Here is a 144,040-nt window from a genome sequence, read left to right on the forward strand (position 1 = left end):
ATTATTTTATCAAAAGTGTTTTTCATGAAAGTATTTTTACATATTTGATATAATCAATTTGAAAAGTACTTTTTCACAATTTGAGACTTAGATCAATAATTTGTCTTTTTTAACACCAAACCAAGTCAAATCAAAAGTTTTAAAAATGTTTCGGTTTGGTGCGGTTTGTTGGTTTATACCTCTACTCATTAACATACAAAAACATTGGTCGAAAAAACTTTCCTTAAGGGTCCAACGCCCTCATAGGGCCTTATCTTGCAATATTTTTTTTTTGGTGATGTCATCTATTCTAAATCTTATAATTTTCCTACTTTATAAAAATTATTTTATCAAAGTGTTTTTCATGAAAGTTTTTTAACTTTGATATAATCAATTTTGAAAAGTTTGGTAATTAAAACAATAATTTGTAGATCTAATAATTGCTTCAACTAGTCAAAAAACATTATGTTTCCTAAAAAGGTCGATGAACTCTCTAAAACAAATAATTTTTATTTATAATTAGGTGTTAAAACAAGTGTTCATATTTTAAAAATACATAAGATTCTATTTATAATTAGATGTCTCGTTCATTTTTAAATGAACCAAATATGGCATGAATCCGAATTAATTTAATGAATTTCGTATTAAAGAAAAGGTCAATTGCTCCAACAGACAAATATCCATTATATGGACACCAAATTTAGTAACTCCTTTCAACTTCAATAGAAAATTCTTCTAGACGTGGAACGAGTCATTACATATTAAAATGCGAAAAGTATTTTTTTTTCTTCCTATGACTTCCTAACCCCACCGTCAACTTATTGTCACAGGACATTACATTACATGACTTTGTCTTCAGTAAATGCTAAATTAATTAGCTTTATTTAATGTCAACTTGACAATAGAATAGACTACTCGAGAATTGGAAAAATGAGGATATCTTAATTGAACGGGTCAAAGGTTGAAATAAATGGTCTATCCACTTTCTTTCATAAGTGGGATAATTGCACACCAACCACGCCCCTCTAATCCCCCCGAATTATTTTCGAATTCAAAAAAAAGAGGGAATGTTCATGTTTGTACTGTAATTATAATTACTAGTCCGAATTTGCACTGAATAATGCCCCCTAAAAGGAATATGTTAGACACTGTAGAATGTTTCATTATAACAAAAGCTTCAATTCTCAATAATAAATCATAGAACTTTCTTTTTAAGAAATTACAAACAAATCAAATAGAAAATACAAACAAATTCTCAATGTTCTTTTTAATTTGTGTATCACATAAATAAACTCAATTTTTTTTTTCTATAAACAACTCCAAAAGTTGACACACTATTATGTATTCACAAACCTGCAGCTCTTTCTAACTTCTCCATTCACATAAGTATCTGGATTTGTAATATTTCCCATTTTCACCATTGACTCAGCAAATTGTTCAAAAAATGCTATTGTATTTGCCGCATATTTCTCAACAATTTTCTTAGTTTGAACTGCAAGGAAACTTGAATAAAGTTCTTGATCTGAATTTATGAGTCCTTCTCCTTTAAGCAAGACATGGTAATAGGAATTGTCAAATAATTCTGGAGTTACATTGTCCATTGATGTTTCATTGTTGTCTGATGATCCACTTCCAATTGGAGGACACAATGATTTTAATTTGCTTAGGTATGAGGAAGAAATTGGATTCATCATAGAAGTTGTCATTCTGAAATCTCCATAAATTCTTTTTCTGAAGTTCACACACCTTGCTTTCCCTATTGTGTGTGCACCTGCCAAATTTGCAACAATTAAAAACAAGATTAATTTTGTTCAATAATTAATTTAGTCGGCCATGCAAATTCTTCCTTGAAGAACTTTTGTGGATGCAATTTTTCTAGGTTTGGGCAAGTGATATATTAAGAAATTAAGTTTGCAAAATTAAAAATGAGTAATACTTCATAAATTTTAAGTCTTGATATTTAAAACAAGAGTTTGTGCAATAATTTAGTAAGTCATGCATATCCTTCTCTATAGAACTTCCTTCTTGTTAATGATTTATACGGCGGTATTTGACTAGGAACAAATTTTAAGAACCAAAGAAAGAGATTTGCCCCTAACTCCTAAGGCTTAACCCAAATGACAAAGATTGAGGGACTTGTAACTTAAGTCATAGGTTCGAGCTCTGCATTATCTGAACTAAGCGCGGTATATAATCAGTGGGGAAGTATACAAGAGGGGTGGGAATATTATTTTCGAGTTTCGGTTGCAGCTGATCCTAATTTGGATTAGCCCCAGAAGGATCTCTCAGTCAACAAAAAGAAAAGATTTTTGGCACATATCGGAAGTACCCTAGATCTTGTGATCTTGAAAGATTTTTATGACTATAAGAACAATGTCACTAGAGGTTAAAAGAGTAGTTGATGAACATTAAGAGTTTCAAAAAACAAAAAGTTATTTGTTTTCTTTTGACAGTTAAATAAATACAACAAAAATGAAGCACATTATTTCTAGCTTTTTGAAAAAAAAAAAAAAAGGGCAAAAAATTATTTCTAGCTTATGAAAAAAAAAAAATGGGGATGTTTTTCTTATAATAGAAATAGTCAGTATAAGCATGCAAGAAAAATGGTGATTAACAGTGTTTACCAGAAAGAGCAACCATATCAGTAATAGAAAGTCCTTGTGACATAAACTTAGAAATAATAGAAATAAGTCCTTCATCAGCAGTTGGAAGATTTGTATCAGTCAATTCATATGCTGCAGTTTTTGAATCTTTTCTACCTACTGGAACATCCCAATAAGGTCCACCAACCTGCGACCAAAGTAATTAAAAACATCACTAATTAATTATTACTACTTAGCTTATTCCTATGATGATAATTAAAATAATAACCTCATAACCTAAACACTAATAATATAATAATATCATAAATAAACATTCCAAGAATATTATGTACCAAAAGAACAGCATCTCTAGCAGCAATAGTTAGAATATCAGCACAAGAAACAGTTCCTGGGCACTCAGATTCAAGCCTGTTTTTAATTCTATCAATAATTTTGAATCCTTTCAATGCATTCTTGTTGTTTGGAGCATTCTTTTCTCCTTTTAATGTCACTGTATCATCCAAAGAATACCGAGCCATCACAACCCTGTTATACAATTCAACATGGTATCAGTGCACACGTAACAGGTCATATATTTAAATCTTACTCTCATCAGTAAAGCAAAAAGATATTTCCACGTGTTTGACACTGCATTTGCACCAATTGATCACTTTTGTAGTTTGTATTTAAAAGTTGACCACTTTTTCAAAATTAGACATATGCTCTGAATATATAATAGTTTTGAATTTTAACTTCAGACTAGGTGAGTTTTTGAACTTTTGATCAGTGGTCTAATTTCGGAAAAGTGGCCACCTTTTAAATACGAGGAAGCTAAAGTGGTTATTTGTGTAATCAACCCGTAGTTGGTTCATGGAAAAGAAGCTCACACGAGAGGGGGTGTTGAGATATAATAAAATTATATTTTTAAAAGTATGCTCTTTCTAATAGTTTTTCTAATAGTTTAACCGTTTAGATGAGATGCTCACACAATTTAATAATTCCAAGCTGAATTGAGAATACGTTTATTTTTCAATTACCTGAACAAAGCAGTCATGGAAATGTAATCTCAAAATCAAAGCAGCATTACGAGGATCAGAAAGACATGCACATTCCATTTCTTTCCTCACAATTCCTTCTACTGAAGGACATGTTTTCTTGTAATAATCAAGACTCAAATGTGAATCACTAATCCCATGCAATTTGCTAAAACAAATACCAATAAATACCAAAATCAAGAATTCCAAAATCACAATTCTTGAGTGAAGAAAATTAATAGGAGCCATTTTTGATCTTCTAATTTTTGCCTTGATGAAATCCTAGTGACCAGTAAAGATGAAGTGTACGAAATATGGTTAAGACTCTCACGTTATATAGTAGGGAAGAAAAGAAGTTAACTTAGGATTTTGGTTAAACTAAAGTGACATGTTCTTTTTCTTTTGTCCTGTGTTTGGGTTTTCTTAGTATTTTGGAGTAAAAAATGTAAATATGTTTATAGTCAAGAGAAGATGTAACTAATTTTGTTGGCATGGTTGGTGAGTTATCTCAAACTAAAATTACCAAATAAAATGAGATACAAATCAAAGGCTTGTGGCTTAATTAAGGAGAGTTTTGTACGCAAATACTAAGGCAAGCGACCAAACCACTGTCTTTTTGAACTTCCAAATTTTTGTTGACATTGTGAAAATGTCAAAATAATGTTTAATTGTGACCTGAATCAACATGTATAATAATTTTGTGGACAATTTTAAGGAACTTATGTTGCTTCTACGTCATTTAGTTTTCTTTTGAATTTTACTGATAACGTAAAAGATTTTTTACACACTATCAAATCAGCTGGGATAAATACAAGTAATCCTTTGTTGTAAGTGAGATTAGCAATCTGAAAAAACAAAGTAGGTAACATACTTCAGTATGTTAAATACACTAATAGTGTAAGAAAAAATTATACCGTCGATGTATAAAATAAAATCCTTCCTTCGTCTTTTTCCTTAAAGCAGGGAGAACCAACTTCAAAGTTTTGTTAATCAACTTGAGAACCTCGTGTATTTATTTAGAGCTAATTGACTATAATAGAGAATTTGAAATTAAAAAAACTTGTTTGAAGAGTATTTCAACTGAAATAATGGTTTTCATAGACAAAACTTCAACCTCTTTTTTTTTTACCCCAGATGAAATTCATATCCAAGCACAATTTTAACTTAGCAATGCTCTTTTTCTCATTTTCACCTTCATTTACTTTTCTTTTTTTCCAATTTCAACCAAATATTTTCCCAACGCAATGATCCAAGTGTTAATATAATAAATAAACTGATTAACCACTTACCTAAAGGAGTTTGAACATAGAAATAGTCATTACTTGATTTTGATTTTGTTTGCAAATCTAGTTAATCTGAATTTATCTGATTTTCTATTTGGTCAATCTTCAGTTCTAGATTTTGCACATCTACTGATATAATTAATTTAGCAGCATGTGTTATTAGTCCTTATTTGTTGCTCAAAGACTTCAAAGTCTGTTTTTAGTGATGGAAACTTGCTGAAAACAAAGAAACAAGTTAACACGTTATTCTTTTCCTGGGTTTAATTCATGGGCAAGAATGGTTGATTTCTTCATATTTTGCTGTTTTTTCTTCTCTAGAAAAACTAACAATTGATCTTCTGATTACAATCTTGTAGCTCAAGCCAAAACTAACAATTAGGATTTCAACAGTCATTCACCACATAACAGTGTCTACATTATTATTATTCACCGCATAAACGACCCCTATCCCAGCAGCATACAACAACAACATATCCAGTATAATTCCACCAGGTGGGGGGGCCTATGAAGGGTAGAGTGTATGCAGACCTTACAACTACCTTGTGAAGGTAGGGAGGCTGTTTCCGATAGACTATCCCAGTAGTATAATTCCTACATAAGTGAACTGTGAAAAAGGAACTCCTGTATTGTCGCAGATTTGACTCCAGATAGTAACAGCTTAATACATGCAATCGCGCGCGATTTAACTCCAGATAGTAACAGTATAATGCTACAGTGATGATTCACTTTTCTGCTGCATGAGGAAAATTAAAAATTGTTGTCTTGGGGGATTTGTGGACAAACAATTTAAGCCTCAGCAGACAATCACCACACGTCTTAGCAAGCACATGCAGTCAATACATAGCTTGGTAGTACTGCATCCCGCTTCTGCTTCAGCACTTTTATTGCATTGAGCACCAATTGTGAAGCTTTAATCGTGCCAGTCATTTAATCAGTGAAATAAAACTCTCTTACTTGGCGTGTATCTCTACAAGTCCAGGTTTTCCCATGGCTTCAGCTTTCTTGAGCACCTCATCATCATAAGCATATGCCTCGGGTTCAACCAAAGATCCAGAAAATTTAGTTTTAATCCTCCAGCATGTTTGAACTGTTTTCCCTCATTAGCCATTAATACCCAACAGAGTCAAAAACTTTAGAATTGAAAAGCCAATAGTACCCCAACAACAAGCAACCGACAATCTCCTGATCAACTTTATGACTACTTAGGTCCGACTCCATCATAGTTTCTCCCGACTTTTCTTGCTATGATTTTCTAAACCCTATCAAGTTTCAAGTATCCCAGACAAAATTGTTTGTCATTTTCAATTATGTGTATCATAACCTCCATTTTTTTAATAAGGTACAGAAAGACATATGTTTCCAGAAAGCAGAAAGGAAAAAAAAAAAAAAAAAGGAACTAAAAAGATACCTATGTACCTTAGTTATGGCCACAGTTACTAATCAGAACTCAGAAGAAATAGGAAACCAACTGGTAATATGCAGAAACCAGCCCATGCTCCACAATTATTCATTGCCACCTTATGAGGAGCTTAGTCACATTTTTATACACAAAAGCAATCAAGGATAGCTGTCAGTCGATTAAACGCAAGTACTCCCTCTACCAAAATTAACCATCCTACTCATCTTTTTCTGTTCGTCTAAAAAGGTGCCAAATTTCCTAAAAGAGGAAATTCTATTCCTGCACTAATCGATGCCTTCTCAATATCATATTCCCGAAGAAAAAAATGTAGGTTAATTTGAGTTCAACAATTTTTTTCTTTGTATCAATGTATTGATGTACTCCCATTAATAGATTATTAGAACCTAAAATCTTACCTCAAGCTTATACCTTATTCAGCCGTCTCCTACCGCATAGAGTAATTCTAGGACAGGTATGGGAGACTGCTAACTATCATGCATTTCCTAGTTTCCGGGTCAAGTGAACAGTGTATATGTACAAAGAATGGCAAACCCTGAGCATGATTAAAGATCTCGATATAAGCTCAGGTTATAGCTGGGACAGAGGGAGTGTTTCATTCGTGTTCCTCACCAAACAGAGCATGACATGTTGTTCATAAAAAGGTAATAGTAAAAACCACAGACAGTGTTCAACAGATCAAATGAAAATGTTTAGACATAGCAGTATAGCGCTTCATAGAGATAAAAGTATAAAGTATGAGTTTCAACCAACCTGTTTGTTTTCAGGGTCAAAGCCAAAGACTTTCGTGGAACTACTCTCTAATAATTATCTTTTCTCCTCGATAGCCAAGGTCCCATCATGCCCCTCATTGATGCAGACCTCTGGTTCATACATGAGAGTCACAGTTGCTGCAGGAGGCCATTTCACATGAAGTTTGCCAATTCCTTTCCAAGGTTTCCGTGATATTGCTCTTAACTTTAATTCCTGCCCACATCGTAGCTTCACAATTACAATTCCCTTGCATAAAATAGAGCAAGATGGTGAATACCCTCTCTGGATAGTTAGCGCGTATAAACCAAGAGATTTCTGCAACACATCTCCAAAATAAGCATATTAGAAAGAACATTACTTTCTCATACTGTGACCAAAAAAAAAAAAAAAGATCAAGATAAACTACGATCTTTCTTTAAACATTACTCTTTAACATCATCTAAACTATTCTCCTTTCAAGAAATGACCCCCCTTTTTACTAAGTTCGTTAGGAGCTTGATTGATATCTAATTTATTTCTTGAAATCCATACGATAATTCAACAGAATTATAGCACCCTCATAGAATGACATATCAAAGGCACCTTAATATGCACTCTGCAGAAAACAGATTTACCAATTGGGAATCAGGATCAAGTTCACCCCTTATAATCCTACGGCCAAACCACAGTGCACAAAATTCTCAATAACACCAAGATTGTTCTGCAATCTCTATCTCGAAAAGCTGTCATAAAAAGGACTATCCCAAAGCAAAATGAATTAATTCCTAGTTCACAGCTACAGAAAAAATAGTACTACCAGATATTCAGACAGACTCAAAGAAATCAACAAATCACTCATTCCCAATCCAAAAATGGCAACTTTACTACTCCTCCGTCCCAACCTAACTCCCCTTATAATTTTTCTCCATCAAAGTGTTCAAAATATACTGCATCTTATGCAACCAAAGCTTAATTATTGGAAAGCATCTCGACCCTGTAACAAGTACTACCTCAATAAAGGTAAAACACCTCTCTACAATTGGTTCAGGTTAAAAACAATTTAGGACACCTAAAACAAAATAGAGAGACAGTTTTTATTGAGTGATTAAGGCCTACAGGCACAAAGTTTTTTGAAAAGAAGACGATAACACAACAAATGGTGAAATGACTTCCATCATTAATGAGTAGAAGTTATTCCCCTACTCAAAAAACTTATCAAGACACTCCTAGTTTGCAAATAGTATTATTAATTTTTAACAAGTACTTTCAATAACCATTCTATATTCAGCAACAAACATCCCAGACCCCACATTGTGGGATTTCACTGGGAATGTTGTTGTTGTTGTATTCACCAACAGACATCAAAAAACAATCCAAAAACCAATTTAGACAAGAAAAGACTTCTGTCTGGCAATCACACTTTAATCTAAATGCCTATGTTGCTTCGAGGGTAAGGATGGAGGTGGGGTTTTAAGGATAATTGGAAACAAACTGTTAGATGGTTAGGAAATTATTTGTCGCTTCCCTAACCAAACATGGAAAATTTTGTCTACTCTCTTACCAAACACTTTTATAGCGTATCCTTTTCAGCCACCAAACCACCAGTCCACCACCCATACATTGTACTAGTTCATGAATGCATAAGAACATAGTTTCATTACTGCAGTCCATATTGCCAATACTCAAATGGGTAAGAACCAAGAACATATTTTCATAAATATTGATTTAAAATCCAATAAAGGCACATTGAGCCTCCCACATTACATAGGTAACATAGGTAACCCAGATTCAAAGATGTGGGCCTTGTTGCATACTATTGCATAGTAGAGAAGCTAAGAAAAACTAGGCTAAATCATTCCTCTAGTATACTCAGGTAGCCTTGACAACATCAAAGTGAATTGACGAGGGAGTTTCAGCACTAGAACCTCTTTTCTTGTCCTAACTAGACTTCAATCACTGGAACAGTAGTTCCTTCTTCAATTTCTGAAATGGTAGATTTCTCTTCAGTTTCTGTAGCCAGTTGCATGATTGAGGATTGTGTTTTCCAACAAGGATTGCTCAATTTCTGGTTTTTTGCAAACAGAGCCCTCAGCGTTGCTCTTTTCGAACAGTTCTGATACTCTTTCCGCAAGACTACACTTGGCTGCAGGGGAAACTCCGTGCTTGCCAATTATGGATTCCAGCACTGCTTCTGACAATTGTTTGTTCTCTATAACAGCATTCCCAGTGGCAGGAATTGAATCATCTTTAGTGAAGCTAATCTGGTGTTGGACAAAGAAATATAGAAGGAACATCAATGAGCTTACAGATAAATGCTGGCCAATATTTTTGGTGCATAAATATTGTCCAAAGGGTCCTAACTGATGATGCAACTTGCAAGTTCCTAATTTCTATTTTAGTTCTATATAGTTGATTATACATACCGTTAATGACCCAAGTGGTGATTGAGTAAAAAGAATGGAGGCACCAGGTGGGAAGGTTTCACTCTGGAAAACATTGAGGAACTTTTCAATGGCCTGACTTTCTGCATCACCGTAGGTTCCTATTGCTTTCCAATGGGCAACACAATTTTCTGCCACCTTCTCGGAGTATTGCTTACCCGTCAAGGGCAAGATCATAGTCACTCGAGTGAATTTCTCGAAGGGACCTACCAGAGGGGAAAGGTGAAAACATTCACAAAACTTTAGAGAGAATTCTCTTGATTGTTTTAAGACCCAATATGTTCTGGACTTTTTCATTTATAAGAACTTAATTCTCCTATTATATTACTGTTTCAATATGAAGTTTCTCGAAATCCTCGAAGTTGGCTGAACTTCAATTTTCAGACTTTAACATTAACTTAATCAGATAGAAAACAAAACGGTAACTTCACAGAGGAATGACATCTAGACATTGGTAAAAATGGCACAAAAGGTTTAAGTTTAGCCTGCTTAGAAGGAATATATTTTGACATGTTGAACACATTTTTCAAAATTTCTCCCAAAATTTTAGTTATCAGTAAGGCATGAGGACCATCCAAAGAAAGTAACTCCTTACAAACATGTGTAACCAAGATGGATTAGATCAATTTAAGTTAACAAGAAATCGTAACCCAACTTGTCAAACCTAAAACCACTTTTGCATATGTTTGTTCCATTTTTATAATTTGTTTAATCACTAAACCAAAGATTTTTCTTTTCTTATAGGGAGTGTGTGTGTGTGTGTATGAAAGTATACAGAGAGGAACATAAGTAATATATCATACAACAAAACTGTTTTATATGTTTCCGTGAAGTGTTTTTTTTTTTTTAATCTATTAGTGCTATACCTATTTCTATGTTTTGACAAAGTTTTCTTTCATCAAGATGGAAAGTTGTTCTTTCATATGTTCGTTCCATTTTTTATAGCTTGTTTAATTTAATCGATAAACCAAAAGAATTTTCTTAGAAACGAAGTGTGTGAAAATATACAGGGAGGAACATACATCAAATATCAAACAATAAACACAGTTTCTTATGTTTTGGCAAAGTTTACTGATGGGCCTATTCAGGCTACCTAGGTGTATAGCCCGAATTCAGGGGCACACCGCGTATGTAGAGTTCAACTTATGCATTCATCCGAGCCTAATAGCTTTGGCTTACACCGCTATACATGTGTTTATAATTAATAATTGACTTCGAATGCAGTAAATAAAAGGATTTTTGGTAAAATCAGGAACTCAAACCCATAAAGTTAAGATCCTTGATCTGCCTCTGCCCAAATTGACCTATGAATGTATATTCTTAGCTCACCAGGCCAAAAATCTGACTGAGTTGGGTGATTACAGTTTTTGAGCTGAATCCGAAAACCATGTTAACACTACAAAAAAATCACTGATTTCCCACTGAAAATGTTCAGTGGCTATTTCCCCCTGAATGTCGGTGGAAAAACCTAAATAGTAGTGTTTTCACATGGAAAAGGTAGGAAATTTCCCAGCATTTCAGTAGGAACCTATTTCCACCATGCGTTTTCCCAATGAGCTAGTTCAGTGGGAATGAGGTGGGAAAATCATGTTTTATAGAACAAATTTCTCACTGAATGTCGGTTGGGAAAACGTCTGTTTTTAGCAGTGGTTGTTGTTTATATTTTTTAATTATCAAAAATTCCCCTCCAATACTGTCACAATCCATTTAGAGATAATGGTAAAAAAAAAACCACATGAACTATCGCTTTTTCGCGAGTTTCACACCCCAACTATTAGTTGTTTCTTTTCCTACCTGAAGTCCTGAACAACTGATAGTTGATAGTTAAAGTGTGTTTTATCACATAGATGGTGATACTTCACGTAGGAAAAGGAAACAAGTGATAGTTTGGTGTGAAACTCGCGAAAAAGCAACAGTTCATGTGTGTTTTTGATCATTAACTCATCTACTTACTTTCACATTTGTATGTTAGAAATACCTGTAACAATATCCCTGAAGAATTCAACTGAATTGGTCAACTCCTCAGAGCTTTTCCCTTTCCATTTAGTGGCAAGAAAAGGAACAGCACTCTCTTCCATGTACACACCAATAGCAGTGAACTTCACAAATTTATCTCCAATATCCAAACCTCTATGCCCTACAAACATCAAATTAGCCCCATAATTTAAAAAAAAAAAAAGTTAAAGTAATCTCGTGTCCCAATTTAGGTGACACAATTCGAATCTCGAGAGTCAAACTTCTCTACTTCCGTGAATTCGGAGATAAATCTTTAAGTTTTTTGAAAAATAGTACTCCCTCTGTCTCAATTTATGTGTCACCAATTGAGTTGCCGCAATGTTCAAGAAAGAAAGACTTTTAAAACGTGTGGTTTAGAATAAATGTGTGGCTATGAATTATTAACGGCAAAAGAAGAATTTTAAAGCTAATTTGTTTCTAATTATAGCAAAGCGACATTCTTTATGAGACAAGCTACAAAGGAAATGACCACATAAATTGGAACATAGAGAGTATACACATTTAGAAATTACATGAAAAGTACTCCCTGCGTCCAAATTTACATCATACACTTTTCTTTTTAGTCTTTACTACAAAAATTAATGCATTTCTATATTTAGATACAATTCAACTTAAAACTTTCCCTTATCCTTAATATGAAATTATTTATAACCACACAAATATATATCACTTTTTAAACCATACGTTTCAAAAGTATTTTTTTTTTAAACTCCGACTCTAGTCAAATTATATCGAAAATTGAGACGGAGGGAGTACTATAAGTATTTAAAAGATATGAATAAATTACTGTCAAAGATTTTCTTATTTGATGATCGAAAAGCGAAAAGTGTCACATAAATTAAAAAATATTATAAGAACCTGCGCCAGCAAGGGACAAGGTATTGGTGGAACCAGGAGGCTTCACAATTGTTGATGGGAACACATAATTCTCAACCTGCAATTCAGTAACTGATGCCATTATTCTATTTTACTTGAATTTTATTTTTTGAGTAATACCTTAGTGTTTAAATAGACGAAGAGGCAGTGGTTTAATGGTAATAATGGAGTTTATTGAAGGATAGAATTGACCAATGATAATATGTGTGTTAGGTGGAGCAAGAGGCTCACAGTTATCACTCCCCAATAATTGCCACCAGTCAAATCTCTTTCGATATAATGCTAAAGTGTTTACCCAACTTTCCTTGCTTACTGGCTACAAGAAAAAACAAAATTAATAATCATATGTGGTATTTGTTGTTCGCTGATCCGATTAATTTAAATTTGTGTCTTGTATGATCTATTAAAGGGAAAAATATTGATCAATTGAGTGCACGGACAAAGTCACACATTGATAATAGAAAAAATTATACCTCTTTCGTCCTAAAATAAGCGTTGTTTTAGGTCTATTCACGCCCATTATGATAAATAATAAATCCAAAATTTGTTGAGAACTAAGAACTATTGAGAAGAAGTAGTTTTTTTATGTAAGGGTAAAGTAATAAACAATTAGTACTAATTATTGTCTTGAATTTCTAAAGTGACAATTATTTTGGGATAATTTTTTTTTTCTTTTGCTAGAACAATACTTATTTTGAGATGGAGGGAGCAATATAAGATGTTGGATACTCTTAATAGTGTGAGAATTTATGGATAAATCTTGTGAATTTGGTCCAAATCGAATAATATGACACACGTTAAGAGTTTTGAGTTGTTTTAACCCTATAGGAGCCAATGATTGACGAAACAAATATGAATATGACAGTAATGATGTGGGACTCGATTTAATTTTATTTACCTGTTTATGGGTCGATTTATAATTACCTTTACCCAGAAATTTATAGATGCATACACAAACAAAGGAAAAAAAGGGCATTTGGTTGTCCTAAATGTACGAATGATGTGTTGAGACACAATTAATTTACAGATAAGCTCAAAAAGTAATGGATGATATAGGTCCTAATTCTTGATGGGTACGTCGAACTTAGTTAGAGAGGAAATTGTAGAATGTGCAGATAAATCTATACGCCAAATAAAAAAATTATGTGATACTCCTAATAATAATAATATGAGACCTTTTGAGAAAATTGCTTGAGCTTAATTAAAGCTAACAGTATCATATCATATTAGGAATATATTTGAGCTAATTTAACCGAACAATCCTACTAAAAATTTCTCCATTTTCTTAAAATTTAGACTTTTTTTGCTTGGGGATCCTATTTATTCCGCCATACCTATGTGATCTTTTTTGTTACTAGGAATTGATTTGGCGAGGTTGACAGAAAACTGCTACAGATTTTAAAGATCCTGGTCACATCCTTGGACCTAACTAATACAATGGCTAATCGAAGTGTACATTATAACCCAATATGACTACATTATAACCCAATATGACCAACTGACAAATCCAACATACCTGTTTTGTTTCGTGTTGTTTTCATCCTTTTGTGGATAAGCAACTGACCAGCCAAAGCTTCTGTTTTTAGCCATTATTTAACAGTTCAGATTCTTCAAGGAAACAAAGGATCATTTGATAAGAGCATCTAAAAACATTTTTTGAAATATAAATTAAAAAATAAATAAATAGACAATTCCTGTATAATAATTCCCGCGTTGTTACTCACTACATAACCATCCATCGGTAAAAACATAATTTTTCATCGCATAAATAATTTATGTATCATAATTCCTGCATAACTAAACTGTAAACCAAGGAACCCCTAAATAGTCGCAGATTTTTTTTTTTTTTAATTGACATGAAACCCAACCGCTACTGCCTTCGGTGCGCACAGGTAAACTCGACTCTTCTGCAATAAATAAAATACAACCAAAAAAGAGACAACCCCACCAGCAAGCCCATTCGATGAGCTCAACCTGTAAATTAAATCCCCCGGGCTGTCGTAGATGCGGATATTCGAATAAGATCTTCCAGCCATGAAAGTTCCCCCACATGCCAACCAACTAATCCACCCTTGCGGGTGTCGCAGATTTACCTCGAGATGATGATAGCTTAATAGATAAAGATTAACACAGTGATGATTCACTTTTCTGCTGCACGACGAAAAAATAAAACATTGTTGTCTCATAGGATGTGGTCAAATGATTAAAGTCAGCAGACAGTCACAGCACGTCTTAGCAACAAACACATATAGTCAGTACATAGCTGGGGATTGACGATCCACCAAGGGAAGAAATCCAACAAAAGTTTAGTACAGGATGATGGAAAAGACCATACACTTTTAACAAACAGACATAGTATCCTACATTTCCATCAACAGTCGAGGTAAGTCCTAAAGGGAAAATGGGTAAGTAGTTCAAGGATGTCTTCTTACAAGAACTATATTAAACATTAACAGTTTCAGCAGTTTTTAACCAGTGAAGAAGTTCCATTTCAACCAATGAGGGTTTAACCTCCGCGCATATGTGCACCCAACTCTCCAAACTGATCATCTGCTTCCACGGTGTCATCTGACAGGCGTACTGCATCCAACTTCTGCTTCAGAACTTCTATTGCATTGAGCACCAATTGTGAAGCTTTAACTGCGCCAGTCGTCTCAACGGTGAAAATAAAACTATCTTCCTTGGCATGTATCTCTACAAGTCCAGGTTTTCCCATGGCTTCAGCCTTTTTGAGCACCTCATCATCATAAGTATAAGCCTCGGGTTCAACCAGAATAACCTGCAAAGATGAAAATGAAGTTGGAGATGTCTCCAGTTGCTTCCGACAGAAATTTACAAATCTATAAAAGGAATAAACCAAAAGGAACTCATTGGAGATGTCTCGAGTTGCTTCTTTCTTTTGACCTATTAATCCATGTTTCCCTTATCATCTTGGCTGAGTTAAAAGTTGAGATCACCCTCATTTTCCAGGTTCAGTAGCTTGACCACTGAGTAAGCGCAGAACAAACTAATTCTGTATTTTTAGTTTTATTTACCAACCTTATTGGGAAGGAAAACGTTTAACCACTCATACAAATGATTTTGACTTGTAGCTCTGATTGGAATTTGGTGCCTTCTATTAGAACTAAAATCCCCATATAAACCTCTGTCCCAAAAAACTGGCATCCCCAATTTCCAGGAAGGCATCATTTAGGATTCAAGAGCGCTATCCGATTCTCCAAATCTTGTTTTTATTAGCCAAAACACCTCGAGTTGCATTCTTATTCTTTAGATCTTGCATATCTAATGAAGTTATAGTTGACCAATAAATACAAACACCATAAGAGGTCCTAATGCTGAAATTCCATCTCCTTTACAATCAGATGATACAATTCAGTGCGCATTTTCTTTTTCTTTCTTTTCAGGTAATTCAATGAGAATTTTCCTAATAAGCTCATAGACAGCCAATGTAGTAAAAAAACCAATATGCTATTAGGACCCATTCAGATTTGGCAAAAACATGATGCTTCACGTGAAGTTTTGCTTACTCGCAGCTAAAAAATATCCATAAATTTTAGTTTTTATTTTCCAACATGTTTCAACTGTTTTTCATCATTACCCCTCAATAGGAACACATCAGAGTTCACCTTATTGACAGGAGAAAACTTTAGAGTTAACAGCCCATATTACCCCGGCCCAAACAACTGACGATGACCAGGTCAACTTTCAGGAAAGGGGGACAGAACCCAGTGGAAGTCATCACCTTAGTCGGTTCAGTTGTGTATAAACGGGAGATTTCTCCCCAGATAGGTCATCACGCATTATTGAAAGAAAATTGTTGTTTGTGACACATTAATAAAACCTACAATTAAAGGACAGCTTGCATAAAGCACAAAGGAATTATAAGGATCACTCTATACATTAGCTATGGCCACTTTTACCAATCAGAAGAAATAGTAAGCAAATTAGTTCATGCTCCACAGTTATTTATAGCCACGAGCTTACTCATATTTTATACCACAAGCAATCAAGGACAGCTGTATCAGCCGATTAAACCCAAGTACTCCCTCTATCCAAAATTAACTTCCTACTTATCATCATCTTCTTTTCGTCTGAAAATGTGCTATCCTGAAAAGGGGACTCACCAATACCTTTTCAGGAACTATTTCCCAAGACATGAATATAGGGCATTTTAATTTTACCAAAGTTTAACTTTATCTGAATCTTTTGATTTACTCACTTTATAAAAAAATATTCTTTTGATATACTCCCTTGTACAGATCATTAAACCTGGAATCTCACCTTAAACCCGTATCTTATTGGGCTGTCTACTACCACACAACGGCATTCCAGGAAAGGTATGCATTTCCCAGATTCCTATTAAAGTGAATCATTTTTTGGTAAAGCCTAGTCAGGTGAATCATTTATAGATATACCATGAATAGAAGACTCTGAGCATGATAAATATCTTGAGATATGCTCAGGCAAACTGGGAACAGAGTGAGTGTTTCATAAGTCACCATATAAGCATGACATGCAGTTCATTGAAAAAGTCATAGGAACCACAGATAGTGCTGAACAGATCAGAGGAAAAAATAAGGCATAGCAGTACAGCATTTTATAGCAATAAAGCATACAAAGTACGAGGTTTAACAAACCTGTTTGCTGTCAGGGTCAATGCCAAAGACTTTTGTTGGACTACTGTCAACTAATTCTGTTTTCTCCTGGAGAGACAAGGTCTCCATCATGTCCTCATTGATGTAGATCTCTGGTTCATACATGAAAGTCACAGTTGCTGCAGGCGACCATTTCGCGTGATCTTTGCCAATTCCTTTCCGTGCTATTGCTCTTAGCCTTAGCTCCTGTCCACGTCGTAGCTTCACAATTATGATTCCCCTGCATAAAATAGAGCAAGATGGTAAATAACCTCTCTGGATAGCTAGCAAGTATAAACCAAGGCATTACTGCATCACAAATCTCCAAAATAAGCATAATAGAAAGAACATTACTTTCTCATACTATCTATGACCAAAAAAAAAAAAAAAAAGGTCAAGTAAGATAAACTAAGATCCTTCTTCACGTGGTACTCTTTGATTAATACCACCTTTCAAAACTATGATCCTTTTGAGAGAAAAGACCTATTTACTAAGCTCATTAGGAGCTTGATTGACATCTAATCACTTTTTCACGGAATGCAGAGGACGATAATTCAACAGAATTATGGGATATTCTCCTGTACTCCATGGAATGACATATCAAAGGCACCTTAATGTGCATCTGCGAAAGAACAGATTCACCAATTGGATACCAGAATCAAGTCACTCCTTTGTAATCCTTCAGCCAAACATGACTGCACAAAATTCTTAAAAGCATCAAGATTGGTCTGCAATCTCTATAAAGAAAAAAATGAACTCATAAGAAGAGCTATCCCATAGGCCATAGCCGAATGAAGTAATTCCTCATCGGCAGTTATAGAGATAAAAATACCCAGCTATTCAAAGACGCAAGAAAACAAACAAATGACTCATTCCAAATCACAAAAACATGATGTCTTTACTATTTTGTCCCAACTTAACTACAATTTGTCACAATTGAATTATTCAAAATGTACTACATATGCAATCAAAGCTTAATCATCTGAAAGCATCTTGCCCCTACAAGTACCTTGTTTCATTTCCCAACATTTTTAAAAGTAAGCTTAAAATACTTCTCCAACTCAACACATATAGTGAAATAGAGAGAGAATTTCTATTGAGTGCTTAATACCTGCAAGCACAAAGATATTTGAGAAGATGACAGACAACAGCAACAATAACAACAACAATAATGCCTCAAACACAAACCAGTTCGAGTTAGCTAGATTGGCAAACAAAAGACTATTATTCGACCCAACTAAGCTTAATTCGCATATACATAAAAATGCCCATATGCATATTCAACGCAATGACAACAACAATGTCTCAAGCCCAAACAACTTAGACTGGGCTAGGGCAAGCAAGAAAGTACTAACTTCTTCCCAGATTTATCATAGCCAGTGGTGGAGTCACACATACAAGATCCAAATTTTTGTGTATATATAGTAGATGATGAACCCTTCGTGAAAATCCTGCCTCCGCCACTGATCATAACCAAAGAAACTCAATGACTATGGGTGTGTTTGGTATGGAGGAAAATATTTTCAAATTTTCACATGTTCGGTTGATTAAAAATTTTGAAAAATATTTTCTTTAGGAAAACAAGTTCCTTAAAAATGAGGAAAATGACTTCCCTAGTGGTAGTAGGGAAAAAACAAATCCCACAAGTGGCATGCCAAATTGATTGTCTCCTCCCCCTCCCCACTCCCCCACCCCATCCCCTCCCCCTCCCCACCTCCCCCCACCCACACCTCACACCTCACACCAGTGTTGTCAAAGGCGTGCTTTAAGCCCTGAAGCCAGGCTCAAACATGTTGAGCGCTTCGCCTCGCTTTACTTACTCTTCAGTGTCATCAATAAGGCTCTAAGACATACTTTTCCTTGACAATGAGTCTCTCTTGAAGAGGTGACACTAGATAATTGATATTTCACTTTATCATAATGTTTTTAAAATTTCTTTGGCCATATATTTGTTGTTCATGCTTATTATTATTAGTCTTGGACTAAACATATATATATTTGTATATTTTCACCATTGCATCTTTTTTCATTAAAGCCCACACTTTATTTGCGCTTAAAGCCCCAGCTGACCTTAGAGCTTTTTTGTGCTTTTCGCTTTTAATAACACTACCTCACACCCACATCCCCCCAATCCCACCACCACCACACCCACCTCCCCTACCCCCACCCCAACCCAAAACTCCCCCCCCCCCGTCAACACCCCAACCCTACGCCCCCACCCCCACACATCCAACTCACTTACCCCCCCCCCCCCAAACACCCAACTCACTCACATCATACCCACAAACTAAACCCCACCACCACAACCCACCCCTCCCTCACCAACCCCCCAACCCCACCCCCAAGGTAAAAGATCCACTTATTTTCCTGGGAAGCATTTTCCAAGAAAACATTTTCAAGCAAGAAAGTACTAAAATGCATAAAGACATTTGAGACAAAAAGTTAAACAACAACATTATGCAATAAAAACTCACTTATTAGTGGCATTATTATCAAAACCCGAAGAAGCATCCGTATAATCAACAGGAACAACAGTATGATCAGAACTCAACAAATCCTTACTAGTAACATCCAATGTCTGGTCACTCAAACACTTAACTCTCAAATAAAACTCAACAGAACAATATTCACACTGTCCATCACCATCACACGCATCACAGTCACGTGAGAACCTCATACTCATAGCACGTTCACTAGTTAACGGTACAAGTCCTAAACGATGTGAAATAAACTCGTCATTTAGGACAGATGAATTCACTTCGATTTCAACGAGGTCTATTGCTATTGTCGGAACTTCAGCTATCATTATACGACGAAGCGCGTTGGCTATACTCGCGTCAGTGTCGCGTAACTCGAATTTCATGAAGTCGTCTTTTACTTCACGGATTTTGATTCTTGGAAATCTCTGGTATGAGACACCCTCCATTGTTGCTGTTTTTTGAGGTTTTGAGGGTTTTGTTTGAGTGAAATATGTAGTACTAAGTTATGCTCTGTGTGACTCTGGGTTTTGTATTTTTGTAAAGGGTGAAAGGGTCAAAAATACCCCTTTGGAAAAGGTTAAAAATAGGGAAAAGGGTCAAAAATATCCCATCCTATCCTTAAAGTTTTCAAATATAACCCTGTCTTGACGAAAATTATCCCTCAAAATAACTCGAAATTATTTTTTAAACCGCTTCCATCATTTAAATCCGACCTAACTAAATAATAATCGGTAGATCCCTTATTCCTCCAAATTCATAGGTATGAAGTTTGAGGGAATTGGGAGAATAAGGGGATCGTATGCCATTGTTTAGTTGGATCAATTTAAATGATGGAATGCTTAAAAATAATTTCAAGTATTTTGGAGGATAATTTATTCAATACAGATATATTTGAAAACTTAAATTTGGTATTATTTTGAAAAATAAGTTCAGAGGATATTTTTAGCCCTTTTTCCAAAGTAAAGGGATATTTTTGACCATTTTCCCTTAAAAATATACTCCCTACGTTATGAGTCACATATGGTTTGTGTGCTATAAATCATTTCATAAAGGTAAATTATTTTCAATTATAGAAAGAGATCATTCTTTTTGCATGACTGATAAATAAGGAAATAAGTTCACATAAATTGAAACAGAGGGAGTACTTCATTATAAATTTCGGTTAAAAATACTTATTTCGTTATTAAAGTTTTTAAATACATTCCTGTGTTAATGGAAATTTTTAAAATAACTTGATTTTATTTTTAAACTCGTTTCATTTAAACTCGATCCAATTAAATAAAAAATCTATATGGGTTACCAGCTCCATTGTTAAGGGTTTTTGAGGTTTTGTTTGGGTGGAAGTGTGAAATAGTACTGAGGTTTTGATATATTTGTGAAGAGAAATGACTTATGTGTTCGTCCTTCTGGTTTTGGATATATTTACATATAGGACACCCTTTTTTTTGTTTTCCTCTTTTTGTCCCATTTTACCGTAGGGGTTTGAGTTTTTATATAAGAGGAAATGTTCAAATTTCTCGTTATTCTAATTTTACTAGCAATATCGCAAGGGCCGAACATATCTATTCATTTTAATTTACTAGTTTTTAAGGTTTGTATTTTGAAAATAACTTTTAAAAATATATTATTATTATATATTACAACATATGCAAAATGTATTTTATGTACCATCACTTTAGTTATAATTAAAAAATGGAGTTTAAAAATTAAAAACATATGATGAAATTAAGTCTTTGAGATGGAAAGAGTCGGACCTTTTTTCATTGTCAGCTGCACAAAGTTGTTCATCGATGTGAAAAAGAAAATTAGTAAAAATATGATAGAAAATTAATATTTTGATTCTAGATTTTTTTTCTTTTAAATTCTTTAATATCTTATATGTATGCCGAGAAGTTGACCATTTCAATTAACTAACTGTTCAGATCCAAACATAAGAACCATTGTTGTATATATTGAATTTTTTAATAGCAAAACTAATAAAATATTTTTCTTAAATTAATTAAACAATATATTATAATTTTTTATATTAACAATTATAGATAAAATGATTTGTTACAAAGCAATCAAAATTAGAAAGATATATGTTATATCGTAAATCACCAAATTTTAATTTCAAAATAAAAATATAAAGTAATACATTTTATAAATGTAAAGAAACAATAATCATAGAATGCAAAGGAGAGTAAAATAAGTAAAGTATTGACAAATAATAAAAAACGGGGATAAAAGTCACTCTCTCCCTTCACTTTTACTTATACACGTTAACATATCAAGAGAAAGAAATTTTTCTTCTTATTTTTTACCCTTCACATTAATTACTCATTTTTAAATCATTTTCTAATGCTATTGAGACTATACACCAATAAATATGGATATTATTATAAAATATATACTTCATTTATTAATTCTTAAAAAACGTAAAAAGTCAAAAGTGGACAAGTGAAAGTGCAAGAAGGGAATAAATATGTGTAGGAGAATTAAAATTGAAGTGCATACGTGTATACATGAGAAGAGAATAAATACTCAGTACTGTGATGTATGTCCAAGTGGATAAAAAAGTAATTGGTTAAAGTGTATAATTTATATAACTTTTGGTACAAATTTGCATTGCTATTGTTCGTCATCTCTTCATGTTTAAAGTATTGACAAAGAAGGAAAACGGGAATAAAAGTGACTCCCTCCGTTTACTTTTACTTGTCCACGTTAACATATTATGTGAAAGAAATTTTTGTTCTTATTATTAATTTTACCCTTCACATTAATTACTCATTTTCAAATCATTTTCCAAGGCTATTGAGACTTACACCAATAAATATGAATATTATGGTAAAATATATATATAAAGTCCCATATTACTTGCCACTTTCCCTTTTACGCCCCTTAAGAAATCATAAATAAAAGATATATTTTACTATCTTTTATCTCTCTATCCAATAAATACATTCGAATTAAAATTGATTATTTTCAAGAACATTTATTACTAAGGGTAAGATGGAAAATATTTAATTAATTTTATCTTGATTTTGTAAATGAACAAGTAATTTGGACATATATTTTTAGTAATGTGGCCAAGTAATATGGGACGAAAAGGGTAAGATGGGAAAATTTTAATTAATTTTATCTTAGTTTTGTAAATGAACAAGTAATTTAGACATATATTTTTAGTAGTGTTGAGTACTTCATTTATTAATTTTTAAAGAACGTGAAAAGTCAAAAGTGAACAAGTAAAAGTGCACGGAGGAAATAAATATGTGTCGGAGAATTAAAATTGAAGTGCATACGTGTATACATGAGGAGAGAATAAATATTCGAGTCTATGACATATGTCCACGTGGGATAAAAACGTAGTTTAGTAATGTGACAAGTAATATGGGACGGAAGGAAAGTACTTCATTTATTAATTCTTAAAGAACTTGAAAAGTCAAAAGTCAACAAGTATAAGTGCGCGGAGGAAATAAATGTGTCGGAGAATTAAAATTGAAGTGCATAATACATGTATCTATGAGAAGAGATAAATATTCAGTACTATGCCATATGTCCACGTGGGATAAAAAAAATAGTTGGTTAAATTGTACAATTTATATAGCTTGTAGTACAAATTTGTATTGTTGTGTTAGTCCTCTCTTCACGTTTATATATAATAGAAATTATCGAAATTTCATCCTTGTAATTAAGGTAGTTCCAGCGTGATATAAGTGAACGCTGAGGGCTCTTTTGGTACAAGGGATAAGGATAAATGATCTCGAAATTATATTTGAGATGAATTTATCCCACTGGTTGGGATAAAATGGTGATTTATTTCAGGATTATACTGTTATTTTATCCCTGTGGGAGAATGAAATAACTAATTCCACCCGGAATAACTTGTTTCCGACCAAACGACCCCCAAGTGTCGAAGTACTTCCGAAAGAAAGTCCAAACCCTTTTCCTCCATTTCTAATTTATTAGTTTAAGATTATCCTTCGTCATCCTTTACTTGGAGCTCCACTAATGTTCAAGGCAAAAACAAAATATTTTCCTAATGATGAGGTAAAATTAAACCATAGTATAACAACGGGCAAATTTAGCTTTATATAGTTACACGTAGAAACACTGCAAGAACTCAAACAATGCAAATCTGGATTAATCAAAATCTAGATGTTACACAAAAATAATCTATATGAAGTTTGGTTTTGTTGCCTCCGTGATTTGGAAAGGATGAACTAGTTCGTTTTTATGGTTAAAGTGCAAAACTAAAGCTTATTTGGCCAAAACAAAATGAAAGTAAAAAGATTCTCCCAAAGCACCTAAGTTTATAGTGTTTCATACACTGACCAAGTAATTCCATGAACTCAATGGACATAATATAACACTAGAAAATCACTCTAAGTAGCTGTAAAACATAAAACTGATCTGACATGGTGAACCATGTTCAAGTTGATAAATCCAGCAGAGAATGAAATTGAAAATATTGCTTTGTTCAAACTACATTAGAGGAATCTACCAAAAAGGAGGAACAACGCGATACCGGGATCAGAACAAGTGCCATTTGATTCAAATCAAAGACATCATGTATAGAGTTCAGAGTCAAGAAGGAAATCCTTATTCTGGCCTAAGTTTAGAAATTCCTGCTCAAGATTCTTAATGTCAATATGCTTCATGCGGGAGAGGACATCCTTGAGTAGTAGAGACTTAACAAGTGACATAACTGAAACACCGACTTCAGGCCAAGAAACGCATAAAGTTCCTCTTATCTTCTTTAACTGACATCGGCTCAATAAAGCTGCAGCCAAGCCATCCACAACACTTCCTGATGGAAAATAGTCGGCGCTTTTTACCAGTGGTGAATCTTGATGGCCATCAGCCTTTGCTTTTCTCTCTGCAGATGATTCCAGCTTAAATGCAAATGCTTCATCTGGTGAAAGTTTTCCTCTAAAGTTAGAACTTCGAATGGAATCCAAAATTAAGACCTTTTCCGGAATAATCTGTTCTCCAATGAGTAGCTTTGCGACTGCATGAGATCTTTCTGCAGTAACTGGATATTGTACAGACACAATCATAATCAAGTTATCATCTTCATTCAGAGCATATATATTACATGATTTGTCTTTAAGAGAGGGTTCAACTGAATTGCCAGAGACTGGGATTTCGGGAAGGATAAGAGTTCCGATAAGGGTTTTGGAGGACACGTGATGAAAAACTTGAAGTGATGGAGAAGACATGGCAATGATGAGGAGAGAAGGGCGAGAAAATCTCTCCCGGTTAGGAGTTGAAAACAACAGGAATGGAGAGGGAAGGGGAGGAGATGGAGGACAAAAGTTGTTCAGTTCTTCCAAAAAGAACCTTGAAGGTGGAGGGATTTCTGTTAGTATGTCTTCCATCTCGATTTGGTCAACTTAACACCTGCAAATATTCAACAAAATATGTATTTGTCACTCTACACATTTCCCATGATTGATAGGCTATAAATCAAGTCGATTGCCAAAGCACATTGCCAAGTCAAAGAGCTTAAGAACATAGCCCTTTTGGCAAAATTTGGAGATCAACAAATGAAGCAAGTCCATATATCAATTCAAGGTTCTTCTAGCAAGAATGGAGAAAGTTATAGAGTAATTGCCACAAAGTTGCATGACTAAGGTAAATGTAAAAGATAGAAACGCCAAGCACAGACAATAGAGATCATAACATAACAACAATTGGAGATCGCCTAATTGGCAAGACAATTCAAATCTCAGTTTTAGGAGGTATGTTAGCAATGCTATCCTATAGCTTCTAAATCGGGTTGATTTCAAATTTTTGAGGTGATCAATGACATCTCTGCAAATGAGCTGCCCGTAGTATATTAGCCATATTTATTATCTTGTTAGCCGACATCATTGAAAACATGAACTTGAAAAAGATAAAAACAAGGAAAAGATATCAAGATCTGGTTACTTAACAGGGTTTGGAGATTCACTTCAAGTACAACAGCTTGAAGATGCCCCTATCCAAATTACCACTCTGCAATCATTGTATTTACAAAGAGGAGGGTAGCTGGTCCATGTGGTCTAGTGGGAGTAGCTTAATGAATACAATTACTAGCAAATAACCCAAGAAGGGAAAGCTCTACAAATATTTATCCATCTTGTATAACAGAGGTCAGTGGCAATCAACTTTCCTAAAGTCAAGAGGGGTCCCAACTAATCGATTGTCAACAGGAAGTCCTAACAATTTTAAATAACGTGTTTGGATAATCAAGAACCTATTACTAGCATATGATTCTGAAGTACTTCTAAAAGAAAAGAAACATCTTCCTGAAAAGAACAACAAATAAGTGAAGAAATAAAAGAGAACATTCACAAAATAATACTCCCTCCAGATCAAAAAAAAGTGTCCACTTAGCCATTTGCACACCCCTTAAGAAAATACTAACTCCTAGACAAAAATAGGTAATTTGACTAAACTACCCCTAATTAAATAGGCATTGGGATTTGATCATATAACACTTAATAGGGGCAATTCTAAGGTTAATTCTTTCTTGATTTGATAAGTGGACACTCTTTTTGACCCGAGAAAAAAGGCTGGGTGGACACTTCTGTTGATCCGGAGGGAGTAATAAAAATGATAATAAAATGAAAAAAAGAAGAAAGAAACAGTTTTATGAGACCAAAAGTTGCATCAGCACGACATAAAAAAAAAGGAAGAAGAAGACGAAGAAAGACGCAGCTCCATGGCAAGTGTAAGCTTGACAAGAAGCTAAATAAAACTAGCATGACGAATGCAATCAAAGTGAGCCAAAAAGTGACACATGTTTTGGCTCAGCTTCCCTTATTTTAGCGAGTTACATTTGCATTCAAGCTTATTTTCAAGCTTAACTTGACCCAAGCTGTTCTTACATTTAGTGCAAACTGGTCACTGGCTGGATAGAAAAGTTATTGAAAATGTAAAAGATGTGGGATTAAATACAGTATTTAAGCTGTACACAGAAAGTAGAAAATCTACAGAAAAGGTTACTCCAGTTCTCTAAAAAAGACACCTAATCTTCCATCGAAATGGTCACTAATGAGAATACTTGACTGAAGATTTTGAAAGCATGGACGCTAGTTCCAGCCTCAGATTCATTTGCAGCCCTATAAATGATATTTATCCACAGTTTCCTTTAATTACCATGAGTTGTAATTAGCTAATACAACCAAAATAAACTTTCTTAAGTGTTTTTCTTTTTTTGAGAAGAACACATATTTTAATCAGTCAACAGAGAGGAACCCCATAAATCAACAGGGTCAGATAAATAAAGTATCAAACTGCTTGTTATTTAGTAGCGGAGAACAGGAAAGGGTGAACCTTCACAGTGAAAATTCAGCTTTTCTTATCAGAAAATGAAAATGTAGAACCGCTTCTGTTACCTTTTTGACGAACAAACCGCTTCTGTTAATTGTGCATTACTCCTTTACTTTGCAAGTACATAAGGGTTCTCTTATAACTAGTGTTCTTGGAATACAAAAGGATTATAAATTGTTATAGCTATCAACTACAATCAAATTCTTAATATAACAACTTTAGGGCCCATGTCGAGGGAGTAATTAGAATCTTGGGGCAAGCATAACTAACTGATTCAGATGCCAAAACTTGAAATTAGTGTTTAGCATAATTGCGATGTTTGCATTTTCTTGACAAGGAGCACATTCATTCACAACAACTAGAATAATAGGTAGTCGTCATCCATACCAAGCACCAGGGGCTGGCCAAGTGCATTGGCTATGTCAGATTGTATTAAAATATCCACTAGATTAGTATCAAAAATAGATTTCGAACCCAATAAAATCAAAAGACTATAGTAGAATCCCGAACTCAAATGCATAAGGATCCACCTCTGCAAAACACCACCAACAACGAAAACAATAATGATCCCAGTGGGGTCTAGGGAGGGTGGAGTGTACGTAGACCTTACCCCTACCTTTGTAGGATAGAGAGGTTGTTTCCAAACAACACCTCGGCTCAATAAAAGCGTTTTTCGAAACAGGTCCAAGAAATACACAGAGTAAAAAAATTATGATGAAACCAAACACTCATTTGAGGAAAAGTCTCAAAACAATTTTTTTTTTTTTTTTTTTAAATAAACATGATGAGCAGCTACATTTTTAGCTTGTTTACAATATAAACCAACCATTCACAAACAGCTTAATAAAAAGATCTCCTTTCCCATTCGTAAATAATGGTTATTTTTCTTTTACTTTCACTGCAAGTAAAAAGCTTGGATTTTGTATACATATGCATAAAAATGGTCTGTGTATATACATAGACACTAAATCTTGGATCTCAATGTGCCAAAGTACTTAAAAAAAAAAAGCTCAAAATGTAAAAATAAATACTACATCCATTACCCTTTTTCAAGAAAATCACATGGGTATCAAACAAATATGTATAAACTTATAAAAAACAGACAAATTTATCATACAAATTTGAAAGAAAAAAAAAAAAAAAACTTTCTTTATACAGTAAGAGAATTAAAAGTTTGGGACCCAATTCAATTAAAAAGATTCTACATCTGTTACCCCTTTTTCAAGAAAATCACATAATCTTGTAATTAAAAGACAAATTTATCATACAAATTTGGAAAAAGCGAGTCTTTCTTGATACAGTGAAAGAATTGGAAGTTTGGGACCTAATTGAATTAGAAAAGGAGATTAGGGTATTAAAATGGAAATAAGGAACTTACAAGTGGATTCAAATGGAGAGGAGTTTTACAGCTTCGAAGAGAGAAGGGAACACAGTGCTATTAACTCGATTGAAAAAAGCTTTCTTGAACAACATTCAACAGTCAAATATTGAGTGAGAAATGGTGGTTTTTTACTTTTTCTTTAACTTTTGTTTTATTTTTAATAGGAAAATGTCGTTTTCTTTCTTTTTCCTTTTCTTTTGTCATGCTTTTTCTAAAAGTTGGAAATAATTATCTAAGGAGTAGTAGCGGAGTCAGAATTTTAACAAAGGAGGTTCAAAAATATAAAGAAGCAAACAAATGAAGAAGCCAAGGGATAAGGTGGTATACTCAACATGAATTAGGTCAAGGTGGAGGGTGGTTTCAGGATCTCGCAGAAAATGCTTCTTTTATGCCCTGTGTAACTTGTTCTAATAGTAGAGGTATATTAATTGGTAGGTACTAGGTTGAAGTTTGAGTTATATGGAGAATAAGTGAAGATCGTTAATCCTCTCAGAGATTGGGGCGATAAAAAATAAAATCAAAGAAAAAAAATTAAAGATTAAATTTTTTTAAAGTAGGTAGACGAGAGGAGAGAAAAAGCACTTGGGTTTTTAACCCAGTAGATGAGATTAACGTTAATGATATTTCATTATTTGCAAAAGCTAAATTTGGTAGTTGAAATACTAATGAAATATCGTAAGCCTACTTGAAGAGTATCCCAAAGGGAAATAATTGTTTCTTTTTCATTTTTTTTCGGAGGGAAATTTATATTCAAACACAGTTCCAACTTTCAAATTTTCAAGGACAAATAGTTTTTACTTATGCTACAACTATCAGTGTACGAATCATTTGGGACACGCAAATAGGAGAACGGTTTCATGAAGTGGACGTGCCAAAAATCAATTCAAATTTAAGAAAAAACTAACTAGATACATAATGTTCTACGAATTATTTTCATTTTACCTTGCCACTGACGGAGAGGATGTATGTTGGAGCAGTTAGGATGAATAAGGTGGAGATGATCAAGAATTCTGCTCATCCTCTTTTTCCTTATATATTTTCATTATTAAAATAAAGAATCTGTTGAGTTTTCCAAAGGCCGTTAGTTTAGGGATTAAAACTGCACAAGTTGTTTAACTGATATGCTTAGTCAAATAACACAAGGACTAAAAATGGAATAACACAATAACACAAGGATTAAAAATGGAATAACACAATAACTCAAGGACCAAAAGTGCTACTTGCCCCAATTTCAAATATACTACTTATTATTCAACTTTTACCAAATATCGTCCAGACGCCTAGTGAATGATTTTACATGGAGTATAAGGCATCTACATCTCTCTCTTTAGAGAAAAGAAAACAAAAGAAAGTAAAGATGCATTCTTCTAAGAAGAAGAAAAGAAAAGAAAAGAAACTCTTAGCTTAAAACTTCCAAATGTTGGAGTTAGAGCCCGTTTGGATTGGCTTATCTACTATTTATCAGAATTTTAAGTAATTTTTACACTTTTTTTTGATTGGGGTTCAATTGAACCCCAAGTTAAAGCCCATTTCAGACATAAAATAAGCCAAAATGATCAAATAATTCTTTTTTTGTATATTTTCATTATTGAAATAAAGAATCTATTGAGTTTTCCAAAATGTTAGTTTAGGATTAAAACACAAGTTATAAGTCAAATAACAAAAAAAATAAGTTAAAGTGCTATTTGCCCCAACTTATTTTTTTTTCAACTTATATCGTCCAGACACCTAGTAAATGATTTACATGGAGTATAAGGCGTCAACATCTCTTTATTTTAAGCAAAAAAAAAAAAAAACCATCCAAACAGGCCTATAAGTGTGAGACTTGAAAGGATAAATAGAAGATGAAACTGGAAAGGGAAAATCCAGTTACTGTTAAAAGTCAAAACATGCAAGAAATAAATGTGATTTCCAAGCAAACTGGAAACTACTGCAGAAGTTCAATGAATAAGTTGACACCAATTCCCTTCGAGGGCGGACTGTTTCAAGTCTTCTATTGTACAATCAAAGTCATTATGCACATTGTTGGTGCCAAAAAATTACAGAAAAGAAAAAAAGAAATAGGATGAAAATGTCCCTATGCCAGTGTCAAATGTCAACAACTGGCCTTCTGCTCCATTAATGAAGTTCCTTCAACCTACCCTCAACTAATCACAAGCTTCGATGCGCCAAAGCATCAATTCCTAGCATATCGCTTAAGAGCATTTGGTTGTTCCCTTTCTGCAAGAGAGAAGCGCACAAACATAAACAAGTAAATCAAGATATTTCCTCGTCACCTGAGCTCAAGTGAAAATGACCAAGAAAATAACACGATGTGAAAGTTATTCCACAAAGAACTTCATATACAGGTAGAATTTCAGAGCAATGAATTTTCACATCTTTGCGATTAGATAATGCAGGAATGCCCTCAAAATCACCATGGCGTTAAGCGAACACAAATATTTACATGTGCCCTTTTTATATAGATTAGAATTGCACGTGTATATATACCATATAGTTCACTAAAACTGATCAAATGTGATCCTTGTTTATCTTTTTCCCCATTTAACATCCAAATAAATTAAGATTGATCAACTACCTTCACATGAGCATAGCAGCAGTAGAAGTCTTCAGGCACGGTCAATCTTCATGTTCATCTTCAGAATCTGCATGAGTAGAACAAAGTCAAGGACCCCACAATTGCAATATAGAAGAAACAACTTGCTCCACTTAATGAGCCATTTAATTATTCTTAATTGCTATGACCAATAACATTTAAATGGGAAGACATTTACACCGTGGACCAGTAGTGCAAGGAAAACTTGCTATGTGCTCATGGAGAGTGAACAATAGCAGCAAAATAAGCTGGTGACTATTGGTAAATATAGGGCCTAGACGAAACATCTCTCAGAGAAAAACGGATACTTCTTTCCTTCATATTGAATGGTAGCTCTAATATCATCTACTGGGCCAGAATGAATACACAGCCTTGAAATGCATTATGACACTGCTTATTGTCCAATTCGTCTAACTCTTAAAAAGTGTTGACACCCCTATAAACATTAATTGAAACTGAAGTGCTATATATAGATTCACCATATAGGTATAGACTGGAAGCTATGCGAGGCTATGCACAAAAACAAAGTGATCAATTTGAATCGTGTTCTAAGAAGTAATAAATAATTTATCCTTCTAACATGAAGCAAGTCAACATAGCAGAGATCACTTTGTAACATTGCGTAATGAGATTAACAAGCAAGTCAACATAGCAGAGATCACTTTGTAACATTGCGTAATGAGATTAACAAGCAAGTCAACATAGCAGAGATCACTTTGTAACATTGCGTAATGAGATTAACTTCGTGAAGAAACATATTTGAAATAAATTCTGGTACATAATAAAAAAAAAATTCACCATTGTCATTGTCTTTAAGAGTGTGGGTAGCACAACTGCCTGGCGTTTTATGGGAGTCTATGGGTCAGTAGGAAGGGACCTATATGGAGTTCAGGAAATCATCTGGGCTCATGTCAGAATGAAAAATAACAGACGTTACAGAGGAGGATTTTAATAAAACATAATTTTTGCAGGAATGAATGGGACGTGAGACATACTCTAGCGTAATGGATTGCCCTTCCTCTTACAGGTGCTAAAGTTGCTTCGTCAAGAGCTAAGGAGTCTAAGGTCCAAACCAGAACATCAAAGATCCTCATCCCTCAGTCACAAACACAAACAGTGTAAATGGGAAGTGTTGAAGTGTGTGACAATCTCATCTAAGAACTTAAGCTGTCACTTTTTTTTAAGCTGTTAGAGAGAGCACCCTTTTTTTTTTAAGTTGTTAGAGAGAGCACACTTTTATTTACTTAATTTATTCTCAATATGCCCCCTCACGCGAGGGCCTAATTCTTTTTCATGGGCCAACCACGTGTAAATTCTTTTTGATAACAGATGGCAGCGAGACTCGATCCCAGGACCTCTACCTGTTCTGAACTTCTGATACCATGTTAAAGTATGTAACCGTCTCATCTACATGCTTAAGCTCTTAGAGAGAGCACACTTTTATTTACTTAATTATACTCTCAATAGGAAGGACCAAAGGACATCATTTTCACGGTGAAATCTTCCTATTGCAAGTTCAAAGATGAGAGAAGATAGAGTTCCCTCATACATCAAATGGGTGCCTAGGGCACTGGGACAAATATTATTTTTCGTGCAGATAGCAGCATGGGAAGCCATTTTATGCAGAGAACATGAAGAAAAGAACGAGGGTTCAGATCATATGGTGTTTTATGTGCAAAATAGCAGGAAAGGACATCAATCGTCTGCAGACCATTGTCTAATGCATACAGACATTGGTGCACGTGGAAATTGTTCGGTGTTCATAGATGATGCTGGGAACTGTTAGAGATGTGCTACTAGGTGGGAAGTTCAAGACGAAGAGATGAAGGAGAGCATGGGGAATAGCTATTATAGATGCTTATGGGGAATAGACGAAGAAAAGGAAGGATAATCTTGAATTTACCAAAAGTACAATGGAGTAATCAGAAGGGTTGCATGAGGAGGAAACAAAACAAAGGATATGATAGTTGGAATCCCTATATTTTATGCGCATTCTGATTTTCATTTTGTTAGGTTACATAATGAACCTGATTAATTCGCCACATAAGGATCAGCCATGAAACATAGCTAGAAAATCTCAGCTTTTTGTCTTTTAACATTCAGCAGTGTGGGGCAGCAAGAGCAGTTCGTATTACAATCATTTTACGTTAAAAGAGAGCAACACACAATCATCCATGAAGAGAACTTGATTAACCGGCATGTTCCAGATCCCATATTCCTCTTCTCTCATAATCTTTATTATTTGTCAATCTTTGAACAGAAACGCAGGACAAAAGCAACTTTACAACTACTACATCATCTTTGTTGCCGTAAAAATATGAAAACATCACTTATTATCTCACATAATGAAAACATAAAAACATCATAAATGTCATATTTGGACTCCAAGTTGGAAGAGAGAAGATGTAGATGTTTTGAGGATAGAACAGAAAATATCCACAAGCAAACTTTTTCTTTTTGATCAGGTAAATAATATTATTAACAAAAAAGGGGAAGAGTTACTCAGTACTAAGTTGTGATCCAAAAGACAAGCTTGTAACTAAAGTGTGTCAAAAATCAAAAAGTAATTGTGTTCGTATTTCATAACCACCCCAATGGACAGGACTAATTGCTGAACACAGGATGAAAATACATTTCTATCCCTTGACCAATAAGTGAAATGGATGGACATTTACATTTTTTCCTTCCTGTCTATTTCCACCATGCAAGCGGCAAAATTAGACTTGAAACAGAATTTAATCTACGGCTACACTTTAGCGACGATTTGCAGTGAAAAATTTATCAAGATGTTCAAGATAAGCATGAACTTACCAGAACGAACATCGTCACTTAGTTGGCCCCTCGCATGGATTTGTTTAACAAGCATCCGGTATATCAACACCCACCAATATATATGAAGAACCAGCAAGCAAAATAGAAGAGTATTGAAGGTATAGTAATAGATTGGTCCATCCACTTTGTGTTTCTCCTTATCCAGGGACTGGAGAACTTCATAACTGAATTTACAGAAAAATAAAAGAACTTTCACATAAATCGCACACACAACTAATTCTCAAAAAAGGAGCAACATTAACTAGTAAGTTCATATTTCTGCATAAACACAAATGAAGTTTTCACAAGAGAACAGAGTGTTAATATCAATCAATCAACAACTCCTCAATACTGAACTAGTTGACTATATCGAATCCTTTGGATTAAGAACTAAGCACGAATACACAGCTTAATTAGCTCCCAATGTGCCAACAAACGATAATGCAAATTGTAACTTATAGCAATGAAAACCACATAAGGTGGTGCTTCTATATTTAAGAAGGTTAAATCAAGAAATGAAGGGTTCTGCAAAGAAACAGAAAGTAGTTTCTTTGTAAACAGGAAAAAGTAAAGCACCTATGACTCACCTTGTACTCCAAAGAACCCAGAATGGGTAGTATATGAGGCGAAGTATAATCCAGGATAAAACAAAAAGAATAAACGAAGAGCTAGCAAGAGCTTCAGCACCACTGTATTTGGACATCTTTCCGATTTCAAGGAATATATCACTGGCATCATGAAGGGCTAAAACTACAGAACCGACACGTGCAAACCTGCAAAAAAATGAAAACAATTACATGCCGATATCTTATATTTATGATAGCACAATATCCATAGCTTTACATATTAATGGCATCACTAAACTCAGTTTTTCAGAGAGTAACACATCCAAAATCTTTACTGCTTTCATGATTCTTTTTTTGGTGAAGTTACTGCTTTCATGATTCTTTCCCACCACAAAAATCTTCTGAAAAAGTTATTTTTTAACATGACCCATCAGGGCAATTAAAATTCAACTTCTCATGATTGAGAGAGCTGTCCAAAAGAGCATCAACCTTGTCAGTTGAGGAACACCTTCACTATAAAATATGAAGGATAACTTTTATAATATTATTGACAATTCCTTTTATAATAAAATACTTTTTGATATAAATGGAAGTAAACCCATATGTTTCACCAAAAAATAGAGAACTCAAACTAAAAAATGACACTCTACATAGTGCAGCCGATCATCTACACTAAATGGAACCCAATAGGCACTCGAAATGCTTTTCAAAAATAGGGAAAAAAAGAATGAACAATATATACAAAAGCTATATGACTCATTCCCTCCAAAATTAGTTGACATGAATACCGGAGGAGTCACGCCTATGCTCTGTACCTTTACCCTTTATAGTTCCACCCCAAAAGAAAGTCTCTCCTTGTCCCAGCATCAAACAAAGTCCACACCACAGTTCACACCTATGTGTAATAAGAGAGTGCAGAAATAATTGCCTAATTGGTACAAATTTTTTATCAACTTTTTGCATAGATAATACCAAGTCATATGAGTTCTTTTTCCTTTTTGTACATTTCCAGGATGGCTCCCTCATTGCTAGCCAAACGAAAATCATAAATTTCTAGTTCTCTAGTAATGAAAATATTATATACATCCTCCTCAATAGTCTTTGATCATTATGTCCCTTCTTGATGAGGATGATCATTATGCCCTTCCTATTTTTCAGGTGGCCTAATCTGTTAATGAAATTCACTGCTTAGAAGCAGAGCCGGCTCCAAGATTTGACGTTTATAGGTTTAGGTTTTTGCTCTATTAAATTATTGGGTTCTAAATTGAAAATTGTACATATTAGATGGGTTTCTTAAGATAAATACAAGGTTTAGGCCAAAGCTACTGGGTTGAACCCATAAGCCGAACTGTACATCCGCCCCGTATAGAAGTAACTCAAGAATGCTTAAGAATTTCCTATTTCCTGATCGTAATATACTGAAAATAGCATGAACTGTACTGTGCTGACAAACTATACTAATCGCCTTAATGTTTCTCCTTACATTTGCTGGCTGTTTGTCGTAATCCTCAGATTTTTTTTTCACGTATTTTTTATTTATTTTTTCATTTTTTTTTTCTAAGAAGGAAACAAATTTAGTAATGAGAGAAGAAAGGTAAAAAAAAAAAAGGGATAAAGATAAGAGCCAAAAGAAAAAGTAGGGAAAGATGCTAGGTTAAATTGAAACGACTATGTTCCTATCATGTCATATATCTAGTGTAAATATGTCGCAACATTAACCTATTGCTTTACACCGCATGGATCTTTGGTTTACATCCTCTTCTTTTTATAATCGAGAAATCCCCGAAGTCAGTGTCGCATGGTTCGAAAATTGATGGATAATAAGCCCGCCCCTCCACCCTTCTCAACTTAAATATCAAGCTTTTGTCCACAACACGGTTCAAACTCATGAAACGTGCCTTACCACGCATTACATTTTGCACCCTAACCACTAGTCCAAAGCCCCAGGAGCTAGCTTATATCTACTTTTAATCTCAAATTAATCAAAATATGGACAAAGACAAGAGCTAACCCATAATCTGAATTCTCAAAGATCCCCTAAATAAAATAACTCCAGGAGAGGCAAGAGAACTTGAACATAATTTTACATGTTCAGTATCGTCGCTGAATTTGGAACTTTACTTCTCTAAATCTGTTACGTGAAACTAGTAGCTGAATAGTTTGTTACATGCATCTGCTTCCAATAAAATTTTACACTAATAACACAAGTAAGCACCCTGCTCCAATCATGTCTGGCGCCGAGAAGTTGAATGCCCTCAAGTCGTGTCCCTTTGCTAAATATGGCCTTATACTAGGACAATATCAGCAAATAGAATGACCTTTGTTTAAAGCTATAAGCTCACCTCAATAAAAACACACCTGATAATATAGGATAAGGCGATAAGAATCGCAGTGGCAACATGATGACTCATCGAAACTCCAAAGTCAGAGCGCCTTGTCTCCCAAAAAATTAAAGCAAATATTGAATATGCATAGAATCCGCCAGCATACATATAAAGCGCCTTCAGTTTGGACCTAAATTTACATAAGACAGTCACTCAGATAGGCAGAGACTATGAATCAAAACTATGTGAGCTTAATTAAAAATCATCCGATCTAGCTTTTGACAATGTTACAGAAGAAATACACACAAAGGATACCAATAAAGAATTAAAATAGAACAGGTCTTACTTGTACTTCTGGTCAGGCCAGGTCTGATCACCAGGCCCTACCCAAAAGTATTTGGTATTTGTAAACCAAGGCTCATTGTAGGTCACCAAAAGTGCAAAAAATTCTGCAGAGAGAAAATATATACATTTCCATGCTGATTCTTTGAATTTTCGTATCTTTTTCCTCCGCTCATCAGTCTCAATTTCTATCACTTCTTGTCCTTGCCCAAATATTAACCTTCTGGCCACTTTCTGCAATATGTACATACATTCCATGTTGGAAACGAGATCATCAAGAAGAATAATTCATGTAGAAACTAGAAAGAAGCTGAAAGATTCTCCCTATTCTAGGAGTAGCATTACGTTTTATTTTTTAACAAAAGGAGTTCCACTTGAAGACTATAGAAATTTGAAAGAAGGGAAATTAGAAAAGAACATAGCAAGAGTCAGATCCTTACATGATTAAGTTTGCCTCAAACTTGATAAGACTCTAACAACCCTACAATTCACGTCTCTTTAGATAAAATTTGCCTCCTTTTATCAACTGCTTCGTGCCTCAATTTTTTTTATTTTTTTTTTTCATGTCAGCCTGCCTCTTCTTTAAAGCATAGTTCCTTTCAATTGGTGAATCACAAAAGCTTTTTACTACGTGCAAACCATTTTAATCCTTTTCTATTCATTACAGGAATTGTATCTTTTCTACTTTTATGTTTTATTTTGTATAATATTGGACTAAGATGAGCTTAAATGGAGCTACATGCTCAGTGAAAATTCATATAGCAGACCCCAACATGAATTGTGTCTTCAATATCTATAATTTGCTTAACACTTTCTTCTTAACCGCATTAATATCTTAACATCCCTTTAGCTAAAAAAAATTTAAGTAACATGGCTCTGTTTAAGTGAAAAATGTATGTGCCAGCTGCTTTATCTGCAAGATAAGAAAATGAAATTTTAGAAAAGAAATCATTTTAAGCACCGTTACAGTTTTCCCTCTACTGCAAATAATTTAACAATCAATTAAGCATATAAAGCTCTACAGAACTTAGACTCTTCATGAATATGATAATATCACGAGAAGCATCTCAACAACTTTGCATCAACAGATACCAAAGCATACTCCCCTAATCTACACAAGGGTGGAGCTACAATATTAGGTACTGGTTCAGATGAATGCAGTGGCTTTTGCTAAGACCTGTATTTGTATTAGGAAATTCATTATGGGGTCATTTTCTTGCTGGTTAGAGTTATGTAGGTATTAGGAATGCACAGTTTAGTTATTCCATCTTCTACCCTACATAATACATAGATTCCCTCATAACTTATAGTATATGTATTAGTTATACGAGATTGTAAACTGGTAACCAAACACCGTACTTGGTGAGCTGAATTTTATACATCACAACTAAAAATGCTACCAAACACTGTATTAGTTATGTTGATTTTAGTAGATGAATAATTCACTTCCTAACCAGCAACCAAACGACCCTTACATACAAATATGTAATTATGAAACCAATAACCTATGTTGCTCGGACTCTTCACTTTCGTTGCCGCACCCGTGTCGACATGACATGGGTGTGGGGGTGGGTGTGTGTGGGGGACCCGTATTCGATCTGGTCAACCAATTTTGGGTACTTTGACCAAAATCGAGGGAGAAATTCCGAACGGTTTCCATGATTTATGTAATCAAAACAAAAGCTACGGTGAAACTGAAGAAACTGGAATACCTTGTATATAGAAATTTCTATGTCGCTCCTTTTCCTTTTGTCTCCTTCATAGATTGATCAATATTTTCTCCTCAAGTTTTCCGTATAATATCTCATAAGTTAGGTTTTATAACTCTATTTTAGATATTTGAATTATTTTTAGCCAAACCCCGCACTCGTATCCATACCTGAATCCGTATCCCCGAATCTTAAAATTTAGATCATGAAGGATCCGACCTCTAGATCCGCACCCGAGCCCGAGCAACTTAGCCAATAACTAAAACAAGCTACGAGAAATTCTCCTCCCCCTTGGATTTAAAAAAAAAAAAAAGAGAGAGAGAAAAAAGAGCTACAAATTCGATGGCAAATACGATTCTAAACCCATAAACTTCAAATCCTGACTCCACCTCTTAACTCTACACATAAGCAAACATTAACCCAGGAATGTGAGTTCAAGATTAATTGAAAAATTTGTTGTGTGCTCCAACTTTTAACCATTCAAAATACTTACAACAACAACAACAATATACCCCGGCGTAATCCCACAAGTGGGGTCTAGGGAAGATAGGATGTACGCAAACCTTACCCCGACCTTTGTAGGGTAGAGAGACCGTTTCCGATAGACCCTCACCTCAAAAACCAATCAAAATACTTATCCTCATGAATATCATCAGCTTTAATTCCTTACATGCACTGGTCCCCAGGTTGGACTTTTGCTTAAGCAGTTCAAGGGAATAACTAAAAAAATCACTTCACTCAAAACACCATTGACTAACATAGAAATCATACAACTTAGCATTTACATACATCAATACCAAAATCACCAAAACCACAAAACCCCACCTAAAAACAACCCAAAAAAATGCACAAAAACCCAAATTTCAAGAATTTTCCAGACTGAACCACTTCAAACCAACAAAACAAAAAAAATACCCAAACAAGAAGAGAATTTAGAGAAGAAAAGTATACCTCAAAGACAAATCTATCAAGCAAGAATCTGACAGTTGGGAAAAAGAGAGCAAACAATGGAAGGACAATGAAATCTTGATATGAAGGGTAAGATTCATGTTCCCAATCAAGAAAAGTCCCTTCAAGCAACCCCATTTTCTCAATTTTCCCAAAAAAGATTCACTCTTGCTAATAAGTTAATGTGAAGAAATTTATGAGTGAATATTTGTATTCATATGAGAAAAATCCGGTTTTGTTTTGAGTCTGAGTTGGAGTATAACTTGGGCAGCTTCGTTTAAGCTTCAAAGATTGGATCAAGTGGTAATAGGTGGGTCCATGTGAATGCATTAAATAAAAGGGATTTTATGTCGATGTTATTTATTGCAAAGACATTGGGGCAATTCTGCAATTGCCCTTCTTTTATGGAAATTTCTTATTCAAATTTTAAATTTCCCTTCTGCTAAAATTCCAAGTTTCAGTTCGAATTCCCACTCGATTAAAAAAGTTAGAAAAATTCGCAAAATTTAAATTTCGCTATGCCCCCACCGACATACACTTGTTAAGGAATTACCAAAATTATGCCGGGACCACATACTTATACCCATGGGCGTACTTGGCATAAGTATGTCCGGTATAACTTTGGAAATTTTTACACAAGTTTATGCCGAGTCCGACATAAAAGTTTGCCCATTAAAAGTACTTTAGTTCGCATAACTAGCATAAACTTGTTTAAGGAATAAGGCAAATACCAAACTTATGTGTACACTTTAGCCGCGCTTTTAACGTTTCACTCATGGCATAACTTAGTTGGGCGCAAAAAGTTCGCCCCACAAAGCTTCTGTCTAAGGCATCCAAAGATAAACTTGTTAAGAAATTACCAAAGTTATGCCGGATCCGCATCCGCGGTATACACGAGGCCGGTCCGCATAATCTCACCCCTCATATACGGTCCCAGATACACGCGACCCAAACCTCGTCTTGCAATTTTTTTTAATTTATGCTTGAGCAGAGGTTCGAACCCAGAACCCCGTGATTTTTACGTGAACGCTCAGGGTTACAACGCGAAGGGCAAAAATTAAAGACCAGCAATATGAGGGGCATAATTTAAAGACCACAACATGGGCAAAATTTAAAGACCACCCCAAAAGAAGGGCAATCCGCGCAAAAAAATGAAGACATTATAAAGGACTTTTATAACCTCAATTATAAGAGCCCGTGGGCTTAGAAATTATAAGTGGGAAAACAAACTATTTTCACCTTTTTTTTGAAGGTTGCCCGCTTATAAGCCTATTTTTACTTAAAATAACCCAAAAAAATAATGGCCCGTTTGGCTTAGCTTAAAAAAGCAACATGTCGCTTTTTTATTTTTTTAAGCCCATCCCAACAGGCTCTAAGTGTATTTAATAAGGAAATTAATACAAATGGTCGGTTATGTTAGGAATAGGTTCCAAGTAATCCCTTTCAATATACATGCTCGATTGATTCCCCTCACCAATAGTATTCTTAGTCAGAGTTTGTCACACCAGGCTTGTCTTGTGAAGTTTACATATCTCTTATGTGGTTAAATGGAAGAAGTTATTGTACAAAATGAGCAAGTTATCCAGTTTCCAAAAAAAAAAAAAAATATATATATATATATATATATATATACAATTTTAAAAAAAAGTTGGTAAAAAATATATATATATATATATATCAAAATATTTACAAACTATAGAAGTATTTATTTGATGAGAACAGTGAAGAAAAAAGAATTTAACGTAACTTACACTTGGAGGTGCAAGTTTTTACAATTTTGGCTATTTTTTAAAATGTATTTTCTAGAATTTAGTGCAATTTATTTTTAGACTATTTTTGGGTGTATTTTTGTGTATTGCGGTTTCTAGGATTTAATGGCAATCTTCCGATATTTCTGATTAAATTTTTTTCATATTCTTTCCTTAAATCTAACAAATAGAGTTTGTTAAAATATTCTATAGAACAAAAGATGCTCACCTTTTGGCAAACGTAAATATCAAAAATTTTCGAGAGTATATTTAAGGGATTCTTTAAATTAATCCTCAAATATGAGGAATCATTTTTGTCATTTTCTCTATTTAATCAAACTCACTGTTATTTCTTACGGTAAAGGTCCAAATATACCTTTCGTTATACTTTGGGTCCAAATATACTTCTACCGTTATATTTTGGTCAAGTATATCCGGGGGTGAATTTAGGTATAAATTTTGGGTCACGTGAACACATGGTCACTCGACTAAACTCGATATATTATGTGTATAATTCTGAAAATATATCTAATATTAACTGAAGAAATACATGGTCAAATCAGGCCGAGTAGAGCTCCGATTAGGGGTTGTGTTTATTTCCTCAAGGTCTTGGGATCCAACCCCAGCTTTTGCACGTTTTATGCTTCTTTTATTTCTAAAGCAGCCTTTTAACTTTCCTTTTTATATTATTCTAAATTCTCTTTCTTCTATAATTCTAATTACCCAAAAGTAAAAAACGTGTTTCTTTTTTTAGAATTACATCGACTTTTTTTCCCTTTATTTCAAATTACCCAAGTCCTAAAAGGCAAAAGAAATTCAAAAAAAAAAATCATAAGCGCTAAGCTGCAACGAACCAAAGGCAAGAGAAATCAAACAAACTCCGTAGCTAATGGTGAACTCATCCTTTTGAAATCTTGGATTCGCTTTTGAGTATATTCCTTCTTCGTTAAAATTGTCCAAGGTGGATACCAGTCTGACGTGGCAAGACAACTCAGTGAGTGGACACCACATGGAATGCCACCTCACCACCGAACTCATTTATCCCTCTCTTCCCCTTCTTCACCCACCATTACCGTCTCCTGGTGAGTAATTTTGGTACATAAATTAGGGTTGATCTAGGCAGAGAGAATGAAGGTGGAGATGGTGGTGTGATATGTCGATAGCGGCAAAGATCGTGAAAGGAAAGACAATAGTGGTGGGTGAAGGAAGGGGAAAAAAGAGGGGTAAACGAGTCGGATAAAATGAAAGGTGGCATACGTTATGTAGATCCATCTCACCGAAATTGCCGCCACGTGTAAGATTGATATCCACCGTGGATAATTTTAACGGAAGAGAAGTATATTTAGATCCAAAATATAATGATAGGGATATATTTGAACCTAAAATATAACGAAAGGTATATCTGACCCTTTTCCGTTTCTTTGAACTTAAATACTGTATCTCTTTTTTCTTTTTTTTTTCTAATACTGTATCTCACTTAATGAACACTATATCAATTGGAGCAATAAGGATGAGAGAGAGAGAGCATGTGTGTGTGGTAAAAAAAATATTTATTTCTATATAATTTGGGAGGAAAGTCATGAGTGCATGTGCAATCATTTAATACGATAGTATCATGTGCATGATCGATCGAACCATATAATATAAAATATTTAATCAGGGTAGTGATGACCAAAACACACTGTAGTGAGAAGCAAGGGACCAAGAGACTTTCCAAAGCAATCATACTTGTGGCAAACCGGATCATTTTACTCTAAAAAGAACATTAGCCTTGAACTTAATGAACTATAGCCAATTGATAAAAAGACTATGTAAATCATTTGTAATACAATTTATCCATCTATTGATTTATCAGAATACTTGTAATAGAGAGAGAGAAAAAAAAGGAGGAATCCTTTTTTAATAATATCCCAATTGTAACTATAAAGACTTTAATTTAATATTCCATCTCAATATGTCTGGAAATGCTTTGCACAAGTGGTGGACATTGACGTATAATCTGTTGGCTATTTGTTGAAACTTGGCTTTGGCTACTTTCCAAAACATATATAATAGGAATCTTGTTTAAAGAACTGGTGTTTGTTGGAAGTTACACTTTTATGGATCCAGATTCATGACACCTCTATCTTATATGAAGGGGTGGGGTGGGTGGGGATGAAGATACGGTGAATTTGAGAGTTGAGAGGAGGCAATCAACGTAACGTCATAAGCATCTTATTTTCCTTATTTCCATTACGGCTCATTTTTTAGGAACTTATTTTACTAAAGAAAATGTTTCCAAAAATTTTGACCAACAAACATGAGAAAAGTGAAAAATATTTTCTGGAAAATGTTTTCCCCCATACTGAACACACCCTGTATGTGAGGATTTTTTTTCAGCACTTGTTTCCATTATTGGCGAAAACAAAAGGAAAAATTACACTCTATGTCTACTGGAAGAAAATATTTACACACTTTAGCCCATATTTTGATTTTGTTAGCCAATTTAGCCCATATTTGTATATAAACACCTTTAATACACTATTATACAAGGTTGATGTATTATGTAGAATATTTTCCCCTCAGTATAATGTTGTGTCATACTATATAAGCTGAAAATATGGCTACGGGTCATAGTTTTTTCATTTTTTTTTCCACGGATTGCCCTTCAAAGGCACTGGTCTTTAATTTTTTCCCTTCGCTTAAACAAGTGGCCGAAAATACTTTGAACTCCCGCTCAGTTAAAAAAAAATCGCACTGCAAGGCTTCCCAAAAATTCTACCTTATAAGGCAGGCAAGCCAAATTTTTTTTTTTTTTTTTTACTATGTTGCAATTCTACAAAAATTAGGCCTTAAGGCCTAACTTTTGCCCGAATAGGCCTAAGTTGGCTAGAAATTCTACCTTGCCAAATTATTATATTTTTGACTGAGACCGAGTTCGAACACAGAACCTCGGGGTATTTTAGGCGAAGGACCAAAATTAAAGACCACATTCGAATAAGGGCAATCGTGCAAATTGCCCATTTTATTTTGGGCTGTATATTTTTAAAATTCCCCTAAAAAAAGGAATTTGGGCAATGGTGCAGGCTTAATATAAGAAGGGCAAAAAAACCTATATTTACATAGTTAGAGGGTATATTTACAGAACATGATGATACTTTTCAGTTTACAAAATATATCAATAGATTTCTTACAAAATTTATATGAATCAGGTAAATTAAAAAGAAGCAAATAAAACACAGTAAATAAGATAAGGAAAATGCTTCCCTTATTTTATTCACTTTTCTCTCCCCATTCAAAATTAAGAGATATTATTCCCTGATTTTCTTTAACTTTTGCTCCCTTATTTCATCCACTTTTCTCTCCATATTCAAAATAAGCCCAAAATCGTGGTATCCCATTAAGCCAAAGTATGTATAAATTTTGAGAGAATATGTCTAATAAATCTGAAATTGATACAAACCAGATTCCATACAAAGTTCATACACTAGAAAATAGATATGTATAAATTTTTGTTTGCAATATGTATAACAATATAAATTCGTTATAATTTTTATATATGAAATATGTATAAAAGTTGTATGTATATTTTGATTATGATAAAGTACATATAAATTGTATAAAACCTGATCAAAGAATGTATAGATTATGAAAAAGTATATATGTATAATAAATTTTCTAATTGATACAGACCATATTCCATACACATAACAATTTTCAACATTTTTAAGACTAATTCATATCGAATTTATTCGCATTTCATACACACTGTGCTGCATATATCTCAAAAATGATATATAGCAGATTCCATACACATTTCATACATATATGAGTTTTCAACATTTTTAAAAACTACAGTATATATAATTTATACATATTTCAAACACACAGTGATCACGTATATCTCAAAACGATACAAATCAATTTTTATATACAATTAATACGCAGGTCAGTAATTAAAATCTTTCTATTACTAATGTATAAATAATTTATACACATTTCATTCACACAATTACAACACACATTTCATACACACAATTACAACACACATTTCAAGTTTTCAACTTTTTTACATGTTGCATTAAAGTTTTTTTCTTTTTTCTTTTTTTGCATTAAATATATCATCACTCCCTATATCCCGCTGCTTAAATTTATAAGATTTTTCCATTCACTATTTCCCACAAACAAAAGCCGAAGCATAATTAAAGTCTAACAATGTAGGATCCGAAAACAATGTTAATATACAAAAATAATGATGAACAGTAACAATGGTGACAAATTGGTTTGAAAATCGTGAGTTGAAAATACAGAGAATTGCTATCATGCAAAAAAAATTAAAATTGGTGGAGAATTGTTCGTCGATGAAGCTGAAATCGTATCATACTAGGAGAGAAGATGAATTTTAGGTCTTGGAATGGTGTCTATCAATAGCTGGAGAGAGAGAGAGAGAGAGAGAGAGAGATCTTTTTGAAAAGAAGAAGAAGTTGATTGAGTAAAAACATTTAAAATTAAAATCGCACATTTAAAAGTCAGATTCTTTTCCTAAAAAAAGCCCAAAATCGTGGGTATCCCATTAAGCCAGAATCTGGTATATTTTTTTAATTTTGTTGGTATATTTTGTAAATTAGAAAAAATATTTTTATGTTTTGTAATATAAAGTGTTAAGTAGTATTATTAGGTCATTTTCCCATATAAGAAATTACTGGGCTATAGATTCAGGCCCAAATCTATTGTCTATGAGCACCGCAGATCTTCTCTGCTACTTGGGCCTTCCCATCTTGGCCCATGCTGATTCAGGATGTTTCACCAAATTATGTCAACTTATCTTAGCTAAGTGATTTAATACAAGTAAGAAATATTACTACACCATAGTTAAATGATGTAAATCCATATGCAAATACATGCTATACATTTATTGGTTTTGATATAAACACCGAGCAAGTTTTACCTACCAAACCTCAGTCCTAATCCCCTTTTTTGTTTTTTAAGTACTAATACAAATTTTGTGCTTTGCACTTGACTCATCAGAGAAACTTTTAAAATTGTCAAGTTAAAATTAAAGAACATTATATGTAGGCCCTATAATGTTCCTTTGCTAGAAGAGAACATAAAAGATATGCATTCACAGTACGGATTTTTTTTTTTTTTTTTTTAAATTTTAAATTTACTTATAAAACTCTTAGATGAGTTTCTTTGGGCCATAAGTTAAAATGAATATAATAATTCTTGTTGTTTGGTTCTAATATTAGGCATATAATCGGATATGATATATGCCATATATTTTGATAATTGTCTACTATAAGTAGATTTTCCATTGACGTGGTTGCTATGTAGTCTCATGCACCTTCAATTAAATTCGCCACATCACTAATGACTAAACATAAACATAAACATATACGGTCAGAAAAATATTTTGATAATAGCATCCGTATATAACAACACCTCTCTATAACAACTACTTTTTTTCGGAAATAATTTTTTATGTTATATTTTACTTCTCTATAACAATATTATACCTATAACAGCAACAACCAACTTTATAACAGTACGCTCTTTGTAAAATAATCCCCCATATAACAACTATCTTCTTTTTTTGGCAATATCACAATTAATCATCTTTATAAAAATAGAATATCTATTATTACTGATAATAAGTGTAGAGATTTTGACAAATATTTTGATATTTTAATACACTATTTATGACAAAGAATATTATATGAATATATATTTTCATCATTAAAAGATTTCTCTTCATTATACAAAGTGTGATTAAGCTTAGGATTTGACAATTAAATATGAAAAGTTAGATTTTATGCATCTTTTTTGTCTATAACAACTAAATAATATTTAAATATTAATGCTGTTATAGGTGTATAACAGCAATTCGCTATAACAACCAAATAATTTCGGACCCAATGATGCTGTTATAGAGAGGTTTGACTGTAGTTTAAATAATTTGGATGTTGTACATACTATATTGTATGAAAATGACCATGTAATCATGAAATTTAGGAGATTGACTTTCACTACAAATTAATATTTAATCATTAGATATGAACGAAGATGATATAAATAGAGGGTTAATCAAGCAAGTAATTAGTCAGTGCCTTTTGATCCTTAAGACAGGGGAAGAGAAAAAGTTCTCCTCTAATCATGCAACATGGCTAGCAAAGCATTTAACATACGGAAAAGGGCCAAAAATATCCTTGAACTTTGAAAAATAGTTCATCCATACCCTTCGTTATACTTTAGGGTCAATTATACCCTTACAGTTATACTATGGGGTCAATTATACCCTTATGTCTAACTCCACGTGGCATCATCGAAAATTCAAAATTATTTTACCCTCAAAATAATTTTTTACCCACTAAAATAACTCAATCCGACCCTAATTTTTTTTTCCAGCAAAAATAATACCAAAATTTTTTCCAAAAAATAAAAATAAAAATTATCCGAATTATTTTTACTTGAAAAAAAAAATTAGGGTCGGATTGAGTTATTTTAGTGGGTAAAAAATTATTTGAAAAAAGAATTTGAAGAAAAGGGATGATAAGCGTGCAAAAGTTAGAATAAGGGAGATTTGACCCCCATAGTATAACCGTAAGGGTATAAAATTATCTTAAAATATAGCGAAATTATGAATGAATTATTTTTCAAAGTTCAGGGGTAATTTTGACCCTTTTCCGTTTAACATATCATTAATTGGTAGATATGTGTTATTATCAAGGGAACAGTCGTAGGAGCATACAGACGTGGAACGTACACATAATCATGATTTTGTTTGTATACTAGACGGCGCACATAGCGGGCCCGACACTTTAGATTATAGTGTATGCATGTATATGTAGTTGTGTTTAGATAGTGATTATATATATATTTTATATTGCTAATAAACATACATAAGTTTGTATATATATATATATATATATACTACGTTCAAAACACGATTAATATAACATTGTAGTTTGTGCTCCGTATCTAAAACTTTATTATATTAGTGTTTGCTACGAATACAAAATCGGCAAAAATTTATTAATATTTTTTAAAAGAGAAGACTTGTTTAAAAGGAAACTATTTTCCTCTCTTTGAGATAAAACAATAGCAATATTTAAGCATCAGTTGATACTTTCAATTTTAATTCGATTAATTTAAAGGTGTAAAATACTTATTATTTTTTATTAAATTTTGATTTGGATAATTCTAATTCAAATTATTAAATTAATTTTATATGTTTAAAATGAAACAAAGTAGAAATTGATTTTCTATTTAAATGAAGAAATACTATTTTTTAATTTTTGGTAAATATTCTCGGTTTAGCTCATTTTACTTGTCATGTGTCTTTTGCATGATTTTTTAAGAAAACGTCGATTAGAATTATAATTTGACTAATTTACCTTATTCATTATTTGATCTCCATTTGATATTTTTTTTTACGAAATTAATCTCTTTTCACATTTATCAGGCTAAGAATAAAAATGAAAAAGTAATTAAATTCTATCTTATTTTAAAATATAAATATTTTAAGTATATTTATTTTAGTAAACATAACAAATAAATGACATGGCGGAATAGCAAATACAACAGTTCAATATCTAGATTAGATCTCAGGCTAATATAAAAAAAGAAAGAAAATTGTATAGTTTGGCTACTTAACCATTTGAAGAAAAGCAATAATATGGGGTCCATGTTTTTTGTTGTACAATAATTTCATTTGCTCCCACTAATGCATTGATACGCATGTGGTAATGAATCCATCATTATTGACTTAATGGGATACTTTGGAAATTACATGAATATCTTGATTTTTTAATATGGGCCGCACTTTTTTTTTTGGGATATTATTAGTTTGCACTGTTTTTATGCATACATATATATACTATGTTCAAAACACGATTAATATAACATTGTAGTTTGTACTCCATATCTAAAACTTTATTATATTAGTGTTTGCTACGAATACAAAGTACTTAACTTCTTTTTTAACATTGTTTTTTTTTTAATATGATTCACTTTTTTTTTTTATATTGCTTGATTTTGTTAATATGGTCTACTTTTTTTTTTTCCGTGAGTTTGGAGATGGTGGGTTCCGCTTTTTTTTTTCTTCTTTTTTTTTTTTTTTTTTTATTTTGCTTGGTGTTTTTTTTTATGGGGCCCACCCCCCCCCCCCCCCTTTTTTTTTTTTTTTAATGGACGACGAACGACGAAGCATGGGTTTAAACCCATGCTTTGGACATTATTAGTTTGCACTGTTTTTATGCATATATATACTATGTTCAAAACACGATTAATATAACATTGTAGTTTGTACTCCGTATCTAAAACTTTATTATATTAGTGTTTGCTACGAATACAAAGTACACTTTTTTTTTTTTTTTTTTTTTTAACATTGTTTGTTTTTTCAATATGGGGTTCACTTTTTTTTTTTTTTTATATTGCTTGATTTTGTTAATATGGGGTCCACTTTTTTTTTCCCGTGAGTTTGGAGATGGTGGGTTCTACTTTTTTTTTTTTTTTTTTTATATATTGCTTGGTGTTGTTTAGTATGGGGCCCACCCTTTTTTTTTAACTCTTCTATATAGTTAAAATAATTATAATATATTATTATTATTATTATTATTATTATTATTATTATTATTATTATTATTATTATTCATGAGGATGAGCCATTATGCATTATTGTCCTAAAGGTCATTACTTCCAATTTCTTGCTCATAAACTGAAATTATAATTTTATAAGGATGAATTATTATATGTTGTTATCTTTTTTTACTTTTCATTTTTTTCGGCTCAGTAGTGGAATTTATAACGGAGGAGCGAGGCTAAATCATTTTTGAAAAAAACTAAGCTTGTAATTTATCTTAATGATAATAAAAAAGAATGTTAGCATGATACGATGATTATTTTTCAGTTCTTTGTTCATGATAAAATGATGCATAATTAAAAGTATTATTTAAGTCATTATAATGAAAAATACTACATTTAATTTCAGATCATGAGCGTATTTTTAGACTATCCTATCTAGTTTTAGTTTTAAATTCTTTTACTGAAGCTTTTTTTAATTTACGATTTATAGTTATGTATCAAATTAATTAGAATATATAATTGCAGGGACCAAATAGTTAAAAAGAATATCATAGTATTATATTTGGTTATGCACAAAAAGTTTGTGAAAACTAAATTTGTCAATATAATATTACATGGAATTCATTAATATTTTAAAAAGAGACAATTTACATAAAAAGAACTCCTTTCCCTTTCTTATTTGAGACAAAATAATATTACTAACAATTGTGAACTAATTTGAAAAATAATGCAAGCAATCTGTTATAACAGATGAAAAATTGATTTGATTAATTTTAAAATGTAAAAAGATTATATTGTCAGTATTATAAATTGGACCCAAAGTAACACTTGTTTATCAAATTTTAATTTGGTAAGTTTGAAAAATAAATTAAAATTTTATTAGTTCATAATACATATTCTATTTAAATTTATAGCTAATTCTTCCGTTTCAATTCAAGTATCTTATTTTTATTTTTAGTATGCCATTTTTATTTGGTTCTTTAATTGGAAGAGAGTTTAGGTATATTACATAATCTTAATTTAATATTTATAAGATTTAAAAAAAATTCTTATTTTTTAAAATTCCATATCTAATTTTTCTATTGAACCTATTACTACCTCCGGATAAAAAAAAGAGTCTATTTAGCCATTTATACACCCCTTAAGAAACTACTCACTCAAAAAAAAAATGTAAATTGACTAACTATTCCTAATTAAATAGACATTGTGATTTGATCACATAACACTTAATAGGGGCAAATTTGAAAAGATAGAGTTAATTGTTTTTTGATTTAATAAGTGAATACTTTTTTTGACTAAAAAAAAAGAGCTAAGTGGACACTTTTTTTTCTTTTATCCGGAAGGAATAGTTTACTTTAATTGAAAGTAGCAAAATAAAATAATTAATTACAGTAGATATGGTGTTCCATTTTTTTTTTTTAAGTAAGAAAGAAAAAGAAATTGATGGTCTTGATTCTTGAATTCTAGTGGGGCCACGTTTAGGCACCCACTTTTCAGAAATGGCACAGACTATTTGCTCGTCATCACACACACACATGGCAATGTCTTGTTGAAGCGAACCGAATGAATTAATGACACAGTGGAACGTCACTTTTCACTTTATTTGTGAAAATGCCATGACTGACGAAAAAGTGAGCAAACTCACTCTTCTATATAGTTAAAAATTAGGTCTTAGGCTTTTGAAATAGCAACACTACATGTTGAGACTACTAAAAAGTAATATGAAGAAATTTTTATGGATATTTGACTTAGATATAATTAAGGTAGATATGCATTATTATCAGGAGAGCAGTTGCCCGAGCATAAAGAGGTGGAACGTACGCATAATCATGATTTAATTTATATTATTAAGTTTTAGGCGTTCAAAATCGCAAGACAACATGCTGAGATTACTAAGCATTAGTTGAAGAAACTATTATGAATATTTGATAGTTGGACATACTATAGGCAGAAGTGCGTTATCATCATAGGAGTAACAGTTGTATAATCATAATGACGTCTAACGAACAAAAAGTCGAGTTAGATATAATTAAGGTAGATATGTATTATTATCCGGGGAGTAGTTGCAGTAGCTTAAAGACGTGGACCGTACAAATAATCATGATTTTTTTTGTATAATTAGGTCTTAAGCTTTCAAAATAGCAACACTACATTTTTTTCTATTTTTGTTGGGGTAAATCAACGATTTTCATTCCACAGTTAATTTAGTGCAGCATCCAGAACATTGTTCTGGGCAAGTCCAAAAGAAGCATTAGCAATTACAGGTTCCTCCGGAGTATTGCTCTGGGAATGTCTAACAGATGCATCCAGAATTACACCATCAAGGTTAGAAATTGTTCTAGAATATGTTTCCTTCCATGTCTGCCCAAAAACCTGCAACTGCACGAGGAACTACCAAAATCATCCTATCTCCAAAAGATTTGAAGAAATTCTTATGGATACTTGACTTAGATATAATTAAGGTAAATATGCATTATTATCAGGGGAGTAGTTGCACGAGCATAAAGAGGTGGAACGTACAAATACACTACAAAAAAAATGGATAATTTGCGGAGGTTGAAAGTTGCAATTTGCGGAGGTTTTAGCTTCCTCTAGCAACTAGCGGAGGCTAAAACCTCTGCGAATTGCAACTTTCAACCTCCGCAAATTACTCATGTTTTTTGTAGTGAAATGACTATGATTTAGTTTGGGTAAATTTCACAGATGGTCACTTAAATATCAATTTTTTCACAAAAGTCACTTAACTATCGTTTCTAACACAAAAGTCACTTAACTTTGGGTATACTCACACAATAGTCACTAAACCACTTTTCGGTGTCACTAAACCACTTTACGATGAATAACTCATCTTTTACTCTTTTGTCTTTTTAAAAATCTAATAAATAAAAAAATAATTAAAAAGGTTCAACCAGACGCGACCCAAATTAATTTTTACTCCCTCTGTCCCAATTTATGTGGTACAGTTCAGATTTCGAGAATCAAAACAGTTTAATTTTGACTGTGAATTTAGGCATGTAATCTTTAAGTTTTTTGAAAATTTAAAAGATATATGAAAAAATTACGGTCAAAGAAACACTTGTTTGAATCTTGAAATCTAAGGTGCCACATAAATTGGGACGGAGGGTTCGGGTTGAACCTTTTTAATTAATTTCTTTATTTATTAGTTTTTTTTTTTAAAAAAAAAGAGAGTAAAAAATGAGTTATTCACCGGAAAGTGGTTTAGTGACTTTTGTGTTAGTATACTCAAAAGTAAGTGATTTTTGTTTTAGAAAAGATAGTTACGTGACTTTTGTGAAAAAAAAAATAGTTACGTGACCATCTGTGAAATTTACCCGATTTAGTTTGTATAATTAAGATTTAGACGTTCAAAATCGCAAGACTACAAGTTGAGATTACCAATCATTAGTTTGAAGAAACTATTATGAATTTTGATGTTTTGGATACTGTAGGTAGATATGTGTTATCATTGTTGGAGTAACATTTGTATAATTATAACGACGTCGAACGAACAAAAATAATCATGAATATGTCCATATAGTAAAGTTATAGGTGTACAAATCAAATAGCAACACTACATGTTGAGATTACTAACTATTATTTTGAAGAAATAATTATGAATATTTGATGCTAAGATATATTATGGTAAGATATCAGATATGCGTTATCATCACAGAAGCAACAATTACATGATTACAAAGACGTATGGAGAACAACAACAATCATGAATTAGTTTATATAATTAGGTTTTAGGCTTATAACAAATTAAATAGCAACACTACATGTTGAGATTAACTCATGGACAACTATATGATTAATCATGAATTAGTTTATATAATTAGGTTTTAGGCTTATAACTAATCAAATAGCAACACTACATGTTGAGATTAACTCATGGACAACTATGATTAATCATATCAATTAATTTGGCTATATGATTTTATATGTTCAGGAGTAGAATTAATGTTTCTCCATAAAAGAAAGCAAACTCATGGAATGGATTTTTCTAAATATATTCTTCCTTGAATGACAGCTTTTGATGGAACAACCAAATCAGACTTATCGAATGTAGAAATGAGATTTAATAATTGGAGCTATTAGGTCCTTGCATAACATGTCATGCTTAAGCTTATACCCCATATCTTTCAATCACATCAAAATAATGAGTTAATTATAAGCTCAAATTATTTTAGGGAATATCATTGAAAGCATATTGTTTTATATATTTCGTTTAGACAAATTTTACAAAATTAAAACAAAAGCTCGGTTTATATGCACATATGAGATTGGAGATAAATCGTTACGAGTTCAAGTTTTATGCACTTATGGCATATAATATTTTTACACCATGAAGTTATCTATATGCACATGATTTGCTAAAATGAAAAATAGAGCAAATAACCTGCTAGCTATAACAGGTTAAATTATATAGTTCTGTAATTCTTTTTGTGTATGTAACTCAAATTCAATGAATATTAGTGTTTGATAATGTTACTGTTTTCGCTACATGTTTAGCCTCTTCAAAATGACATTTAACACCGGATGGGCAAAAAACATGTTCGCATAGGATGCAATGTGTGTACATAATATTTAGTGTTTATGGTTACAAACGAACAATTATTTCTCAAATATGGTGTAACAATATATTGTCTATGTTCATGTTGTTATCTACATACGGTAGTTTAAAATTCTATACAATTAACCTCTAGTAAGAAAGGAACCAAATATCCCCTATAAGCTGTTCAACAGCTTTTTTTTAAGTCACACTACAAAAATAGGCATTTAGTGAGGAAATTCGATTGTTAAAAGTTCAAATCTGGTTGTTGTAAGTCAACAACAATCTAAAAAAATGCAGTCGTCACCGATTATTAAAAGCCCCGACGTTAAAAATTGACGACTGAATTTGAATTGGAATTCAGTCGTTAAAATCCTTTGGGGATGGTATAAATTCCGGAACGAGATAAATTTCGATCGTCATATATTCGATAGATCAAGAGAAAGAACTATCGTACAAAATGGAAAAGAGTTGTCAAGTTTAGAGAGAGTATTATCTTATTCCTACTATACATGTAGGTCCTTCTACTAGGAACTGACAAGAAGAAAAATTAAGGGATCACATTTTGTCCTGCTTAAGAAAATATAAATCTGATATAAATTTCTGCTTTGCTAATAATAGTCATTTGTTCTTAAGATAAATTAAACTGTACAATATATATATATATTTTTTTGGTAACTAAATAGTATTACCAAGTGGAGATATGTAGATAGCAGAGTTGTGCTGGCAACTAGACAAGTCTAAATGAATACTATATTTAATATATTCAACTTGAGCAATCTAATGAAAAGGATGATTCAGAAACATTAAGAAATTTGTTTTTTTTTTTTCTTCTAACCTTAAGTTTGAATCCTCAGCGTGATTCCTTTACCAATTACTTGTGTTTCTTCACTTATTACTTAGTATTTTTTTTTTTTTTGAAAAATATTATTATTAGTCATTCTTTTTTACCCAAAAAAAATGATGAATGTTGGATTCTATTTAGCTTAGCTTAATGAAATAAGTAACTGCCTTATGAAAGTTTCTTTCATTAGCTTTTATACTTATATACTATATCATGATTTAATTTATTAATCTGCAAAAGTAGAATGTTTAAATAATAGAATCTTAATAGTCTATTGCACATTAATTAGAAAATCTAATTAATAAGGCTAAGATTTCATGAAAAAGGGGGCTAGGATAAAGTTTTACAGGCCTGCCATTTTTCTTTAACATTTAGTTATTTTCAAAGTCCAAAATATTAAAAAATAATTAAGTAATAATTTTATCAAATGTGAAATCTATTTTAAAAAGTAAAAAAGTCTATCAATATTTCGGATTGAAGCTTCAAACTTTAATAATAGTATTGATTGATTAATAGTACCCCTAAATGGTAACCACCCAAGAACCAATTAAAAGAAGGGAATTTAAAAATACAAGAAGAAATAACTTACCCCATGTTCTAATTCATCTTACCATGTTCAATTCCAACACTAATGAAGTGGATCAAATGAAAGATACTTAAAGAAACAGACTGGCCATGGCTCTTTGCCCTTTGTGTGGCCATTCCATTGGTTGGTCACTTGTAATAGGAAATATTTCTATTTGGTGAACTAAAAGCGACAATGATGGAACTTATAAATGAATGATTAAGCCTAATAATGCCAGATTAAAATGCATGAACCTCGCCTGTCACATTGAGGAATAGAGTTCTAAAGATTCATATTAGTCCAACTAAAATATAACAATAATTTAATAATTGTTGTGTCCAAATCAGTCTACACACACCTCAACTAATTTCACAGGGTATCTGCTACCTCCCACCAGCATAGGTACCTAGGTATGGGAAGAAATCACCAAGCATTTTAGCTAGGTTGGGATTTGAACCCGAGACATCATAGTTCTCAATCCACTCTATTGACCACCAGGCCACACCGTTCGGTGCACTGAAAAAGAACAATTTTTGCAAGCCATAAAGATGAGAACATTTGAACATACTAATATTAATTATACTTCCTTAGCCAATGAAACTAAAAGCCAGACAAAACTTAGTTAGGACTTCATACTGTCAGATCACTAAGTGCTTTATAAATATCACATTATCTGTCTTTGAGCTGTTAGAGAGTGCCTAACTACCAATATTTAAGAAATAATTTTGAATAGGAAGTGCCTAATTACCAAGATTTAAGAAATGATTATGAATAGGAATTTGGTGATGTGTAAAAAAAACTTCCACAGAAAATTGATGACACACATGCATATGAGTGCAATCCAAAAGCATCAAATGAAATTGCACATGAGGCCTGGATTTCCATAATTTAAGTTTTGAAAACACATGATGGAAGCAAACAAGCTGTTGAATCAAAATCCCCAGCTAAGGAAATGTTGTCCCATTATTTTAAAAAACTTCCAAAAACTATCCCCCCATATGGAGCCCAGAAAGTGAGGGAAATTTTTTCAAGATTCTATTAAAGAATATAGCCACACTATATATAGGCCTGGAAAACATGCAAAGTGACATTTGCTGTCTAATCTCAATAGATAATAAGCCAAAAACAAGAATATAAGTGGGGAAGACTCCTCAGAAGTTTAGAATACTACCAAGAGGATTGATTAAGAAATAAACAATCAGAGCAAAGTTCTACCTTTTCTTGAATGGTCAGACTTATTTGACAAACAACACAAGCAGCCCATCATGGTATAATAGCAAAAGATCAAAAATATAGTTGAGTAAAGTTTCAAAAGACCAGAACTTTTGGTCCAGTCACAAAGAAACTATAATCACATAGCTGACTCATTTGCTAATGTCAAAAGTCCATAATATTTTATAAAGTTTACTGTGAGTTTCATGTTTTACCTCAAAGAACACAAAAGACAAGTGCTTGCTTTATGAGGTGAAATATAAGAGCAGAGGAAAGACAAAACAGAAGTACAAAAAGCATTTAACTGTTGGGAGTTTTACATTATACTAAATTTTTTAACCTCATACAAGAAGCCAAAAGACAGTTGGATTCAGTGCATATATCTCACATAAAAGCCTGATCTTGGTGGATGAGACAGGAAAAAAATTTAAAGGTTCTTATATCTAAATAGTACTGTGACAGGGCCTCTTCTATCTACTCAAGAACATTGGGACTTACCTATTTCTGGTGTGGGGCACCCTCCTTGTATTGCCATTTCAGAAACTGCTTCTCTATTTATGAGATAGACGCTGTGAGTAAAAAGGATGGTATTTCAGGTGTGAGATAAATTATAACAAGTGAAACAAAGAAGAGTTTCTTACTGAATCATGATATAAACATGCATGGAGGATAAGAGTAAAGGTTAGTCTTTTTTCTTCTTTCTTTAAGTGATTTTCAGTTTCCAGTGTGGGTAATGGAGTATCCCAAACACCCTGGAGGAACAGAAGAATGCAGCAGTAATGAGTCTGGTTGGACGATGTATATCGGTTCGCCTTATCGTGACTATGACAACGACAACGACGATGATGATGAAGAAGAAGAAGAAGAAGAAGGAATTCCAAAGAAGGGATACAAGAATGTTGATGATCATATTGAAGATGGTGGGAGCGACGATTCTATGACTTCAGATGCTTCATCTGGTCCAAGTCATCAAGGAGTATGCACAAACATAGAGCAAAGTTATGGGAAGCATGCAGAAAAAGACACCAGGAAGATCTCAAGCAAGGAACAACAAAGACAGGTGAAGAAGAAATTGTCCGAAAAGAATATAAAAGCAGCAAAAGAAGATTCCCATAAAGCAAAGAGTGGCAAAGCTTATGGTTATTACAGATCAACAACAAGGGGAAAGCATTAAGGGCCAAACTGAAACACCACAATCACTGTAAATCCTTCTGCTTTGATTCTTCTGATATCAGATTTAGGTTAAAATCTTGAAGAGAGTATTTCACTTTTTTTCACTTTGATTATAATGGTGAAGAAGAGATCCTGTAAAAGATTGGCCAACCTACTCAGCTCATGAACAACAAATGTAATGCATCATATATCGTATAATGTCAAGATTTAAGAGTCTCATCCATGAGGTAAATTTGCATATTTTCTAATGTCAAATTTTCATCTCTTTCTGCTTGACCGATATATCTCAATCAGGCCACCCTGTGATGACTATCGGAATTCCAATAAAAGAAGCAGGAAATTGTGGAAGGTTCTTATAGTCTTTCACTTCTTTGTTCATATAAGAGTTAGTTTTTTGAGTTTCTTGTTTTTAAATATTCTAAGCTGGTTTCTAGAACTTACCTTATAAGAAGAAGTGTTACATAAATGTAGCAAGAAAAGTAAATTATTATTTATGTCTAAAAGAATCAAAGAAAGGGAAGGGATGATGTACCTAACTGGTCTGTTCTTTGAAAACACCAGCAAAAATAGCAGATAAAATCTAAGCCTAATCAAAATGAGCTAATAATAAAGAACTTTGACTACTTCTAGTTAAGAGACACTGGCATATTAAGTCCAAAGTAGTTCAAAAGGGACGCAGCCTCAAAAGCTTAATGTCCTTTAAGAATGTTAATCTGCTTCCTAAAGGAAATTATACCATGACTGGCAAGGAAAGCCCAGAAAGTTTGCATAATAATAAAGCTATGCAAAAAAGAAGGCACCTTAACACCCCTCTCCCAACAAGCCCCAAAACAAATAAAAGTTAACTGATTTTTCTTTTCCATCATTCAGCCCTATTTGGGGCACTTTTTTTTTTTTTGTTTTTTTATAGCCTAAAAATCACCGAGAGTCAGTAGCACACAGTTCAAATTGGTGGATATGGGGCCTTCACCTAAACACCAGGCTTTTGTCTGCAACAGAGTTTGAACCCATGACATGCGCTTAACCTATCCATTTGGGCACTTTGTTTTTACAAGGATGGTATTCAAGCCAGCTTGCAAGCACCTCAACTATTCCTACAGGTATTGCTGCCTCCCACCAACACAAGCGTAACTCTACCACCAAAGGTTTAGGCCGATGAAAAGAATTCACCTAGCTTTATTGTTTCTGCAAGGATTTGAACCCTAGTCTCCAAAGTTTCATCCACTTGATTGACGTTAAATCACACCCATGGGTGCACATTCATAATTTAATTGCATTCTCTACATCTGCTAAGCACACATGAATTGCAAAACAAATCATGTTTCCAATTCGAAAACCATTCAAGATAGTCACAACAGTACTTAAACAATTGGAAAATTCTCAACATGCTGTATTTAATTAAAGCAGGATTCTCTGCAGTGTCATAACCATTAACTAGGACATGGCCTTTATTCACTTGCAAAATCTCATAATCAGGATTCTCACAACAGAGTGAAAATAACATCTCGTTTTGTCACTTTTAGTGAGAATATAAACTGGACGTAGCAAGACAATATAGCTAAAACTTTGATGGACCAACCGGCCATGTGCGAAAAGACATGCAGAATTGACAATCCAAAGATCTGTCACAAGCTTGCTATCATTTTGAGTTCAGGTTAACAGATATCCTAAGATGATGTTAAAGCCACGTCTCATGTTGCAATAATTTGAAGGTGTAAAAATGAGTTGTCTATAACAATAGCTAGCAAATTAACTCATGCAAAGCCAAAATTTTAGTGACTCAATTAGATATAAAAAACTAACAAACAAAAGATTTTCTAAAAGTAGGATCCCTGTAGGATAAGCTAGGCATGGACAAGAAGTCTCAGTAAGGCCAACTGCTTCACTGAAAATTTGCTCATGAGAAATTAAAGGCAGATATTTCCACATGTGCTACCAAGTTTTACATGTGGGAGAAAAGAGAGATTGTAGTGCCACAACACATTCAACATTTTTCTCCAAGTAAAATCAAAGGGAAAGAGGACCTGATGAGCAAGAATATACATACGGGAGGAAATTATTTTTTTGATGGTCATAAAGTAGTTGATGGACAAAGTTTGCGAGTGTTTGTGTCCCAGATGGGACTTGATGATAAAGTTTAAGGGAACTCTAGTTCCTAGAAAGGATTTAAACCTCAGAAAACGCACTGATAATTAGAGGCGGATCCCAGTCTTGAAGTTCATGGTTCCCACAGCGACTTCAAGTTAATATACAATAATAACTGGGTTCACGGTCAAATATTTATAGATAGTAAGTGGATTTTTTAATACATATACATGATCTGGGGAAAAAAAACCCTAGTCGGTTCACGTAAACTCGTATATTATATGTTAGCTACGCCTCTGCTGATAATAGGGTCTCACCCTAACTTGCTCCTTAGCAAGCAACTCAACTTGGGCTCAACAGACAAATGGAAAGCGTGTTTTTTTTTTTTTTTTTTTGTGGAATAAGGTAAGAGATTAATAATTGATCAGTCCAAAAGTTCATAGCAGATATCTATCATCCCTAAATTAACGAGGAGACTTGCCCTGGTCGTGTAATCTGATATTATACAGGAAAAATTTCCAGGGCTCTTCTTGCATCCAGCAAATGTGAAACATTAGCACTCAGCATCCTTATAATTGGCACTGATACACGTAGAAGCATATTGGATGTGAATCCTCTGTCATTCTGCACTATTCGGGCACATTTTTTTTTTTCCAATACTACTCTAAATATCCCAACTTATCCCAACAATGAAATATTCAGGACCAGATCTTCCACAACAGTAGTTAATCCTAGCAGAGACATTATTTTTATCCAGTATATTAGCACAGATATTTCAAATGAATCAGACAATATCGCGTAAAACACCTGAACAATGAAGAGTAAAGGAAGAAGATAAATGCATTAAATGGTTAAATGGTCAAGGAAGATGAGAATGCAAATCACCATAGAGCAAAATTAATGGCTAACGAAGATCAAAGAGGCTTATCTAAAACAAGGAATAATACTTTCTTTGATTGTACGACAGGTTCCAGTAACTTGAAAGACATAATATGAGAGAAAAGCCGCCAAGGCCTATAGGTACAAATAGGCTCCACAACAAACATATAAAAATTTCAATACTTGAACCACAACAAACATTATTCAATTAGGTCAATGACAAGAATGTAACCAGCAGAACTCAGATCTTTGACTGCTTGGCAATCTTGAACCAGCAGAACTCAGATCTTCGACTGCTTGGCAATCTTGAACCACTCAGTATGAAATGAGCCTGACATATCAGTCCTCTCATAAGTATGAGCACCAAAGTAATCCCTTTGAGCTTGGACTAAATTTGCTGGAAGCCTTTCCCTCCTGTACGAGTCGAAGTAAGCAAGACTTGAAGACATACCAGGTGTGCTAATACCCGAGTTTACGGCTAAGCAGACCACTCTTCTCCAGGCAGATTGTCGTTCAACTACCTCCTTTGCAAACTCTTCATCCACAAGCAGGTTAGCGAGATCCGCGTTTCTGTCATAAGCTTGCTTAATACGGTCCAAAAATATAGCACGAATAATGCAACCACCTTTCCAAATCCTAGCAAGCTCTCCTAGTTTCAAGCCCCATCCTTTCTCAGCACTCTTTGCCCTTATCAAATTCATTCCCTGAGCATAGCTACATACTTTCGATGCATAGAGTGCTTTTCTAACATCGTCAATCAATTGCTTCTTATCCACGGATTGTTCAACAAGGATGTCGCTGACCCCAATGGACTTGAAAACTTTGGCTGCTTGCACCCTTTCATCCTTCAATCCACTAAGGAATCTTGAATCTAAAGACGAGGCTATCGTAGGAGCAGCAACGGACAGCTCAGCAGCTTGCTGAACGGTCCATTTACCAGTGCCTTTCATTCCAGTCTTGTCCAATACCTTGTCTACCAAATATCCATCTGCTTTGTCATCCTTGATTCCGAATATATCAGCTGTAATTTCAATCAAGAAGCTCAGAAGCTCCCCTTTGTTCCACTCCGAGAAGGCTTGATGCAATTCATCGTTAGAGAGCTTCCCGACAGATTTCAGAACATCGTAAGCCTCGGCAATCAGCTGCATATCCCCATATTCGATTCCATTGTGAACCATCTTAACAAAATTTCCAGAACCGCCTTTACCGATGTACGTAACACAAGGTCCGCTATCAGGAACTTGAGCAGCGACTTTTAGTAAGATATCTTCTATGTACTTGTAGGCTTCAAAAGAGCCTCCAGGCATAAGTGACGGTCCATTTCGAGCACCTTCTTCACCGCCTGAAACTCCCATACCTAAATAAAGAAGACCTAATTCCGCCATTTCTTTCTCTCTCCTCTCCGTGTTCTCGTACCATTCGTTGCCACCGTCGATAATACAATCTCCTTTCTCCATGTAAGAAGATAGGGTTTTGATGGTTTGATCAACTGGTGCTCCGGCCTTGACAAGAATGATAATGACACGAGGCTTTTGGATAGAGAGCACAAAGGACTCTGGGTCATGAAAGCCATAGAGAGGAAGATTTCCTTCTTTTTTAGCTCGTTCAACAGCCTCGTCAACTTTTGAAGTGGTTCGGTTGTAAACAGATATAGGGAATCCTTTCTCAGCAATATTAAGAGCAAGATTTTGGCCCATAACAGCAAGGCCAGCAAGACCAATTCTTGTTGGGGTAGCCATGTTGTATACCTGTTACAAAGAGGAAGGGAAATTAATCCTTTAGGATGAAACTGAAAGCATAAAAAGTACAAGCAGCAATAGCCTATAAGCAATAATGAGAACAGATAATTAGAACAAATTTTGAGCAGACATTTCTGCCAGCATCGACTCTCATTATCATGTCCCATATGGGTTATTTTTTCTATGATTAAGCTAATAAAAGAACCAAAAATCATGATTTTAACTGTATTTCACTCAGTCACATTTTCAATTTGGTAAAAGCTGCTCAAGAAAGGGAATAAGTTGACTATTCCGTTTTGTAAAGACACACCACGAATAAGAAAAGGTCAACGGTTAGACAGAGATTCAACCATATTTTCTGTCATTCACTATTTTCTTGCTTATCAAACCAATAACAGAATCAAGGAAATGGCTATTCGGATACATTACACTAAAAGGGTATATAAACAATTTATAAAACCAATCCAAAGAAGCAAACATGAAAAAATTGTATCCAAATTGCTCTACCAAACTACAGGAAGGAAAAACAAAATCAGATAACATAACAATACAAAAAAGTGCCAAGAAAATGACAACTTTGCAAACTAAAAAAACAAATACATCATTGATCAGATCTGGATGAAGTATAAAAAGAAAAAGGTCAAAATTTTTGGCACAAAGCAAGCTACACAGAAAAGAGAAAAAACAGAAAACAAACTTTTAAGAATTCTAACTAAGTGATCCAAGAATTCAGAACCATAGGTACCATAAAATCCTCTCAATTGTTTTTTTCCAAAGCTACCATAAGACAACCAAATGAAGCAATAAGAAAAACCCATATCAGAAATCAAGAATTAAAGCTAACTTCTTTAATCAAACACTAACTCCCAAAATAAAAAACAGAACTTTAACAGATTAAACAAAACCACCCCAAAATGAAACAATGAGAAAAACCAATATCAGAAATCAAGAATTAAAGCTAACTTCTTTAATCAAACACTAAATCACAACATAAAAATCAGAACTTTAACAAATTAAACAAAAACCACCCAAATGAAGCAATGGAAAAAAACCCATATCAGAAATCAAGAATTGAAGCTAACTTCTTTAACCAAATACTAAATCACAACATTAAAAATGGAACTTTAACAGATTAAACAAAAACCACCCAAATGAAGCAAAGGAAAAAACCCATATTTTTTTTCTAAGACAAGGGAATAAAATCAGAACTTTCACAGACTAAACAAATTAAACTAAGAAAAACTAGTATAATTACCTCAAAAGAAGGCACGTTAAGAAAGAATACTCCCAAAAGAATGAAGAAAAGGGTAAATCCCAATGGCTGGGGGTGTTAAGATCTAGATATATTTATATATAGTGAATGCATAAAGAAATAAGTTTAAATGCGTGAACTCACCTAAAAACTCATATTAGAATTCAAGAATTAAAGCTAACTTCTTCAATCAAATACTAAATCACAAAATAAAAATCAGAACTTTAATAGATCAAACAAAACCACCCAAATGAAGTAAAGGAAAAAAACCGTGTCAGAAATCAAGAATTAAAGCTAACTTCTTTAACCAAACACTAAATCACAACATAAAAATCAGCACTTTAACAGATTAATCAGAAACCAACCAAATGAAGCAATAAGAAAAACCCATATCAGAAATAAAGAATTAAAGCTAACTTCTTTAACCAAACACTAAATCACAACATAAAAATCAAAACTTTAACAGATTAAACAAAACCAAGAAAAGCAATAATTACCTCAAAGAATTAAGCAAAGAATACTCCCAAAGAATGAAGAAAAAGGAAAATTAATGATCTGGGGTTGTTAAGATCTAGATATATTTATATATAGTGAATGCATAAAGAAATAAGTTTAAATGTGTGAACTCACCTACCCAAAAAGTGAACCTTTGAAAATATTTTGAGAAAGAGACTTTAGGTGTAAACTTGACGGGGTCTATTTTCCTTGTACAGGTTACGTATTGCAGTCAAAGTACAATACAATTCTGAGTTTCCAAGACTGCTCTTCTATGATTATTTTTTCCTTTGAATATTCTTGTTTTTAGAGAAAGAAAAAAAACTCATAAATATGAAAATAACACTCTATGTCTATTTGGAGAAAATATCTAACCGGAATGACCCATATTTCTAATATTACCGAAATGATCCTTTTATACATCATTATACACTTTTATACAGGTTTATACATTAGTTGATTAAACAAATGTATAAATATATAATATTGTATATTATGTGTATAAACACTGCAAAAAAAAAAAAAAAAAAAAAAGAAGAGGTTGGCTATGCGGATATAAATAAGAAATATGGCTACGTGAATGTAATATTTTATGCTGGATTATAACCATAATATATCATTGAGCAAACACTTTTTTTTTCTCTCCTTACACCCTTAATGAGTAATGACATTTCCCTAGAGATATATATATATATATATATAACTTATAATTAGAGGTTGCAAATCAAGATTATTAGTATTTTTTGGGAATTTTTGTGATAGTTATTTCTAAAGTTTTTTTTTTTTTTGCCGATTTAGTCCTTATTTAGGCAAAGTACTAGTAACCAATGGCTAGAGTATTTCAGAAGATGATAAAAATATTTACAACAATAACAAGATACCCAGTGTAATTTTATAAGTGGGATTTGGGGAGGATAGAATGTCTGTGACCTTACATCTACTTTTTGGATTAGAGAGGTGTTTTCGATGGATACTCGGCTAAAAAAAAAAATTTAACGGATGCGTACTGTATTTATATAAGTAAATAATATGCCTTTTCCCAGAACTTAATAATAGTAATAATAACAGTAATAAGCCTTTTTTGATAACAAAATAACATAAACTTGATTGAAATGATGGATGGATTCTATCTACACTATTTGTTTGATTGAAAATTTACACTTACTATTACACTTAAAAAGCTAGTATATAATTGTAAAATTTAAGGTGATTTAATTAGGTATGTTTAAGGTATTTGTAGTGGAGAATGCGGATGCTTAGATGGATGTGTGGTCATATTAGGAGAGATATGATTAGGAATAAAGATATACGGGACAAGGTCGGAGTGGCCTTCGTGGCGGAAAAGATAAGGGAAGCGAGACTGAGATGGTTCGGGCATGTGAATAGGAGGTGTGAGGATGCACCAGTCAGGAAGTGTGAGAGATTGGCAGTCGCAGGAGTTAGGATAGGTAGAGGTAGGCCGAAGAAGAATAGGGGGAAGGTGATTAGACAGAGCATGACACAACTTGACGTTGGGGACATGACCTTAGATAGGAAGATTTGGAGGTTGAGGATTAGGATAGAAGTTAATAGGTAGTTGAATTTTGTTGTGTGAGAGAGGTGGGGGGCTAGCCTTTCCATCTCCTCCTCTCTTTTTCTTAGTAGTATTATTTTGGTATTGCGTAGATCATTATCTTATGTGTGTATTATTATGTGTTCCTCCATTTGTTTGTTATTTTGATATTTTGCTGTCTTATTTCTCTTGCAATCTAGAATTGACTATTTTTTTTGCCGAAAGTCTAAAAACGAAAATGCTCTCTCTACCCAGTAAAAGTAGAAGTAAGGTTTGTGTACATCATACCTTCTACTGACCCCACTTATGGGATTACATTGGTATGTTGTTGTTAATTGGATATGTTAAATAGTTTGTTTTTCCTGTTTCTTTTTTATATGTTGGAGGGGCAAGGTAACTTGGTTCAAATGTTATAGAGCTTGCACCTTAACCTATTAATTAGTCAAAATATCAAGGCTTCGTCAATTCTAAAATTCCTATAATCCTATCAATTTTTCCCCATCGGACATCCCAAAATACAGTAATTAACTAGTCGAATATCAAGTGAGCATATTCTTTTACATTGGAGTACTATATAATACATACCATATAATTTATACCAACTTAATTATAAATACTGTTAAATACCGTTTGCTTTTGGATCTAATTTTGAATATTTTAATTTAGAAAAAGTCCTTTTCTGTGCGACTCTCAGAAACGGACCCTTCATTGCTTGTGGTTGGGTAGGTTGGTGAGAAAATACTCAAAACGGTCAATTATGACATCCACAAGATTAGGTAGGTGACCAAAAAAATATTATTTTATCTTTTTAAATAATATTCAATTTTCAAGTTTTTGTCTGGAAACAACACTTTGTATATTGTGAACAAGAAGGTTAACTCATGAAAATTTCTTAAGTTAGATAAAAATATTCATGTTCTTTTTTCACCCTTGATCTTTTATTTGTGGTTCTGTTTTTTTTTTTTTTTTTTTTTTTTTTTTGTCTCATGTAAATTTCGTGCTTGATTTAATTCACGTATATGATGAGTGGAGTTTTATTTTCTCAAGTAATGATAACGAAAAAAAGAAAAAATAGTCTTGGAAGTTATCTTAAGTTTTGACGGGCTGTACTTGTGTAAATTTTGTTGAAATTCAATCCTCCATTTTTCCTCAATACACCATCTGATTTGTTCCAAGTTTCTAATTGACTTTAATACGTAAGATTAGGTCAATTTTATACTTTAAAAGTTTAAATCAAAACTTTTCTCTTCCTATTCATAGTTCCCCTTTTTCTTTCAAATATAAATTAGTTTTCCGTGAATTTCAAGATAAGTTTTTTGCAAAGTAGGATATAACTTTCTCGACTATCGGAGTAGAAAAAATAAGTTTTGCAAGTAACATTCGCTACTAGAAAATAGAGAATTAGCGACGGATAATATTCGGTAGCTAATTCCATGTTTCTAGTAGTGATTTCAGGATGATTGTCACCTCACACCCCCCATATCGACCTCCCCACCCTCACCCATCACCCCTTGAACACTACCCCAACCCCCTCAACCATACCACCCCTATGTACCCCAGCCTCTTGATCTTGCTTAAATTATATATAAATACTCTTAAAATATTTTTTTCAGCTTACTTATCAAACACTACTAAAAAATATGTAAGAAAATTAACCGTCTATTTTCAATGGTTATGCCAACTATTATTTTCAAATCTGAATTAAGTTCATTTTCAGGTCTGAATTAAGTTCATTACGAGCTTAACTTCACACCTGAATGTTTGAAGTTTTTGAGACGGCTAAACGTTAATTTTTTACTATGTCCTAAATACCAGTCCTCCAAGCTCCTATCTATGCACTTGTTTCGGCACTTGCTACTAAAAGAGATTTCATTTCCAGAACTCGAACTTAAAAGTTGGAATATCTAATTAAGAATGGAAGAAACACTTAAAGCAATTGCCTGAGTTTTTGATAACGGCAAAGGCTCAAATATGCCCCTGAACTATATGAAATTGCACATATTTGCCTGTCGTTAAAAGGTTGGTGCAAGGATTCCCCTAACGTTTTTTTTTTGGCCATACATGCCCTTGAGTTAACGGAAAAAATTGGAGGGCATATTTGTTCGATTTCGCATAGTATAAAAAGATATTTGATCCATTGAAATTCCTGAATATTATGGCACAAATAGTTCTCAATTTTTTTTTGTAGTGCACTTTATGCTAGCCAATGATTTATTGCAACTGCATTTTGAAACTCCACACTTATCGTACAACCCCCACTTTTCTCTCTTATTCTTTCACTTGTTTATGAAACGTCGGAAGCTTCGAGTTCTTCAAATAGCTGTGGAAGGGTTTGTGGATGTGGAGTTGTGGAAGGGTTTGTGGACGTGGAGTTATTGCACTCCATCTCACTTATGGACTTCAAATAATTCTACTAAATTTCGGTTATGCATGAAATTCGCGAAGGGCCAAACCACATTGAATGTTATATAAGAAACGGTATAAATGCTTAAAATGTGATACTCTTTCTATTATTATGATAAAAATTTTGAGCATTGCGGGAGACATTTTTTCATGTGTCATAAGTCTAATGTAAGTTATCTCCTTTTTTATGTTTATGTTTTATTGCGATAATTGTTGCATCCATTATCGTGTAGATATATAGACTGAGAAGACAAAAAATATCCAGAAAGAACTATCCAGATCATCAACAAATTGAAAATAAAAATGGTATTATCATTAGTAAAAAAAAAAAAACTTTTGAAAAGGGGAAATGGTGCTCTTATTTGTGAAAACAGTCTTTAAAAGATGGTTGTAATTACATCTGCTCTTTTAGTTGTATAATTTTGATGTAATGCAATGGTGGATGGATTGTAATTACAAATGTTTTGGAATGCAATGATATTTTGTGCCATAATATTCAGGAATTTCAATGGATCGAATATGCCCCTATACTATGAGAAATTGAACAAATATGCCCTCCAATATTTTCCGTTAACTCAAGGGCATGTATGGCCAAAAAAAAAAAAAAAACGTTAGGGGCATCTTTGCACCAACCTTTTAACGATGGGTAAATATGTGCAATTTCGTATAGTTGAGGGGCATATTTGAGCCTTTGCCGCTTTGATAATTTGGAAGGAAAAAACATAAATGCCTAAAGTGATGACGTTGCATGAGCGTTCATATTCAAAAGAAAAAGAAAAGTAAACTCAAATATGAAAAAGACAACGTTGCATGAGAACCACATACTTCAAAAACCACAAAAGCCTATCTACGTACTCACACATCACTTTGCTATCTCTATACCTCTCTTTCTCCTTTTCTTCCTTCCAAAAATGAACAATGCTTCTCTTTAACCCCATCTCCACCCACCTACCCCGCACCCCTACCCCCCTCACCCTCAAACACACCACCCCTCACCACCACCAACGTAACGTCACCGTTTTCTCTCAACTCCAACCCAATATCCCCATCACAATCTCCGATGAATCGCTTCAATCAAAAGGATTCAATCTCCATCATTCGATCACAAACCTCAACCTCGACCACCTTAACTCCGTTTTCGTAGCTGTTGGATTCCCTAGACGTGACAAGGCGAAAATTCAGGTAGCCTTAGAGAACACAGACACACTTATGTGGATAGAATACGAGAAGACAAAAAGGCCAGTAGCGTTTGCTAGAGCTACAGGTGATGGTGTTTTTAATGCTATTATTTGGGATGTTGTGGTGGACCCAAATTTTCAAGGGATTGGTTTAGGTAAAGCTGTGATGGAAAGATTAGTCACCGAGCTGTTACGTAAAGGGATAACGAATATTGCACTTTATTCGGAGCCCCGAGTTCTTGGGTTTTATAGGCCCTTGGGTTTTGTTGCGGATCCGGATGGGATCCGAGGAATGGTGTATTCTAGGAAAAAGAAAAAAAAATAGGTGACAAAGGAGATAATTTTTTTTGTTTGTTTTTGTACTTTATGAAGTGATATGATTAATTGTACATTTTGTGTCAATGGAAAATGAATAACATTTCAACTCCAAATTATCTACACATATGTTTTTCAAAATTTGATGTTTATGTGTTCATACAATGATCTCAAATTTGTATGCAGTAATAGCAGAGTTATCAGTCAGATAGTTATAAATATTTTAGCAAATTTTTTAATTTACTCTCTCCGTCCCAATTTATGTGACACTTTTCGCTTTTCGAAAGTCAATTTGACTAAATTTTGAAGCTAAATCGGATTATATTAACTTAATATTTTAAGATTAAAATTTATATTTTTGAAAACTACATGAAAAATACTATAATTTGCAACTTCTCATATCAATTTGATGAACAAATACATCTTAAAATGTTGATCAAAGTTCGTACAGTTTGAATTTCGGGAAACGAAAAGTGTCACATAAATTGGAACAAAGGGAGTATACAGTATAAGATTTGAACAAAAACTACTTGATCACGCGAACCTGTAACTTATAAGCTAGGTCCATTATGTATTGAAGAAGGCTATACTCGTCATGTGATAAATATCTACTCACACCATGTGTTTGAAAAAAGACGACAATAATTTTTTCTTTATAGCATTAAAATTTGAACGCTCACTGACAATTATTGCTCAACCGGTTATCATTCTTGTTTAACAAATGAAAATATTAATTCCTCAGTTTCAATTTGTGTGATATAGTTTAACTAGGCACGACGTTTAAGAAAGAAATGAAGACTTTTGAAATTCATTCCCAATTATTTTGATGTGGTTGTGGAACCAAATTTCCAAGGGATTGGTTTAGGTAAAGCTGTGATGGAAAGATTAATAGTCACCGAGCTGTTACGCAAAGGCATAACGAATATTACTTTTTATTCGGAGCCCCGACTTCTTGGGTTTTATAGGCCTTTGGGTTTTATTGCGAATCCGGATGGGATCCGAGGAATGGTGTATTCTAGAACAAAGAAAAAAAAAATAGGTGACAAATGAGATAATATTTTTTTGTTTGTTTTTGTATTTTATGAATTTATTGCATGATTAATTGTACATTTTGTTTCAATGGATCAAAGAGTATAATTATATTTCAACTCCAAATCTACAAATGAGTACATATGTTTCATTACATAAGGTTATAGTTGTCACATGATAAATATTTATTCGCAACATATCTTTTTAAAACGATAATAAAAAGCAGAAAGAGTATTAGTTCCCAGCTATTAAATGTTAAAGAGTTGAATAAAATTTATTCTAACTAGTTTGAAAATAGACATATTTGAGTGATCAATGCAGATATATTTGATTTACTTTCAACTTCGTTACTTGTGGTCTGTGGATGTATTTCCTTTTAGCTAAAATTGGTTTGAAACCTTTGTCACTAGCAAAATATTTGGTGTGATGATCATGTAACTCTACAAATTGCCTCAAATCTAATGTACCATGAAAGGACTAAGCATATTAAGATTGACTATTATATCATCCGTAAGAAGATTCAAGAGAATTTGATCGCCACTGGCAATTTATATAAAGACAGGAAAGCAATAGGCTAATATATTCACAAGGGCCTTATACTTCAGGAATATGGCCAAAATTCTTAATTATGCCAAGCGATAAGGTGGCAGAACATATACTATAACTTGTACTATATAAAATCCAAATGGCTTTTGCCTTGTTCATGTGACTAAATTACTTTAAAGAATCATCATTTCCAAATACTCTGTATACTTTTGCGTATGAAATTAACAAAAAAAAGTGTACATTTTGGCATATCAAATTCGACAGGAGAACAGATCTTGGTGAGGCTATATTGAATTTGTTTAGTGACAAAATATGTGTTTCTCGTGATATGAGCAGAACTACATATGTGGGGAAAAAAATATATTTTAATCCGGCTATAGAACTAATTGCTCGTACACAATCCACATTTGCTTTCATGGATCGCTCTTCCATCATTTCTTTCAGAATTTTGATTGTTGACATATAAGATACTTGCAAGCATTTGCTCAAAATGCATTTCCTTTTCATGCAATGAGCTTAAGCAAGACATCTAACATGTACATATTGCTACTCGGGCATAATCCTGTCTGATGATGCGACATGTTCTTTAGAGATTTCGGAAATTGGAATATAATGTGTCATTTGCTGGAAAAACCATCAATTTTTTCCTTCACATCTGAAATTTTTGTCAGCATGTCAGAAATTGTTTGAAGTTGGCATCGTTACGATGAGCTAGTACCTTCTTCTGCTACTGGCAAAATAATTAGTCATATCTCATTTATGTCTGGACGAAAGACCACTTGCCTCTAAACCTGTGAGACCAGTGAGCCTTGGACCTACAAGTCATTTATGTTTTAAAAACATTGAATTTGGGAGTTAAATATTGAAATCAGACCACACAGAGAGACACAGAGAGAGGGTTTTAGACAATATACTTATTATAGTTGTTGGTGGGACTAGGAGTACCTGGAGTTGGCATTGGTGGTGGTCGTCTTATTCTGGATACTGGTTCCGGGATGTCAATAACAACGGCATCTGATTTCAGGAAGGTCTTGGCAACTGCTGCTGCATGTTCTAGGCAACATCTAACAACCTGTTTCACGCATTAGTCAGCAGGGACGGAGCTAGAGAAAAAGCCACGGGTAGCTTTGGTCAGAATCACGTATTTCTGTTAAGCACTTAGTATGTATAATTAGTTTATGAACCCAGTAAGCTGTAGTTTATAGAGTTAAGAAACCATAAACTCAAAATTCTGGCCCCGTTTCCGTTAGTCAGTAAGATTTTAAAGAAATCTACAGTGCACTAACAGTATCAAGCTTGTTTACCATCTATTAAAACTGATAAATAGAGGGGTCCTGGATTGTGTTGGTGAACGGAGTTGTGTTTTATATTATCAGTTACGATGTTTGATTCCTTAAGTTTTATATAACTGAAATGGTCTTCATTGGAAAAGACTCAGACTGCAGGTAAGCTTACAGATAGAGTTCAATACCGGTTCCTATTTTCAGCATTTCTTCACCTACCATACTATGAGATATAGTTTTCTAGGAAGGCGGAAGTGAAGGACTCTTCCCCTTCACATCAGACAAAAATTGATTATCTTACCTTTGTAGGATCCAAAATTTTGGCAGCCATCAGATCTTCATATCTGTCTCTTGCAGCATTATATCCATATTTCATGTTATCGACTGACAAAATCTGCACATATGTTGGAAAATTCAAGTTAACTGCCAGATAATGTATTCCTATTTTGAGTCTATTAACTTTATTGGCTGAAGCAAACTGTACAAAAATGACACAAGATTCAAAGCTACCTTCTCTACAATGATATTTCCATTTACACCAGCATTCTTTGCTATCTGTTTTGCAGGATAGGATAGTGCTCTTTTGAAAATATCAGCTCCTATCTGCGAATAATTCGAGGAAAATGTCAGTCTAGGGATCAGGTTAGCAAAAGCAGCAGCAGTTGGAGAAGACATAAATATCTAATCCTCCTGATGAAAAGCAAGCAGTTCAAGAAACTGAGAAGTCAGATAGTTTAATGAAATAAATTGCTTTCAGAACATGAAACTGAATAAGAACCATCTAGATTATGAACCTTCTGATCTTCATTATCTAGCTTTTCTTTGATAGCATCCACTTTTAATGATAGTCTCAGAAGACAACAGCCACCACCCACAACTACTCCTTCCTCTGTAGCAGCCTGAGCAGGCAAAGTAGAGAAACTTACTGCTTCGAAGAATTATCTCTTTAAGAGTGATTTGATATCACCCCCAAGAACAGAATCAGATATAAAATAAACTTTTTTAATTTATCCTACTCGAGTGGAACAAATCCTAGGGAAAAAACTTTTGACAACATCCTATCTTATCTTCAGCGTTTTAAGCAAAAATCACATCAATCCTTAGATCATGTATGATTCACCATGGCTTTTTAAGTATTGGGAGAAGAGGTAATTACCCTTGCAGCATTAAGGGCATCCTCAATCCTTAATTGTTTGTCTTTCAACTCAACCTGTGTTTGTGCCCCCACCTACATTTCAACTAATACAATCAAATATACTTTGGGTTTCTAAAATATTTTATAATATAGATTGACAAGATGCTGAGGCAGATAGATCTTTTGTTACCTGAATGATGGCAATACCACCAGATAATCTTGCAATTCTTTCGTTCAAGATTTTCTTTTGGAAAATTTCTTCTGTGTTCTGCATTATCAAATGACAATCAACAAAATAGCTGTTTAACTCTACTAAATTCTGCAAGTTTTGCAGGGTTTCAATTTCTAGAACATATTAAACTGTATATTTGCAAATTGATGAGGTATTTAATATTTATGTGTGTGAATTAGCTCCGACACTACTCCTAACTCCGTCCTTAAAACTTGTGAATCTAGTAGATATAACCATAAAACCTCAACAAGATTCTGTATCTTCCTTAAAACCTGTGAGTCTAGTAGATATAACCATAGATGACACACCTCAACAAGATTCTGTATCAGAGAAACCCTCTTCATAACATCCGCTCGAGTATTTCCATCAGTAACTATCAATGTGGAGTCCTTAGTAATTACCACCTTTGAAGCACTGCCCAACAAGGCCTTGTGAGCATTTTCAAGAGTCAAGCCCATATCATCTCTGATCACAGTTCCTGCAGCGACATGGCGAATTAAATATGCGGATAGTAAAAAAAATGTAAAATTCATAATTATGCAATCATAAGCTTAAGAAACTGTTCCTTGATTCTCAAATGTATACTTTTCTTTTTATATTTTCCGCTGTTATGTGTATTACTTCAATTAGACACTGTATCATTTGGGAATTTCTAGTTTATGGATAAGACTGACAATGCGGCTACTCCTCATAGAAAGTGCTAAAATACGATACATGATTATAGCTATGACTGGTATAAATAAGGTTTCATAATTGTACCCCATTTCAAGAATAGAGTTGTCGAAATTTACAGATGAGTATTATTCAAAAGATTCATATTAGTAACAGCTTCAAGGGGGATTCAGGATTTGAAGTATAAGGGTTCCTGCAACGACCTCAAGTTAATACTATAATAATAACTGGGTTCACAGTCAAATATTTTTAAATGTTTAGTAGATTTCTTAACATCTATACAGAGTCTGGGCAAAAGCTACTGGGTTCATGTGAACCCGTAATCGGGCTTCTAAATCCTCCTTGCATATAGTCCTGTTGGTTCATCCATGAAGAAGCCTGAAGCTTTGAGCGACAACATCTTTTCGAAAACCATTACACCGCCTTCAATGACCGATGGTTCTAGAGAGACTAGAAGAAACGAGGTAGCAGATATAAGAAACTAACAATTTCTGTTCACTATGCATGCATCACTACCTCCAGTCAAGATAGCAATGTCATCTAAGCAATGGCTCTTGCGCTCCCCGAAAGATGGAGCTTTTATTGCAGCTACCTTTAGGACACCCCTGAGTTTGTTCCGAATTACTGGAGCCAGCGCGTCCTGCTCAATGCCCTCTGCGATTATCAAAACCGGGTATTTCTCCTTTACTGCATTATCCAAAATTTTTACCAACTCCTTCGGGTTTGAAATTTTTTTATCAACCAATAGCAACTGCAACATAGAAAATTTTATGCCCCTATAAGTACCTGATGTACAACAGGCACTAGTGATTAACAGAAGAAGTCGCTACCTTACAATCGTGAAGCTCCACAATCCTCTTTCGTCGATCAGTTACAAAGTAAGGTGACAAATAGCCACGATCAAACTGCATTCCTTCTACAACTTCTAGATTGGTTTCAGTATAGTTCCCTTTCTCAATTGTGACAACACCTTTTTTCCCGACCTGCCTAAGAGCTTCTGAAATCATCTTCCCGATGGCATAATCATTGCCAGCACTAACAGCAGCAACATCTTCCAGCTCGTGATCCTCAACCTGCACACAGATTGTCAACGAGTGAATAGGTGAGCCCCTAAACGATCACTGTTTTGCGAGTTTCATCTCCCACGCGCCCTCTCAGCAAGTTATCCCAAAGGGAGTTATAGTTCAGGGGTAACAAGAACACCCAATAGTTTAGGTATGAAACTTGCAAAATGAAGAGAGTACAGCCTCATACATCTTGAATAAGAAAGCTGATTTTAAGCATATACCTGACCAAACAAGGTGTGTTTACAGAAAAAAGGGAAAGTAATTAGTCCTTCCTTATACCTCTCTGGACATCAACTTGAGCTCAGAAATGAGGGCTTTAGCAGTTTTCTCAATTCCACGAGACACTTGGACAACATTTGCACCCATTGCAGTAACCTAGAGAAAGATAATAAGAATCACCATTTATACCAGAAATAACTGAAACATGAAAGCAGTCTAGGTTATTAAATTCTATTCAAACCTTGACACCTTCAGCAATCAGACCTCGAGCAAGCACTATAGATGTTGTGCAACCATCGCCAGCAAGATTATTAGTCTTGGCACCGGCTTCCCTAACCAATTTTACTCCGACATGTTCAAGGGGATCGTCCAGCTGAATCTGTGCTGAAAACAATGCATATATTCAGTGCATGATAGTAAGGTGGAAAAGTGAAAAATGAAGCACAACTAGTCCATTGAACTCGAAAATAAGTTGAACTAGAGAAGCTCAAAAACCCGACATTATCTGACAGGCTAAATTTGATAAGAAGCATGTCCATGAAGGATATATCATTACTATTGAAAAAAATGAAAACACTTTAGCTATCTTCCATCAGCTTTTAAAACTACCTATGTACAATTACTACACGGATATACTTGGTACAATCTGTTTACAACTTTTTGCTTACATACCTGGATTATATAGTAATCCAATTAGGTTTAAAGTATGAATCATATTAATTAAAAAAAAAATGTAAAAGAAGAGGACAAATAACTAAGAATTTCCCTAATAAGTTCCAGAAATGACAAAAGTAACAACACTAGTAACTTCCACTATGCAGAATGAAGTGGATTTTTAGGTGGCACACCTTCTATATTTCCATAAATCTGGAGACAATTGAAACCCTCAATATGGACAATCCTATTATTTCTTCTCTATCCTCAGAAATCAAAAGTAACCCTTTGTCCAGAAAATAGAAGAAAGAAATAAATAAAATTAACGACAATTAAAGAAATAAATAAAATTAACGACAATTAAACTACTTTGAGAAAGAATCATAATAGAATGAGGGAAAAGGGTCAAAAATATCTTCCGTTACAATTTTGGGTCATTTATGCCTCCGCCGTTAAGAAAGTTAACAAAGATACCCTTCATTTGATGGAAATCTCAAATTGATTCAAATAACCCGATTTCACAAAAAATAACCCACTCTCATATTCTACGCGCCCCGACCCGCCTCTTAAAATAACCCAAATCTTCCTTCTCTCTCATATTTTCTCCTCCACCAACTTGACTCTCAAGCCCACCGTTCCGGAGAACTCCATCTCCTACCAACCACTTCTCCCATTCTCTTTATTGCTCTTTACCTCACACCTTATCACCGCAAGTATTGGAATAATGGAAGAAGGACATAGTCAAAAGATTCCAGGCACCAATGAGTATCTATGTTATTCTAGTTTCCTTGTCATTTTCAACATAAGCTCTCCTTTAACGGTGACACTCTAAACGTCATCTCTTCCAAGTTCTTTAAATCTGTAATTTGATAACATCTTCTTTTTATAACTAGCGTCTGAGCCAACTTGCACGCACCTTACTTATTCTACATGGTATTTGCCAAATACATCCTACCAGCACAAGCACCGGATAACTCTGTCCACCAAGACTTAGACAGATGGAAAGAAATCACATAGCGTTTTTGGCTTTCTGTAATTTGATAACATTTGGAATAGCTTTTCATTTACATATTCCAATTACCAAGTTACATGAATTTCCAACCATTTTTCTTTGTGAAACATCAAGTACTAGAAGCCCCCTTCAATTTTTAACATATAACCAATGCTGTTAATGCTTGTAAATGTACCTCTTTAAGAACAGTTTCACCATCATTAACAATCTTGGGAGGACCATACTTATTTGCAAGAACTACATTCCTTCCTTTTGGACCCAAAGTTACACCTACAAGCTCTGCCACCAAATCCACACCTGCCTGGACAAAATCTCACCTAAGTTAAAATCTTGAAAATCAACAAAATATAGTACTCCCTCTGTCCCAATTTATGTGAAGGGGTTCACACTATGACGGTCAAAATACTTAATTTTTACGAGTACATTATTTAAAATAAAATCCACATATTTGGACACTACACAAAAAGTACTACAAATCAACATAGCTAATTCATTCAAAATATTTTATAAGTTTGAGAATATCGTAATAAAAAAAACAAACAACTTTTTGCCTCCCCAAACAGTAACACCCTGACATAAAATCTATGTTACTCGAACTCTCCCAAAATATTACGGCACCCGTGTCATATTCTCTAAAAATGCACTACTTTTAAAGTATCCGACACACACCGTCGATATTTTTAAAGAATCCGAGCAACATACAATAAAATGAAACAGAGAGAGTAATAGTTCAAGAAAATAAAGAAAAAAGAAATCCATAATGACCAAAAGTTTCTTTGTGGTAGAACCATCATGGTTAAAGTACAATTCTTTAGCCATAGCTCTTGTATTCAACATAGAACAAGAAACTCTTTTAGAAATTCTGTGTACTGAGCCATTTTTCAAAGTAATTGCATGTAAAGGATTCAAAGAACAACTCATTTTTTTTATTTTTTTTGGCTGAAGTTTCAATTATGCTTAAGGCTAGTACTACAGGGATAAGAAAAGAGATCAACTGAAAAATATCTGTCACAAATAAAAAATCTGTTTTTTTTTTGGCTCTATTCACCTTTAGAAGCTTCAAATTATGAGCAGAAAAATGGAATATTGGGCCTGTAATGTTCTGGCCCAAAATGAAGAAAGTTAAAAGGCCCATTTGGTGTTCCTTCTAATTGTAGTCTTCTTCTTCAATCTTCATTCTATCATATATTCTCATCTAGCTGTAAGATACCTTCATTTTTCTATGTAAGATAACTTCTTTTTTCTTTTCTCCAGTTCTTTTTAGTGTTTCATTTTATTTTACTTGGTCTTAAATTGTGTTTTTTAAGTTGATTTGTTTTTATGTCAAAGAATGAACAGATATCCAAATCTCACGTCCTCCTTTTTTGTTACTCATAAACGCTTTTGATGCAACATGGAGTGAAGTACAAATTTATGACAAAAACAAAAATTAGATGTTAAACACGTAAGGGGAGAAGTAGGAACAAGTCCCAAGGAGATGACCTTGAAATTTGGTCATGGGAGTGAATCAGGAGACCTCATAGATCACTCCTTTTGTTTGCAAATGTTTGGTGGCCATTAAGGTAAAGAATGAAAGGAAAAGTTAAACTTTTGATTTAAAATAAGAAATATTTGTGTGATTATAAATTTTTTTTTTAGAGAAGTTTAAAGTTAAGTTTTTAAAAAGTGTATTTTTTTTTAGACCGACTAAACAAGAAAAAGTGTCATCTGTTTCAGCCTTGGTTGGGAATATTACCTTAGAATTGTTGCATATGGCCTGAATATGTAGCCTGATGGATTAATAATAGTGCGTGCAAGCAGACTCGAGCACAATCAACAGTAGCATGTAAGCAACTTAGATCCTAAGGGGTAGTCACAAGGGGGGAATCTTGGAGTTTCATGGTTAAAAAGGGAGGCTTTATGAAGAAAATCATTTTTCTGGAATGTACACAAGCACAGTCAGCTTGTAAAATAAAGTAACAGTGAGGCTAAGCCGTGTGAACATTTTGTGAGGATCCTGACGTTCGTTAGGGTTGAGAAAGTTACGATTTTGACTTAAAATGACAGAACTATGTTTAACTGGGTAAGATGTAAGAATTGAAATGTAATTTTGAATTCACTATTGGGAGATGTACCTAATACCGCCAGCTGATCGCTGGATTATCAAGGTCAAGGGGAGATGCAATCACTCAGGACCTATGTTGCTCGGACTCTCCAAAAAATGCTGCCGCTCTCGTTTGCGGATCCTCAAAAAATGCACAATTTTTGGAGGATCAGGTACCTCTGAACTATGCATTGCCTCAGCCACTTCATTAGTCTTTTTAGTCTTTTTAATGTTGCTTCAAAAGGTTTGAGTTTAGCTTCTCCTTTGAGTATTATAATTCCTTCTCAAGGCCTTTGCTGTGACAAAAGAAGGTATTTGGTAGGAATATGCTGTCATATGCTGGTTTATTCATATCATGGCATACATACACTTAATGAGACAAGGTCAGTAAATAATATGTAACCTTGGCTTGTTAAAGATTTCTGATGTGTCATTTTTGATGATGTGATCATCCTTTACTGATGAACCTGGTGAAAATGGAGGTATAATGAGTTGAAACTTATATTTTCTCTGGCTTCTGAAACCTTAGTAAACACAAAGGCGATAAGTTAGAGATTTTTTCTTTCCACTGGCTTTCGGATAAGGAAATGAATTATCTAAACTGTCATGGTAAGACAAGGATTATAACTGCTAGTATTACTTGTTATATTGATGCTAGAAAGGATCAATAAATCTGCGAGGCACTTTTAATTTTCTAGAAATCTACGTGAGAGGACCTTAATCCGTAGAATTCTTGGAGATGATGTAATAGAAAGGGGAAGTCCTTTTGTTTTTTCCACACATGAAAACGGGAATAGAGAGACAGAGATAGTGAGGGCGTTTATGAAACATATGACTGGAATATATTAGTTGCAAATGCATATGTATGTCGATAAAAAAGTCAAAAACGCCCAGTACGAACTGCACGTTTGGATAGATCTATCTGATAACCTGTGTCCTCATAAAAGTTAAAAACAGTAAGTTTTGTCATAGTGGGGTTTCCTTTTTCAAGTGTTTTTGCTTCTTATAGTAATAAACCACTATCACCAGCACCCTCCACTTCTATTTGTCTCATTTCTTGTGGTAATTTGTGCAAAACAGGTCTGTTCATGGGGCCTGCCTTTTGCTGAGCTCAATTTACTGAGGCCACTCGCTGCATATACTTTTTTCTTTAATGTGGAAATGATAAAAAAAGTAAATGTTCATAGTGGTACTTTTGTTTTCTCTCCTCCCTCCCCCACTCAATTATTTCTAGGTTCCCTTCCTGTTAAGAATTTGCTGATCACATCAGGTGTGATTGTTCTAATGCTGATCCTAGTGGGGTTCTCAAACTGGTCACTGAAGTGAAACAATCATGGAAACTCTAATTTTGTTTTATCATGGACTACTGTTGATTTCATATTTAAATAATCTTATTCTAACATAGATATATAATTATGCGAGGATTAAGACGACGCATCAAAACATTAATGGCTTAACTCAAGATGTTACTGGACATTCAGATATGAAATAAAAACTCATTTGACATTCATGTAAAATAAACAACACTAAGAAAAAGTAAACTGAAAAAACATCTCTCTCTATTTTCACTGAAGCAGATTTGCGGAAGAAGTGATCGATAGGTTGGATGATTCAGCTTTGAGATAAGCAGTGGTGCATGGAAAATCTTCCAGGTTGAATAAATCAGGAAAAGAACAATTAAATTGTAGATCAGTAAGCATCTGACGAAGGTTGGAAGCCTCTTCCTTTAACTGTGAGTTTTCTTGAAGTACTTTTTCATGACATTCCGAGACATGGTTCAATTTATCGATCAAATTGTGATTTTCGGTCCTAAGACGAAGAACTTGGGACCATAGTTCATCAAGGTGTCTTTGTTTCCTCATCCTTGATCTTCTAGCTGATTCCCGGTTAGATATCATCCTTCTCTGCTTTCTCTCGTCGATGATCTTAATTTGCTGCTCGTCCGCTTCATCAGAGGTTGAGTTACCACTGATGTAAGATGGTGAGTTACCACTGATGAAAGATGGTGGCAGATTATTGAAGTCATGAACAGGAAGAGAGGTTGGATAATTTGGTTGAATATTGGTTAAGTATCTCCTGAACTGGAGCGATGGTAAACTGTTTTGCATGAAGTTGAAATCAAGAGGAAGAGGTGAAGGATTTTCAGAAGCAAAGTAGTGAGTTGCTACAGCCTCTGATGGAATCATAGTTAACTAATTGTATATGAAAGGTGATAAGTGATATTAGAATATGTATTACTTTGAAGAAACTTCAGTTTGAAGACAAAGCTGAGATTGTGGGAGAGCAGTTGGGTAATGAGGAGGTTTTATAGGAGGAGAGTGGGCCAGATTCAACAACAAAAAACTCTAGCAGGGGAGCTTACATAAGCAGAAATCAGAACATCAAATTAGGAAGCACATCCCCCCAAAAAAAAAAAAAAAAAAAAGTCTTGTATGCATGCGCGATGAGTGGCATGTGTTACTACTATTTTGCTCGGATCCTCCAAAAATAATGTTGAGTGTGTGTCGGATCCTCCAATAATGAGGTTCGGTGCATTGTGTTTGATCCTCCAAAAGTATGCACTTTGGAGAATCTGACACGACCCAAGAGTGCACCGAACCTCATTATTCTGAGGCCTTGAAGTCAGAGAGATGGGTTGGGGGCCATTCTGATAGGCGGGACTAAGGATTAATCTACTACTTACAGTTTTAAAGGATCCGAGCAACATAAATTACTAATACCACATAATGTGCTTTTTATTTCTTTGTGGTCATACAGTAAATTTGATTGGTTCCATGGTAGTGCATATATATACGTATGTATATGTGAATGTTTCCCATTTTGTACATGCATGTCATGAAATCGTTAACATGATCCAGTTTTGGATAATTGCTGAATGGTACATGTAATAATGTTTAATAAAGAAGATAAGTTTGTGATGCATATATGGTATATGAAAGAAAGCTATATTGTTGTTATGACTCTTTAAAAATATTGCTGCATCCGTGTTGAATTTTTCTGTAATGCATTACTTTTGGAGAATCCAACATGCACCCGATAACATTTCTGAAGAACCCGAACAACATAAGTTGAAAGTCAATAGTAGAAGAAGCTATCCAATTTTAGAACAATAATCTAGTGGCGGATGACGAAATCTAGGTCAATTGTAAAGTTGGAAATTATTTAAAAGCATGTTAATTTATGATTATTTTAAATAATGATGAGTCAAAATCCACTTGAATTGAGGTTGAAGGGTCCCATAAGAGCAAATTGTAATTGTCCATATTGTTTACTTTTAACATCTTACTACCTAAATGATGGCGTCTTACCTTTTTTTTTATCAATTGGGCCATTAGCTGAATAATTGCCACAAGACAACTGGTTTAACAGATTCAGTGAACTTTTCTAGTATTTACTTTTGGCTTGTTTTCTCATTGATTTTGTAACTAAGTCATTATTTATTGTTCATAAGCAAAAAGCTATCAAAAATGGAAGACATGGTAGCCAGTGGCGGAGCCAGAATTTTCATCTAGGGGGTTCAAAAATTCTAAAAAGTAAATACACGAAGAAGTCAGGGGGTTCAACATCTACTATATATATATAATAAAATAATTTTAACTTTGAAAATGCACTGTAATTTTTCGCCGAGGATGAACCCCCTGGAGCTAACGTGGCTCCGCCCCTGATGGTAGCCGTGTTGATGGAGGTAGCAGGTATTTAGTTAAAATGTGCGCAAGATAGCTCTGACACCATAATTAAAAAAAAAAAAGAGATGAACTTATACTAGCTGAATGCTATAGAGTATAGATTACATGTATAAATGACCTCTTTAAAGTATCATATTGTACCTCAAAGTTTGTTCTTTTACCAAATGGATCCTTTCAAGAACTGAAGCATCTCAACACACTCTATAATCTTCTTAATATTTTTTTTTCCTTCTGTAGGACTCTTGTTTGTTGTGTTTGTACATGTAAAGATATGGCACCTCGGCTTAATTGAACCGCAAAAACTAGCTCATGAGGGGAGTACTGTCCATGTCCATACAAGCAGATCATTCGTTTATTCCCCAAACAATGTGGGACTCTAACCCACTCTAACACTACAAAAGTTAGAAGGTACTCTAAATAAAGCACCAGAATTCTTTGTTTCTCTTTCTTTTATAACCGAGAAAACCTAAAGGCCTGGTGCACGGTTAAAAATAAGTGATTAGTGGGCTACCTCTCTATCCTTCTCGAAATATTAGTTTTTTTATTTTTGACAAAGTTTGAACTCATGATGTACACTCAAGCTACACTTCATGAGTTGGCTCTTACCACTTAACCAAAGCCTTTGGGGCTTTTTTTTATCCTTCACCATTCACAACATCTCTTGGTGGTCTTTTTTCCCTTTTTTTTTTCTTCTTTTCTATACCATCTTTAACAATTTTTGAAGAGAGAAAGGGAACATATTCCATATGAAAGTCACTAAATATGATTAGATGTTCACATTTACACATGAATTTGCTTAAGTGCAAATCAAGAGTCATTTGCCTCATATTGGATGATGAAATCCATGAATAGAAAACTATTTTTCCTGTGACCCATAAAGCAAATTAAAATGATTATAGGAGAATATTCTTATTGTAGCCATATGTCCTAGGTAAGTTGTTCTTGAGTTTCAATACACTGCATCAATCCACTTAATATCATCTTAGATTTTTTTTCCATCTGTTCTTTATGATTACTAATGGCTTTATTTGTCTTATGTTTATTCCTATTTCAAGTTCTTTTTAAACATGGTCTATGGATGTTAATGTCAGCCTATTAGAAAATATCGCATAATCAACCAGCTCTTGTCCCAAATGGGAGAACTGTTCCCTTATCATTTTGGTCATATGTTGAATAATTATTGAAGTACTCCTTGTGTGGTCAGGGATGGAGCTATAATATTAGGTAAGGCCAAACTCGCTAGGTAACTGTTGACATAGATTCTGTATTTATATTAGAAAATTTATTAAATATATATAAATATTTAATTGTGAATCTGGTAACTAAAACGAATTATAATTTTGGTGACAAGTTTAGAACCCATGATCTATAAATTCAAACACCACCTCTATATAGAGTCTATTAATTGTATGGTCACTTTGTTATTTTATCAGACATCACCCTGTTGGCACTGTATATAGAAGAATACGTGCACTTCAAAAAGTCCACTTAAGAAAACAATTCCTATTTCATCAATTCTTTATACCAACCCATATCATTCTCATTTGTATATGAAAATTCGCTTTCAATCACTATATATAAGGGTAGAGTCAGTCAGTCAGTTGATCATTGCATATTCATTTTTACTTGGTTGTTATAATACATGACAAGTCCTCCTGGAGTCCTTCCAAACCATACATTTGCTTTAAACTTTTTCTCCCTCCTCCACATGTCGATGCCCGAGAGGATCAAACAATGAGTTCGCTAGTTCAACAGAATTCAACTTTTTGAGATAGAAAATAGTAAGTATAAATTTACGAAAGACAAGCTAAGTATATACTAATACAGTTATATATATATACAAAATTGACTCATTCATAGCCGACAACATCTAAATTCTGAAGCTACTCTTATGTTTTACCACACCCACTCAAAACTAGATGTAGTATTATTCTCCTATACGAGTACTCGTCAAATATAATTTTTTTTTTTTTTAAAAGGTGCTCGTCTCCAATTATAAACTTAATACTGAAGTTCATTTTCAATGCACAATCATAACATTCCTGACATTTGGGGCACGGGAAATATAACATGGGCTTAATAATGGATAAACAGAAAATAAAGACGGGTCTAGTTTTGATGATACTATATAGGTTAAGAAAATGAATGTAGAGCCTAACTTAACCGCAACAAAATAGCTCATGAAGTAAATATTATTTAAAATCATGTAATAAGACGACAAATTCATTTTTTCCATCAGAGCAAGACATTCTAACAACGTGACATAAAGAGTGTATTCACTCAACAGAGGGTTTTACAAAGAGTTTCATCATTTTTATGAATGTGAATAGATTAAGACTCGTATAACAATAAAATAAACAATAACGGTTCAGTCTCAAATAAGTTGAGATTGACTATATAAATCCTCGCTATTTCATTTACGCTCAACTCACGTTATCATCAAGAGGATTCATCATGATTTAACTAGTTTTATGCTAGCTGCCAACCTACCACAATCCTCCTCCTTTATTTAGGCTTGGCAATATGAGCAAAAGCTCACACTGACAAAATTTCATATAAGAATAAACTGAATGTACAAATAATATGCTATGCTCATAAATAAATATATACATACATGTAAACTTACACAATACATGTATTTTAATTTTATACACATATATACCTACATGGGTGGGGGCATGGTTAGGTGGTGAGTGGGTATTTTGGGTAATGAAAGTAATATAAAACAACTAGAGTTCTTCGTGTTTCCAATCATCAGTACTATGTTCTTCTATATGGTTGTCCGTACTTGTCTTATTAAGGTTGTGGTTCAGTTTTATTTGCTAATTATTTATTAACTTTGATCGACTTGTTGCTAATCTATGTCCACTACTTTTTTAGAGAAAAAACTTGTCACTTATATTATTATATTATTAAAACACAGAAAATTTACCAGTCACATTTTTGGATCCTAAAAGTGGTTCCAAATCTCATAGGCAGCTACTTGCAACCGCAAACGTGCATTTTCTTCAATTAATTATTAGAGTCTATACCCCACTTGTTTATATTAATTAATTAGGAGTACTATTTTAGTTCCATTATTGTTAATTTCCAGTTTCTGGAGATTCCTCACTATGCGACGTCTGTTTGGTGCAATAGCAACTCTACAGTTCGGATAAGAACTAACAAGAGATAAACAATAAATTAACCAAAGCATATTAAGGCTTCATGCAACTTTTAAAAGAGTACTTTAAATTCTATGCACTAATAATGTATAAATTTCGAATTAATTTCATAAATGGTTACTATTTATTAACGATATAATCACTCAACTTTACCTTTGCATCACAAAGTTATCAAACTATCTTTTAATTAAAAAGTCATTCCATTTTGTTGAAGTGTCACAAAAAGTCATTAATTAGGAGAAACCAATAGACATATTTAATATGATGCTTAATTAGGCAAAGTTGAATAACTTTTTGGTTATAAAGAAATTACTTAGTGACTTTTTGTAATCTTTAGGCAAAGTATTGTAATTATTTTATTACAAAAAACAATTTAGTGAATATCTGTAATACATAGACAAGTTGAGCGATGTTTTAATTTGTTACAAAATAGTTTAATGACTCTACTGCACTAAAATAAAATTGAGTGACTATCCATGAAATTACCCTAATTTTTTACACCCTCAGGTGAGGTTTATTACCTACAATAGAAGGTAACAAACCCTTCATAACAAATCTAATATATGGTAACAAAAAGTAATTGTTATAGCCAGTTAAATTGCGATAATAGCGTAAAAAAATATTTAACTGTCAACAAACGTATTAGTACCTAATACCGTACTGTGATTAATGTTAAACGTGTGGCTGTGTGATTGTGAGTTAGGTTTATTCTGTTTAATCCAATAAAAGTATAGCATAAGCATATATGTCGCAAATTCTTGTTACTAGTCTAATCCTTCTAGAATTAACAACATTATCCATCGTTCATTAAATAAATTAAATTGAAAAGAAGAAGAAGTAGCCTACAAGGAATCTTCTCTCTTTTTCCTGGTTAAGAAAAGAAAAAGTGAATTAAAAAAGAGAACTAATCCAGCTAATGGATATACTCGCTAAAATTAGTGGCTAATTAAGTACAGAAATAGTTTTTTGAGAATATGCTTTTCATTGGTGAAAACGTGTAATTTACGTTGTAAGTAATATATGGAAGTATCAAATTGCAAACTTACGTGAATTGGTTGAAAACTTGATTCAATTTGATCGACAAGACAAGTTTTTTTTTATTTTTTTTTTATTATATGATATTCGAAACCTAAAATCTGATTAACTTAAAATTGCCGTGTTGGCTGATTTAAGTCCTTAGTACGTATTTCTTATCAAGAAAATTTTCCACTCCAAAAGCTCGATCAAATATTTGATTAAGAATAAATGAATCTCATTCATTTCATCATATTCATCGTTGGAAACGGTGAGTTATTGATACTCCACTCTGATAATAATGGCAATAGAATTTCTTTTTCTTCTTTCCTATGAGTTAATATGAAAAGAACAAAGCTCAATATGCTCTCCGTGTTAAAACAAGTGCTTGATGACTCAAAATCATATTAAAATTAATCTAAGCCTGTCTATATTTGAAATAATATGACTCAAAAATACATTCAAAAGAATTTAATTGACCCGTCTAGCTAGATTTAATTAAAATAGAGTTTAAGTTATATGTCCTATAATAAGTTATTTACCTATTGTGATAATTTATGGTAGAATCACAGAGAGATGTTTGACTAATGGATATTGATTTTTCATAAAAAGAATAATAATTATGGGTAAAGAAGATGTAAGGCGAAATCATCTAGTGACAAAAATATTCATATATTCTTGCCTATCTATGAACTTTTCTCAAGTCAAAACCTACTCTTACTCGTGACGATGTCGAACAGGGCGTCATAGAAAGATATTTGGGACAGTAACTGTAAGTTCGAAGGATATATCTTGATTTTCTGACTTTACTTGTTTTTCTTTTTTAAATAAGGCACAAAGTAAAACTTTTTACATCCCTCAATTTCAGATCTCAAAAGTAGACATTTAATTACATCTCATTTTTCTCTCAATTGGACTCACCATTGTCTGTTTTTTCTAAGAGTGAAGCCAAAGAGTACAAGAATCTGATTTTTTTTTTTTTTTTTTTTCAACTACAAGAATCTGATGATGACCCTAGTGAAGAAGCAGGCGAGGTTATTGAATTCTTCGCTTTAGGACCCCCAAAAATTTGAGATCCCAAATTGTCTTAATTAATACGGACCTTATGATTTTATTTTCGCTTAGATATATAATATTGCAATTTGTTCTTTTTGCTCCATTATCGGCCAGGAGGTCTGCTATCCTATTCTACGCTTGGAAGCCACTCTTACCACGTTATGTGTTACCATGTACGAATATTTTTTGCAATTTGCTAAAGTTACAAAAGTTTGAGGTTCAGAAAATGTCAACTTTGTCCAAAGAATTCAACCTGGATGGCTGGACATAAGGATCATGTCACACACACACACACACAAAAAAAAAGATAATGGAATTACAAATATACTCACACTTTAACCTAATTCCAAAAGATCTAATGGATGACAAAACATAGGAAAGAAAAAGAAGAGGACAGCTTTGAAGGATAAGGACAGAAAATGACTATACATGGTATCCCTTCTTCTTTCTTCTTTTTATAGCAATGAATCTATCCATTATTGCTCTGTTTATCAATCAATCAACCAAGAAAAGAATACGGAAAGAAGGAATTAACTCGAGTGTGAAGGACAAAAGGATGGCCAACTTCTTGCTGCTACGTCGGTAGGGAGACTCAACGGCGGAAGCAGATCTAGAATTTAAATTTAATATATTTTGTTATGATCCAAATCGACGACACGTATTGTTCGCTTTGAGCCCCGTACCGCGTAAATTTTTCTTTCGGGCTACTCCACATTGTAGGCCAAAAAATACGCATGTAAATTAAACTTGAGTTATGTCTTATAAGGCTCTTCACTTTCCTCTCCCATTTCAATGCGGGATTTGCGTAAAATGTCATATAAATCTTATCTTCGGATCATTGTAGAACTTGTCAGTCTTGCCCTTATGTCACAAATTTAAACTTTTTGAAAAATTTAACACTGAATTCATATACTCCTTCCGTTTCAATTTATGTGAATCTAGATGACTGGGCACGAAGTTAAGGAAAAAGAGAAGATTTTTGAACTCGTGGTATAAAATGAAGCACATATAGTGGTTATAAATCATAGCATAAAGGTAAATTGTTTACAAATATGAAAAGAGGTCATTCTTTTTAGCACAGACTAAAAATGAAATAGGTTCACATAAATTGAAACGGAGGGAGTACAGTCAGACCTCTCTATAACAGCATCCGCATATAACTGTATCTCTCTATAACAAAGATTCGCATATAACAACATCTCTCTATAATAGCCAAGTTTTTTCGAAACCGATTTTTTATGTTATATTTTACTTCTCTATAACAACATTTTACCTGTAACAACAACAACCAACATTATATCAGTACGCTCTTTGTAAAATTTACCCCCATATAACAGCAATCTTCTTTTTTTGGTAATATAATAATGAACCACCTTTATAAAAATAGAATATCTATGATTACCAATAATAAGTGTAGAGATTTTGACCAAATATTTAACCCTTTAATACACTATTTATGACAAAGAATACCATATGAATATATATTTTTTCCTCATTAAAAGATTTTCCTTCGTTATACAAAGTGTGATTAGATTTTTTGCATCTTTTTTGCCTATAACAGCAAGATATTATTTAAATGTCAATGCTATTATATGTATATAACACCCATTCTCTATAACAATCAAAAAAATTCGGACCCAACGATGTTGTTATAGAGAGGTTTGACTGTATATACTTTTGAGATTATGAATTTGAACTTAATAATTGTTAAAATTTTATTGAATTTTTACATATGTCATTAATAAAAAAACATGAACTTGCGATGACATCTCTATAGGAAATTTGATTGCCAGAAAAATTGCGGACTTCCTCCAGGCCAGTCGGAAATTCCCTTTTTTAGTAGCCATATAAATTTATGCTTTATATCGAAAATAATAAGTTCAGATGGATGAATTGCCAAATAGTTACATCTGCTCCAACTCGTAAAAGCTTCAATATGAAACGTAAAAAAGAAGAAAATGTTCATTAACTTTTACCAAAAATGGTACTCCACTATATATATATATATATCAAATCAACACAAAGTATTTACATAACAGAGAGAGACATGGTGGCAATGACACTACGACAGTGACTACTCCCATTACTATTTCTCGGTAAACATTTATTTGTTTATGCTATTTATATCAAATCAAATAGTAATTAAATTTTAGTAATTTAAAATTAAAATAAATTAGGTTCACCTTATATATAGGTTCTATCAAGAACTAGACTAGTTAAACTGTTTATGTTTGTACCATGGTCCAATGTATGCTTCATCTCCACTTTCTCACACCCACTCAAATAACTTCAGCAGATTTTTCTCTTTGCAAATCTGTTTCTTTTTTTCCCCTATAATGTCATGAATGAACCTTGATTGTCACAAATAAGATAAGATCGTCATTATTTTTTTCTAGTTTCCAATCGTCAACTTCATTCTTCTGCTTTTTTTTTTTTTTTTTTTTTAAGTTAATCATGTCCTTAAATTTCCATTCACTTTGTACTTGCTATTTCACTAATTGCAGTATTAAAATATTAATTAATTGTAGACTTTTGTTTGATTATATCAGTGGTGGTTTGTGCGTTTATAATATATATATAGTACCTGCTTTAATTTAATTCGTGCGCATGTACCTTGCTCACGTACCATCATTTGAGGGTCTTAATCCACTTCAATCTGGATAATTAATTCATTAATTGTTCTAAAAACACCTTACTAAGTATTAATAGTGTTGATTAATTTATGACCAAAGAGACTATGTATTTTTTCCAGATATCCATAATTAACGTTGTGTTATGTGTCAGTAGTTTGGGGCAATTATCTTTATTTATAAAGGGACATCATCAAATCGACAATGATATTTAGACAAACACTCCCATTGACACGAAAAACTTTGTTTTTTTATTCAGAAGCAAAAATGTCCTATAATTTTTTTTTCTTTTCACACAATAGGTTCATGTTTAAAGCATAGCCTAAAACTCCTTTTGCAAAGAATAAACAATTATGAAAAGACAGAAATATTGAAAAGCTTTAATTTTTCTCTTTCTTCTTTTTGCTTTCTATCCTACTTAGCCTTCTTTATTTTGTGAAAGTTGTTATCCGCTTCTAGACTAATCATATTCCTTAGGCAAAAAAATAAATAAATTTAAGATAGTTGTTAATTAAGGATCAACCTAATGTTGTTCTTATGTGAATTTTTTAGAATTATTTGTATAATAGTGGAATTAATTAGTTTGTGTAGCATTTGATTTGTAAATACTAGTTAGGAGACTTACGGGTTTCTTGCTGGGAATCCTTACAAGATTCTCCTCTGATGCAGAGATATATATCATGTGTAAACCCTAGCAGACTCTAGATGATGGATAAACCTTTCTAAAAGGTCCATAATGGTGTTTATATCGGCTAGCTCTTGGTTTAATGTGGAGGAATATTTAATAGCCTTGTAGACCATCTAACACCTCTTATTGATGGACCCGACCAATAATAATAATAATAATTTCCAACCGTTTGCATTTGTTTTACAAAATTCATAAGAGAGCAGAAAAAAAATTGACTGCAGTTTGCCCCATAGTTACTGAGATTTGAACCAACGGAATAAATGGTGGTGCTCCCTCCGGATAAAAAAGAGGGAATAATAATTAGAGATAAATCTCTATGATAAATTACTAATTGGTGATCTGATTAAATGGATAACTAACATGCTATAATAAGTTAAACTACATAAATGGCGTAAAAATCTTAATTATGTTCTTAGCCTAAGTATATAACTTGAATCTTATGTATTTACCAATTACGTACCACTAACACACCACGACGAATGTTCATGAAATTATTCTTAATCAATGCACATCAATGGTAATTAATTGTTTGCTTTCGTTAATTGACTGGTGGATTAAGCTTTCGACGTCGCATTTATCTGAAAACAAATTGGACCTCATGTCGGTTTTGCAGCTAATGATCTCACATACAATAATGTTGAAAATTATTATATCTTAAAGAAATTATCAGAGAGGACTCTTAACTTCTTTTTCATACACATACTTAATTACAAAACCTTTAATTGGAATATTTATTGGATAAGTGCTCTATACACTTACCGTCATCTTTGATATCTTTGAATTGCCTAACACCAAACTGAATGAAGACACCAAAAACATGTCATTTCAACGCTTTTAAGCTTCCATTAGCAACTTCAGTGCTCATGCATCACTAACTTGCAAGTTTCAATAATTTATAAGAAGATATTAGAAGGGTTTTTGTTCAATTTATTCTTAAAAAAATGGTGTTCATTAAAACATGTAAAAAGTTTTGGAAGCACACTTGTGTCTCATCCAGTGTCCGATACTCGCATTGGGGCAGACTATATTCGGATTCATACCGAAAAATCCCACATTGAGATAAAGTGTCAACTAGAACTGGAGACCTCTGATTAAGAATAAAGGAGTACTTACTACTCCACCATAACCTTGTCGGTTTTGGAAACAGGTACACTTTATAATCTCCTTCAACCCATAGCATAATTTTTCTTCCTCATGTTTCTGCCGTGTTTCCCACTTCTATGCATTTATCCACTAATATAATGTTTAATTTCTTTGTCATTGTGGGTAGTGAGATAGTGAAAAATATTAACTATATTAGTTTATTATAATTAAGTGATTCAATATGGTAAGAATATACATACGGTGTTACTTAAATGTGGTTAGTAAGTGATAGAAGTTCATGAGTAAATATATGTCAAGCATTAATTGATTTGATGTATTTTTTTTTTCTCCACCAAGAATATTTTGTGAATTTCTTTCACATCTGAATTTGAAGTATCTGCGACATTAATAAACCTCAATTTCAAGAAAACATATCTTCTACCAAGATATTTAGTGAGGAAACAGAAGCTTGACTATCATTGAATTAACTTTATATACTCACTCCGGTTCAAAATAAGTGCTCACTTAGCCTTTAGCACACCCCTTAAGAAAATTTTAATTCCTAAAAAAATGTATTTTGACTAAGCTACCCTTAATTAAATACTGCCTAATTAATCTAGCTTCTTGATTACATAAAAACTCACTTATCTAAATAGGGGTACATAAATAATTAATTCCTTCTTAATTATGTAAATGGACATAAAAAGATTAAGTGAACACTTTATTATGAACCGGAGGGAGTATATACACACAGTAAATATGTTTTACACCATAAATACCCCTACAACAAAGTATAGAATTAGCAACAACTATATTATTGTTGGCATATATGAATAAATGCAACAACTTGATTTAATTGTTGCTATGTCTTGTAACTTTTAACTACGATTTTCTTTTTGTTGGCAAACAATATAAATTTGTTGCTATATTCTATGATAATATAATAAATTTTAAATATAAACAAATCGCAACAAATTTTTAGCTTATATTCTAGGTCGCTTATCGGGCGGATGATTACGCTCAACGGTTCGACTTATCAATTATCGGCTTTTACATGTACTAATCTGCTAGCCAAGCGGTAAGATATTGGTTGGTTCGATATCCGGTTAGTAATCATCAGACGTTTATCAAGCGGTGTATCGACTAAATCTAAGATTAACATCACAACATGCATTGGACTAGAATTTTAAAGCTATTGTCTACTAGCAGGTCAGAAGGTGGTTATTTTCAGTAACTAGTCGCATAGCATGGGCCCAAAACTAAGATTAAAAGTTACATTTATAATTACTTATAATTATTTTTTTCGCTTTTTTTTTTTATATTAAGTTATTGAAAAATTAGTTCGACAGTCTTTGCAAACTTTTAAAAACAAAAGACTTAATATTTAAATTGAACAAAAGTATTTAAAAATCGAAAATAGATTTCTTTTGTCCTTACTTTAGACTTTCTTTTTTACCTTCCAAACATTTACATGACATAAGTCTCCTATTTTTTGTTATTTGTTGAATTTTATTTAAATTTTAGAGTTTGATAATTTCTTGAAATCCAACTTAGTTATAGCATATGTGTGATTAACAACATCCATTATGAACTATAAGTTTTCTTCCAGAAAGAAGAAAATAATTTGGTTCTAGAGACATCAGTTATATGCTACATTTATTCTTTACTGAGATTTTGATGAGGTTACTTATAAAACAAAAATAACTTTTAGATAAAACTTTATACTTTACAATATTTGTAGATGTCAACTCATTTAAATTATACAAAGTATGTTGAAAATATGAAGAATTTTTTTTTTCTCAATATAATTAAACTTTCCTTTTACTTTCTAAAGTTATGTATTGAGAAAATGACATTTTTTCCTTTTGTTAGTTTAAGTGGAACATTATTTTATAAAATGTATATTTTGATTATTTTCTCAAACACAAATGAAGCTTCAATGTTGCATGATTCATTTAACCATGTTTCACTATGCTAACAAACACTGTCTAACATTTTTTTTACCCCCTCCCCAACCCCCACACCCACACCCCCCCCCCCCCAAAAAAAAAAAAAAAAGCAATACACAAAATCACAAAAAAAAAAAAAAAAAAATTACTCCCTTTATCATAAGTTGTTTGACATTACTACTGCTTGAAAAATTAAAAAAATATTTCATTAACTACATATTTTTAAAGATTTTCTCAACATTTTTAACTACTCCATCAAGTTTGGATTATAGTTTCTTTTTATGTAACTTTAAAGTGTAAATTTATATTAAGAAATATATTTATGAATTCAAACCGCGTAGTCAGAAGCGGAGGGAGGAAGGGTCAAGGGGGTTCATCTAAACCCCTTTTGGTGGAAAATTACACTATTTATATATGATTAAAATTATTTTTTTATGTATATATATTAGATGTTAAACCCTTTTGGCTTCTTTGTGTGTTTACTTTTTCATATTTGAACCCCCTTAGTGAAAATCCTAGCTTTGTCCCTGCGCGTAGTACGCCTGACACTATTTTTTGTAGATGAATGGAGTATAAGCTACAACATACATTGTTCATTATGTTATCATTTTAGAAACTCTGTAATATTTAAGTATGCATGCATTTAAAAACTAAAATATTAGAATATACCAAATAATATTCGAAAAAAGTTAATTTTGTTAAACATGAACGATATAGCTAATCAACGTACAAACCAACACAACACGGTGATGAAAAGATTCAAATTTCAATATTGTTAACAAATAATTTAGATAAAAATAAACAAATTAGGTAACAATAACTAATTCAAACGAAGATCAATTTTATCTGTTAAATTTTTAAAGTTTCACATTGGACAATTAAGTTCAATTCTTTGTGCAATACATGTTTAAATTAAGGTAACTGCAAATGTGGTGCATTTTCCCATTCAAGTTACACGTACTGACGTTTTTTTTTTTTTTTAATTAACACATCACAGTTCACAATTTCTTATAAGTGTTTCAAGAGGAGCTTGAAATTTTCTAAATTTATCAAACTTGAGCATGGCATCCTAAGTAATAAAGAAATATAGTAGGAGTAAAATTGTGGCATATGAAAAAATTAAAGTACATGTTACATCATCTTCAAAAAAGTTAGTCTAAGCGATTTTGTATTACCAAAAAAGATTTGAAAGTGCTTAATTTTTATATAACACCTTATAGTAGATGAAGTAATAAAAGACAAATATGGGGGCAAATTTGGAAGAAGGAACATCTTGGTAAGGCTTAGTTATAATGTAACTAAAATCCCCAACTAAGTACTACAAAAAAGTTGGATTGGCCCTTATATAATACTAACTAGATTAGCGTAGGCACAAGCCCAACATTTTCTATCCTTGGATATTGCATTTTGATTTGTATAAATAGGATATTTTTATGCCACAGTTTTACGTTTTGAATGAGAAAAAAAAGTTAGGTTTTGACTCATTTTATAAAAATAATTTGTGTTTCACAAAGATGATAGTAATTCCCCGCGGATCATCATAACTTCTGATGGATGAGCAAAAACGTGCCTTGCCAAAAGTCCTTGAGGATTGTCGGGACATTAGTACAAATTATGTCATAATTTGAAAAATGACTCACAATTATAATTTTTTTAAAAATGACTCACAAGTTTTGGTGGATCTCAGAATACGAATGGTTAGGCAAAAACTTGCCTCATATATGCAAGCAAAATTCTGATGGGTCGTCATAAGTTCTGATGGATTGGTAAACCTCTCCCTATATGCAGGATTTTTATTATCAAATTTGTCTTTCATTAAACCAAATAACTATGAGTATTCAAACGTAATAAAGCACATTTTTTTCAAATATTATAAAGTTCAAGAAATGAATAATTTTATATTTCAAGATTCATTTATTGCAGCAAGATCGAAGGTAGCAACGCGACATGGAAATTAAATTATGTAAAAACAGTGTACGAATGTTAAGAATTCCTTAATTTATTTTTGATATATTTTGATAATAACCGTTTCGAAAAGAATATTTGTCATGACACACAATTATTTGCTAGAACTCTTGAGATCCAACTTCATTTTATTAAGGTCGGAAGGAACACCAAGATCATCGATACTAATTTGTTGTTAGTTTCAGACTATGTAATTCTGAACAAAAGAATCTATAATTATAGCAGTATGCAATTTATTAAGAAAAAGAATAATAATCATAATTTAATGTCAAACCAATTGAATCTAACAAACCTATGCTCTAAAAAATAAAAATAAAAGCACTACGCGTCATTAGTACATGGAACGAATGATGAAACGGGAAGTTAAGTCCGTCGAAAATCAGAATTATTTCCCAGCGATTGTGTTTTTACCTTGAACATACCCTTTGAGAAAGGTAATTTTAAGAAAATAATTATTACTTTTTTTATGATATAAATGATTATATATTTTGGACCAAATCTAAAAATTAAAAATATCCAATAATATGACCAGGAGGAGGCAGTAATGTATACGTACAGCGAAAACAGATTTAAACTATGAACAGGTTCATAAATATGATTATATGAGCAATGGGCAAGTTAATTGGAAAAAGTTGTCGGCCATAGTCATAATAATAAATGACCCCACTTGGAATCCATGTGGCTATATCAAAGGGCTAAAAAGTCAGCACAGTCAAAAACTAATAAAACTTGTACAACAATCAACTTATTTGGAGTAATTACCTAAATATGAAATTACCTAAATACCCTAAAAATTTATCCTTCTTCTATAATAGTGTAAAGTATAAATATAAAAAATATAAATATAAATGTCGGTCGCAGTTGCTTTTGCTATTTCACGTTCAATTCTTTCTTGGTTCCCTATTCATTTATTTTTTCTTTTTAATATATGTGGACCCCGTCTTTTTATTTCAGTTGACCATTGAGGGAGTTCATGGTCGACGATGATCCTGGCATGAACTCCCTCTTCTATAAAGTATAAAAGTAATATGCCACATTTGGTTATTTTCAGGAAGTTGAGGCCATTTTTGGAGGAAATCAACCCAACTCTATTACAAGTTGTTGGATATGGAGTGGTAAGACTTTCTGAGTGTATGACATGCAATTTAAGTCTTTATAAGGTATTTCTTCAATTCTTCTCTCAAATGTATTTCTGTTTATTAGTAATTTTTGCATATACAAGAGTTACAGCCAGAAGCTCTAATTATGTGATTCTCTATGAAGCCCATCTATATCTAGGGATAAAAATATAAATATAATAATTCTTAATGGTTTATTCAATAAGGAAATTATGTATATCGTATCTTAGGATTTCCGCTTTAATGATATCTTCACTGTTCCTAAGCGCATTCTTTGGGAGGACACAACATTCTCGATCTGTTGGACATGAAGTTTCCAGGCAGTTGATGCAAATTGTACAGTAATCACTCTAGTTCATTTATGTGACATTAGTATTATTTAGAGAGTCAAATTAGTTTTGTTTTACTATGATTTCTTAAAATAATTGTTTAACATTTTAAATGGCTAACTATTGGGACTTATATTATTTTCTAGTATGTTTTTTAAATATATAAAATTTATTTAAAAGGTGTTTAAAGATTCGGCATTCAAATTTATACTAAAAATTGGTCAGTTTGATCCTCTTATTTTGAATTATGTAACGTAAAGTGAGATGGGAGAAGTAATTTAAAATTGATTTTCATATAGCAAGGGATGAAACTTTTTGGTAACTAATTCATCCGTCTCTAATATGAAATTTCAAGAAATATTAAACACTCATAATTTTAATAGTGTTGCTATTTTCAGTATGAATAAGAATCTTAAATATTGAATTCGTTCAATTAAAATCTTTAATCTATTTTTGATTTGATAATGTGCATGAAAAACTGCGAGAGAGGTTATGTTTGATCTTACAAGTTCTCTAGAAGGTGTGTATATATATATATATATATATATATATATATATATATATATATATATATATATATATATATATATATATGATTATTAAAGATTAAATGTACTTAATGAACATTATTTTTAAAAGTCTTCAAAGTCCTTTCAAGAAATCAAGAACTTTGATAAATCTTTTGTACATTCAGTCGTCCCATATTGGGTGCTTTTGTCTCCACTGGCTCATCCCACTGGAAGAAACACCAAACACATGTTTACAACAGATTTTTTTTTTGTTTTTCTTTTTGGATTTCTCCCCCTGATGTCATCAAGCTCTGATTGGTTCAAATAGGATAAGCCCGTCATTATTTTGTACACTCTATCACTTTCCCTTTTTTGTTTATTTTTTCAGTTATTAATCATGTCCTTTCAGTTACTATTGCCTTTGTACTAGCTTTTCACCAAATGCAGTATTTAAGTATATTATTTTCATCATTGTTTAATAATTGAAGACTTCTTTTTTCTACCGCTGTTCGATATTCATGGTTGAAAATAAAAGTGCTTTCAAGTACACAACCGTTAAGCTCGTTCAAGTCGTATTTATGAAAATAGCAGAGAACTTGATAGTCGGATTTGAAAAAACTGGCTAAGTTACGTGCAAATCTATCTTCAACGGGTGTGTACGTCGACATAACCTAATCTTTTCTGCCATTTCAATAATTAAACCGCATCCCTTGTCTTTATTGCTCTAGCAATTGCCAAACATTTTTGGTCCATTTTTCATGCGACTATTTCCTAAAAGGAAAAGAAAGCTCTAATCCTTTGTGCAGTCAGAGAATAAGCAACTCACCATTTAAAATATATATTGGCTCTTGAAGTAAGATATAGAAGAAAAGTTCTTTTCAATTAAGAGTAGATCATCTTTGTTGGGGGGGGGGGGGGGGAAGGGAAGTAGTGACTTCTTGAAAATCAGAAATAAGGAGGAGGACTAGATAGGACAAGACTTTCTCGTTTTGTCTACTCTTCCCGGAGCAAGCGAATTGTATGTAGATTCGGTAGGGGACTTATAGTTTAATTGGTTGAAACGTACCGCTCGTGATAGTGATATATTGTAGTTTCAAACACTACTAAGCTTTCTGGGCCCCCAGCCCCCGACTAATTCGGATTCGCGTAAGGCTTATTAAAGGGGAATGACTCTTTATTAGGATTTTTCCATACTCAGAGCTCAAACCCAAGACCTCTGGCTAAGGATAGAGAGATTATATTGTAACACCTCATACCTTTAAACTAGGCTATGATTCATGATTTGGGACTTAGAATATCAGAAGGGAAGTGTTGGAATTTAATTTGTCAGTCAAAGAAAATCCCATTTTCACGACCATCTATACGGACCGAATATTATTATACGGTGCGTACTTTCAAACCGTGTTTAGTAGGTGGAAAAATCTCAGTTTCTGCCAAGTTTTCGAAATGCTTCGATACGGACCGTACAATGATATACGGACCATATAATATTATACATACCATATTTTCAGTCCGTGAAACTCATTTGGGAAATCCAGTTTCTGGAATTTTAACTGTTGTCAAATACAGTTAGTTTATAAGGACCGTATAGCTTTATACGGATTGTATAAGTTGACCATATAATTTTTCGACTCGGTTAAGTATAAATACGTCATGTTCAGTTCTTTTTCCACTTTTCACATTCTGCAAGCCCTAGAACAAAGGTTTTCTTCTCCCATCAATCCAAAACACCAAGGTAAGCCTATTCCAATCATCCCAAGTCAATTCTAACATGTATTCATGTGATATAATTAGAGTTCATCATTCCTAACCTAGAGTTTTCAAGAAAACCCATTTAAAGGATTCAAGACTAAAGCTTTAGGGATACTTCTTCAAGTTCAGATTATTGATACAAGTTTTGGAGCATTACCAGGTATGTAGGGCTTCTATCTACGTGTGGGAATATCTTTGTTCTTCCCCACACCACGTTCTTCCATGATTATGCAAGAGTTCACTAAACTAGGGTTTTTAGTCAAGTTCATGATAACTAAGTCCATGCGCCATGATATATATATATATATATATATATATATATATATATATATATATATATATATATATATATATATATATCCTAATCTTCCATTTTGGCTATTGGGAATCCGTCCGTAATCCATCAAAACACATATATTGCATTCCATGAGTTCCTACATGCTAGTCATTAAATATTAAGCTCACTTTCATGAATATCCTACATGTCTACACGTTTTCAAAGAAATAAATTATATAATCTTTATCCATGATTATGAAACAACATATCCATATTGTACTACAGGTCATGTTTTTACGAAATTCATGGGCTTCTCAGCCAGCTATATCATGTTCATGTTTTTGGGAGTTGCATAGATTACCGAGAAGGTTTTATACCTGAAACTATGTATGCCAACGTAGGATAAGGATCACTCCGCCTAGTAGGACGATTCCTTCATATATTCTCCATTAAGGAATATGGATCCAATCATGTCATGTTCATGTCTTGTACCCCGGCAAGGTCCAAGATGGCTTAGCTGATCGAGTAGAGATCAGACGCCACGTGTTAACGTGGTGGTTACATGTCGGTTATACTAATGCTCTCCCACATATATTTTTACTCATGTTATTCATATATATGCATTCATGCTCATGCTCATGACTAGGTTTAAGTTTCAGTTACAGCTCTTATCATGTTATTTCTTGTACCCTGCTTATTTCATTCAGTTGCTTTACATACCAGTACATTCAATGTGCTGACGTCCCCTTTCTATTGCTCGGGGGCTTGCATTTCACGATGCAGGTACGGATTTAAAGGACGCCACATCTGCTTAGTAGGATTTGCTCATATCAACTTGTTGGTGAGCCCCATCTTATTCGGGGTGTTATCCCTATTTATTTTCATGTCATGTTTAGCAAGTTAAGCTATGCTGGGGGCCTTGTCCCAGCAAGTATGTTTTACAGTTCAGATTCATGATAGAAGATTTATAGACTAGTCAGTCAATTATGTCAATACTCAGAGTTGTGTAGCCATCGTTGACTCAGTTCATGATATTTTCGCATTTATACAAGTATTTTATTAAATATATTATGACTTCTCATGTTTTGTTAAGGCTCATCATGTTTTATGTTATATTCCGCTCATGTTTATGCCCCATATTGATTTAGCAAACCATGTGATTCGCTCGGTCACATGCAGTCAGGCACCGAGTGCCGTGTTACGCCCAGGCCATGGTTCGGGGCGTGACATATATCCATCTCACTAACACCCTTTGTGGTAAAAAAAGAATTGTGCTTTGTAGAATTTGTCTAATTACACATAGTGGTGTGCAGGGGAGGATCTACTAAGGGAGGAGGGAGTGCCACGCCACCCGCACACCTCGATCGAAATCTTGTATATATATGTGCGTATATATAGAAAATAGGATAAATATATAAATTGGGACCCGGATTAACATATGGCTGTCAGGTGCCACTAGTAAAGGCCCGAAATTTCAGCTCACAACAAGCGGGATAGAACCTGGCATACTACAATTTTTGTAAAAAGCAACTCTGTTTTCTACATTTAAAAATTAGTGGATCTTTGCTCTCCTTTTTTCTTCTTTTCTCATTCTATTTTGTTGCTTTTTTCATTCTTTTCCTTGTTTCTTCATTTCTTTCTCTTTAATTTCTCTTTCTTTTTCTTTATTTGATGCTGACTATTTTTAGTTTGAGCAACTATTGACTTTTAAAATTTAATTAATTATTGCTTCCGTTTTTATAGTTCATGGTGTTTTTGTTTTGAATATCTAAAAAATATGCATCTACAATGAGTTCTAGCTCTAGTTTTCATTATCTATTCTTAATTGAGTCAGATGATAGTTTTAGAATATGAAAATTTGTCAAGGAAAATTATAAATAAATAATATACTTTTGCTGATGTAGTAATTCTATTGAAGTTTTTTGCTTTGTTCAAAATTGTCATAATTGTTAAATTATTTTGTTTAGTCGACTTATCTATATAAATCGAAAAATATGAACAACCCGAACCGAAGCTAAAAAAATCAAGTCAAAGCGCAAAATAGTATAGTAATCCGTTTGTCCATATATACCGAAAAACTGAATAACCCGAACCGAAAAAACGAATAACGCGAATCGAAGCTCAAAATATATCAATTCGAAGTCTAAAATAATGTGGCATCCGGAACCTCAAAATCCTGGATCCGCCTCTGGTGTTGGTACGTACTTTGTGCATCTACAATAATACCTTCTTTAACTTGCACGCATAGATGCCTTTGCTTACGTGCCATAAATTATGGTCTTAGAGCCCGTTGGCTTATAGCTTGTGCAACTTATTTTTTTTGGCTTAATAATTTAAGTCGCTTTAGATAAACTTTAACTTGCAATTATTTTTTTGAGCTTATTTTAAGCAAAATGACTTTAAGCTTACCAAACACTCAAAAGTTCTCGACCATAAATTATAAGCCAATCCAAACGGGCTCTTAATCCACTCCAAAGTGGTTAATTAATTTATTAATTCGGAGTTATTATTTTCCATTTGTTTCTCATAATTAACATGGGGCAGGAGAGATCAGATTAGACACTAAAGTACTATATAGTTTGACTCGTGATTTCTGAAATATTGTATTGTCACTTCAGCGATTAAATTACTGTTCTTTAACTGATAGTGGTCATGAAAACCAATCTTAATCAATACACATCAAGTGAACAATTAACAGTCTGTTTTCGCTTATTGATTGGTTGATTTAGCCTTTGACATCATCACATTCATCTGAAAACAAATGCACCATTTTGTAGCTAGTAATATTCTCACTAATATAACAATGTTTGAAATTTTAGAGAAATGATTAGGGAAGATTCTTTTTGGGAAATTAACTAGAACCACATGACTATATGATAAGTATTTTACTCGCATCGAATATTTACGTTAATATAATAAATAAATGACACATGTTTTACAAATATAGTTATCACAAATTATAATTAATTAATACACATTATATTCTCACCTTAATTCATAATTTAATCATAGTAAATTAGTATGATTTGATATAAAGATCATGTAGTTTTTACTTGACTTATATTCCCTTCGATCCTTATGTAACATCAATAAAAATATTATTCACGGATAATTTTCATAAAGGCCGTTGATGTGTCCAATATTTTCTGAAACATAGTCCAAAGATTTAAAAATATAGAAACGTCCGATATTTCGGGGTTCAGAGTTTCAATTACCATCTTTAGGCTTTTGGCAAAAATAATAATATTATTTTATGCCAAGCAAAGTTGTTAGAGATTGAGCAGCACTTTACACTTCTTCAAATTTACGAATCCACCATTATCACAACCTTGCCTTCCTCACTGAAATTGAGTCTCACTTCTCTTTCCTCTGTCTCTCATGACCGATAGTATATTTGAACCGCAAGATAACAAATAGCAAGATATTTGGACCTAAAGTATAACGAAAGATATATTTGGATCTAGAGTTGGTATGTCCAGAGCTGATAAATTTAATTTATACGTTCTTAAAAGTTTCATTTTTACTGTTCTACTGACTGCCTAGATCAAACCATGTGTAATTTATAAGTTAGATTATATAAAATCATAAATAATTTATTAACCCATGTTAAGGTTACAACTTATGTTTCAATTTATTGTGTTGTATGTGCGTATGTGATTGATTAAGAGAGAGGAGGGAGACATACACAGAGAAAGAGATATCAGGTTCGAGTCCTGTTATAGAAAAAATCTTGTTACGAAGCGTTTCCTTTTTAAATGGATTTTAAGTGGCGTAAAGTTTTTTTTTTATTTTTTAAGTTTTTTTTTTATTTTTTATTTGAGGCGCAATACTGATATCGAACATCAGGTGGAAAAAAAAAAAAAACTAAAAAGAAAGAGAGAGAGAGAGTGTGTGAGACTTATTGCCACATGAAAAAATCAATAAGGTGACTAAGAAAAACACAGTGATCGAAGCCTAGCTCATTATGTTGTGTAAAAGAAGATCCTTTTGGAATTTAGACGCACGGCTTCAGAAAATATAGTAGCTATATATATATATATATATAACACCTAATCCATTAAGAACTTACTAAAAACATGTTGCTTTGGTAAACACAAAATCTAATTAGGAATTGCATCTCCATAATCAATCTGTTTTGAAATAACTTTTAAATTTAAAAAACAATCTTTTTTATGGAAGGTTAATCAGTGAAAAATTTCTAGAATAGAACCTACCTTATATAGAGATTTACTCCATCTTCTTATAAATTAATTTCAGAATACATCCAACTATATAAATAAGAGGTAAATAAAATATCTAGTTAGATTTATTTCTCACGGTTATGTAACTAATTATGAAATACTATTTAAAATTGTGCAAATTTACCTATAGAAAAAGGTTAGGTGAATTACTGAAATATTAGTATTTGATTACAAATTTTTAACAATGGACCTGGTGTGTAAGACATAGTACTTAATTAACGGGTACAACAATCAAATACTAAACTTATAATATTTGTTTTGATTGTTGGGAAAACAACACTTTTAGTCACTGGGTTATTGCAATATTTCACTTTTAGTCCTTGTGTTATCCAACTCAATATATTTGACCTTCAACTAAATTACGGGTGTGCTTTTAGTCCTTTAACTAACGGAGATAAAAAAAAAAAAAAAAGTAACAGATGATTAAATACACTAAAGGACAATTCTGGAATTAAATATTTCTTGATAATCACCGAAAATTATTTTATTTATACAAAATATATGTTGTTGCAACGAAGAGATCAGTACATAGCACCAATAAGAAGGGATTATCAAAAGATTGGTTTCTTTAGATCGTTGACTTGAGTCAATGACTACTGAAATTAATATTTTGGAATTGAAAGATGCAGCATGGCAAAAGAAAAAGAATGGCCTGCAACATAAATCATTCCCATTTTATACTGAAAAACCTAGATTTCATTAGTTAAGATACTTAATAATCAGAATAGGGAAGACAAGATTTTAAATTGAATTTCTAACCTCCTAGAAATTTTGCGAGAAATTGATGTAACTAAAAGTTAATACTAGAAGAATTCACAATATTTATGATGAAATTGCTTTGGCTCGAACGATGAATTAGCCAGAAATTGAAGCAACACATCTAAAATCATTACTAGGGATTTGCTAAGAAATTAGATGGGTTTAATCCAATTTAGCTCAGGTGAGCTTGTATGCTTCTAAGGGAAGAGAGTAGGAAGGGGAAGAAGATTATAGAACTCTAGGTAGAATTACAAAAACTGCAGTGTGTTGTAGAAGAGAACACAAGTTCATTCTAGTGTCACGTGCATAAACCCATGTTCATAAAACAATTGACTAAGTACAAACAAACAGTAAGAATTTAAATACCAAGATTGTCCTTGGTGCAGTGAATAATCTGTTAACTTTTTTATTTTGAACGTTTTGCGAAAGTAGCTGAGGGGCCTATTTCGGATAACTATTACACATCCATAGTTTAATTGGAAAAAGGTCCTAAATGAAAGTTTGAGTTGATACCTTTCTAGCATATAAAAAGTGGAATATGATCGTCTCAAAATGGCTAATAGAGGGGTGCTCGATTCGAAAGAATTGGCTATTTTCGTAGGTCCGCCTTGATTGTGAAAATATTTAAAATTTGAGAAAATGTAAAACATTAAAGTTGTAGCCCTTTGAAATAACTTTCCAACGGTATATTGTGAAGCCCGAACATAGCTCTTTGCTAGGAGTTATGCTCATTTTACTAAATGCTATTGACTTGGTGTAAAATTTACAGGGGAGCTTGCCGAGCGAGGCCCAAAAGTTACCTTAGTTGACCGCGCTCCTCATTTTACCTTTGCTTACTATTTAATAATTCTATTACTATCATTTATCCTACTTTTTGTTTTTTATAATAACTCTACCCCATACCCTACTTTTCTTTATAATATTATAGGTTTAATTTATCATTCAGATTGTAAAGCCTATACAATATATCTAAATGTTGCATTCATAAAAATAATACAGTACAAAAAATATAATACAATACGATACGATACGACACATTACAAAACAATATGTAATAACCATCAAATATGTCATAACCATCCAAACAAGTGGGTAGTTACCTAGACATGGTAGGATGATATATATCCTTATTACAATCTACGAGAATGTTCAATTCTCCCTATGCCTCATTCTTAATGCTAGTGAATACGTTCTGGATTCATCTAAAATCCAGTAACTTTGACTTAGACCGTTTATATATTAACTATATAAGTACAAATAATAATTTTTGAATATTACGAGCTTAGAAAAAGCAAAATGCAGCACAAGCCATGGTGGACACCAAGTACGTGATGGAGCAAAGTTTGCAAAATTTTGCTGCCTTTGGCCATTTGCTGCTCAAATACAAAGCGCTGAAGGAAGTTGAGAAAGATAACACAAGAAATCCTACAAATGCATGGAATAGAGATCGATTTTCCTTAGAAATAAATACAGGAAATCGATCTCTGCCTATGTATTTGTAGGGAAGAAAAGGCAAGAAAATAGCTAAACCAGAAGTGATTGTCACAATTTTGGCTGCTGTTAGTTGATCTTCATCGTCTGATGTTAACAACAACAAAAGTACATCATCTCTTCTCTTTGTTAGTTGTCTCCGAATGCTCTTAAACAATTCATCGACATCCATAAAGATCTTAATATCCAAGCAAAATATAAGGGTACTGAGGAGGAGTTTTCCAGCTAGGCTAGCATGTATGGCAGCAGAGTTGTGACTTGTGATGAAATGTTGGCAAGAGCTTATTTTCAAACGAATTTATATCTGATGATTTTGGAAATTACCAAGGAGCTTCCAGCAATTGTATGTATTGAATATTGTGTTAAAGTCATAAAGCAAGAAATTATTTAGATTTTACAAAGAAAGAGAGAGTACGTTTGTGGGAAATTGCGGAGGAAAATATATAAACTTATGAAGGAAGCTAGTAGTTGTTGAAGATAGGAAGATACGATTACTATATTTATCCAACTTTTTTTAAAGAAAAGAAGCATCTTTATAATTGTTGAGAAGATGCTTTATCATTGAAATGTTGGTGCAATATCAAAGAAAATAACTAGGAGGAAAAACAATGATTAGTGAAACAATACAGAAAACGAGAAAAACTATATGAAGCAAAGGCAAGTGCTATATAGACATGTATGAGAATATAATCTTATTAACAATCGTCTTAAAGAAAACAGGGCTTTCTAGTGAATAAGTTCTAATTCATCTAAAATCCAGTAACCCTTTAATATATTTAATCTTGATTTTAAAAAAAGCAAAATGCAGCAAATGGTGGACTCATCATTCTGTAAAGTTCAAGACAAAATTTTATTTTTTCCCATTTTATCCTTGGTATTAACTATTCTAGAAGACCAGAAGCACATCAATAGAGGAAATATTTAATGAAGGAGATTACATCTTAAGACATAAATGAGAACAAATGAGATCTTTTGGCTGCTTTTTGACTATTCATGTCTGATGTTAACAACAACAAAAGTACATTTTTCAATTGTCTCCGAATGCTCTTTTTTCCTAGATCTCTTATGTGTAAACAAAATAAAGATTTCTTCTAAATAGGTCATAAAACCAAAAGGAGTTTGTAAAGGGCTAAAAAACCATTTCTCCCCTATTTTTTGAGGAAATGAAATCTCTTATCCTCTTACAATTTTGAATAAAAGAATGGCCTTTTCAAATTGGTCAGAGTAAATATATGTTTTTTTTGAGGATTACGAATATTCCTAAAAAAAAAGAAGCATCAATAATTGTTGAGAAGGGTTGATAAAAAAAAAAAAAAATCATGATTAGTGTACCAAAAACCATTTCAAAGTCAAGTGCTTTTTAATTAGCTTTTCAAATTTTAATTTCGCTTTAGTTATGAGAAATTATATAATTAAGAGTTAATCCAAAGCACTCAAAACTAAATTTAATATAAAGATGACATCTTAAGACATAAATGAGATGCAAGATGAGATCAAGAATTAAATAGCAAAGTTAATTTCCATTTTAAGGGTTAAACCAATAATTAAAATGTAGTTTTATCATACATAGAATACGAAATATTTACCACGAAAATTCTCAGTAGAAATCCTAACGCGCTAACCAGTAGAAATTATACTAGGGAAAATCTTCAGCAGACTCCAAAAAAGTTTGTAATGGACCAGAAGGCATTTCTCCCATTTTTTGCTTCCAGTCTTTCCATTATAAATATATAAGTCTTCAGTCATGACTCTCGAAATTATCAAAACAAATTCGATTATTTCTTCAATTGTAATCATGTCGTCTACTCTCAGAAACCAATCTTCTGTGGGGGAGCCATCACAACATTACATTTTTAAAAATCATGAGGTTGAGATCACAAAAGCGTTACATTTTTAAAACTCATGAGGGTGAGCCATCACAACTTTACATTTTTAAAAATCAGGAGACGGAGCCATCACAGTGTTGCATTTTTAAAAATCATGATGGCGACCTATCAGAAGGTTACATTTTTAAAAATCATGAGGTGGAGATTCTCCGCTCATTCAGTGTCAAGAATAACCCAACTTATCAGGAGTTAGAGCTGGCAGACACCAGAATACATGCTGATTTTACTCCTACGGATGATCAGGGAAACAACGTGGAATTCTCCCAAGAGAGAAATCAAATGAACAATGTTCACCTACATAAACGGCCTGCTGAAGAGATAAGAATCTTGATCGATGAAGATATTCATGTCCAGGATTTTACAACTACTTTGCCAGCAGCCAATAAGATTGTGATTTCTTATTCATCAAAAGAATTCACACAGAGATTGATGGAAATCACGCTAGGAATAACAGGCCAGGCAGCTATTTCCCTCTTGGCTTATGTAGCAACTAATTCCACCACGTTGTCCAGCTCTTCTCTTGTAGGGCTGCATTTTGTGGTGGCAGCTAATGCCATTGGATTTATTGGCACTTTCCTTGGCATGTGGTTTAGAAAGAGCAAGAAACAGGTTGCTGTTTCGTCTAGTGTTGTTGTGGGAAAAATAGGTGCCATTGCAGCAGCTTGCGCAATAATTGTAGCCATGGGACTGTTCCTTCCTGCAAAACCTATATCTATCTGGTTTGTTGGATTTGCATGCCTCTTCCCTGCTGCTGCTGTCGCTTTTTCTTAAGCCCATCACTTTTGCTTAGTATTATTTCCATTTTCCTGTAAACATTTGTAATTTGCTATGTAAGAGAGAGCGCACTACAAAAAATGGGTAATTTGTGGAGGTTGAAAATTGTAATTCGCGGAGGTTTTAGCCTCCTCTAGCAACTAGCGAAAGCTAACACCTACGCGAATTGCAACTTTCAACCTCCGAAAATTACTCATTTTTTTGTAGTGGCGGGGAGGGACACATCAATAACATGATAGAGGATTGGGGGGAGGGGGACGCAGCAATAAGATGACTAGGAAGAACAGAAGTTTTATCCATGTTGTGTACTTAAAAAGAGTCCTTTTGGACTTTAGAATGTTGCACAGAGTACGTAGCAATACATAGGGTTTTTTTGGTACGATGGAAAATTTCCTGTCTCAATTTATGTGATGGTATTTGACTGGGCAAAAAGTTTAAGAATGAAACGAATACTTTAAAAAATTGTAGTCATAAATATGTGTGATAAATCATCTCATTAAAGGTAAAATTAAAAATTTAAAGTCAATTTTTTATTAAAAATTGAAAAGTGTCATTCCTTTCGAAATTGACTAAGAAAAAAAAAAGTATCACATAAATTTGGGACAGAGAAAATATTGTCTTATTTTATTTTATTTAATTGCACTAATGTTTTCCTCTACTTAGTTGAAAATGACTACCCTAGAGATTGAACACCTGGCTCTTCCCCATCTCCGGTTAAATAATACAAAATATATGCTTAATCTATTGTCAATTATCAACAACAACATACTCAGTATAATTTCATAAATAGAGGCCAGATAGAATGTATGCAGACCTTACGCCTACCTTTGTGGGGTAGAGAGATTGTTTTCTATAGACCATCGATTCAAAAGAAGTGTAATCAAAACATGATCGAAAGGAAAATAACGGCAACAAAATGACAAAATAAACAGAGCAAATGAAACAACAGATAGTAGTTAAAAATTAGAAAAATAAAATACTACGCGAATACTAACTAATACTAAAAAATTGTCAAATACCAAACATGCATGTGAATGAAAGGTTTCTTTATCTTTGATTTTATAGTACGTATACATGAATAGATAACAAATCAAGAAATACTTACACGGTAATATTCGACCTCTCGTTTTGAGTATTTATATTCTAAATGAAGCTTTAAGGAAATATTGATATTATGTTTCGCAATTTGTTGATATGACTCAAGGTGGTCTCAGACACAGTTAAAAATAATTGCAATTGTTTGGTGCTTCAGTTTCTGGTGCATCACAATTGCAAGGAAGTAACCGCAATTGCAAAGTGATAGGGGTCCGTAAAAGCGAACATGGTGAACTTGATCTCTCTGTAAAGAATAAATAGTACAGTTTGTCCTTCAAAAGGGCTGGTTTTTAATTTTTGTCCATTAAAATCAAACTTATGTCTCGCGGGGTATAAATTCTTTAAGTGAGCGGACGTAACTTGTGAGATATTATAATGCTAAAATATAAACTTATGCCCCGCAAAAAAAATAGGAAAAATTTCAAAAATATACAAGTTGGTCACTTACATTGCAAAAAAATATCCTAAAACTTACATTATGAAAAATAGCCCAAAATATACAAACATATGCAGACATATACAAATATATACGGACACTTATACCAACATATATCAACATATACAAACATATATACAAAGGCAGAACCAGGGGCGGATCCACTAAGGCCCAAGGGAGTGCCACGCCACCCGCAAGCTTCGGTGAAAACACTATGTATATATATATATCTATAGATATAAAATCCTACGAATAATTATATTGCCACCCGTAGTAACAGATAAAGGATGGTACCTGTGGTAAAGGACCGAAGATACCTCCTTGGTGATGAGGGATCGAGCCTCACTTGCACTACTTTAGTTAAATTTTTGGCTTGCTTACTGAATAGACAACTTAGCAGCACAGTTGTCTCTTTCCTTTTTTTTTTTTTTTTCTCTTCAATTCCTTAATTCCTCTTGACTTGCTTTTAATTATTAATACTGTTGACTATCCTTATTTATTAATTCTTGACTCTCTTTTAACCCTCTTATTGATTATTTGCGTAAATATAAAATTTTAAATTATCATAAGTTTTTAGTCCAAAATCTTCTCTCTCCCATAAGAACAAAAACCTTCGTACGCCAAGTTGTTATAATTATTACTCCTTCCATCCCAATTTATGTGGTACCTTTCATATTTTGAAAGTTAAACGGAGTTTTCTTTGACCACAATCTTTCATGTCTTTTAAATATTTTATAATGTCAATTATTGTGAATTATAGTACTTTTTATGTAGTTTTCAAATATTAAATTTTATGTTAAAAAATTTGAAGATCCTATGTCCGAATTCACTGTTAAAATTAACAAGTTTGACTCTCGAAATTCGAATGGTGCGTCGAAACGGGCCAGAGGGAGTATGTTTTTCGGTTCGATCAATTCGTCTAATATAAATTGAGAAAATGAATAACCCGACCTGAAGCCCAACATAATCAAACCGACTAAATATTTAGTCTCTTGGATTAAAAAAAAAAATGGCACCCGGAACCTCCAAATCCTGGATCCGCCTCTGGCAGAGAGAGAAAGAAAGCGAGAGAGAGTGAGAGAGAGAAAAGTTTGGGTCATTTTTTGTAAGATTTTAAAAAATGGGTCAATTTTGATAACATGGTTGCCCCAATGAACATACAGTGTAATTTTCTCAAAAAAATATTTGTCCTGAGGGACCAAAATTTAAAAAGATCACAAAATAAGGACTGAAGTGCAAAAGTATATATATGGTCGCATTTGTGATGGAGTCCGGCCCAAACTCTTTTTAAATACTTCTTAAATGGTTCATTCGCACAAATGGCCCTACTTGGGGGTGGTCTTTAATTTATGTCCCTCAAATTTGTGATCTTTCATTTTTGCTCTTCAGCATTTTTAGTGTGTCGTAATTTAGATTTCACAAGACACAGTTTATCTTTAATTTCGACATATGTATTATAACATATACACAAATTATGCCGGATTAGGAGTGGAGCTAGTAAGGGCCGAAACCAGGGGCGGATCCACTAAGGCCCAAGGGAGTGCCACGCCACCCGCAAGCTACGGTGAAAACACTATATATATATGTATCTATAGATATAAAATCCTATGAATAATTATATTGCCACCATAGTAACGGATAAAGGATGGTGCTGTGGTAAAGGGTCAAGATACCTCTTGGTGATGAGGGATCGAGCCTCACTTGCACTACTTTACTTAATTTTTGGCTTGCTTACTAAATAGACAACTTAGCAGCACAGTTGTCTCTTTCCATTCTTTTTTTTCTCTTCAATTCCTTAATTCCTCTTGACTTGCTTTTAATTATTACTACTGTTGACTATCTTTATTTATTAATTCTTGACTCTCTTTTTTCCCTCTTATTGATTATTTGCTTAAATATAAAATTTTAAATTATCATAAGTTTTTAGTCCAAAGATCTTCTTTCTCTACCATAAGAATAAAAACCTTCATACGCCAAGTTGTTATAATTATTACTCCTTCCATCCCAATTTATGTGGTACCTTTCATATTTTGAAAGTTAAACGGAGTTTTCTTTGACCACAATCTTTCATGTCTTTTAAATATTTTATAATGTCAATTATTGTGAACTATAGTACTTTTTATGTAGTTTTCAAATATTAAATTTTATGTTAAAAAATTTGAAGATCCTAAGTCCAAATTCACTGTTAAAATTAACAAGTTTGACTCTCGAAATTCGAATGGTGCGACGAAACGGGCCAGAGGGAGTATGTTTTTCGGTTCGATCAATTTGTCTAATATAAATTGAGAAAATGAATAACCCGACCCGAATATAATTTGAAAAGATGAATAACCCGACCCGAAGCCCAACATAATCAAACCGACTAAATATTTAGTCTCTTGGATTAAAAAAAAATATTGGCACCCGGAACCTCCAAATCCTGGATCCGCCTCTAGCCGAAACCCCGGCACGACGAAAAAGTATACTCTATATACAAGGTTAATTTTTTATATATATATATAGAGAGAGAGAGTAGATGTTGAACCCCCATGACTTTTTTGTATGTTTACTTTTTTATATGTTTGAACTTCCTTAGTAAAAATTCTGGCTTCGTCACTTTGCCGGATAAGTCAAAACTTTCATCACTTAACATAATCTGAAAAATACTACAAAACCTATGTTGCATAACTTAATGTTCAAAACTTTCTCTTACCTTTCTATTGAAAAATCAAATGTGGATTTTCAGTCGCAAAATCCAAAGATAGCAGAAGCCTGGGATAGCATTCCTTTTGCGCAAATAATAAGAGGTTCCATGTTAATAACTCAATCAATTCTTCGAAAATATTTGTGGTGACGAAACGTATAACTTGTACAAATCTTTCCATTTTCCAAGTCGATCCGATCCATTCGTTCGTAGAGCTATTTACTCGATCGCAGACATTTCTGGAACACCTCTAACAGAGGGGCACTATCACCCCAAAAAAACCAAACTCTGCCTTACGTAAAGTTGCCAGAGTACGATTAACCTCTGGATTTGAAATCACTGCTTATATACCCGGTATTGGCCATAAGCTCATGAGCTTGGTCTTACTTCACTGTCGAGAAAGGAAAGAAGACTTCCATCTCCAAGTTTAACTCAGACGTAGCTCCCTTCTTCTTTTTTTGGGAGCTTCTAGCTATAAATAATAGGAATTCTGGTATGGCAGGAATACTGTCGACCATTACGAGCGATAGCGAAGCCAAGCCTCCCAGTAGTAAGTCATCGGCATATCGCGCGTAACAAATCCTTATTAAGTAATCGGTTTTTAAGGGGGCCAGCTTACGGGCCAGGGAAAAGAATAGAAGAAGCATCTGACTACTTCATGCATGCTCCACTTGGCTCGGGGGGATATAGCTCAGTTGGTAGAGCTACATAATTTACACCAAGTGAGGCAAAAGTTCAGTTTCCGAAGATAAAAATATTATAGAAATTATGCCTTGCGAAATAGGTCCAAATATTTTCATTAAATAAGTAGCACGGGAAAAAATTAAAGACCACACATATATGGGGCAAAAGTTAAAGACCAGTGCGTTTGAAGGGAATCCCCCAAAAAAAATGTTCTTAAATATTAGGGTAAATTACGTATATATACATATTAAGGAGAAGTATTTACGAAACGTGACGATAGTTTTCTATTTACAAAACATAACATTACAAACCCTATAATAAACATACTGTTTAAATAAGAAATAATAATTTTTTTTTTTTTTTATTTTTTTCGCTCAAAAATTTATGTATGAAAGTTGTATGAAATGTGTATATGTCGCTCAAGGCTTAAAAAGTTTGCTCAAAATTTAGTATATGAAATCAGTATGAAATGTGTATCGTTCAAGGCTTATAAAATCACCTCAAAATTGTATGTATGAAAACTGTATGAAATTTGTATCTCGCTCAATGCTTAGAATTTCACTCACATTTTCGTGTATAAAGTTCATGTTAGATTTCTCTAAAATTAATACAACTACAACAATATTGTATACAACTTTGATACAACATTCAAGACTTTAAATAATCACTTAAATTTTTGTATATGAAATGTGTATATCTTGCTCAAGACTTAAACATTACGCTCAAAATTTTATGTACGAGAATGGTATAAAACGTGTATATCTCGCTCAAGACTTAAAATTTCATTCATATTTTGTGTATGAAAAACTATATTAAAAATTTCGCTTACACATACACATTTCATATATTTTTCATACACAAAAATTTGAGGTAATTTTGTAAGCCTTTGAGCACAAAAAAACAAAGAAGATTTTAAAAAAAAAATCTGAAAATAAAATTAAAAACTAAAAATATATGAAAATCCGTCATGTTTCGCTCAATGCTTAGAATTTCGCTCACATTTTCGTGTATAAAGTTCATGTTAGATTTCTCTAAAATTAATACAACTACAACAATATTGTATACAACTTTGATACAACATTCAAGACTTTAAATAATCGCTTAAATTTTTGTATATGAAATGTGTATATCTTGCTCAAGACTTAACATTACGCTCAAAATTTTATGTACGAGAATGGTATAAAATGTGTATATCTCGCTCAAGACTTAAAATTTCATTCATATTTTGTGTATGAAAAACTATATTAAAAATTTCGCTTACACATACACATTTCATATATTTTTCATACACAAAAAATTGAGGTAATTTTGTAAGCCTTTGAGCACAAAAAAAAAAGAAGAAGATTTAAAAAAAAAATCTGAAAATAAAATTAAAAACTAAAAATATATGAAAATCCGTCATGTTTCGTAAAATATTGTTATGTTTTGTAACTAAGGAAAACTATCGCCACCTTTCGTAAATATTTCTCCTTGACATGTATATACAGTGGCGGAGCCAGGATTTTCATCCAGGGGGTTCAAAAATTCTAAAAGGTAAATACACGAAGAAGTCAGGGGGTTCAACATCTACTATATACACATAACAAAATAATTTTAACTTTGAAAATACACTGTAATTTTTCGCCGAGGGGGTTCGGATGAAACCCCTGGAGCCAATGTGGCTCCGCCCCTGTGTATATATACATAGTTTTCCCTAAATATTTTGAGTCGTTAACCATTGTGACTTATTGATACTTTTTATATACTTTTAAATATGTAAATTGTTATTAAAATAAAGTTTGAACATTCTACGTGCATAGAAAACAACAGAGAGAGGTTTTATTTTATTTGATAAAACAAGTATATATATTATTAACTTGAAGATTAAACGTACTTAATTAAATATTATAATAACAAGATAGACGTTTGCCAATAGTGGAATCATCCCTCCCTTCTTTTATTTATAAAAAATACTTTAAAGTCCTATCAAGAACTTGACAAGTTTTCCGTACATTCAGTTGTTGCATATTGTGTGCTTGGTTTCCACTTTCTCATCCAAACAAACCCCAACATATGTTTTTAGATTATTTTTCTTAATTTATTTTTTTCCCCAAAGTCATCGAACTCTCATTGGTTCAAATAGGATAAGATCGTCATTATTTTGTAAACTCCCTCACTTTTACTCTTCTGTTTATTTTTTCAATAATTAGTCATTTCCTAACAATTACTGTTGTCTGTGTAGTAGCTTTCACCAATAGCAATATCTAAGTTTAGAGGTAGATTTCATCACGTCATTGTTTAATAATAGTAGAGAGAAAATGAGAACAATTAATTCTTTAAATCTATCCTTAAGTAAATTTGGTCTTTTAAATTTGCTAAAAGTGATATTTTTAGTTTCGACAAATATCTTAACAAATTCTATATGTTAGATTAGAGGCAAATGTGTGTAAAAAAAAATTCAATAAAAAATATCAAGAAAGACTCATCAAATTCTAGAAACAGCAACAAAATAAATTGAAATAGATACTTAAATAAGATAAAAATTTGTAAAAGCCCCATAAAGCTACACCAGACCCTAAAAAATAGTCCAAAAATAATAGAACTGCACCTCAATATGTGGGTTCCTCAAAAAAAAATAAAAAAATTCAGTGCCCATCTAATCTATTAGATAGAGTTTGTTAATTTTGGAGTTATTTATTTACCAGTTGTTTCACATATAATTAACATGGGACACGAGAGATCGAATTAGGACACAAACTGTAGTTTGACTCGTGATTTCTTGACCATCGTACTGTCACTTCACACACTAAATTACTGTTCTGCAATTGATAGTGTTCATGGAAATATTCTTAATCTATTCAAATCAATGGTATAATTAACAGTTTGTTTTCTTTTACTGATTTCTTGGTTTAGCCTTGTGAGATCTTTCTTATTATTTTTTAGTATTATTACATAGTGAGTAGGGGCTGGGGAAATGTGAAAGAAAATATTCTATTGATAAACTTTATGAATTTTTAAACGCCCTCTACAATTTCCACAATATCTCTCTTGTCTCTTGTTATAAAATAGCTAATAGCATCCCTATTTATAAGAGTAAAAAAACCTATTTTAACTCAAAACAGGTAAATCTATTCCTATACTAATTTGACTTTAAATCCTAACTAGACATGAATTAAACATCAAATCCTTATCAATTTTGGTTTCCTATAATTTTGAATTATTATTTCCAACATTCTCCCGTAATTCAAAATTGTATATCTAATTCTTGATCCATTTGTCACCATCTTCAAATTGCTGAGGCACTTGTTTACAACCCATCAATTGCTGAAACACTTTCTCTTCAACTGCCACTCACCATCTTCCGATTTGTCGAAGCACTTGTCTTCAACCCAGTTGATGCACTAGTCACCAACACCAAAATTTGCTAAAGTATTTGTCTTCAACCCCGTTGATGCACTTGTCACCAACACCAAATTTTCTTGAAGCATTTGTTTCCAACCCCGTTGATGCACTTGCACCAGCCTTTAATTTTTGTTGAAACACTTGTCTCCAGCCCTGTTGATGCACTTGTCACCAACCTTTAATTTTTGTTGAAGCACTTGTCTCCAACCCCGTTGATGCACTTGTCACCAGCACCAAATTTTGTTGAAGTACTTGTCTCCAACTCCGTTGATGCACTTTGTCACCAACACTCAATTTTGTTGTAGCACTTATCTCCAACCCCGTTGATGCACTTGTCACCAACACCAAATTTTGTTTTAACTCACTTCTCCAATTCTTAGAGAAGATTGTTCCTTCCTCTTGTGTTATATTTGTTTTTTTTTTTTTAACCTGCAATATTTTTCTCAATCATTCTCAGTATGATTATTCTTCATGCATATATCATTGGCCCGATGTTTGTCTATGTAATTCTTAGTGTAACACCCCATACCTTTAACCTAAGCTTTGACTATGATCCCAGACTTAGAAAACCCGATAAAGAATGTGAGAATTGGAAATTTCCTCTTCAGTTGTAAGATGGTGGTTTACGCCCATGAACAGTGACCGTATTTCAATATACGACCCGTATTTCAAGTCGTAAGCTAATACCAAAGATTTCTGAGCATTCTGGAATTTGACACTTAGAGGTTACATCATTAAATACGGATCGTATTTCAAAATATGGCCCGTATTTCAAAATGTATTTGGAATTTGAAAAAACTTCCTTGATAAAAGTTGTAGAGCTTTGAAATACCTTTCCAACGGTATATTATGAGGGTCAAACGAACATCTGTGCAAAGGGTTATGGCCATTTTACTGAAGAGATGCAGTGCAGTCCATACGGAACACGACCCGTCTTTCAAAATACGGCCAGTATTTTGCTGGACGTAAAATTCAATTTTCCAGAACAGTATATATTCGTTCATATCAGTTCAAATCATTATTTTTTCATTCCTTCAAGCCCTAGAACGACCTCCTACCCTCTCCCATCATCAAGAATACCAAGGTAAGCCTACTCTAATTATTCCAAGTCAATTCTAATACATATCCTTGTAATCTAAACAAGAAATCATCATTCCTAAACTAGGGTTTTCAAAAAAACCCATCTCAAGGTTCAAGAATTTAAGATTTTGGAAATCTTATTCAAAGTTCAACTCTTTAATTCAAGTTTTGGAGTACTACCAGGTATGTAGAGTTACTATCTACGTGTGGGAACATCATTGTCCTTCCCCACGCCTCCTAATCCATAAAGTATGAAACTTTACAAAACTAGGGTTTCTATTCTATACTATGCTCATGATAACCCTAGGTCCATGTCTATGACTATATTATATTTGAATTGCTATTATTCTATCATTGTGTTCTTGATACTCATTATGATTATTGAGAATCTGTTCGTAATCCATGAAAACCCATATCTTGTATTTCATGGGTTCTTGCATGCATGTTTTTAACTAAGAATGATTATTTCATGAATATCCTACATGTCTACAAGTTTTCATGCAACTATATTATATAATTATTTTCATGCTATGATACAAGATACATACACGCTAAATATAAGTTATTTCATGAAACCATGTTTACAAGTTATTTCATGAAACCATATGTACAAGTTATTTCATGAAACCATGTTTACAAGTTATTTCGTGAAATCATGATTACGAGTCAAGTACAAGTTAATTCATAAAAATCATGGGCTTCTTAGCCAACTATATTATGTTCATGTTTTTGGGAGTTGCACGAATTACCGAGAAGGCTCAAATAGCCTGAAACTACGTAGCCACCATAGGACAAGGATCGCTCCGCCCAGTTAGGACGATACCTTAATTTTACACTGAATGGATCCATCAGGCACGTTACCACCTTATACCCTGGCAAGGTATGGGGGCTCGCCGTCCGGTGAGGTACCAGACTCCACGTACCCACGTGGTGATATCACATGGTCGGTTTATGAAATGCTCTCCCTACTTATCATGTTTTACTTATGTTATATATATATATATATATATATATATATATATATATATATATATATATATGCTCATGCTCATGCTCATGTTCGAGTTTTCAGTTTCAGTTCTTATCATGTTATTCCATGTCCCATGTTATTTCTTTCAGTTGCTTTACATACCAGTACATTCAATGTGCTGACGTCCCCTTTTATTGCCCGGGGGCCTGCATTTCACGATGCAGGTATTGATTTACAGGACAACGCATCTGCTCAGTAGGACAACATTCGTATCAGCTTATTGGTGAGCCCCATCTCATTCGGGGTTTAGTCAACTCTTTATTTTATGATTAGCTATGCATCTAAGGTATCTTTGGGGGACCTTGTCCCAGCGAGTATGTTTTCATGTTCAGACTTATGTTAGAGGTTTCATAGACTAGGACAAGTCGGTTATGTCATGTCACACTTTCGAGTCGTATAGCCATTTTGGCTCATTCATGTTATTTCCGCACTCATGTTTAAATAAGTATTTTGATTAAGTATTATGACTTATTGCATTTTATAAAGGTTCATCATGCATTCATGTTGTATTCCGCTCATGTTATGCCTCATGATGATTCAGCAAGCCATGTGGTTCGCTCGGTCACATGCAGTAAGGCACCGAGTGCCGTGTTACGCCCAAGCCATGGTTCGGGACGTGACAAAGCTTGGTATCAGAGCCTAGGTTCAAGTGTCTTAGGGAGTCTATGAAACCGTGTCCAGTGGGGTCACTTTTATATGTGTGTGCGCGCCACACGTATAAACAGTTGACCACTAAGACATTTAAGATTGTCTCACTTCTTTCAACTCTAGATCGTGCAATAGAGCTGTGTTCTCAGAAATCACTCGAACTCGTGTGTTGTTTCCCATTCTACCCAATACGCCTAGTCTCAATGGATGAGGAAGATGTAAAGCTAGTCGTTATCAATGTGTTGCTTTCCGATGGAGGCATCAGGAATTATTCTAACTCGTGCCATGAAGCTTAGAGCAATAAGTAAGATTCTCTTTCCATCGAATTCTAAACATATCGAATGCGTAAGCGGCGAGAAGGAAATTCGAGACCCAAGACTTACCAAATAGTGCATGGTGTGTTTATCAGGTGATAATACCCTTTTAAAAACAGGTTTTGGCATGACAGTACACATAGGTTATATACCTTATAGAATAAGTTTATTTGGATTATCTGACCATGGAGCTACGGTATAAGGATGATAGTTCGATTTAAGACCTACGAGTAACATGTTATGAAATTAGCTGCACGTGAATCATAAATTGTCCACGGTAGTTTTAAGCAGGAAATAGCCTAAGAGCCAACCACCTGTAATACTAGAAAGTCTCGACTTTTTCAAGGGTATATATATATATATATATATATATATTTGCCATATGAACTATGTATATGACTAAGAAGGGACTGAGTGCGATAAGAAAAACCACGAGCAGACGATATTGAATTTTTAGGGATAGTTTTAAATTATTTAAGCTTATCCAGATCAGACCTAGAGAGTATGATGTTAGTGAGTTACTACAAGAAGCAGATATTACTATGAGATAAAAGATATGACAATTCCCTCTTAGGTTATGTGATTAAGTATTTATCCCCGATATATATAGTGTAATATAATTTTGAACTTGTATAGGGAGTTTGGGATTAGTTGTTCCAATTTCTCATTTGAGACAGATAAAATTTCCCTAGGTGTGATCCGTGTCTATAGTTCAGAAAGATAGTATACAACCCCAGAATAGAGTCAGATAAGGAGGAAAAGTTAGAAATAACCTTATGCTTCACTTTAGTACTCAGAGAAGAATTAGAGAATATGATGCTAGCAAGTGGTTAACGAAGCATAGTGAGTAAGTTTGAATAGACACGGTGAATTAGAAATTTTCAGCGAGTTAGTAGAAGTACGATTTGAGTTACTTAGTCAAGTTAGCACTACTAAGGTAACTGTCTGAATACACCGAAGGCGTGTTAGAACCCAAGGGGTTTAAGTTAAATTTGGGGTATAAAAATTGGTGAAAGAAGAAAACCATCTAAGTAGTAAGAGAGCAAGCTACACAAGAAGAGTCTTTAAGAGTTATCAGAAAAGAGTTTTCCCCAAGACCGACAAAGCTAGTATGCCGGTTATGTACATTAGAAACCCGTTCATTGAAGTAATCCGCTTTTCCCGATAAGTAAGACTTGCTTGAAGTAAGCGGAAGAAATGAGTCGTCAGTATTTTAGAGGAAATTAGCAGAGCCACTAGATGACCACTTATCGCTAACTCGAGAGATGCACAGGCTTTAAATGTCAGCTTTTGAACTAAGGGGGAGATCGTGCGATAAGGTGTCGATATAAACTATGTGTTTTGTAAGTTGATAGGTGTTAAGGAGATTATGTCAGAGAATCACAGTTTCATGTAGCCAAGATAAGGTGCGTAGAATGTGTTTTTTGTCATGCTATTGAGATCAAGTACCAGGTAATTATGTTATGAGATAAAGTTCTAGATCGAATAGCAGGTTTTAAGGGTATAATGGTTCCAATTCCAGAGTAATTCATGTGCTATGTGGTACTAATGCCCAGACGTACTCTACTCATGCCTTTCGTACCCATATCATGCCCATGTTAGAGTTTTACACTCCACGTTTAAGATACAAGAATTAAGACTTCATATGATAGTAAGCTATGCAAGGGAATGTCCTTTCATGTTTCGCACATCAGGTGTGCTCATGTCTAAAGTTAAAAACCGCATTCAGGTCTCACGTATCTATCATGCTTTTATACTCATCTCCATGTTCTAGCATCTAAGTGCTTTTCAAATCTGATAATGATCTTGACCCCTATGATTATGTTATCCATGTTACCACATACTCGTGCCCCAATCCATTTCGTTATGCATCCCACTTATAGCGGTATCGTAATAATGATGTTGTTAGATGATAATGAAGGTGAATCAAGATGGATGTCCTACCCATGATTCTATGTAATTTGCGCTTATGTTTCTTTGGCTAATGTTTTAAACCATCTCGTAGCTTGGCACAAAGGATGCCCTTATCTTTTCCGAAGTACCTATGCCATTTATATTCAAAGTGACTTTCTACCCATGTCTTAGATGCTCGAGGAACGAATTATTCATGCCTATAATCTATTCTTTCATGAGCCTTATTTATAATAAGGGCGTTTACTCACGGTGATAAGCGTAAGCTATGTTGAACCATGTCCTATTCTTTCGGTATATCTAAATCCTAAAGGTAATGTTTTATCCATGTCTTACGTCTCTAAGTACCCAAGAGTTAGCCTACAATTGTACTCCATGCAAGTCACACTTATGCCTTAGTCTTACTTCAATGCTCATGAACTCAAGTCCATACACCATGGTATGTAGATACTCATGTAAACGCCATGTTTTTCATGTACTCATGTCCCATGTCATGCTATTCACATAATCACATTTCATGCCATATGAATCACGTTCCCATGTACGCATGTTCCACGTTACATCCTCCATGTAAAAGCAAAGTATCTCATGTGAATAGTACCAATAATTCTTTTTCTCTCAGTTCTATATAATTAGCTCACGAGAATGAGCAAGGTGAGCTAAGGTATTCATAATCACGATTAACAGCTAGCAAGATAATCAGAAGTAAGGTGCATTCCTATATTCAAATAGATATCTTTTCATTTACCCTATGGTACTTATTTTGGGAGTATTCTACTCAGATTCAACGTATTCATGTCATGCCTATGCTAGAGATTTATGAACACCTATGTTAGGATCATATTCTTGTTATACGACTCAAGTCTGTCGCATTCACATCGAGTTGCGCTTACATTCAAAGCCTAAGTCATACTCCTATCTCATAATACCGTGGTGACATACGAACGTCTGTGATTAAGTCTCTAAGTATCCAAATCTTACCCACGCTTAGTATTCAACCCTCATGTTGTAACAATCATGTTTTCGACATTCAGATCCCATGTTACGATATCCATTTTCACACGTATTCGTATCTCATGCAGTTTAGCACTCATGTATCCATGTCATCCAGTCTTCGTGTATTTATGTCCCACGTCATGCATCTCACGCTTAGGTAATCATGTCATGTTCGTGCCTATTTCCAATACTCATGTCATTCGTGCTTACGCATTTCTTCCAAACCCCATGTATAGTAATCATGTAATCATTCAGCCAATATCCGTGTGTTCAAGTTGGCTTAGTATTTATGTTAGATACATTCAAGATTCGGTAATCACGTTATGTCACATCATGCGTATTAAGATTCTATGTGAGTTGTGTGTTGGTACTTTAGTTAGTTGGGTGCGTTTGAGAAATGTCGTTAGAATTAGAATTATGAAGGAAGTCCTGCCATAAATTTTGTAGATTCTAGAGTTAGTAGCGATTCTTAACCACTAGTCATAAATCGAGGAAAAATGATTCATGATTCTTATTCATGTAGGCGCTACTCAGTTTCATGTTCCCCATGTACATGTTTCCATGTAATCACTGTTGACACCCAATTTTGTCCCTCCTTTATTTCAATTTACTTCCTGGAGCTTCTAAATTTACTAACGAGCTAAATATTTTATTTTCACTGCTATTTTTTATTTCTACTACTATTAATACAATTACCTTCATTTTCACTATTTTTACCAGTATTACTTTATCGCAAATTCCAAAGGGGTTCATCATCACTTCATTTTCGGATTTTGTACCCGTTAAATTAATTACACTTTATTAAATCTTTGCTTTCTACATACTAACTATTAATTATCTTCATTGTACTAGGTGTTAAATTAGAAAACCAAAAGGAATTAAATTGAAGGAGAAAAGGCCTCAAAACTTCAGCCAAATTAATGACCCAAACGGACCAGCCCAATTCTCGGCCAATTTTATTAGTCCATTAATTACCATTTTCGGACCAACGGATAACAAGAATGTGAGAATTGAAACACTAAACCTCTTCGACCCGATCCGGCCCACCTCTCTCTTCATCCCAAACTTAACGAAGAAAGGGTCAAACGCAACCTTTCTCTCTCTCTTCTTTTCTCTCTCCCTCTTCTCCCTCTCGTCGTCTCCTTCCATTTTAGTACCAAAGACCCTTTTGCCATTCCGGACCTGCCATTGAGGTTACATCGTTAAATACCCTTTGTCATCTTCTCTCCTCCTCTCTCACCTTTCAACGAAAAAGAAAATCTCGAATCCTTTGCGTTCTCTTCCTTGCAATGGTCAAATCGGGAGTTTAATTAATGATCTTAAAGGTGAAAAAGCGTTTCACCTTTCAGCGGTTTCTTTTGTTTGATGCGGAAGCTTTAATAAGGTCCGTCGCGAGTTCGAGTTTTGTTTCTATCAAAGATTTTTTCGGATATGAGCTTTAATGGGGGTTTTTGTCTCCTTCCCTTTTGTGTCGATCGGTATCACAACCGCTGACTAACGTTCGGTTTGAAAATGATTCAAAAAACGAGGCCCTGTTTTACTAAATAAAAGGACCTTAAGTCTATACGAAGAGAGAGGAGAAAACGATACTTCATAGTACTCAACATCTCACCTTCTCGCTACTATTTTAAGTCTTAGCATTACTAATTCTGCCGTTCCGAGTTCGATCTCCTGCTCTAAACTCCACTTGAAATGCACTTTCAATCAACATATCTTGAAACACTCATTTTGGAGTGTTAATTTATTTATCAATTCGGCTAATTACTTTGGAAGTCGAGTATAGATCCGAGGCCTCAACGCCCCGTTCACTGTACCACAAAAGGTAATTTCTTCCCTTTTTTTTGGCATCTGTGTTTCGCTTTTTAGCTATTTGCAAGATTATGTGTCAGCTTAGTTTATTTTATGGTTACGCATGTTTTATATGTCATTTTAGTTAGATAAGTTGATTAGTGTAGTGTTTATAGTATGATTTAAGTGTTGTTAGCTTTAAATTTTATTGTTAACATGTGTTAGCTTAGTCTTGTCTTTTAATCTCACGATACGTGATTTATGTCTTGTGTCGGATGTAGTCCTTAGTTTGATTAATCTTACAGTGTCTAATCGGTGTTGTGTTTAGTTTTAATCTAGGAACACCTAAGCATGTCAACGTAATTTAAGTTCCCCGTGGTTTCGGTTGGCTATTTATGTATCTTCATTAACATGTGGGGGTTGCTCCATTTGATTTGACTATGCTAGGCAGTACATAAACTCATATATTCGCTTAACCTTCTCTTTGACTTAGACTAAGGTGTAAATTGATATTGATGCTTGAGGCATGTATATACTTGTTTAAGTTAAGTTCAAGCTCACCTGTGACCTATAGTGTTTGATATACTAGAATGGTTTCTCTATGATATGTTGTTTGAGTCAAAGTTGTTTTCAAAATGTATCGTTGATACTAGGATAGCACCCTTTTCATGCTATGGACTGAAGATACATTCGTTGAGGTTAAAAGAAATGATATTTACTTGATTCAATAAGATGCACCAAACCCTTGTTCTTCTTCCCCCTTTTAATGACTCTGTCTTTTAAAAAAAAAAAAAAAAACTATGAGGCCTGCGCTATTTGGTCTCAATTTATTTTGTATTTATAAGCCTCATTGTATTTTTAAAAGAGCTAAAGGCATTTTAAACTTAGTTTAGCATCCGTGAACTTGTACTAATGCTTTGTTGAGCCTTGTAATGATGTTCAAGTCCCCATTGACGAAATGTTAGTCATGTGTTTGTATACCATTTGTATGTGACGCTGTATGTTTGCTTTCATTAACTGTATGTTCGCTTGCTTCTGTTTGTGTCTGTTAAACAAGGATACTCTGCTTGGTCTTTCTTTTTATATGGGCAAGGGTGCAAATCACATGTTTGAACATGGCCTTAGATATCATAAATATAGCCTTCCATTTCTTATTCTTTTACCAGATTGCCGACGTGATTTCTACCTAAAAATGCTATTTGTTTCTTTGTCCAAAACATTGAGTTAGACTTCCTTTCCAACTTTAAAGATTCTATTTGAAGTTCTAGCTGTGGTTTCCTTGATTTAAACAAGTGTCAAAGTAGTAGAACTGTCTGTCATATCTTCCGCATTATACTAAAATATATGATTCATTTTAGTGTTTTTCGACTCCTCCTAAAGGGATGTCTTTATTTTATAATTCCCATACGTATTTAAATATATACGAGAGTCCGATATATTATATAGCGTATATATGCTTGGTATATATATATGTTTATAACATCTCAATATATATATATATATATATATATATATATATATATATATTATTTTCTATTATATATATATATATATTATATATATATATATATATATATATATATATATATATATCTCCCCGGAGACTCATATATATATATATATATATATATATTCTATATTCCTCGTCTTTGCCTTTCGAACATCGAACTATAAGAAGTTTTATCCCTTCGTCGAAGTCTTATGGCTATGGGTCATCTCATTCATTTCGCTTGTTTTCTCTTTGCCGACGTTGGAATGACTTTTTTTTTATTATTATGTGTTTCTACCGAAAGAGCTAGAATTGCTACATAATGCCTAGCAGCTAGCTTTATTTGGTCACACTAAGTTTTACCTACAGTTAGTAACCAAAGTATTAATTCTATCACATAGTACTTCTAAGTGTGTATCATTACAGAGGTTTTAATCTTAAAGACTAAACTGGTTTCCTTGCTTAGGTTATCATTTTAGTACGGTATATTTTTAAAAGTCTAGTTCAAGTAACATTTGGAGTCTTTGAGTCATGAGAAATTGATTGCCGATGGTAGAAAGTCTTACGTTGGTTTAACTTGGTAGCTGAACAGCTTTAATGATTTTCTTCTCTTAATTAAAGAATTCGACAAGGGAACGGATTTTCTACACAAAACTAGATTTTAAATCATCTTGTTATTCACCTTGATTCTCGAGTGTAACGTGAGATTATTCTAACTTCACAACATAATTTTAATAATGCCAATTGGCTTCAAAATACAAAGTTAATCACTGCCTTTCACTTTTAAATACTAATCCCTTTTTTTTTTATATAATTAATCAATTATTCTATATGTTATTGCTTACATGCCAACTATCGTATTTTCCACAAGTCTTATTTTAAATAACATTATTACCTTCTCCTTTAAAACTTTAGCAATATTTATGTTATTTCCCAAATATTTAGAATACTATATTTACACTTAGCCCAATCAACTAGAAGTCCGGCCGATTAACCATTATTAATGGAACTTAGAGATGCCTAATACCTTCCCTCTAGGTTAGTTGAACCCTTACCTAGATCTTTTTGGTTTCGTAGACTTTAAAATAAAATCAACTTTAGAAATAACTTTAATTTACTTTAGGTGCCCTAATTCACCATAAATAATTAGGTGGCGACTCTTAACTTTAATTGACTAGAATTACGGATCTTTAGAAACTATTTTGACCCGTCAAAATAGGGTATAACTTCCCGCCGGGGACTTCTTAGGTTCTAACCATAACGGACTTAGTTTTAAATAGGCTTTGTGTGTTTATTACTTTGATTGACTGTTTTCACATGCTATTAATTTGATATAAAACATTTATGTGTTACTTGCTTTGATAAAACTGTCATTCCGTTTCATTTTCCTCCACTCTGAAAAATTCACACATATTCACACACTTAAAACGGTTTCTCTGCACTTAAAACACCTTCTCTTGATCTTGTGGATTTAGTTGATCGGCGGTGCGATCGACGACCACGGACTTTCCACTCCCGAGTTGTCCATAACCTTGTGTCTAGTAAACTAACTCTTAGTTAGCCTAAGATAGAGCTAAACCAACACCCGTTATTAGGGGCATACATTTCATGACCTAAGAGGTTTAATACTCTTGGTGTATTAAATCCATTAGATGACTTTACCCAAAACGTCAGAGTGGGTTCAACCTCACAAATCATACTTTATGTGCATGTTTGAAGGTAATTGTGCCTAAATATTGACTATTTGCATTGGAGTACAAAAAATGCAAAGATGGGACATCACAAAATGGAGCTTACATTTAACGTAGAAAATTGTATTAGGAAATGCTTTATGTTGTATTCATTTAATATGTAATAAATATTACATTTTGTACTTTATTTTGGGAAATAAAATTTGTTTAATTAATCAAAAGCAATGGGATGACATATTATGGCACACTTTACCCTTCAAGCAAACGTTAGGCCTACCTCTCGACAAAGAGGTCACGTATTAGAACGCGTTATTGTTTGATATATTCGTGTGACGATTTGTTTGATTTCAATTGGTGACTTATTTTTGTGACTTGGTTGACTTTATGCGATCATAAAATTAATATCATTTGCATTGTTCCTTTTCTCTTAGTTTATTTCCCCAAAGAGTTGATTCGTGTTGACACTCGAGCTGGCCGGCCACCTTTACCGCACAAGGTCGAAAACGTCATCACTACCTCAACGTACCTGGGTTGTGCAAGGAAAGGAAATCATCATGAACCACCGCATCCGTTTCAATTGGTTTGGAAAATACTTGATCTCTAGTGATCCCCCCCGAGACTTCGAACACAGACACTATTCAACATGACGAACATATCGTTTTACTCGAGAGATTGAGGACCTACGTGGCGAACTAAATCGGGTTATCACAATTTATCCGTTACACTCCAAAATCCACCTCGTTTTCCATCACTTGAATCTCCAGTCCCTGAACACTTTCCTCCCCAAAATAATGCACCCACCAACAACAACTTTCCTCCACCAAATTCATCATCCGTCTATACCCTTCTACAAAGTCAACCACCCACCTACATTACCTGTACTCCTCCACAAAATTAACCACCTACCTACAATACTACGCTACTCTTAATCCACCACCCGTCAACCCACCAAATCAATCACAAATTTACACTCCTTATATTCCGTTACCTACTTACTAATCCACCACCTATAACTACTCCTCAAAACCCACCAAACCAACTACCTACAAACACCGCTTACAACACACCACCACCAGTCACTTTACTCCCCTTTGTCCAAACTTATCCAACTTCTATACAAGGGGCACATTTTGTCACTCCTAACGCACAATATGTTCCTTCGGTATATGCCGCGAAAACACAAGCCTATACCAACCCGAACGGACGGGTTCCGGCCCGTAATCAATACGAGGAAATGGAGAAAGAGACAAAAGCAAGTAATTATGTTGCTAAAAGAGATCCACAATCTCAAAGAAGCAATGAGAAACCTTTAAGTTGCCGGGGGAACTAAGAGTGTAGAATACGAGGATCCGTGTGTTCAACCCGACGTCGATTTGCTCGTAGGCTACAAACCGCCGAAATTCGATTTGAATGGAACCGCGATCCTCATACACACTTAAGGGCTTATTGTGACAAATTGGTTGGAGTAGGTAGAGACCGAACATAAGGATGAAGCTATTCATCGAGCTTATCGGTGAGGCCCTTAATTGGTATACACAACAGACGTCCGTAAATGGCGTGGTTGGAGTGACATGGCCCAAGACTTTATGGACCGATTCGGTTCAACACCGACATCACACCGTACAGTAGTCTATATGACTAAGTTAATCAAGAAGTCCACCGAGTCGTTCCGTGAGTATACGCAACCGTTGGAGGTCGAGGCCAAACTTCAACCCCCAATGAACGGTAGAGAAATGACTGCTACTTTCATTGAATGCCAGGCCGGCATATTCTATGAGAAAAAGTTAATCTGCCATACTAATTCCTCTGTTTCTTTCTTTGTTTCGCATGATCACTGGAGACTCAACGACACCGCCATTGCAAGGAGTCGGCATATTCTCACTCTTCCTCATCTTTGCACTGCTTGAACATCGAACTATATAAGAAGTTTTATCCCTCTGTCGAAGTCTGCTATGGCTATGGGTCATCTCATTCATTTCTGCTTGTTTTCTCTTTGCTGACGTTGGAATGACTTTTTTTTTATTTATTATTATGTGTTTTTTATTTCTGAAAGAGCTAGAATTGCTACATAATGCCTAGCGATAACTTTATTTGGTCACACTAAGTTTTACCTACGATTAGTAACCAAAGTATTAATTCTATCACATAGTACTTCTAAGTGTGTATCATTACGAGGGTTTTAATCTTAAAGACTAAACTGGTTTCCTTGCTTAGGTTATCATTTTAGTACGGTATGTCTTTAAAAGTCTAGTTCAAGTAAAATTTGGAGTCTTTGAGTCATGAGAAATTGACTGCCGATGGTAGAAAGTCTTACGTTGGTGTAACTTGGTAGGCGTAAAGCCTTTAATGATTTTCTTCTCTTAATTAAAGAATTCGACAAGGGAACGGATTTTCTACACAAAACTAGATTTTAAATCATCTTGTTATTCACCTTGATTCTCGAGTGTAACGTGAGATTATTCTAACTTCACAACATAATTTTAATAACGCCAATTGGCTTCAAAATACAAAGTTAATCACTGCCTTTCACTTTTAAATACTAATCCCTTTTTTTTTTATATAATTAATCAATTATTCTATACGTTATTGCTTATATGCCAACTATCGTATTTTCCACAAGTCTTATTTTAAATAACATTATTACCTTCTCCTTTAAAACTTTAGCAATATTTATAAGTTATTTCCCAAATATTTAGAACACTATATTTACACTTAGCCCAATCAACTAGAAGTCCGGTCGGATTAACCATTATTAATGGAACTTAGAGGATGCCTAATACCTTCCCTCTAGGTTAGTTGAACCCTTACCTAGATCTTTTTGGTTTCGTAGACTTTAAAATAAAATCAACTTTAGAAATAACTTTAATTTACTTTAGGTGCCCTAATTCATCATAAATAATTAGGTGGCGACTCTTAACTTTAATTGATCCCGGAATTACCCGGATGTTGTAAACTATTTTGACCCCGGTCAAAATAGGGTATGACAATCACGTATTCAGTTCTGATGATCCATAACCATGTTCCTACGTAACCATGTCAAGCTCTTATGTTTTACGTCATGTTTCTTTCATGTTCATGTATTCAAGCCATGTCCAACCATGTTCTTAACCATGACCCATCATTCAAGGACGATTGATCCCAAGGGGGAGATATTGTAACTCCCCATACCTTTAACCTAAGCTTTGACCATGATCCCACACTTAGAAAACCCGATAAAGAATGTGAGAATTGGAAATTTCCTCTTCAGTTGTAAGATGGTGGTTTACGCCCATGAACAAAGGATCGTATTTCAATATACTGCCCTTATTTCAAGGCGTAAACTGGTACCAAAGATTTCTGAGCATTCTAGAATTTGACACTTAGAGGTTACATTGTTAAATACGGACCGTATTTCAAAATATGGCCCGTATTTCAAAACACATTTGGAATTTGGGAAATCTTCCTTGATGAAAGTTGTAGAGCTTTGAAATACCTTTCCAACGGTATATTATAGAGGTCAAACGGACATCTGTGCAAAGAGTTATGGCCATTTTACTGAAGAGACGCAGTGCAGTCCATACGGAATACGGACCGTCTTTCAAAATACGGCCCGGCTTTCAAAATACGGCCAGTATTTTGCTGGATGTAAAATTCAATTTTCCAGAATAGTATATATACGTTCATATCAGTTCAAATCATTATTTTTTCATTCCTTCAAGCCCTAGAACGACCTCCTACCCTCTCCCATCATCAAGAACACCAAGGTAAGCCTACTCTAATTATTCCAAGTCAATTCTAATACATATCCTTGTAATCTAAACAAGAAATCATCATTCCTAAACTAGGTTTTTCAAGAAAACCCATCTCAAGGTTCAAGAATTTAAGATTTTGGAAATCTTCTTTAAAGTTCAACTATTTAATTCAAGTTTTGGAGCATTACCAGGTATGTAGAGTTACTATCTACGTGTGGGAACATCATTGTCCTTCCCCACGTCTCCTAATCCATAAAGTATGAAACTTTACAAAACTAGGGTTTCTATTCTATACTATGCTCATGATAATCCTAGGTCCATGTCTATGACTATATTTTGTTTGAATTGCTATTATTCTATCATTGTGTTCTTGATACTCATTATGATTATTGAGAATCTGCTCGTAATCCTTGAAAACCCATATCTTGTATTCCATGGGTTCTTGCATGCAAGTTTTTAACTAAGAATGATTATTTCATGAATATCCTACATGTCTACAAGTTTTCATGCAACTATATTATGTAATTATTTTCATGCTATGATACAAGATACATACACGCTAAATACAAGTTATTTCATGAAACCATGTTTACAAGTGATTTCATGAAACCATGTTTACAAGTGATTTCATGAAACCATATTTACAAGTTATTTCATGAAACCATGTTTACAAGTTATTTCGTGAAATCATGATTACAAGTCAAGTACAAGTTAATTCACGAAAATCATGGGCTTCTTAGCCAACTATATTATGTTCATGTTTTTTGGAGTTGCACGAATTACCGAGAAGACTCGTATAGCAAAACTACGTAGCTACCGTAGGACAAGGATCGCTCCGCCCCGCTTAGGACGATACCTTAATTTTACACCGAATGGATCCATCGTGCACGTTACCACCTTATACGGGCAAGGTATGGGGGCTCTGCTGGTCCGGCGAGGTACCGAAATCCACGTACCCACGTAGTGATATCACATGGTCGACTTATGAAATGTTCTCCCTACTTATCATGTTTTACTTATGTTACATACATATATACATACATATATATATATATATATATATATATATATATATATATATATATATATATATATATATATATGTATATATATATATATATGTATATACATATATATATATATATATATATATATATATATATATATATATATATATATATCATATATATATATGCATATACATATATATATATATATCATGCTCATGTTCATGTTCATGTCCAAGTTTTCGATTTCTTATCATGTTATTCCATGTCCCATGTTATTTCTTTCGGTTGCTTTACATACCAAGACATTCAATGTCTTGGACGTCCCTTTTATTGCCCGGGGACCTGCATTTCACGATACAAGTATTGATTTACAGGACGACGCATCTGCTCAGTAATACAACATTCGTATCAGCTTATTGGTGAGCCCCATCTCATTCGGGGTTTAGTCAACTCTTTATTTTATGATTAGCTATGCATCTAAGATATGCTGGGGGGCCTTGTCCCAGCGAGTATGTTTCCATGTTCAGACTTATGTTAGAGGTTTCATAGACTGGACAAGTCAGTTATGTCATGTCACACTTTCGGAGTCGTATAGCCATTTTGGCTCATTCATGTTATTTCCGCACTCATGTTTAAATAAGTATTTTGATTAAGTATTATGACTTATTGCATTTTATAAAGGCTCATCATGCATTCACGTTGTATTCCGCTCATGTTATGCCTCATGATGATTCAAAGAAGCCATGTGGTTCGCTCAGTCACATGCAGTAAGGCACCGAGTGCCGTGTTACGCCCAGGCCATGGTTCAGGGCATAACACTTAGCTAGACGGACGACATATTTGAGTTATAGTTTCCCGCATGCAGCGGAAGCTCTTTAGTTTTCTATCAGGATCATAGAAGCTCTGATATCAATTTGAAGGAAAATATTTTATTGATAACCTTTATGAATCTCTAAACGCCTTCTACAATTTCCACAATCTCTCTTTTCTCTCTTGTTGCGAAAATAGCTAGTAGCATCCCTAATTATAATAGTAAAAAGCCTACTTTAACTCAAAATAGGTAAACCTATTCCTATACTAATTTGACTTTAAATCCTAACTAGGCATGAATTAAACATCAAATTCTTATCAATTTTGATTTCCTACAATTTTGAATTATTATTTCCAACAAAATGGGATAAGTGATTATAAGGTGGGGAATTGAACTCTTACCAACAAAGTAAAAAATTGAGATAGACAATCAACCGAGCTACTAATTCAATTCCCCACCTTGTGAGATCATCACATTCATCTAAAAACAAATAATTGGACTAAGTTTTTGTAGGTTGTTGCTAATGATCTCATGTACATACTGATGTTTGAAATTTTAAAGAAATGATTAGGGAGGATTCTTATTGGGAAATTAACGAGAAGTCTAGAACCACATGCTTTATATGGTAAATACTTACTGGCGAAAATATTTATATTACAGTTAATACATGATACATGTTTTAACAAACATGGTTATCACAAACAATAATTAATTCATTTTTCCGTTCCATTTTAATTATTGTTTTAGCTCTTTTCACATCTATTACGAAAGAAAATACAAGGTATACTTTACTAAGCTACCTGTATTAATAAAAGTAGATTGATTATATTGTTTTCTCTAAAATATTGTGCAATCTTCTTTAAGTTAACGGTATAGTTGAAACAATTGCCAACTTTAGTCTTGAATTCTTAAAGAGTCAATTATTTTGAGATTTTTTTTTATATAGCTAAAGTTGACTTTTAATCCAGAACGGGAGGGTGTAATATACATTCTTACGTTACTTTATCATTTAACTATAATAAATTAATATGATTTGATATAAACACCTGGTGCAAGTAAGTTTTTATTTGACTTATATTCCCTTCAATACTTTTACAAAAGGGCAATTTGCACGATTATCCTTCATACGGACTGGGCTTTAATTTTTCCCCTCAATTCATTGGTCTTTAATTTTCATTTTTTTGTGCAGAGTGCCCTTTAAATGCACTGGTCTTTAATTTCTGCCTGTCGTCTAAAACTTCTAGGTTCCAGGTTCAAACCCTCGCTCAGTCAAAAATTTTAAAAAAAATTCGCTAGTTAAAACTTCAATTCGCAAGACAGAGTTTTGGTATGCCTGAAGGCAAAACTCTACCTTGGAATTTCTCTCTTGCCTCAAAACTCTACGAACGATCGCAGAATCAAACTCGCTGATAAAATCATCATATCAAATCAAAGATCGCAGAGTTAAGGTAGAATTTCAAACTCTGCCTGAAAATAACAAAACTCTGCTTATAGGCAAATCTCTGCCTTGCGAATCCAAAGTCTACCTTACAATTTTTTTTTTTAATTTTTGATTGAGTGGGGGTTCAAAACCAAAACCAAGGAGTTCTAGCGAAGGGCAGAAATTAAAGACCACCAATTTAAAGGACAAAAATTAAAGACCACCCCAAAATAAGGCCATTCCTGCAAATTGCCCTTTAATTTTTGCCCTGGGCTTAAAAAGGTGGCCGAAAATATCCCGAGGTTCTGGGTTCGAAACCCAGTGGAGTCGAAAATAATAATAATTTCGCAAACCTATGCCTTATTTGGGTGAAGTTACATAGAACCTACGCTGGACACAACAAATTTTGCCTTATAAGATAGACTTTGAGTTATGCCTTAAGACAGATTCTACCGCATAAGGCAGACTTTTTGCAAAAGCATTGCCTTGCGATTTTTTTTTTTTTTTGACCGAGTGGGGTTTCGAACTCAGAACCTCGGGATATTTTCGGTCACCTTTTTAAGCCAAGGACAAAAATTAAAACCAGCAATTTAAGGGGCAAAAATTAAAGACCACCCTAAAAGAAGGACAATCCACGCAAAAAATATCAATGAAAATATTATTCACAGATAATTTTCATGAAGGCCCTTGACGTATCCAATATTCTCTGAAACATAGTCTAAAGTTTTAATTTATACATAGGCCAACCAAGGTTATATGTTAAGTGAACTACTATTTTTTATTTTCCAAGTAGTACAAGAACAAAATAATTTTGCCCTTATTGAATAAAAGAGACAAATTATACAAAAGTTAAAATAGTGAGTGTTAGCAATTAGAGAACAAATGCCATGGATAAGAATTTTATGGAAATTATCTCCTACTGGAGAAATTGGATGAAATTGCACGGTTTTCCCTTCAAATGGGCTGGTCTCTAATTTTTTCCTTCAAAATTGAGCTTATGCCTAGGAGACATAAGTTCTTTCAGAGTTCCAACATAACTTACAGGATATTAGATGCGGAAATATAAATTTATGCCCCGAGAAAAAGTTTTGTCTTGAGAGGCAAAAATTAAAGACCGGCACAAAATAGCAGCAAAAGTGCAAATGACCCCTCAAATTTCTCTACGATTCTCCTGATTTAGGTCTTTTGAAATAAAAAAACATATACTCCCTCCGTTTCAATTTATATGAATCCATTTGAATTTTAGGAAATTATCTACGACATTTAAGAAAGAGGAAGACTTTTGAAACTTGTGGTTCAAAATAAGCCTTGAAAATTTGTATGGTTAAATCATTCATAAAGTGAATTTGTTTTCCAAATTAGGAAAGAGATCATTCATTTTAGTGCACGTAACTAAAAAGAAAATAGGTTCAAACAAATTGAAACAGAGGGAGTATATAATTTGTCGATCGTATCTCATGAGTGAGCTGTATGCTCTTATGAAATAGGCTTCGTGCCTATAGTCTTCATCTCAAAGTTCAGCGGGAAACATAGTTCAATATCATTGGCTATATATAATTATATGTCATTATAAGTTAAATTTTAATCTAATGGTATCAAAAATCTAAACACTGAACTTCAAACTCTTTTAAATAAACTCAAGCCATTCTACATAAGAAACAAAAGATCCAAAATAAAAACGGAACAAAATATAATTTTCTCTTCACGAATTAAACAACAAGTAAGGCAATTTTATTCCCATCTATTTCAAGAAGTAAACATTATCTTATATTGTGATACTCCTTAAAACATAATTTTCATAAGCCAATAAGGCATTAGGTTCACATGAGCAAACTCCAATAGCTTTAAGATAAATACTTTTCAGTAATGCCACTAGTCTCACCACCGTTTTGATAATTTGTATCACTACAAACGCACTTCCCATAAAGACAAATCAAAAACCCAATTTCGCATTTTAAATGACAGTCCTTTGCAGTCTTGCGCTCAGGATCACCTGCTGTCACCACTCTGAGTAGGGGTGTAAAAAGCAAACCGACAAACCATACCAAACCGATAATCCCAATCAAACCGAGAAAAAAACTGGACTAGTGATTTGGTTTGGTTTGATTTTAAAAAGAAAAACCCGAACACTATTGGTTTGGTTTGGTTTTAACTAAAAAAGTCAAACCGAATCAAATCAACCCGACATTACATTTATAAAATTTCAAACATATTTTATACATAGAAATATTTATTTATAAATGTTTCTTTAACTTTTTCATAGTTTCTTATCCTTTAACATATTATTTCAAGCTTAGAATTAGAATTTTGAATGGTCCAATAAATTTTATAACCCAATGATTTGAGTAACTCTAATAAAACTCTACAAAAATCAAATCAATACTCATGCTAACAAAAGTAATTTATATTTAACACTAGAATGAAAATAATATTGATATCTATTCTTTAGTTTTATATTAGTTTAGAAAGTGAAAATACATAATTTAATTTTAATTTTTCTTTAATATCTAGTCATGTAATTAATACTTATTAGCCGTATTTATTTTCGTATGACTTAGTACTTTTAGATTATGATCATTTTCTACATGCCTTATAAATTAGCCGTATTTATTGTAGCATGACTTAGTACTTTCAGATTGTGATCATTTTATTTTATGCAATTTCATTAATTTTTTTTGTTGAATAATTTTAATACAATTTCATTTCTCATCTCACGTTTTGTGTTATTTTCTTAATAAATATCGTAATTAGATAGTCATATCTTACTAGGACTAAATAAATATTTGAAGTACAGGTTATATGTTTTGTATGAAGACTTTATTGAAAAAAACCCGAAAAACTGAGCAACCCGAAAAAACCGAGAAAACCCGAGGTTGAAAAACCTGACTTTTGTTGGTTTGATTTGGCTTATAAATTTAAAAACCCGATGCAATTAGTTTGGTTTGGTTTGGTCTTTAAAAAATCCAAACCAACTCGGTCCATCTATACCCCTAACTCTGAGGATAAAAAATATTAATTTGTTAGCACAGAGCAAACAAAACATAATTTCTAAAGTCTCCTAGTTATCTAAATCAACATGTAATTAACAAGTGAGAGGTTCTCCAAGCCAAAAAAAAAAAAAAAAAAAAAAAAGGGTATCTACATATATCACATATTAGCTCATCATGAGAGATTAAAAATTGCGGTATCATAGAAGCGAATCTAGAGTTAATATGTTCAGAACTGGTAAATTTAACTTACGGTTCAATTTATCGTGTCATTGTGTGCGTATGTGATGATTAATTAAGGGAGAGACACAACAAGAATTCCTGGTATGGAAAAAATCTTTTTACGAAGCGTTTTCTCTTTAAACAAAATTTACGCGGTGTGCAGTCGAATTAATTGAGGTCTCAACACAGATATCGGACACTAGTGGAAAATAAAATAAAAATACAGAAAGAAAGAAAGAAATAGCGAGAGAGACTTACCAATGAAAAAAATCAATAAGGTGACTAAGAAAAACACAATTATCGAAGCATTATTCATCATTTTGTGTAAAAGAAAATCCTTTTGGAATTTAGGTACAGTACTGCTTCAGAAAATATAGTAGGTATATATAATACCTAATATATTAAGAACTTACCACGAAATATTTCCTCTGGATAAACACAAAATCTAATCAGGGATGCATCTCCACGACTAATCCATGTTTTGTAATAACTTTTAAATCCTTTCTGCTTTAATTTAGGTTCCTTTATTCAACCCAAAAATAAAAAAAATAAAACAATAAAAAAAAGAGAGAAGAAAATTAATATAGTAGTTATTTTCAATTGTAAACTACGATTCTTGATTTTGGATGGCGGGTCAAAGAATTATTTTTTGTTTTTGGAAGGTTAATCAATGAAATTTGTCGAGTATATATATATATAAATAACCTACCTTCAATCAACTAAAATATACACTTTTGATCTCTTTGTGGTACTCACAACTTTATCTTAGTTATAAATTACGTTACCACTTATTGCTGATCATATGTTATGTTAAATTTGTACTATTATTTCATATTTAACAGTAATATAAATTTAAAAATATCCAAATGAACATATTTCTCTAATAAAGGAACCATAAACACATATTTTATTTAATTAAAAATTAAATGTGCTACGGGTAGAACTCTCATGACTTTGATGACCCTTTTCCACCAATAAATTCATAAAAATTAAAGATCCAAGAATGGCAATTTTGCTTCATCAATTATTAATAAAAAAAAAAATATTTTAGTTCTTTTGATATCTAACGAATATATTTAACCTTCAATCAATTAAAACTTGCACTTTTGATCTCTTTACTTGTGAATATTCACAAATTTAGCATAATTACATATTTCTACACCACTTAACTGCCAGTATGTAATGTTCAGTTTGTACTATTATTTCATATTTGACGATAAATATAAATTTTAAAATATCCAAATATAACATATTTTCTTCATAAAGAGATCAAAAACACGCTGAGTTATCATGAGAACCAAAATTAAAATTTATCATTAATTGAGGGACCAAAAATGTTATTATCTGAAAAGAAAAAAAAAGTACTAGTATTTTCTTTTCATGAACCAAGCTACAAGTAATTCAATCTTATTCCCACATTTTTTTGGTCAAGACATCATATACTCTCTCTGTCCTATTTTAACTGTTGTTTTAGTTTTTTCACGCTGTGTAGTTTACTAAGTTATCCCTACTTAATAAATGTAGATTGATTTTTCTTCTTAAATATTATGCATATCACTTTAATGCTAATGGTATAATTGGAGACAATTACCAACTTTATTCTTGAATTCCCAGTGCGACAATAATTTGAGACATTATTTTAAGCTAAAAAGATAATTAAAATGAAAGGATGAAGTAACATTGTAAGTAATACTCCTTAAAACATTGTAATAATTTTCATATAAGCCAATAATTAGGCATTGGATTCACATGAACAAATTACTCCAACAACTTTATTTAATTACAACTAGGAAGAGTCCTGCAGGTTAACTTTGCCATTGGCTTGTTGATCAGCATTGTATGTATTGGACAGACTACAAATACATTTGCCATTTAGACAAATCAACTTCCCAATTTTGCATGCGAATTGGTGGCAATCTGTAACACTCTTACAGTCTTTTCCTTTCACCATATCTGAAAATTAAAAAATTGTTAGCACCATACAGAGGTAAAAATTCACACACACACACACACACACACACACACAAACACACACACACACACACACACACACACACACACACACACACATATATATATATATATATATATATATATATCTCCCTTCATCTGAATTTGTGTGACACTTTTCGAATTTTGAAAAAAAAAAAAAAAAGGTTTTCTTTGATTGGATTTTTTCATGTATTTTAAATTATTTAAATGATCAATTATTATGACTTATAGCATTTCTTATGTAGTTTTCAAATATGTAAAAATTTTATTTCAAAAAATTTAAAGATTCCACGACCGAATTCACAATCAAAATTTAAAAGTCTGACTCTCGAAATCTCAAATTTTCCACATAAATTGGGATTGAGACATCTAGCTTATGAGAAATTAAAAGTATTTATTTTTAAATTGACGTATTTGATCAAGCTTTTAAAAAACAATAAGTATTTTTGAATAACAGCAAAAGCTGGAAAAAAGTACAGTCCATAGTTTTCCCTAGCTAGAAGCTTTTTTGGAATCTTGACCAAACACAAATTACTACTCTAATATTAAAAAATATTTTTCAAATTGATTGATGAAACACAGATGATACGAAGATATTATTTTTAACAGCAGATTTTGAAAGGTTGATCTGGCAAGCAAAAAATAAGATAGTGAGAGAAAGAGAGGAAGGAGACTGACCACATGAAAAGATCAAAAAGGTGACTAGCAAAAACACAGTTATCGAAGCCTTATTCATCATGTTGTGTAAGAGAAAATCTTGCTTGGACTTTAGAGTGCTTCACATTGTAGTAACAATGTATAGAAGTGCCAAATTCATTAAGAACTAGCCAAAAAGAAATTGGTAAGTAGAAACTTAATATAGTTATTTCCAATTGTGAGCTCCGATTTTGGTCTTGAATTTTGTTAGCAAGTCAAAGAAAATCTTTCGTTTATGGAAGGTTAGTCAATAGAAAAAAAGTCTGGTATAAATAACCTACCTTATATAGAGATTTATGGCATCGTCTTATGAATCTCCTAATATATCCAATTAAAAAACTAGAATTAGGTGGCCGCATGAAAAATCTCTCAAGGGCGAATTGATTCGACATTATTATTTTCTCTGATTCTGTCAAGGTGATTTTCGTTTACCAGTACGTAGGTGTTCTAAATTCTTATGAGCGAGTCTTTTTTTTAGCCCGTGTGAACATCTTTTCTTAATGTATTAAAGAGGGTTTCTCTAATCGGTGAAAAGTGATGGGTATCCACTAATGACCCTTTCTGGCTCGACCCTAATAACACAATTGTGGGAGGAGTCGATTGATAATTGTGCACTAGATCTTGTCGGACTTGGATAGTGTGATGCTAATTCGGGGTTTGGTGAACCAACCGATCACTCCTTACAAACTAAATTGCTAATTCATCGCTACATCACTCATGATAACATAATTTTTCTGTTTAGCTACAAAATTGGTCCGCGCTAATTCATACTATTTTTTTTTTTTTAGTGAATTACAATAAAACATCTAATTAGATTCAATTTTTCTTGAAACTTATATAATGGAACTAATTTTAGATCATGCGGATATAATATTATTTGGTTTAGGTCAAGCATACATCATACTTTTTTCTAAAATGCCTCATTCATTAAGAGTATCGTACACCTTAAATGTTGCTTACTTTTCTTCACAGCTGTCAATATGGTGTATTATTCGCGCATCCGACAATCTCCCCCTCGAATCAAGCTCCACATGCCTATACTATCACCAAGATTCATGAGCTAATATAGAGATTCATTGTACGTCACCCACATCGTCTGAGTATTAATTATATTTTTTTTTTTGGTGTGTCTTCAAAGCTACGGATAAAGGTAGTAGACCAACCCACGGGCTGATAAAGGCGCTAAATTGAGCCCGAAACGCGCCATCATTCAGCTACATTCACACTCTTATCGCTGAACCCATTGATTTTGATGCCAGTTAGTGTTGGGGTAAAATAATCCAAAAATATTCTTAACATGGTGTGATATTATCCGATGTTCGCTAAGGCCGCATGATTTTTTCTAAAAAACCTTACCTCATTAAGAATATCCATACACCTTATATGTAATTTCCTTTCTTTTCAGCAATTAATATGAAATTTTGTTAACACACCCAACAAAATTCTCGATGAATGCACAAGAATACATTGCTGAGAAATTAATTGCGACATTTTTATAAAGCTTTCTATAACCAGTATATTTGTTATCCAATTGTAATTTATGGTATTACAAATTATTCATATCTCTTACGCCATTAAATCATTGATCACATGAAACTTTAGGAACTGAATGACAGTTAAATGGTGCATTCTAAAGGT

The 144,040-nt window shown here is 33.3% G+C and overlaps 10 protein-coding genes and 1 pseudogene across 12 annotated transcripts; 3 read left to right on the forward strand and 8 right to left on the reverse strand.

Moving 5' to 3' along the window:
* Positions 1–1,118: 1,118 nt before the first annotated feature.
* On the reverse strand, positions 1,119–3,902 carry LOC132066774 (peroxidase 11-like; annotated as a pseudogene).
* Positions 3,903–8,716: 4,814 nt separating this feature from the next.
* On the reverse strand, positions 8,717–12,502 carry LOC132067771 (chalcone--flavanone isomerase). Its single transcript, XM_059461092.1, has 4 exons — positions 12,343–12,502; positions 11,447–11,605; positions 9,451–9,674; positions 8,717–9,288 (listed from the first exon to the last, which is right to left on the reverse strand). The coding sequence occupies exons 1-4, from the start codon at positions 12,440–12,442 to the stop codon at positions 9,031–9,033; spliced, it is 741 nt and encodes a 246-aa protein (XP_059317075.1). The 5' UTR covers positions 12,443–12,502; the 3' UTR covers positions 8,717–9,030.
* Positions 12,503–14,592: 2,090 nt separating this feature from the next.
* Positions 14,593–19,937, reverse strand: LOC132067772 (DNA-directed RNA polymerases II, IV and V subunit 3-like). Its single transcript, XM_059461093.1, has 3 exons — positions 19,469–19,937; positions 16,998–17,235; positions 14,593–15,139 (listed from the first exon to the last, which is right to left on the reverse strand). The coding sequence occupies exons 1-3, from the start codon at positions 19,918–19,920 to the stop codon at positions 14,867–14,869; spliced, it is 963 nt and encodes a 320-aa protein (XP_059317076.1). The 5' UTR covers positions 19,921–19,937; the 3' UTR covers positions 14,593–14,866.
* A 3,795-nt stretch (positions 19,938–23,732) lies between these two features.
* Positions 23,733–24,834, reverse strand: LOC132067773 (uncharacterized). Its single transcript, XM_059461094.1, has one exon. It carries the CDS (start codon positions 24,832–24,834, stop codon positions 24,022–24,024), a length of 813 nt encoding a protein of 270 aa, XP_059317077.1. The 3' UTR covers positions 23,733–24,021.
* A 5,248-nt stretch (positions 24,835–30,082) lies between these two features.
* Positions 30,083–39,739, reverse strand: LOC132067774 (ASC1-like protein). Its single transcript, XM_059461095.1, has 7 exons — positions 39,454–39,739; positions 36,798–37,027; positions 36,486–36,641; positions 34,149–34,334; positions 33,562–33,746; positions 30,733–30,799; positions 30,083–30,374 (listed from the first exon to the last, which is right to left on the reverse strand). Exons 1-6 carry the CDS (start codon positions 39,586–39,588, stop codon positions 30,774–30,776), a joined length of 918 nt encoding a protein of 305 aa, XP_059317078.1. The 5' UTR covers positions 39,589–39,739; the 3' UTR covers positions 30,083–30,374; positions 30,733–30,773.
* Positions 39,740–57,436: 17,697 nt separating this feature from the next.
* Positions 57,437–58,346, forward strand: LOC132067775 (protein SOB FIVE-LIKE 1-like). The gene is made up of 2 exons (XM_059461096.1): positions 57,437–57,614; positions 57,698–58,346. The coding sequence occupies exons 1-2, from the start codon at positions 57,596–57,598 to the stop codon at positions 58,105–58,107; spliced, it is 429 nt and encodes a 142-aa protein (XP_059317079.1). The 5' UTR covers positions 57,437–57,595; the 3' UTR covers positions 58,108–58,346.
* Positions 58,347–61,115: 2,769 nt separating this feature from the next.
* On the reverse strand, positions 61,116–62,809 carry LOC132067776 (6-phosphogluconate dehydrogenase, decarboxylating 2). The gene has a single exon (XM_059461097.1). The coding sequence runs from the start codon at positions 62,807–62,809 to the stop codon at positions 61,352–61,354; it is 1,458 nt and encodes a 485-aa protein (XP_059317080.1). The 3' UTR covers positions 61,116–61,351.
* Positions 62,810–69,409: 6,600 nt separating this feature from the next.
* LOC132066775 (GCN5-related N-acetyltransferase 1, chloroplastic) lies at positions 69,410–70,091 on the forward strand. Its single transcript, XM_059459987.1, has one exon. The coding sequence runs from the start codon at positions 69,430–69,432 to the stop codon at positions 70,012–70,014; it is 585 nt and encodes a 194-aa protein (XP_059315970.1). The 5' UTR covers positions 69,410–69,429; the 3' UTR covers positions 70,015–70,091.
* A 1,675-nt stretch (positions 70,092–71,766) lies between these two features.
* LOC132067777 (ruBisCO large subunit-binding protein subunit beta, chloroplastic) lies at positions 71,767–78,863 on the reverse strand. Of its 3 annotated transcripts, none has more exons than XM_059461098.1 (14): positions 78,556–78,863; positions 78,029–78,154; positions 76,429–76,566; positions 76,248–76,343; positions 75,732–75,974; positions 75,418–75,652; positions 74,538–74,707; positions 74,188–74,265; positions 74,019–74,090; positions 73,657–73,761; positions 73,373–73,465; positions 73,164–73,256; positions 72,494–72,651; positions 71,767–72,394 (listed from the first exon to the last, which is right to left on the reverse strand). In XM_059461098.1, exons 1-14 carry the CDS (start codon positions 78,772–78,774, stop codon positions 72,337–72,339), a joined length of 1,884 nt encoding a protein of 627 aa, XP_059317081.1. In that variant the 5' UTR covers positions 78,775–78,863; the 3' UTR covers positions 71,767–72,336. The 3 variants fall into 3 exon arrangements, with proteins under 3 accessions (XP_059317081.1, XP_059317083.1, XP_059317082.1); XM_059461100.1 differs by having other exon boundaries at positions 78,619–78,862; XM_059461099.1 differs by having other exon boundaries at positions 72,525–72,651; positions 78,556–78,861.
* A 2,557-nt stretch (positions 78,864–81,420) lies between these two features.
* LOC132067779 (basic leucine zipper 43-like) lies at positions 81,421–82,554 on the reverse strand. Its single transcript, XM_059461101.1, has one exon. The coding sequence runs from the start codon at positions 82,120–82,122 to the stop codon at positions 81,502–81,504; it is 621 nt and encodes a 206-aa protein (XP_059317084.1). The 5' UTR covers positions 82,123–82,554; the 3' UTR covers positions 81,421–81,501.
* A 26,868-nt stretch (positions 82,555–109,422) lies between these two features.
* On the forward strand, positions 109,423–111,910 carry LOC132066776 (uncharacterized). Its single transcript, XM_059459988.1, has 3 exons — positions 109,423–109,514; positions 109,555–110,322; positions 111,560–111,910. The coding sequence occupies exons 1-2, from the start codon at positions 109,443–109,445 to the stop codon at positions 110,302–110,304; spliced, it is 822 nt and encodes a 273-aa protein (XP_059315971.1). The 5' UTR covers positions 109,423–109,442; the 3' UTR covers positions 110,305–110,322; positions 111,560–111,910.
* Positions 111,911–144,040: the final 32,130 nt, after the last annotated feature.

Source organism: Lycium ferocissimum, chromosome 8 (genome assembly GCF_029784015.1).
Source record: "Lycium ferocissimum isolate CSIRO_LF1 chromosome 8, AGI_CSIRO_Lferr_CH_V1, whole genome shotgun sequence".
Taxonomy (NCBI): domain Eukaryota; kingdom Viridiplantae; phylum Streptophyta; class Magnoliopsida; order Solanales; family Solanaceae; genus Lycium; species Lycium ferocissimum.

What these genes read in the sequence shown, in the direction of transcription:
- LOC132067771 (XM_059461092.1), bottom strand. Translation starts at nt 12,442, where the DNA reads ATGGCATCAGTTACTGAATTGCAGGTTGAGAATTATGTGTTCCCATCA. An exon ending in CTTGTCCCTTGCTGGCGCAG is followed by an intron (nt 11,606 to 12,342) that starts GTTCTTATAATA and finishes TGATGTTTGTAG; the next exon opens with GGCATAGAGGTTTGGATATT. An exon ending in CACCACTTGGGTCATTAACG is followed by an intron (nt 9,289 to 9,450) that starts GTATGTATAATC and finishes GTCCAACACCAG; the next exon opens with ATTAGCTTCACTAAAGATGA.
- LOC132067772 (XM_059461093.1), bottom strand. Translation starts at nt 19,920, where the DNA reads ATGGAGGGTGTCTCATACCAGAGATTTCCAAGAATCAAAATCCGTGAA. An exon ending in GATAATAATGCCACTAATAA is followed by an intron (nt 17,236 to 19,468) that starts GTGAGTTTTTAT and finishes TATTTTATGCAG; the next exon opens with GGGAATCATAATTGTGAAGC. An exon ending in TTGACCCTGACAGCAAACAG is followed by an intron (nt 15,140 to 16,997) that starts GTTTGTTAAACC and finishes TCATCTTTGCAG; the next exon opens with GTTATTCTGGTTGAACCCGA.
- LOC132067773 (XM_059461094.1), bottom strand. Translation starts at nt 24,834, where the DNA reads ATGGAAGACATACTAACAGAAATCCCTCCACCTTCAAGGTTCTTTTTG.
- LOC132067774 (XM_059461095.1), bottom strand. Translation starts at nt 39,588, where the DNA reads ATGGGGTTGCTTGAAGGGACTTTTCTTGATTGGGAACATGAATCTTAC. An exon ending in GCCTTATCCTATATTATCAG is followed by an intron (nt 34,335 to 36,485) that starts GTGTGTTTTTAT and finishes ATTTTTTTGCAG; the next exon opens with GTTTGCACGTGTCGGTTCTG. An exon ending in AAGTGACGATGTTCGTTCTG is followed by an intron (nt 30,800 to 33,561) that starts GTAAGTTCATGC and finishes CTACTCATGCAG; the next exon opens with ATTCTGAAGATGAACATGAA.
- LOC132067776 (XM_059461097.1), bottom strand. Translation starts at nt 62,809, where the DNA reads ATGGCTACCCCAACAAGAATTGGTCTTGCTGGCCTTGCTGTTATGGGC.
- LOC132066775 (XM_059459987.1), top strand. Translation starts at nt 69,430, where the DNA reads ATGCTTCTCTTTAACCCCATCTCCACCCACCTACCCCGCACCCCTACC.
- LOC132067777 (XM_059461098.1), bottom strand. Translation starts at nt 78,774, where the DNA reads ATGAGTTGTTCTTTGAATCCTTTACATGCAATTACTTTGAAAAATGGC. An exon ending in GTGGTATTGCCATCATTCAG is followed by an intron (nt 74,091 to 74,187) that starts GTAACAAAAGAT and finishes GTTGAAATGTAG; the next exon opens with GTGGGGGCACAAACACAGGT. An exon ending in CCCACCAACAACTATAATAA is followed by an intron (nt 72,395 to 72,493) that starts GTATATTGTCTA and finishes AATGACTTGTAG; the next exon opens with GTCCAAGGCTCACTGGTCTC.
- LOC132067779 (XM_059461101.1), bottom strand. Translation starts at nt 82,122, where the DNA reads ATGATTCCATCAGAGGCTGTAGCAACTCACTACTTTGCTTCTGAAAAT.
- LOC132066776 (XM_059459988.1), top strand. Translation starts at nt 109,443, where the DNA reads ATGTCGTCTACTCTCAGAAACCAATCTTCTGTGGGGGAGCCATCACAA. An exon ending in ACATTTTTAAAAATCATGAG is followed by an intron (nt 109,515 to 109,554) that starts GTTGAGATCACA and finishes AAAACTCATGAG; the next exon opens with GGTGAGCCATCACAACTTTA.